This window comes from Solea senegalensis, linkage group LG16, assembly GCF_019176455.1.
Source record: "Solea senegalensis isolate Sse05_10M linkage group LG16, IFAPA_SoseM_1, whole genome shotgun sequence".
NCBI lineage: Eukaryota > Metazoa > Chordata > Actinopteri > Pleuronectiformes > Soleidae > Solea > Solea senegalensis.
The window spans coordinates 20957334-21065357 of record NC_058036.1 but is presented as its reverse complement, the minus strand read 5'-3'; the positions used below and the strand labels follow the sequence as shown (position 1 = coordinate 21065357).

At 44.4% G+C, this 108024-nt stretch overlaps 1 protein-coding gene across 5 annotated transcripts; it reads left to right on the top strand.

Moving 5' to 3' along the window:
- The first annotated feature begins 8552 nt into the window (after positions 1-8552).
- daam2 (dishevelled associated activator of morphogenesis 2) lies at positions 8553-94385 on the top strand. Of its 5 annotated transcripts, none has more exons than XM_044047927.1 (26): positions 8553-8607; positions 44075-44342; positions 51336-51425; positions 60438-60512; positions 64279-64373; positions 71643-71976; positions 73109-73219; positions 73296-73399; positions 74073-74139; positions 74286-74403; positions 74496-74634; positions 76656-76714; positions 76872-77056; positions 77153-77455; positions 77557-77664; positions 79083-79112; positions 80951-81057; positions 82339-82423; positions 82565-82671; positions 83061-83149; positions 84934-85102; positions 85575-85682; positions 86217-86277; positions 86514-86645; positions 90181-90351; positions 90719-94385. In XM_044047927.1, exons 2-26 carry the CDS (start codon positions 44175-44177, stop codon positions 90929-90931), a joined length of 3228 nt encoding a protein of 1075 aa, XP_043903862.1. In that variant the 5' UTR covers positions 8553-8607; positions 44075-44174; the 3' UTR covers positions 90932-94385. The 5 variants fall into 5 exon arrangements, with proteins under 5 accessions (XP_043903862.1, XP_043903861.1, XP_043903860.1 ...); XM_044047926.1 differs by lacking the exon at positions 8553-8607 and adding an exon at positions 13296-13502; XM_044047925.1 differs by lacking the exon at positions 8553-8607 and adding an exon at positions 33255-33564.
- Positions 94386-108024: the final 13639 nt, after the last annotated feature.

Sequence of the window (108024 nt, the reverse complement as noted above, 5' to 3'; positions counted from 1 at the left end):
TAGGGTAAGGGGCTAAGCAATGCATTAGGCCTATGGTGTGTCCTCACTAAGGTATAAAAACAAGTTTGTGTGTCGTTTTTTGTCTTTTCTGGTATAAACCCTGTATCAGTCCACATGGGAACAAAAGCCTGGTCCTAATCTGGTACCCTACTTTCTGAGTATCTCGTTAAGGTTGGAGCTAAGATGTGAACTTGGTTGTTTTAAGGTAAAGTTAGGCATTAAGTGGTTTAGGGGTAATGTTTTGGTCAGGCTGTCCAAATGTGTCTGTACGAACCCAGTGCATGTGTGTGTTTGTGTGTTTGTGCATGTGCACATGTGAATAACACCATTGTCAGGAGTAAAAATAAAACAGGGATTTACTGCAAGGTTTGATATTATTGTTATTATTATTATTATTATTATTATTCTGCTCGATGCAGTTGTTTTGTATATTGAAGACAAAAGGTCACATGAGGTTCAGTGACTCATGTATTGACAGAGGCTTATTTTCGACACTCCCAGCACATCAGGCCACTGACAATTACTCATAATGCAAATAGGTGCAACTAATTGTCCGATTTGGAAACAGACATGAATTATTAAAAACCTATACACAATAGATGTAATGTATGATGTTTGAATGTGAACTAAATATAATGACAGTGAGTAAAAGTCATTCTTTGGTCCACAACAACGAGCCAAAACTCTAACTCTCTTAAATGGAAGATGAGAGACACTAGTGTGTTGAGATGAGAAATGACAGAGAAGTGGTTTCGTGATGATATGATGATGTGGGGTTAAGAGGAGGGCACAGTTATACTCGAGGGAAGTGTCCTTAAAGTACCAGTTTGCATTTAGGTACAGACTTTCTCACAGAGACAATCCTGTTGCACCTTATGATCTGTATATATACTATTTGATGTCTTGCACAGTATGACGATGGAAGATTTTTACAAAGAAGTAAAGTTGTATCTCATCTCAACATGTCATTCAATTGCATAAGGGAAACAAAATCACTTATCAGCTGATGTACACAGAACCATATGGGTTGTGTTTTGCAGGACTAGGGTGAGGTGGAGGTTGTTGGCATTGACCCTGTCTCCAATTTCAGTATGTGGCTGTCACACTGTTTCTGGTATTTCACCTTATCCCTGGATGCCCCAAATATAGCCTATACCGGGAGGCCGACACCCCCGAGCAGCACAGCCAGCCAACCAGGAAAGCTGCCGGGTTTCACGGTGGCCTTCAGGAGAACGTATCATGTTTGTTCCATTGTGTTCCACGGTGCCACAGAAATGACTGGTTACGTCTGCAGAGTTGTGTGTGTTTTGTGTGTTTTGTGTGCATGCTGCCTTAAGAGGCAGGTCTGGTTTGAATTCAAGACTAAATGGCTTTATAGAAGAGTGTGGGTGACACTACAGTATTACTCTGTGACATGAATTTGAATTTGTTGAGACAAATGTATGTCATTAAAAACGAGTACTTCTGGTATTCCTCAATGCTTACTGGTCGAAAGGATGGTGTGAGGGTTTGGAAAGGATGTGTTTCTAATGAGGTCCAACGTGTAGCTGCATTCCTACAGGTTAGACGTATTTTGGATATTTTGTGTTATGCAATGGGCCAAAGTCCTCTATGAGAGAAAAACTCAGAACTTCATGACTGATGCCGACATGAATGCCATGCACCGCGCTACCAATCGCTCGGTTCAAGCAGCCGTCAGTCAGAAACTCCCAGTCATGCATGGCTGAACATAAGCTGTTTCCGTGGAAGCCTGCAGCAGTTAGACGACTTCAAAGACTCTTTTTACGTGCGTGTCAGGTGGCGTGATGTGCTCTCTGCGGCAGCCATATTGTTGGAATAGATTGGGCAACGCGGCATGAATCGACAACAACTGCAGAAGCTGTCTCGACACAATTAATTTCAATTTAGTGGCGTGACATGTTGAAAGAATTGCAGATTTTGCAAATATAATGCGGGCTAAATTAGAGAGTGGTAAGCGGTGTTTGTTCGTGTTTTCTTTGCTGACTGTTCAAGCTGCGACTGGCAGCACTTTGTAGCCAAGAGCAAAGGTGGTGCAGAAAACAACATCTCTCTGTGCCATTTCATTTTCTAGCTATTCAGTTTTACTGCTGCCACTGTAAATGTCACATTAATGACTTTGGGGCGTGTTTCGAAACAACTGATACTCCAGGCGATCTTCATAGTGTCTATGGATGGCACAGGAGGTCCATAAAGACTGAGTGCTGTCATCACATTTGCATTGTATCGCATGGTTGTCGACGTATTACAGCGGCATGTCTGTAAATATGTGACGAGCCCCGCGGTATGAAACACACACGCTCCAACTCAAGTATTTATTTCATGTGAAGACACTGGAGCCGACTACAGGAATTCATATGAAATATTTCTGATGTGATCGAGACAATAGGTCATGACATTATCTGACTGTAATCTGTCATTGTATGTACGAGTAGTTGAAATTGAAACCCTGTTTGTCTGCGTATATTTAAGTACATATCAGTATGAAATGATGCTCGCGCTAATGAGCGTCTTTGAGCAACTACATCCACTTTCAACAAAACAATTATGCAGTGTTGTTAAGTCTGTTCCCTTGACAGAAAAGTGTATTTAGTAAACAGCAACCAGGGGCTGGACTGGGCTTGTTGAGGAGCTGTGAACCTTTTTAAATGCAGACCTGCTGTTTTGGTCCGTGTGTTTTCATGCTTTAACTGGCATGACTGTGGTTTCACCCCCCCAGATGAAGTAAGCAAGTCCAACACATGGAAATCCACTTTATATATGGATACATATTCACCTTCAACAAGTAAGTGACAAGCACTTTTTCATTCAATTTTATCTTCTTCTTTGTTTTTTGCATGAATTCAAAGTCATTTCTCAGGCTCTGCTCAACAATTTCCCCCATAACTCTAAGATCAAATTGTGGAAGTGTCATTTGTCATGGTGGTTAATTACAGTCAGTGACATGTGCACTCACACTAATACATGCTTCATTAGCTCTGAGAACGAGCGACGTACAGCAAAGACGGATACAGATTTCAACAGGTTGCTTCACCCGAGTACATTTCAAAACTTGTAGAGTCAACAAGGCAAATGCAACCTGTGTCCCACTGCCAAAGGAGAAGAAGAAACCTGTTTTTTCAGTCATCTTTGCCAGCATTCGACACCTTTGTCTCCAAGCAATGGCCTGGCACTTAATCAAAAAGGTGTGCTCGGTGTCAGAGGATCTCAGGCGGGCAGGGCGTGTACGCAGCACGTTCCTCGCAGACCTTTTCTTGTTTTGTCTACAAAAATGGACTTCAGTGTCTTCTTATTAGAGCAGGATCAAACGTGACGCGCTGTGCCAAAGAGTGACACGCTGAAGACGATACAGTCATGGCCCTGAGAGAAAGAGGAGGACGTTGTTCCAGATAATCTTGGACTACATGTCATTTATGCTGTCAGCAGTCACTCGTGAAGAACTGAACATAAAGCCTCATCAGTCAGGATGAATGTTACTTGCTTACGGTTCCAAAGGTCGCCTTAAAGCAGTTTGTGGGAGTACCTATGTTTAACTGTGTGTTTATTTGTGTTTATTGTGCGTGGGCATGAACTAGAAAAATGAACACCCCGTTCCACAGAGCCGGTGTACGGTGGGTGCTCCACAGCTCCTGGCTAATCGTGCCTGTATGAGAGCATCTTGGCAATTCCCTTCAAAAAGAGTGGTTTTCGATTTGGCTTGGGCATTATTACAGACTCAAAGAAGATGATGCGTCAGTTAAGTAGCTGCCTCATAGAGGCAGAGGATTAGTGGGATCGAGGGTGAACACATTCTATAGGGTGCATGTGTTTGTATATGTACAGCCTGTGTGTGTCTTGTCTCACTCTGTCCGAGGGCGGCCGCAGAGGTTTAGCGGTAAGAGCCGAGATGCTTCTTTAACCACAGGGTCGATTAGAGACGAGCTGCTCCTGCGGGGTTTGCTTTGCCACCGGATGTCATCACACGTGCATGAAACAGACACACACATTGACTTAAACTGGCAAAATATCAATACTGAAAAGTCCAAGATGGCATCAATGCAATAGCGGCTTGTACTGAATGACTATTATAGTTGCTCGGCCCCTTCATAGAAGCATTCATGTAACTGTTTTCAAACATTTGCTTTATAGTGAGGGAGGGAAATACAGATTTAGGGCTCATTTACATAAAGTCTGACTGGATACTGTGTGATCAAATGTTTAGAAAAAGACATTCTCTCTTCAGCAGTCGGTCTGGAAGTGCACATGTTTATGGGGCTTGTCACTGACTGCTGCTGCAGCTGGAGACGAGATAAACGAGAGCGGTCGGGGTGAAGCGAAGCGGTAAAGTTTAAAAATATCGATTAGTGCAGCTTTACTGGACAAAAATATCTTTGAGGTTAAAGGGCACATGTTTGTCTATCCTGTGAAATGACTGTAATTCACGTAAGGGAAAATGTAATATCTCTTTCAGTGTAAATATAAAGAGTAAATACATTTGATCTTCGATTTATGGCCTGAGTCAGAATAAACCAGTGCTGGAGCCCATGCTATTTAAATCTGGGGTTTCAGCAGCTCTCCTGTCGTCCTCTACGGAGCGCAGTTTTCTGGTCAGTGGCTGTTTCCAAGGGCATTCTTTCGAGCTTTGGTTATATGTTATTCTCTGAGGCTTCTGCCCTTTGTTATGCTTGCTAGGCCCAAGCATAGATCAAACTTCAGTCTGCATTCCTGAAATACTGTATATGAATCTCAAGGCTCAAGCACCAGCAATATTTTAGGATGAATTTAGGGACGAGCAAGAAGCCGTGACATGGTGACATTTAGACTTCAGTTTCTTCAGTTTCAGTATGAGGAAGAGTCAAGGAAAGTGAAGTATGAGCTGTTTGTCTGCAGGCAGAATGTTCTCTTTCCAGTACGTAAAATAACATCCAGCGCTGGCAGAAAAGATTCCTGCCTATTTCATTTTTCAGAACATCTCATAGTCAAATCTGCCAAGAACATGATTTGCCCTCCTCGAAAAAAATAAAAATAACATCCAGTTCCATCCAATATCTTTATTTTGTAATGACTAACTCACACAAGGATTATCTTGCACTTATCCCCGTCTGAAAGATACGGCAATCTAATATCCTCCTGATTACAGCTTGATAAATAACCCCCACAAGTATTTCTAAAACTATTCTTGGCATTTATAACAAAATCCTTTGGGCTGGAAGTTTGGAAGTTGTGATGCAAACAAATTTTTATTTTTAGGTCATCCTTGCATGCCGCACATTATGTCAACAATTTTCATTAATTGCAGCTCAGGGAATCTTTCTTGTCTCTTACTTCAGACCGTCGGAATTCATCTTGACCCCAGGCATCTGTGTAAATAACCACTAAACACTCATTATTTTCTCCTTCCTCAACTCCACAGACATCTGTGTACATATTTCTAGAAATATCCTTTGGGAAGGATGGTTCTCAGCTAGCGCTCATGGGAAAGGCTTCAGGTTTTGCTGTTTGTCATCGAGCTCTTCATACACTTTGAAATGACATGCTTCTTGTGTGTGTGTGTGTGTGTGCCTCCGTCTCCCCTCCCTACTCCACTCCTCCCTCTTGCCCATTCATTCCATCTTCTCCATCACTGCAGCCCAGCTGCTGTGGTCAGGAGTTTGGACAGAGGGCAGGTCCTGCTGGCCTGGCGCTGCTCAGCCGTGCAGAAAGTAGGTGGATTAGGCCCCGCCCTCTGAGGCCTGGAGCTCTGGATGCAGGGCTAACCGCTCTCACTGCAGTATAAATAGAACAAACTTGGGTTTGAGAGAGCCCACATCGCTTCTTAACTGTCAGGCAGATAGCAGAGGCAAGAAACACGAGAGAGAGTGTGAGTGTGTGTGTGTGTGTGTGTGCACAGCAGAGACTTAAGTCATCTTACTGAGGAGTGGAATTTTGAAAGTAGGAGAGGAGGGAAAAAAACTGGATCTGAAACGAGAGACGAGGTTGAAAGAGCATAACTGTAAGGCACTGGAAATGCTGGCAGAAGTCGTACAGTAAATCCATTTTCTCCACTTTTTCCGAGCAATGGCCGACCGCAGCCAGGAACTCTCTGTCCAACTTTCACTTCCCAACACGAGCCAAGTGCAGGTGATGGTTTAGAACACATACAGTGTTATGTAAGAATAGCACAAATGCTCCCTGGCCAACTGTAATGAGCTGAGTGGGAATTGGACACGAGATTCCCTGCAGGTTCACAAGATTCCTGCTGCTGTGGAGGATCCTCGCATTCCAAATTCCTCTCCTCCTCAGCGTAGGTGGCGTTACAATAAAATACCTCGCGGTGCCGAGCTCCACTGCCTTTGAAGTTCCATTCAGCGTCGGGGCTTCTGCTGTCCCATGCAATTCATCACACAATACGCTGTGTTATGTCACCGTTTATACCCCCCGTGATGTGTCACACCAGACAGCCAATCTGAGCTCACGTCACATTAGCCAAAAGAAATTTATTGATGATTTAAAAAAAGAAAGAAGAAAAAGTCAGATCGAATCATGTGCAAAAACCATAAAGTGTTCCTGAATTATTCACCGCGCAGATTCAGAGGTATTTCTGCGCCGCTGTAGTGACGAGTCTGTTACGTGACGCTCTGAATGCAAACTGTGTGACCCCACGTTTACAGATTCACTCTGTCACTCAGCAGCTCTGGGTTTGTTTGTTTATTGATTACCTGAAATGTGTCACTGTTAATTAGGCCATACTGCGGAGATGAGGATGTGTGTGTGTGTGTTCTTGAATGGGTATCTTTGTGAGGACATTTTGGGAAAGCGAGGTCCTCAAAGGGGCTTTTTGAGGGTTAAGTCTTGGTGTTAGGACATACGTTGCGACGCCAGAGGTGGAAAGAGCACTGAAATATTCTACTCAAGTAAAAATACCACTATTTTGATAACATTGTACACAAGTACAAGTAAAAGAACTGGTCTAAAAAGGTACTTAAGTTAAAGTAAAGTAAAGGTAGCTTGTTTAAAATTGACTTTAAAATGTAAGATTCTTTCTTGTGTCACAAAGGGGACACAAATCTCACGGGAATTGTTTTTAATTAACAAATTAAAACTTTACAAATTAAAGTGCTGACAAAATAAGATATGTAAACACATGATGTATCAGTCAAAGGGTCAAAGGTCACAAATGCTTTAACTTTATCACTCACTCAGGGACCTTAATTAGTGCCAATTCACCTGTCCTTACCATTCACTCACCTGTCCTCATCTTCATTAACCATATATTTTTTTTTAAATGTAGTGAAGTAAAGTACTTAAGTAAAGGTAAAATAACACATTTTAAAAAGTACAAGTACACCAAAAACCCTACTCAATTACTTTCCACCTCTGTGCTATGCAAATGTGTGTGTGTGTGTGTGTGTGTCTCATATAGAGGAGATATTAGATATTAGGAGTTTTGCTGCTGTGCAACAGAGACAAATGCAATGAGACTTTGATGACAGCAACGCAGGAAATGAAAGGAATGAAAGAATGACTGCATCACACCAGGCAGGAATAGAACTGAGCTACTGAGTCGTTTAGCACTGGCAGCTTGTGTACTGTATCTCATCAGAGAGAATCCACAGAGAGAGCAGGGTGGAAGTGAGGCAGTTGTTTCGTTTGGGGTGAAGTAATGGAGTCGCACTTTCCGTCAGAAAGAGGTTCAAAAATGTGCCGTGTGTGTGTTTGTCAGCGGTGTACAGACAAAAAGAAGCCGAGCGTGCAGTTTAGAGGACAATAGACGGTGTTTGACAGCAAAGTCAGGTCAACTGTTGTGAACGTGTCAGGTGAACATAAAGCTTCTGTAAAATACCACCATCAGTGTTTTCTATAGTCAACCAAAACAAGCCATTATATAGAGCACTGTGTTGCATAATACAGTATGATTTCCACTTATATATCAATATCAGTCCATAGGTTTTATATAAATGATGTATCCCTTCAATCAAACACGACTTCATGCAGGATCAAAGTACACAATACTGTTTTGATTATAGGGTTCTTATATAGTATAGTTCTATAGTATAGTTATATATATAGTTCTTCTTGAAAACCCAATTTTTTTTTGCATGTAATCTAATGTAATCCAATCCAAGCATCATATCGATTCATAAAAGCTGAATCTTTATATACCTGCACTTGAGAGTTCTTAATTCTTCTTGAGACTCGAATTTATTTATTTATTTATTTATTTATTCTTTCAGAACAAAACCAGCTGATCCGGTCTGATAGGCAGTCACAAATGACTCATTCTGGATAAATAGAACGGCGGAATAAGGTCGTGACTACAGCGTCTGTTTTTGTTGGCCAACACGTCATTAAACATGTCACTATCTTCTACTCGTATTATTATCATTATCATTATCATTGTTTGAGCTAAACCCAGATCGGACAAACAAAGGTCAACAAACATGCAGGAGAATATTCTGCTCCACACACACATTTGTCATTTGGCATGCATGATGTCGCCCCTTACTGCAGCTCCCTCGTATTTTCCATCATCATCATCATCATCACTCACACTCACAGGAGTCATTTTTACCATTTGCATTGACTGTATGAGTCGTTTATTCAGCTGCCTTGTTACGCAGGCAATTTGAGGTAAGTGCACCTCCTCAGGTCAAGGCCACCGAGGCTTTTTTATTCCTGACGAGCAAACCTGCATCTTAAAACATCACCATACTGAACGTTGTTGGTGCTGATGCTGTTATTCTGCCTGTTTGGTCTTCAGGAACAGGAAGAACATTATTTACACGCTTTATCTGGAAACAGGCTCTGTCAAGCAATACTTTATGTGAATGAGGGAGCGATTGTGCGTTCACACCAGGGCTGAACAATTCTGAATAAATATCTAATTGAGAGGATTAATGATCATTTTTACATCATTAATCTCATGTACATTAAAAAAAAACTAACTACTGTGTGATATTTGTGTACATCTGTAGAATAAGATGTGTATAGGTCAAGACAACAATTATATTTTAACACATATTTCGGCAGAAGACCTGGGTTTGAGACCCGGCTGGAACAAGGGCCTTTCTGCATGGAGTCTGCACGTTCTCCCTGTGTGTGCATGGGCTTTCTCTGGGTTCTCTGTCTTCCTCCCACAGTCTAAAAACATGCAATATGGGGATTAGGTCAATTAGTCACTCTAAATTGAGAGTGAATGGTTGTTTGTGTCTATTATGTGACCCTGCGACGGACTGGCGACCTGTCCAGGGCGTAACCTGGCGCCCGCCTCGACCCTCATGTGGAGGATAAAGCGGTAGAAAATGGACGGATGGCAGTGCAATGGCAGGAGGTTTCTCTGATTGTGATTAAAATATGATTATGAACTCCCACTCGGCGTCCCAGTGCATTCTCAGCAGCAGAATCTGGAATGTTTTGTGAGCACTTGTTGGTATTTTCAACGATATGAAGCTACCTCACTGTACTCGCATTGTCTGCCTCTTGTGCCTCGCTCAGTCGTGACTCTGTGCTGTGCTGTGTGGGTACTGTATGTTGCCAAGCAACACAAAAAAACAAACACCACTACACTGAAAGCGAAAGAGTAACACAGAGATGTGTGGAGATGATAGGTTTGATCAGCACTGTGTGAGTGTGACAATGGTTTGAATTATGCTCTAAAAGCATCACTAAGTGAATATTTTAAACCAAACGTGGTTCCATGTTTCCACTCTGCAGCTACTGGGCATCACTCAGCTGTCACAGGTCAGATGAGAAGCAGCAGGGAGGGAGTGAGAAAAGTCCCTGGGCCGCGGTGTTCTCTGTGGATGTGCATACTGAACGGACATGTGCACATTCAGTTACCGGCGCTCCTCTCCTCCCAGTCGCCCCTGAGATCCCAAGGTGTTGAATGGACCTTTTCACATCTGCAGTCCTGTCAAAGCCAGACTGTGTAACAAACAAGCTGACCCCCCCAGTAACCAGATCTCTGTGTCAGGCCTGAGTGGGAGAGATGAAGGCTATATGGTTTCAAATGATTGAAATTGTTTGAGGTGCGTCGGCAGTCTCACTCTCTTTTAGAGAAATGTGCACGTGATTGTTTCCCTCTCTGATATCCTCACTTTAACGGCTTCTCTGGAAAAACACTTCATTTGTGGTCACACGGCTGAAGACACTGATTACTGAGGTTTACTGCGTTTGTTGTAATATTTGTCCCTGGCTTTTTTCCCCCCTCCAAACAGGATGATTAAGATAAGTCTCAAGCTCCTCCTGGTGCCATGTAGAGTTAAATGTGTGCCATTTATTTTGTGTGTGTGTGTGTGTGTGTGTGTGAGACTGAGCTTAGACTCAGGTTAAAGTTACTGCCTGAGTATCATCATTGGACAAAAATCTAACTCCACTATGATATACTATCTGCTCGGGATTACAGATTTGACCTCCCCTCGGTTTTGCCAAATTGAGAAGATTAATTGTGGCCTCCTCCTCCTCCTCCTCCTTCTTGGTTTTCTCCCAGGGTCTGAATCATTGGGTTCAACTGGATAATATCATCTTGGCTTTGACAGGCAGGACGCCACACTACTGAACAGCATCACTCTGTCTCCTCGTGAGAGATACACACAGTATTTTAGGCCGTAAAAGTCACATTATACACTTATTATATTTAAGTGTAAAATTATAATAATAAGGAAGAAACTGAGGTCAAGCAAACAATGAATTACTCCCAGGTGAAAAAAAATATGTGAAGAATGTTTGACTCCAGTGTCTGTCTATCCAAATTATAGCAGGAGATTATGTTTGCAGACCTGCTCCACAGGTTATCATGAGTATTTATTCTCTTCTTCGTTCTTGATTTATTTCATTTACGTCAACAACAAAAATGTTGTTGTTGGTAAACTACATTTGCTTTGTTTATGCACTGGTGAACTGTCTGTCACGACCAAGAAAGCTGGTGGTGTTTAGTTGTTGTCTTGTGGTTCCTGTTTTATTTTGAAATTTCTCTCTTCCCCTTGTGTTTTCCTGCCAGTCTGATTGTCTGCCCCGCCCTCATTGTTTCCACCTGTTCCCCATTACCGTGTGTATATTATGGTCTGCATCTGCTGCCGTCTGTTGCCAGTTGGTCTTGTCTTGTGAACCGGAGAACCAGCGTAAAGTCCTGTGTCTTTGTCAGTGTTTGCTCCATGCCACTGTCTCATCAGGTTTTTGTTTCTTAGCTTTAGCTGATTTTTGTTGGTAGTTTTTCCGTCTTAAGAGTGTTTTTTGTTTATTTTTGTTTATTTTTCCCTTTGTCTCCCGAGTCGTGTGATTGGGTCCAAGTCCTTGTCCCGGTGTGACAGTATCACGCCCTGAACATGTGTTTTTGTGACATACTAACCTGAGAAACTGACCAGCAGTGATGATTCTGCATCTCCTGGACACAAATAAGGGATTGTGATTTTAAGAGTTGATCTCAGGTCACTTGTGTAACTCTCAGTCCTGTTTACTGACCTTTGGCAAAGGAATTATCTTGCACACATCACAGCAGGGCTTGTTTCTGTCTCGAAACACGTGATCGGTATTGACGCTCGCGTTTGAGCCCAGGTCAAAGTGGATGCCCAGAATTTGCAATTAATGAAGGATTACTGGTTCTGTGAGGAGATCAGAACACGGCCGGTCGTACAGTTTCTTCATATTTCAGAGGATTAAATGATCGGCAGCTGGGTCAACGGGACCTTCTTTTTATGTTTGAGAAAACTTTATTATAATATTATATATAACTTTATTTTTTCAGTACCTTTCCCCTTGGGCAACCGAAGTACTGGTACGGTATGGGTGGAGCTACACTCACGACAGAAAAGCAACGGTGACTATTCTCATACAAGCAAACCAAGCAGGAAAAAACACAAACTGCTTAGTTGTTGTCCGTTGTGTTGTTGTCTGTTTTGTTTACGTTCGATTTCGTTGCTCGTTGTCAGCTCACCGTACAACGTCACGCTATTTATCTTGCTGACGTTGCCGCTGACGCAGCTTACAGCCCCGCCTACCAAGTCAGCTGAAACCCGAGCCTGACCGAGGGCTTTACCGCTCCAAACCCGTACCGAGCTTTACCATGATGGCAACACTGCTTAAGTACGCCATTATTTGTGTGAGAGACTTCCTGTTTGGCATTTCCTGTCAGGAGTTGCGTAGCTTCCAGCAGCAGGCATGACAGATATCATCGCTTGTAGGAAACCAGTGCAGTCATGAGTTGATATGACGGCAGTTGGTTTAAGCAAAAGGTTTTAATGGAACGGGAGCGATTCGATCATCGGCCGCTAATGAGACGCGCTGCGGCTAAAAACCTTAAATTTGACGAAGCCACCGAAGCTTCCCTGAGTCTGTACAGTGTCCTGTACCAGAGAAGTGTCTAGACTATGAAACCACAGCTAATTATGTTTAAGATTAAGTGTTGTTAGTGGTCTGAGTTGTTGATAAAGTTGTGTAATTAAAACAGCGTTATACTGCCAACAAAAATATCATCACACGTCGTATGAGGCTCTGGAATATTACACTGGTGTGGAATGTTGCCGTTTCCGTTTGTTATCAATCGTTACGAGTGTTCGGTCCGTTCACAGATTCGTGGAGAAAAAGAATTGTGGAAGTGCCGCACATGAACAGGAAGTGGGAAGACCCATAGTTGCTTCTGAATTTAAAAATAACAATAAACATCTCAGCCTCTCCCGCCTGCTTTCTTGTCGAAGCTAAGCTTTCAAAACACATGCAACAAGTGAGAGAGGCCACGTCAGGGAGAGAGTGCTGGGCAAACAGCTTTGTTGACTCTGACTCACGTCTGAATCACCTGTGAGAAAAACTAAGCATGATAAAAATGGCGCTTAGTGACAGGGAAGCCAACAAATTCTTTTATGTTTTTGTTTTGTTTTTGCTCTGAAAAACGTTAGTCATTCAGTGGAAAATTTCAAAGTAAAAGTCTTTGTTTTGAAATGGACCGATGCACACTTCACCATATAAACATGTCTATTTCATGTATATTAGTATTACATTGTGAGGAGGTCGCGGCGGGCCATGTCTTCATTACATAACATGATATTAAGTGACGGGGGCCACATATGGCCCGCGGGCCGCCAGTTTGACACCTGTCAATATACTATCAAAGCTATGTTATCCTCAAAGGAACTAAAGTCAACAGTGGCCTTTATATCAAAGTCAATGGTTTCCTTTAATAAAGATTAATATCAAAGGTCATCACAGGTGATGATTATTGTCTCTCACACACACGCGCAGTGACAGAGTGCGGTAGCTTTAAGAGTGGAGGAGGCGTGGTGCTGCTGTTTTGACTGACTTGTCAGCTCCTTCACTCCACTATCACTCAGCTGAATGAACAGCCTCGTTCAGCCAACACGGGCCATCGGCTCTCTCTCTCTGTCTCTCTGACACACACACACACACACACACACTCACTCTCCGTCTTTATCCACACACGCACCCACGCTGTGCGCTCCTGACTGAGACCCGGGATTATAATCGTTGTCATTCTTCACCGCGCACGGACTGTTTCTGCGTCACGAAGCCTGGAGGTAAGTCCACAGCCCGTGAAGTGATGGTGCTCACCCGGTTTTCCTCCCCAGCTTTGACCGTGGCTGCAGAGGGGAGTCATTGTAACACTGGACTGTAGTATGATGATGATGATGATGATGATAACGCGTGGACGTGTGCTGTCAAAGGCGCTTTCCATTTAAGAGGAGAACGTGCTGTGCGCGGTGGTGTGTGCGTGTCAGTTAATATCCTGCACGTGAGCTGAAGCCTGACAGTCTGAAAAACGCTCGTGAATGGAAGAGAAACACAAACATGTGTTAATTCTGCTCTTTAAGCATCAAATTGAACGCGTTATTCACCGCCATTATATGCGCAATGGGTAATTTATGCGCGGTTTTGCGCATCCATCGCGCGTCTGTGTGGGATTTGAAGACACGCGGATAATACACCTGCGTGTTTGATGATGATGATGGATTTTGTATAGTTTTCACGCATGATCTGACCTCTGCTGTGGAGCTGCGCTGTGTGTGTGTGTGTTTTCTGGGCGCAGGAGAGAGACGTCAGTGCGTGTGTTCGTCCAAAGAGGGCGCTGTTCCGTCATCATTACAGTGGCTGCTTTACCCACAGTGGGACAAAAAAGGAAAAACAAAGTCATTGCAGTTTTACAGTAAAGTTTTCTCCCCAGATGTAGTCACACACTTTCTGTTTTCTCTGATCAAATATTTTGATTTAGTTTGAAGAAAAATAAAATGGAGATTTAAGATGTTTATAATTGGGAATATACGGGACAAGTGGAGTTAGTTGTCTGCAAACAGTCAATTTATGAGTAGTTTATGTGATTGATTTTCCCTTTTTTTTGCTCCTCTGACAAGGAAACAATAGAAAAATGATTTCAGTTTGTTGGGATTGTGGAGAAAACATTGAAGATCATTGTCATTTTTCTTGACTGTTGATAATGGTCAGACTACTACTCGTCAGTAGAATCAGTACATGCCATGTGGCCAGATGTATTTCTGTTCTCGTGAGCTAAATTTGGCTGGAACGACGTTGCACGTTGTGCCTCTCACTGAGACACCAGCACGTCTGTAACACAAAACCAGTGTCTGCTCGTTGATATTGGAAAAAAGTATCTGCTCTGCAACGACTCGACATCCCACGTCAGTTCTTCGGTTGTTTTTCTTCCTCATAAAACACATCGTTCTGTATTTTTAATCTGGAGCACTGAGGTAAATGCTTGTACTCTTCAGGGCATCCGTGGCTCTTAAAACCCACGCTGCTGCTGCTGCTGCTGAGTCTGTTTATAAGACGGGAAGGCATCAATGACTATTTACTGAACATCTGGCAGGGATGCAGCGTTGGGTCCTCTTGGCCAGTTGTTGACTCTTTACGAGCACAGCACCACGCTAAGCACAGAATCATCCCCTCCTCCTCCTCCTCCTCACCAGTGTTGCACAAGGAGCACTTTGCATCCACTACATTTTCTCCTTCTGGATCAGGATTGTGCTGCTTGGAAGCATCAAGTAAAGCCACAGTGATCCTTAACTGTTTGGCTCCAGTTCAGAGAAATAGGAGCAAAAAAAAAACTAACACCAATGATTATGGGTGAAAGGATTGGAACAGAAACAACATTTTAATCATGCTAATCCTCCGGGAGTAAGTGGCTCGCAGGATTTGTCCATGTAAGGCTGCTGAGAGGAATTTATTATCAAAGTGTAAAGCACATACTTTACCCACTGAACCACCTGACGTGTGTTCATGGAAGACATCGCATGGATTAATTGAAAAGCCTTCCACTATAGCAGAGCTGCAGTCCAGTGAGCCGTTAATGTGCTTTAAGCCTTTTCACAGACCAAGCCATGTAAAATCATAAATATAAAACAGGAGATATTTGCCTGTTTACTCTCAAGTCTGACCAGAGCAGCTGCTCCGGCAATTTGGCCGGGGTATTTTAAGGTCCCCCTCTTTTGATTATGCTGCATAATCCTTGTCCAGCTACGTGTGTGTGTGTGTGTGTGTGTGTGTGTGTGTTCAGAGAGAAGAAAAATAACTCTGGTGTCCAAGAGTAACAAGGCCACTGGGCTGAGGTGTTCTGCTTTTGGCTGGGGCCCTGCTGACTGGGCGGAAGGTGCAGAGCGTTTGGTCGTCTGCCTGTGGGTGGAAGCGTGACTGGAAGCCTCGCTCGGCTCAGGGTGGCTGCGTGTGTGCGACCAGGTAGCAGAGCGGGCCACACATGGTTCTGGTGTGTCTGAGACTGTTTCAGAGCGCTGCCAGCGGGGCAAAGACGGGGGCCATTGTTCCTCACCAGCCACTAACATAGAGTTTTAATGACTTCCAACAAGGCCTGATGTTTATGTTGGCGTCCGCCTCTGGTGTGGTGGGCAGGACCTCAGGTGGGCCGGAGGTATGTGCCTGCTGCAGGGAGGGAGTGCATGTCGCGCGTGTTGATGCATAGAAGCAGCGTAACTATGGTGAGCTGGTACCATCTGCTGTATGGATCAGATATTGGTTAAATCAATACGATTTTAAAACCTTAATATCACATAAATGGTTCTCTAAGCACAGGCTGCAAAGAGAGACGACTGTACGTTGGATACTGTACATTACCAACATCTTGAGAACAGTGATCATGTGAGCTATGTGGACTTATTTTAAGATAAAAAAAAGAAAAGCCTGTTAAAAGACTGTATTACCCTGTTAATGGTATTCTATATACTCAAAGCTGTGATATTGGTATCGGTATGGAGCGAGGCCTAAACCAAACCACTGGTTCTGTCATTTAGACATACATAAATAAGTATGCGACTCGTTCATATAACAATAGACAAAAAAATCCTCAAATCCATCAAACTTTGGCTAACATTCCAATCCAATGGCTTTCTCATAATAAAACGTGCTTAGTTCTGCCAGCTCTTGACTCTTCTTCATTTGTCTTTCATCTCTTAACCCATCACTAACATGCAGAGTGGCCACACAGCGCACACACACACACACAAACACACACACACACACACACACACTCAGGCAGCACGCTGGCTTACTGTATCTGTGATGAGTTTCTGGCACAGGGTGAAGGCGCCTGGGAGTTATTAGCTGTGTGAGGGTATAATCCTGCCTCAGACACACTGTTGCATCTGTTAAAACCCTCCCCACCAACCCACCCTGTCGCTCATGCTCATCTCAGTCCGCAGTCAGTCAAAGTGGTCACCCCACACTTTACTGTCACTTCCATTTATTGATGTCAAAAAACAGTAAAAATGGAGTGGTGTACAGATTTGTTGTTGCAGGAGAGAGGGAGGGTTGGGGGCAACCTTCTTTTACCACCACGTGCAGCGCCAACTCTCTGAAATGAAGGGTTTAAAATTAGAACACACGCAGAGCATTGGATTTGTAATAATCTACAATCTTTCTTTTTGTGTGTATCCAATGCCTGCACATCACTGAGACAATGAATCAGATTCATACTTAATAACTTAAGTATTGCTTTTTGGAGAACTAGACAAAGAGTGGGAAGGTTTTGGATGTTGGATGCAAAGGTAGATAAATGCATTCAGATCTTAGTAACACACCTTGGATGACAGATTCTAGAGCAGTCGTGGCCTGAGATCAGCTTCTGCAGGACTGGGGCTTGTGTACAGGATGGCTGATTGCAAAGGGTTCTGGTCTGTTTGTTCCATACAGAAGTGAGGTTGTTCTCTGCCATGAATAAGTCCTGTTGGAGAGGAACTGCAGCGTGGCAGGAATGCCCGGGTGTGCTCGAAACCATTTGCATCACATCAGCCTGAACTTTACCCAGCTGTGAAGACGTCTATGATATAATCTGAACGCACATGTGTTGGCGTTTCGTCGCAGTCACCTGACGATCGTATCACTCTTGCATCACACCGTGTCTTCATAGAATTGTGCGGTTTGAGCGACATGTGTGCAGAGCTGTCACATCGGCTTTTGTGCTCGGGACGTGCACCGGACGCTTTCAGACACAGAAGTTCCAGGTCACCTGATGTGGAAGCGGTTCCTGGTGGATCGTGTGAATAAAATACAAGCGTTCTCGTGACAAGAGGCATGTTCCATCAGTCACAAGCATCAAACACATGATGATAATGTACAAGACACTTCTTCTACCGTCCCCTTTTTTCCTGTTGTCACTCACTCACGCAGTCACATCCTCGCTCCAGATGTCAAACAGCACATGTGGTTCATTAAACTCTCATACACACCCCAGACCCTTCATTGTGGAATAGCAAGGCAAAGTTTTGTTAGTGCCGTGCAATAATTGGGAACTCCTGCCATTGTTGTGTTGTGGGGGAAACAGTAGCTCAGTGCCTTGACAACCTGATTCGTCGTTTCCATCACTGGTTCTTATTAAAAGGCAATTTTTGACTCCGCCTCACCGTGCATTGTTGTGATTCTGTGGTGGAGGGGAGGGCTTCCAGCTGCGGTAAAGGTGGTATTTCTGAGTTAACTATGCATGAAGTCTGATATCTGAGTCTTCAATAATATCGGGGCTAAACATACGGGGAATAGATGTTTGCGTAACATTACCTCTCTAATATCTTGAGGAATTATTTTCCATGATTGTACCGCTGGTGTTTAAGTAAGTGGTTGAGTATGATAACATGTCTTCACATCCCAACAGCTTGCTCCCGATACCTCTCTTTTGTTTCCAAACGTGTCCCCCTCCTCCCTCCTCCATCACCCAGACGTCTAATACAATACAGTAATTGTTTTGGTTCCGTGTCTCCATGTAGTCACAGGCAATTAGCTCGCGTCAAAATAGGCTGCAAGATGGAGGGCTGAGGTTTGGGCACCCGAGTCCCTTACTCCTGCCCTGTTCTCTTGGCCAGTGTTACCATGAGCTACCGGCAAAAAAAGTTTGGTTTTGACAGTAGATGGAAGGGAAGAGGGGGGGAGTGGGGTGGACCTGTGCATGTGCTACCTCACTGAGCACAAAGCAGCTCTTTCACTTGGGACATGGAGCACATGTGGAAGCATTTATCAAATCTCCAGTGCGTCAGTCCCCTGTATTCTCTCAGCTGCAGGTTTCCTCTCACCTCCGCACTTCACATTCACTTTCCCTCCAGCTTGCTGTTGGAAAGCTGAGCCTGGAGGATGCTCCTCTTTTGGCCCTGGCTGCTCCTTGGTACTCCTCAGACCGTAAATAAACCTTGAGGTCCACTCGTATACGCATCCTTGAAAAAACTTGTAGATGTTCCGGTTTGACCATGTGGCCTGTTCCACTGGACATGACTGACCAATGTGACTATTACTTTGGGACCTCAAATTACCACCTACATGCATCAATGTAGGTAGAACATTTCCTAGTGATGCCTGTGTTCTCATTGGGCCAGCTCAGCTTTTTAAAATCACTCATTTTGATCTAGCTGCTTTTTAAAAGCATTTTTAGTGAAAGTTACATAACCTTAATTTGAGGGCTGCATTTACTTGCTTTTCTTTGAATGAATTTGTGTCTGCAAAAAAAACACTATTTTAACAGTAAAACAATGCCAGTGTGACATCATCTGCGAGGATTGGCCTCTGAACTGCACAGCTGGGTGTAGATAAAGGAGCAGCTTGGATGTTTATTTTTTTCCCCTTCTGCATTCCAGCTTCTTATTTATAATGGCAATGATATCCAGCTCAGGGGGTTACTTCTATAAAAGGAAGTTTGAAGACTTTTGCCGACCCACTCGAAAGGAGGCTCGCATGCCACATTTTCTCAAGATGTAACCTTTAGATTTCCAATAGAGCGACGTCAGTCACATTACAAAAGACCGTGAGTTTGGTTTAGGTCACAGACAGTAAGATATGTGATTGAGGACTTGGGGTCCTGCTTTTGGACCAACCAAGAGTATCCTCAAACGTTTGAGGGTGCTAGAGTATGAAGTTCTGGTTTTTAGAGTAAAAAAAAATGTTTAATGGAGTACAAGTAGATGTAGTTCTTAATCAGGCCAATATTTGTCTTGGAAATAGACTCCACGTATCATTAACTGTGGTGATCTTTGAACCCTGACCTTATTCAACGGCCCAGCTGTTCATCTGAGAAATAGATGTTGTTTACAAAGAGCTCGTCAGTGCTTTAGATTGAATTATCTTGACATTTTGGGGTAGGTGTTGAGTGGCATGCAGTGTCTGCAGTCTTGTGGCCAAGTCAAACGAATGACAAATCGTTTGGCTCCGATTGTCAGCTCTTGAGTTTTTATCTTGCATTTTTTTGGATTCAATCTTTTGTAAATGACACTAAACTCCTCGACGCTAACAATCCAGATGTCCTCAGTGGCCTGACACCCCGTTTAATGCATAGCAGATGGTATTTGTAGTGGTGGATTGTGCTGAAAACAGATTACCTTAATGAGGTCATTTACCAGTGAACTGTGTGGGTCTGGCCAAATGATTTGGTGGTGGTTTCTAAAAGTTTAGTGAAGGTTACTCCTGGGTTAAACATGGAAGAATGCACTTTACAGAGCACTGTTTGCCAATAGAGTGCATTCACATAAGATATGGCATAGCATTTACTTCTTTGGGTCTGTTATTGTAACATCAGATCTTCCTCTTTCCCTCCCTCCGTCTCCTTGGTGGAAAGGGGTCTTTTTCTGCTGCCCTCTGCAGCTCTGTTTGTGTGTTTGATTGTGGGAAAGTTTCTCAGCTGTCCGTGAGAGTCCCCCGCTCTCTGGACTGACTTTTCCCTTGGGGTCCTCCAGGCTCTCAGAGGCTGAGCCCCACCACTGTTCTGGGGCCCCTTTCCTGCCAGCAACCCCTAGTGGTAGCAAAATCCCTCTGCCCTGTGTTTGTGTCCCAACCTTCTTGTCACACAGTTGATCTTTTGTAAAAAAGGAATAGTATAGTACATTGAGCTGTGGCAAACACTCCAACATCAATACATCACTTCATACAGTTGATATGAAGACATGGATCTTGATTTTTCTTCAAAGCTGAATATACTGAAAGAGTGTCTTCATCTATATGAAACCCCCCCAATGACTTTAAACACTGCAATACACACTCCAGGCCTACGTGCGGCGCTGTAGTGCTGCTTGAGCATGCATATGTGCTACAATTTATTACATAAAGCTAAAGTATAAATTACTATGTATGCAATCACAGAAACGGAGACACAATGAAGAAAGCCAGCGGGGCAATGGAAAGATGGGATTATGACATCATTGTTTTCCTACTGTTTTCCTAATCTAATCTCCCAAAATGCTGTTTCAGTGTAAATAAAATGCAGATAATAAAAAAAAAACTTTATACAACTTTGTGTCGTGTGGACAGTCCCCAGGACAGCTTCAACAGTTGTCTGCAGAAATTGGAGAACATGTAATAAGAAGGACCATCTCAACAGCCTTCATCAATCAAGCCATTATGGTTGATCGACTAGATGGAAAATTGTCAAAGAACAAATTGGAGGGATATTTGGAAAGAGAAGAAGAGACGAATGAAAGAGAAGAAGGCAGTAATGCATTACAAATGCCAACTGCACTCGTACACCAAGACTAACAACACCTTGAGAGCAAGGCATATGACGACCTGCTCGGAGCCGATGACCAAAAAAACCAAAGCAGACCTGTGCTCTCTTTGGCAGAACTCTGGCAGAGCACTGGTGTTTAGAGAATGAAGCTGTGAGGGAGCTTCTGATTGTCAGAGACAGAGAGACGGAGCAAAGTGAACACAACCTGATCCAGAATGCATGTAACCTGAGGCTATACAACGATGACCCTGAGCCAAAACGACACTGGATAGCAGCTCACAGACTCTGCACTTGAGAGGATCTGCCTGGAAGAATGGGCTAAACTGCTTGAATGGAGGTGCACAGAGTTTGTACACTTGCCCAAGACGACTCTGAGCTTTAACCGCTGCCAAAGGAGCTTTCACAGAGAAGTGATGTAATGCTCTTTTGTTAATATTTGTAATAAAAACAACCTTTACTGGTCACAGTGGATTATTGGCTGTATATTGATGAGACGTTGCGATTTTGTCCGTGCATGGAGGGGTCAAAAATATTTAAGTGACCAGGTTTTCATCTATAATCCATCTATCTATCTTCGTCCTCTCATCACCTGTGTGCTTTCTGGAAGCCTTTTTGATCATAAATGACTTGACATTAAAGGTCGTGTATACATGCAATATCAGACTGGATTTCAGGAGTGATCTTGCTTTGTTTTAAAGGCTATTAAACTTTGTGGGCTCAACACCGTCATAACTCTTGCCAAGACTTTTTGGATAACAAAATATGGCCGCCTCTGTAGCTTCTCATGCATTTCTTTGCAATCGTGTCATGACTTCATGGTGCAGTTTAAAGCTCGTAAGTAGAATAGAAGGCTGTGACTGGCACTTTTACTGTCCTCTGCAGACCTTTAATGAATCATCTGACCGAACTGCAACATTCTGTTGGAACTGAGAGACTGATGAATGAGTGGAGTTACCGAATCAGGAGTGATGACAAATGGCAACGTAACAGATAAACACATCTGACCGTTGTACCTGAGCCATACATCCTTCTTCCCTGGTCAGTTCTTTTCAAAAACTCCTTTTCACCAAGTGACAGGTTGGCAACAACTGAAGCATTCAGTGGTCGTATGAATAGGGGCCTGTCTCTGGAGAGGCTTGGTGAAGTGGGGCCTTTTGCTTTTATCCCTCCAGAGAGGGAGATTGATCTTGCACAGGTCTGCACCGGCAGTGAACTTCAAATGCACTGTTGAAAGGCAAGGCGTTTATTTGTGCTGCGTTACAAACTGTGTCCCCTTTCCCAGATTTAGCGTCTGCGGTTGCTCTCCATCATCTGTAAGCATTATCAGAGCCACATTCTTCTCTCTCTCTACTTTTGTCCTTGCTACATTTGTCTTTAACAGTGACCCTTGACCTGCTCTTTGGTATTTTTAGATTGTTTATGGTTGTCAAAGAAGAAGAAGAAACTCTCTTCATGTGCTTCCCCTGATCAATACTGATGTAAAACACAGGTTCTCATGTAGATCTTAGCTTTTCTTTGGAGAGGAAGCCTGTTAAAACTGTCGTTGACCTCCTTTGACATACGCCCCATCACTCTCCTGTGGTATATATCACATGTGGACACCAGGTGACTCCCTTAGTGCCGTTTCCCTGGTAACTAAAATATTGACCCCCCTCCAGATCCTCCTCCTCCTCATTTTCCTTTGCACTGTACAGTAGCCTCTCGTAGCACAGTGCTGTTTTTCTTCTTCGTCTTCCACGTGTATAAACCAGGAGACTATCTGCCATCAGCATTCAGGAAGTGTGGGGGTAAACAAATCACAGGAGCCAGCAGGGGAAACTCGGATGACCCCATCATTCCCTAGCAACCATACAGAGCAGGTTCTGTTTGGGCAGTGTCTGTATATGTGTGCATTGTGTTTGCGGTGGTTGTTTGTGTTTATATGTCAAGGCAAAATGTGCAACTTTGATATTGTGGGTTGGAAAAATCAAGCGGGGGTTCAGCTTCCTTTTTTATTTTAAGCACTGTATAATCACTCACTTTTCCAGATGGCATGTGATTGAAGTCATTTCCAATCACTCATTAGACTTATTCACCAAGTCATTTAGAGTTGTACTCCATGCTTGAAGTTATTTGCTAGTATGGTTAAGTAGTTATGTGCCTTTGTGCTGTTTGCTGTGGTTTCTGTGACCGTTCCTGACGTACAGTTAAAGGTTATGGGTGCCTTCTTGTCACAGGGATACAGAGGCACACGTGTGGATACGTTAACCCTCTCAGCGAAGCAGAAATGGAGAGAGAGAGAAAACCCATGAACCACTGATTGGTGTGTAAATGTCAAATCCATCTGACTCCGTCTGGCAAATGCAGAATGCAGAAATTGGCAGTCTCCTTCTCTTCAACAGTTTGCTTGGACTGCTCATTTCCACGCAGTATCAGAGCCTGTAATATTTCTTCCGACAGCATTCCATCTTGAAAATGGCTTTTTAAAGTGGAGTCTCATTCCATCATCACAGTTCATTACCCCCCTGCTGGCACATTGTCCAGATGATTTAGCTGCGCCATGTTGCCTGAGGAGGCTGAAATACTGTGACCATTAGGGGAAAGGGGCAACACTGTGGCAGTTACACTCCCAGGGTAAAGCCATGCCTGTGGCCACATCTACTGGGATCAATGGTAGCAGTGGGAGGTGGATTAGAGGCTTTAGAAAGACTGGAGTCACATAACAGATGCAAACGTACCCATGCACTCATGACCACCCTCCACGCTGCTGCACTGACAAACAAAATCCATAAGTAATTGGTGCTATTACAATGGCACAGAGATCAACTAGAAGAAGTGGGTTTGGTTAATAGTGAAGAAAATTGAGCTGCAACTTAAACTTGAAAGCCTTGATGAAAATATTCTGGGAATAATGACTCGAATCCAATTAGTCGATGATAATTAAATGAGATTTTCCAAAGGAGTTGAGTAGGTGTATAAGCGCTCCTGTTAAGTCAATTAAACTTGAGCTTAACCACTGCTGAGGCACTGAGAGCAATCTGCAGTGCAGAGAAAGTGTGATGGAGCTCCAAAATTTCAAGATGAAAGCATGATTATTTCAAAGGATCTTGTATGATTCATTTTGCCTAATTTTTTTTTTCATTTTTTTCACAAATTGCTTCAGGCTTTCTTCTGTGCTTCACGTCCTCCTCTCTGTCTCTCTCTGTGTCTCCCTGTCTCTCTCTCTCTTGGATCTCCACCTCTCTTGTGCTGCACCATGATTTGCTGCCAGGTTGTCTTGGCGACAGTCCGCAGCACATAAACTGGGCAATGCTCGGGGAGCTCTGTGCCATGAAGGCAGGAAATCTAGCACATTCTTTATCTCGCACTCTTTGGATGTTGCGTCCGTGTCCCTCAGCAGTGGAGCAGGAACCACATGAACTTTCTCTCTGCTCCGTTTTCCACCTTTTTAGCCAGTGAGAAACTAAATTGTTGGCTTATGAGCAATCTGCACTTTTTTGCAATTAGTGGCTGAATGCAAACAAGAAAGACGCTGAAATAAGGAGCAGTGGTGCGATGGAAACATCAGAGTATGATGCATTGCAGAAATCAGTGAACATCCCCACTTACAGTATTAAACTAAGCCTTCTTTCTTTTTGGTGTCAGACCTTTGGACCTCACACACTTCAGTGTAGCACGCGTGAATGAAAATGGTCACACACACACACACCCTTACCCGTCTTAACCTTGCCTTCCTGACATTCCTTCCAAGAGCCTGAGGAAGAGGAAAGGGCTCTGCTGTCCTGGCTCATGAAACTGAGTGGAGGAAAGAATCCCTGCTGCGATTCATTTGAGTCCTGCATACATTTGAAAAAGCACATACAATGCAAACTCACTTAGAACACAGTTTGACAAAGTATTAAAACAGATGCTGGTCATAAATCTGTCTCCTGCTTTTGGCTACTGGTCAGTAGTGTGCAGTACATTTCCCGGACTTATCTTCCCCTTCTTTCTTTTCATTCGATTTCTCTTCCACTCAGAAGTAGTATATCAATTGTCAGGGCAGTTACTGTTGTTTATTTTTAGAGTTCCGATGAACACTTGGTGACACGTCTCTCAGCTTGGCTTACGTTAGTCACAGGTGTGTCCTGTGAAAGTGGAACGGTAGGCCAAAGCTGAGGAAGCCGCTTTGATTTCCCCAGAGACTATTGTCCCTCAAAGACGAGGCTGTTGACATCATGAAGTTGCTGTTTGGGCTCTTTTTCCTGTTCTTTCATTGATCTGCTCCCTTCTTCCTTCAATCGATGCTCATGTATATTGATGCGGTTGCTGTGGGTGGTGTTGAAGTGAATGGGATGAATGCTGTGAACCGAGGGTCAGTGAGTTCTCTCATATCTTGCCATGCATCTTGCAGGGCGGCAGTCTCTGTGCACCACAGTGACCGTCGTGGTCATAATAATGCCAGATCTCACTAAAGTCTCTCCTGTCTCGGGAGGTGAAAAAAAAGTCAGACTCATTGTTCTAGGAAGGAAACTAAGATGCAGGGAGAGGAAAAGCTGCAGGGGAAAAAAATGCTGACCCACATATTTGTTGCAGCAAGCAATGGGACAACAATTTCGAGGCCCGACCTGACCGTTTAACTTAAATAGCATGTAATCAGAACAATGTGTGTTGATTGTGTGCACCGCCGGAGCAGATGTGATTAAACCAGATTTGTACGACTGAGGTCAAAGTTTTTTGTTTTTTTTTACATTTTCTGAGCAGGTTTTTATCCTATTTAAGATTCACAAACACAGCAGCTGCTCACTGAGGGAAGACTGTTTGCCCATTACCTGCACACACGTTTATGTAGTGCTAAGCATTTTTTTAAGAATGGGTAAGGAAACATCTGCACCACATTAAATTAAATACTGTATATAGTAACTGAATAATGACTATCGTTTTGGATGCTACACATGACTGCAGTTAGACTGTCCTTGAGGATACAGGGCTCACTGAGTTCAGTAGAGGTTGAACTATCTTATTTGACATCCAATACAAACGTGGAGCAGATGAACGAAGACGCTTTGTTTCTCCTCGAAGGCCTTGAGGTCTGTGGTCTGAAGTTTGAAGAGTGTTGTCTAACACGTTTCCAAGAGCACATATTAATGTATTTGACAAGTTTCTAACGTGTTTACACACTGTGTTTATTTTCTACTGAAATTGAAACCATACAAACATGGCATGACACTTTTTTGAGTAATCAGCCGGCCTGCAGCCACTGCTGCTGTCGTTCATCTGCTTCAAGGTTTGATGTGTTGTGTGTTGAGAGATAGTGATCGTAATAAGTGATCGTTGTGATCGTAACAAGAGTTGTGTGAGTTATTGGTGCCTTTATGTCTCCTCTGACGTCAGGACAGAAAATATGGATCTATTTCAGACTCCTCTGTTATTCTAGAGATGTTATGTATGAACGTCTCAGTAGATCAGCAGTTTCTCAGATCGTCTTTACCATTTTTCCACGTCTAAATGCAGTGAATTTCTGCTTCTATGTGATTGGCTGATGAGATATTTGCTCAAACATCCATCGCTAAGAGCAGAGCCCGGTTTGTGAGCTGGATTTCAGAAGCTTTTCAGGTGTGCCTGTGTCCATGTCTGTCCAAGTGTGTGGGACCGTCTTGTCGGTGTGTGTGTGTGTGTGTGTGTGTGTCATAAAGAAGCCAGATGGATTTCAGTGGCACGTGTGGCTGCCGCTCCAGGAGCCTGTCCTGGGCTCAGCTGGCTTTAATCAACACCATCATTTACCTCTCGTGTGGGTAATCGGTGCACAATGGCTGCCTCAGCAACAGCTCCCCTGCGCCCCTGCTGCCCCAGCATCCCCTCCACACAGCGTGATGCTATAGCTGCCTCTCACACAGCGTGTGCGGGTACATGTATGCCTTTCACTCACGCTATGGCATATTAACACACCTAAACCTCACAGCATGCCAGAGCTTCAGTTTAAAAACACCTATGGCTTATTTTCAAAGGTCGGCCATCGGTTATATTAATGTGTTTTTGTTTGGTGGTCTATGTCTACTACGTCTAAGTTATTGTCTTTTCCATATAAGTATTCTTGTGTAATTGTTCATCAAACAGATGGTAGACATGGACAGTTTCCTCTGCCTCTGTGATTTAGTTTAGTTAGTTAGTTAGTTTTGTGCACTGTGACATTGACGGGAAAGAATGAAGTGACAATTAAGACTGGGTTCTTATCGGTCTCGCTTGGTCTGAGCTCGCGGCTTCCTGTAGACATGGGCAGAGCAGTGATGTAGTCCTGACTCAGCCCTGAAGCTCTGTTCCTCTGAAGCCACTCAGGAAACATGTTGACCCAGTGGATAAGAGCATAATCCATGTGACGGTTCACTGCAGAATAACTTTTAGGGAGCCCCGTCTCAGCTGGGGAGCAGGATGTGGTATGTAGCTATTAAAAGTAAAACGGTGTAATTGGACGATTGATTCTTCGTGTGCTTGAGTGATGCTCAATGTCTGGCTGTTACTTGGGTGTCAATATGATATTAGCTCTTCTCCCCTTTCTGATATTGGGAATGATGCGTGCTTCTTACCACATTAAGGCGTGATAACCTCTAGGTTTTAGTTTGGAATGAGCGGCGGCTCAGGACAGACTGTTCTGACCCACTATTGAAATAAACAGGAAGTGTTTGTTATTTTTCTGTCATCTCTGGAGAGCTCATGAAATGGTTCCAGTGCAGTACAGTTCAACACCCAAGCAGCTCATCATTCCAATCATTACATCTACCACGGAACAGAAAGAGAGGGGGAGTGAGATCAAAGTGGTAAAAAAGAAGGCAGTTTGGGATTTATTTTCAGCCGTGCCGCTCACAATAAATAGTGGCTTTGACTGTGTTCGTTGGACCCATTATGGTCGAGCCAGTCCAAATGGTTTAAGAACAAAATTGGAGGGCTATTTTAAGCTAACCCACTTCCTCTGGTTTGTGATAAAATCTTGCAAGTGAGGATTTTGTGCGTGTGTCACGGTGGCTTCAAAGATTTGGTCAGTTGTTGCCGTTGCTGTCACAGCGTTTCACTAATTCAAAATGACAACTGTGCTTTGTTTATGTAGCTCATACCTCTTTGGCCGTGGGCATTAGGAAATCAAAAGTTGAGAAGTGTGTGAGTTTGAAGCTCCAACCTGCAATTTCCTGCTGTGGTGAACAACAAACACACGCTGATCACTGCTAGCCTCAGTCTAGAGTAACATGACCTTGGCTCTTCAGACTCAGCACTGTCTCTGTCCACTGAGGCCACCGGGTTCAAAGAGTTCCCCACCCATGACGAAAGGTCATGGGTCAAGAAAGGGGCCAAAAGGCCAAGGATGCAGACACACACCTGTTCACAGGGGGCCTCCTTTAGCACAACAGATGACTCCCAGATGTTTCCATGGAGACACTAAGAAAGCCATGGCCATGTGTGTGTGAGTGTGCATGCATGGCCATGTGCAATGCTTTTGAGGGATGTAAAAACTTGATTTACATCTTTTGGAATAGATTTTTGAAGAAGACGCGTCATTACACCTGGAGAAGTTCAGCCGGTGAATTTTTGGTCTGTATTTAGCTCTGAAACATCAGGTCTGAGAGGATCACTGCTCTTGTGGAGATTCTTTGGAATGATGGGATGGAAGCGGTGATAAATTGTAATGTCAGTCGGACACAGCTGAAGTTACACTCCCCATGTCGTCAGTGTAACAACAACTGGAAGATGTACACCTTGCTTTTGAGTTGGACCATGTCTTCTGAAGGTGTCATGGCAGAGCAGAGCAGCACTGTATTTCAACATGAGAATAAACTATTCAAAGTCTAATAGTGATGGCCTTCATAGCCAAAGATCGGGCCCATTGCATCATTGGTTAAAATGATGAAGCTGTCATGAGTCAGTCAGCAGAAAGCTGCACTATTGTCCAAACATGACAGCATTTAGTTGGCACATTTTCAGGCAGACAGCAGAGGTACTGTGGGAGCAGTCAGATGGGTGACCTCTGACCCCGTCCAGTCTGCCGCTTGGACAAAAGAGCCTTTTAGATGTCTAATACTTTTACAACACACCCAAAAACACTCAGTGCTCAGCTCAAATGACGGGTAATCCTGTTAAAACTCTTGTTTACTCTTGAGTTAAGACTGAAAACAGAGAAGACAGAGGGATGGTGATGGAGACAAATCGAAGCAGAAAGTAAGAATGCATAAAGGAAATGGTAAATCACCGAGATAGGAAAGAATGTCACCATAACAGCACAGTGACAAAAACTAGATTCATGGTTTATGGCCTTACTGTCTTTCAGTTATGTGGGTTTTTTTCCTGCATGCTTTTGAAAAATGGATAGTATAGCATTCCCCCGCTATCATGATTTATAGCTAACATACAATTAGAGCATGTATTAAAGTGTGCACTCATGTTTATGCTGTCAAGAGTTCAGGCTTTGTGCAGTGGCAGTGTTTTTCTCACTGGCAATTTATCTCTGTGCGGGCGTGAAAGGAATGGTTGTGTGCAAAGTGCTGTCACAAGGAATTCCTTGCTTAAACAAAACAAACTTAAATGAGAGCTGCCTGCTCAAAAGAAACCCTAAATAATACAGTATGGAACAACATGTCGTAAAACATGACTGTTTGCCATGTTAGCTCTGGCAGCTGCTGGTTTGAAGGAGGACCACTTCATTTCAGTCACAACCCTGGAGAGACGGCTTCAGATGCCAATATCTGGACCTTTAAACTGTCTTTCCAGCTCCTCCACCTTCTTTGTCAGTTATCATGTCGACTGCCTCCGTATATGAGATGTCTGAAGGACAATGCATAGTTCATGGGCTCGATGGAGACCACCTTGGGTGACCCAGTTCTTTTTAGTCCAGTTTTTCATTCAACTTTTGTCCCACTCTCCCAACAAGTGCCAAGTTCCTTTTTCTCAGCTCCCCTTGACTAATTCTAGCGTGTGTAAACCACGCTGTGATTGTTCCTGCACTTGTTACTGTGGGGATAAATCTTTGTTTTTGAAGAAAAATGCCTCAATGGACTCTTTAATCCCCTTCTCGGTGGATAAGGGAGGGTTTGAAGAGCTGCTCAGCAAGCTTCGCCCAGCTGAGTGACAAGTGCCTGCAAGGCAGTCTGGAGCTACATGTCATTTCATGTGTGCCCAACTGTGTGAAAACGGAAGGGACCCCCTACCTCCACTGTCAGCCTCACTCTTCATACTCTGCAGCCAGTTTACCGCCATGACATCTGCCATCTGTATGATTTACTGTGAGGTAAAAAAGGACTTGCCCATGGGGCAGTTCACCAAAACCAAGTCTGGAGAGGCCATGATGTGCGGTCCTCTGCTTGGCATGAACACAGTGACAAAGTCGAGTTGCAAATGAGCGTCTAACCTCCGAATTGCTTTTTTCCCCCTAAACTGCATGTTGTCCAAGACGAGTAAAAACAAACCTCGCGGACGACAGATGAGCCAATTCTTTTTCCCATTCTTGATTTAAGGACGCATTATGTTTATAGCAAGCACTCAGTCTTGTGTCAGTCTGTGATTTATCAGGCAGTGATGGTAACTTTAGAGCATGAGTGTAGCCCATTCTCAAGGATTCCTCCTGTGTTTCGTGCATGGGCATATATCCCCAGAGAGGGAGCGAGAGCCAGTTTGAAGTGATGCAAACCTTTCAGTGATGCTGCACAGGAAAAGAAAGAGGGAGGCAGTGAGGAGATAAGGTGGTTCTCTCTAAAAGCCGCCCTAATGGATGCATCCCCAGGGTTCGCTCAGGAATGTGCCCAAGCATTACCGCCCGGACTCGGTGTCATCTGTCTTCTGTCCCCAGAGAACGATGTCAAATTGTATTGTGACTCCGCCTTTTCTCCACTGTTTGGCATATTAATGGATCCAGTTTGTGTGTGTGTGAGTATTTATACCAGTGTTACCAAGCATGGATGGTGGTTTTGGTTCCTCCTTTATAGGCTATGAGACACAGAGTTTTGTTTTTATATGAATGTGGTACTTTTAATGGAGCAGGACGTCCATAAAAATACCAGTGTATGCAAAACGAGTGCATACTCGAGTGCATGTTGTTCATTAAGCCTGTTTTGTACCTGCTGGCTCTGGCGCTGCATCAGCCATTGTGTTTGGAATAGCCTGGTGTGTCTCCAGTCTCCATAATTGCTGTCTCCTGCCTGGACTGATGATGGACGTGAAACAGTCAGGTACTCTCCTACAGATGAGGTGGTTTCTAGATGATTTTTGTGAAAGACTGAGCAGGTGAAGAATAACAAAGTTTTGCACCTAATGCATCAGCTTTGACTGCAGTTAGGAGGAGACGCTCCTCTGACTCGTCCACACTCGGCTCTTAACTTGTTACCAGGTCAACGGAGCTGGAGACTTTAAAGTTACACGATGACGGGAAGAAACTGAAAACCTGCAGGGACAGCTGCGTCACCCTGATGCAACCTGAATGTTTTGAATATAAATCCAGAAACACTATGAAACAACATGAAAAAACTGTTTATAAAATGTTCTTTTCCTTTTATTTTAGTTTGAAGACAAAAATAAGGAGATGAGGTGTGTGACTGTGTTTTGTTTGCTTACCAAGTATCCAATTACCTCTAACCTTTTAACAATAGTTTGTATTAAATTAAATAGATCATTTCACTGTTTCAGCAGCTATGTGAAAACATGCTTGTGACCAAACACAGGTATGTGTTATTTCAACCAACTGAGAATATCATCTAGATTTGGTAGTTGGAGAAAATGCATTGCAACATGATTTTAGACCATTATATTATTTAGAAAAACACAACATTTTATTCACATACTTTACTTTCAGACTAAAAAAAAGTGAAGGAAATACGCCTCAAGCAGTGCAAAAATGTTAACAATGGCTATAACAGCAGTCACAGTGAATGGGTTTGAACTGCATTTTTGTCACCCTCCCATAACCATGTAACAATGTAAGAGCGTTTGGCTGCATGCTTTTCACAATATTTGACTTCCTCTCCCAGCAGCCACCACAAGCAACTGTTTCTGAGTTGATTAACCTCTCATCACCAATTATTCTCTCAGACCGACCACGTGTTTCATACTTAAGTCTTTTTGAGCCCGTCATCTGTTAAAGACATAATCCTTTTTCTCTTTTATTCCGTCCATATCTGGAGATGCGAACGACTCGTTTTCACTCTTCATTAGTGCATTTCCTCTGTGGCAGCACCACACGTTAATGCAGCCTTCAGGAAGTCATGCAGGTCGAAAACGACTATTCAAGCACTTACACGGCTGATTAACTTTCAGAGTCTTTATAAACGGACTCGGTGACATTCTGTATCCTAGCAACATAACAAGGCTACAAACAAACCCCAGAACCTAACACAAGAATATTTGTTGAAAACACCTAACATTAAAAAACAACCCTCAAACATGGGGTCATGTGCTTATCAGAACTGTTAAGATGCTGCCTCACAACAGTAATACGCGTTACACAAGGACGTCAAAAATCAATAACCCAGCATTGATCAGACAACGAGTCTGAAGACGGATAAGATTTGACCCTTGTCTTAAAAGTGTTGGGTCACGCAGGGTCAAGTAAGGAATTTGATTTCTAAGGAATTTTGCTTTATCAGTTAACTTTGGGTTTGGAGGTTGCAGTAATCACGTCATCATAATCCCTTTTTAGTGATAATTTGATTTCCCAGTCCTACCTTATGTAAACACACGCCACACATGTATATTAAGTTAATTCAGCTGATTGCATGACGTTGACTTTACCAGCAGGACTTTGAACAATCAAGCACTGTCTCGCCGTCTTCTCAGTGAAAACTGATTGGACCTCTGGGAAATCCTTTTCCTGTGAATGTCACAGGAATATTTCCTAGTGGAGAATCCACTGGCATTTGTCTGTGTGTGTGTGTGTGCTCTTGAATGGGCGTATGTGCTTTTTAATGCGTGTTGGCGATGAGCAGACATGTCAGGAAAAGGGGTTTCCTTTGGGCGTTGTGTGATGTTCGCCCATCCACACGTCGTTTTTAATTTGTCTGCCCAGCGAGGGAATGCACTGGGTGGAGCTGGGATTGCAGGCTGAGCCGGGAGTCACAGGGCACTCCGGGTCACTTCCTTTCATCTCGACCCGTTCCTCTGTCTCAAACAGCAGGCGGACGCACATGCACAACTGTACATGCATGTGTACGTTCACAGATAATCCATCACCTTCTCGTTGGTATCTGTGTGGATGCTGTCAAACACTGGAGCTGGAATCCTGAAAGGGGAGCGGAGGCGAGTGATCCAAACACAGAACATGAGAGAGAGAGAGAGAGAGAGAGAGCAAGAGAGGGAGGGGTGAGAGAGACTGAGAGGGAGAGAGAGAGAGAGGGAAAGAGGGGACAGTGTCAACAGCTCAGATCCCAGCAGAGTCAGCTGAAACCAAGAGCCTCAGCTCAGAAGCTCAGAGAGGGAAGACAAAACGCTGCGGCCACAGCCGGGAAACATCGTCACACTTGTGTTTCATGGAGTCTGTCCATAAAACACAAATCTCAAATGGCCAAATGAGCATTTTGGAGCCAGAGGATGTAGGAATGCGTTCCACTTTTCTCCTGAACTTACTTTACTGAGTCTGAGACTCTTGTCTTTTCCATTTGCCTGTGACGTTACACAGGGACAGTCCATCTGTTGGGGCAGCCCGTTTGAAGTGGGTAAGTAGGAGATACTTGATCTTGATACTGATACACTCGAGTGCCGCTCACCTAGTTGGAGATCGCTTCACACAACAGGCTACAGATGTTGAAGCGTAAACCCGACTCGCTCATGCACCACACCGCATCCAAGCAGGGAAACACAGATGACTGTAGCCAATCCAATAAAGAGAAAGTCCTCAGGATCTGTAGAAAGCTGAGCAGCGAGGCTGGAGGAGGGGGATACTAATCCCACTAAGATGATAAACTTACCACATTTTTGTGTTGTTGTAATTGGAGTGAGGGTCAGTGTTTTACTCCCACTCCAGTGGCGTTATACTGTAGGTCATAAATAGCATCATTTTTATATTTGGGCAGCGTCTTCAGTGTTGACGGTGTTTTGCTTTACCCTGGAGTGTGCCAGTGCATTATATGAGCGGGGCATTTTTGCCTATCAGTGCTAGTTTTGAACTTGGTTTAGCCGAGGTTTTTTTTTTTGGCCTCTCATTTTCTTTGGAAAATGCATGAACTCAAGGATTGATCTGGGTTTGGCTTGAAATAGATGAGGTGATGATGTCCAACTTTGGTTTAAACCCTAAAACACCCCATGATGTCACAGAGTAGACGTTAAGGAAATGTTTGGCATTTCAGGAATTGACGGAGGGATGGTACAGAGTCACGTCATGGGTACAGGGATATCTGCTTTCCTGTATGGGCTGATCACACACGTTCATCAATCACACAGTCAGGCTGCTGGTGTAAGTTGTGGCCTGGCAGCCAGACATTCCATATATGCTGTACATTTCCTCTCGGCAACGACTCAACTTAATATGGCACTGCAGAGGCAGACTCGGTCCTAAATGCAGCCTCCATTTGCTCGGGATAGTTATTATCACCTTTTCTTACTTTTTGAAATAGCAGACCTTCCACATTTCTTTCAAAGGAAGCCGATACTCAGCAGCAGCTCGGACCAACATAAACAGCCCGCCCTTATCTGCTTGGCTTCCTCAATTGCAGAAATCATGAAGCCTCCTTTCCTGTGTGGAAGCCTTGCCTATGCTGGCTGAGAGTCTGTCATGTGAATTGTAAATCTGCTGCGTGTGTTGAAAGGGAATTGTTGAAGGTTCAAGCTCCACCCGTCCAGATTAGCACCTGTGAAATTGGTTACAGGTGCTTTACCAGGGCTTTGCCGGAGTCTGGCGGTTTATGGATGGAAAATATTCCACACAGATTCCCCAGTGTTTGTGAAAGTGTTGCAGTCATATAAGGCCATGTATTCCCTTTGATGTCTTCTTGCATTGTGAACAAGATAGTATCCATTTCCAGCACATTCAAGGCTTACCCTCCAGCATTCACGTGCACCTGGGGTCAAGCACAGTGACACTGATAAAAGATTCAGTGTGCTGGGAGGGCATTAACCAAAGTTGTGGACTCACACATTCAAACACACACCCTCTGCCACCAGCGCTCTCAGGGCTTTTCATATTTTATCGAGCGTTACGGATGCATGAACTGCTCTCTCAGGATTAGAGGGAGAGCGAGGGAGAGTTGGGGATCGCCTCACCAGCTCCGATGCTGATGGGCGGCTCAAACGCCTCCTCGTTAGAATGAGGACAGAGAGGGAAAAGGAGATGAGATCTTTAAAGCTGCTTAAATTCAACTATCTGATCATTTTAATGGGATTATTGTCATGTAGTATTTGCAGTGTATTAGTTACAGAGACTGAGGGACTGAACTCTATGAAGAGAGGCTGCTGTTCCTCTCACTGCTTCACTGGAAGTCCCCACACTGAGCTTATGTCAAAAAGCACTATTGTATCTGTGCCGGTGACACACTTCCCGGGCTTATGATGTGTAAGCGTATCTGTTACAGTGCTACAGTTCAGTGCTGCATTACTGCAGGCCATGGTCACGTCACAGGGCTGCCCCTATCTGAGTCGCTATAACTGTCCCGGAAGACCATTCCAGACATTACCCAGAAGCACTTTGTCCTCTACGGCTACAGCTGTTGACCCTCAGCCAGGCAAGATTAATAGCTTAACAATGCACAATCTGAAGCGTTGCAGGCCAGTTGCAGACATTGATGGGCATATTTAAATATGCCCATCAATGTCTATTAATGTCATAGATGCAAAGCATGAAAACCCAAACAGAAGCCAGCTGACAAATGCATCTGCTGAGAACTGCTGAGCAAAAGCAGCGCTGTTGTTATTAGCGCCGGTATCTATGGAAACTTGTTGGCGAGCCAGTGGTTTAGTTACATTTGAAAGTACAAAATCTGCCTCTTTCAACACCCAGAAGATCGGTGTTACTCATATTTGGTGCACTGTGCTAATGGAAACAAGTCCTGCAATCCAAGAAAACACGCTTCAAAGTGTGTGAAGAACGTTGAGTCTCCGGGGAAGTCCAGCATCACTTCCCTCTTTAGAGTCACTGTATCCAGCACGGAGCTTGTGCTCATGCCAAACGTTTTTTCCACCCGTATAATAACAAGTCTTTAGTTAGACTGGGGGCTTGTGACTCTGCTGCGACCCTCCGATATGCAATAAGAAAAAAGATTTGATAAGGAAGGGCAGCGCTTTGGGATTCGAGGGAAAGGGATGCCAAGTATTGGATTTCATCCCGACCCCTGTTTGCATGTGGGAAAGCGTGGGGCCTGTGGAATGTGGCATGGCTGACTTTCTTCTCGTTCCCTGTATTAATAGCGTCGTTATCCCAGTGATCTGGTCGAGTTGATGAGCAGAGATGTGACTCGGGGAGACGTGCCTGTTGGCCAGTGAGAAAGTGGGTCAGTCCGATGTTAGACTCCCCTTCCTGAGCCAATATTAACATCTTTATTATTGAGGTCCCATGCAGCAACTGTTGGACTCTCCTTAAGCAACATGTGGAGAAGCTATTTGAGTTCTCTACCACACATGCTGAAGCCTTGAGAGAGAAAAGAAGGTTTAACTGAAATGCATATACAAAAGAAATCATTAGGAGAGAGTTTTTTTTTTTTTTTTTTAGCCCATCAAGCATCCAAAGTGTAACTCGGGAACCTCGCGTCTGCCTCGACGTGGGTTCTCGTTTCGACCTTTGTTCGTACAGCTTGTGTCTGTGGTTCGTGGCTTGGACGGAGAGGTTTAACATGTTTATAAACTATAAAACTTCAAACTGTGGCTGTGCATGGATGGGTACGTTGGTGCTTGCACTTCTGTGCATCTGTTTGATCAAAGCCAAAAACTCAGAAAGCACGGTTGTAACAACCCCCCTATTAATTCATATGGCCTGTGCCATTATGAATGTTCCTCACATCAGGAAGTGGCTTTTAGTAATAAATCAGACTAAATGAAATGGCTATTAATGACATCCCCGGAGGATTGGAAACACCTCCCCCCTTCTCTTTTTCCAGTGGTTTAGTCGAGGCATTTCCCCTTTATGGGTGAGGTGGGTTTCTGTGCCTCATGGGCCCATTAAAACCAATAGTGCTTATATGTTTGTTTTGAATCAAGCTACGAGCATATTCGATTTCTGAGAATTCTCAAATGTTGGCTGTGAAAGAATTGACATTTAAAGGTTTTGATGTAATTCTGAGCGGCTGCCATGTTGGTAGACGTCTGTCTCCTTAAAGTTGTTCAAACAAAAGTTGATTAACAAGAATTCACACAGCGTGGACTCGACGTCTTGGACAGTTTGAACGGCACATCTTAAATTACCAGTTTATAGCAATTGGGTCTACAATGATGGAAAGAAACAATAGAAGACAGACATGTGCAAGAGCAGGAACCACAGTGCAAACCTAGAATTCCTGCACATGATAACACTCCTTGAGATGTTTGTAAACAAAACAAAAAAGTCTCTACGTCCAAATGTGATTGCATTTGCCTCGGAGACAGTCTGGGAATATTTAAGCAACAGTATTAAACAAAAGCTATTAAGGTAATTAAAAATAATTGTCGTTGTGAATGGAGGTACTTACTCATTTCTTCCTATGTATACTGTAGGACGGCTCCATGGAACCAAAGCTGCAGCTCATGAATGTACATTACACTCAAGTCATTGCCAAATGAGTTGACATATTTTAAATCTCATCTTGCCCAGAGACAAGAGTGGAGTTTGAGTTTCAATTATCTTCAACCAAATCTAGACAAACTTAGACAATAAAAAAAGAATCTGCAGAATTTCTTCCTTGTTGTGAGACGAGACCTTTGTGATCTTTTGGTTCAAGCAGGAAATGATCTGTGGTATCTCGTTCTTTTACACCAACATTTACTTTGATCAGGTCACAATTATTAATACATAGTCTTAACTCTGGTCATTGTTAAACAGGTTATGGATGTGTCATCTCTGTATCGTTGCCTATGTGGGAGACTATAAGCGAAGGAACGCGGGAGGGTTGGTTGATGGAATGGTAGAAGTGGAAGGGTGGGTTTCTGATTGTCTGATTCTGGGCTCTTTTCACTCGTTTCCTGGAAGATGCACTTAAGTTTAAGAGCACAGACGGAGCCCTTATCAGTAACTGCTTTAAACTCACTGGGTGTCCGCTGATGGAGCCAAGCACCCATACATTTGATAACTGCTTGTTTATTATTATCCATTCATAACTGACATTTACTTTGTGATACATTTCTGCAGAACATGATGCTTCATTTATTCGTATTTATTCGAAGTGTTGTCATTGCTAAAAATAACTGTCCCCTTGAAGAGCACATGGTCCTCATTGTTGGGGTCGTATATTCAACATTGTGCAGACTGGAAAAACAATCCCTCCCCGTATTATCCTGCACTCTTTCAGGCCCCAGTGGGACTGTCCAATCCAGAGCCTGTGGCCCGTGGTCCAGGTCTGCACAAGAAAGCCACTTGGCCATGTTGGAAGGTGGGCGGTCTCTCGTGAAATCTTGAGCAGAATATGTGCAGGAATGCAGCGCATGCAAATGTAGCATGAAATAACGGCGGCTCCTTCTCTGTCAGCTCTGGTCATTCGTCAGTAACTCCCTGCTGACCACGGAGAATAGATTGGTGATGTCTTACCTTAGGAATGCTCGTGTGCACCGGCTCTGAAATGCGTGTTTCTGTTGCACGTGAGCATTTATCATGTATACATGTCGTATCAGTGAATTTCATTATGGATGGGCCCGGTCTCTTAGTCATGCTTTTTTCAGACGACGCACGACTGTGTTATAAATCATGTAAACTAATCTCCCCTGGTGGTCATTGTAACTAAGTGGGAGCAAAGCAATAATGTGTATTTGCATGTCTGAGTGCCTGTGTTTTGCTCTAATGTACGTGATTAGAGCCACAGTGTGTTCTGGGTAAGATGTATGACGTGCACATGGCCTCCCCAGACCCGATGCATGACCGTGGGTGGCCCACAGATCCTGTGGCATTCATGAGAGAGTGGGTTCTCAGTGTCCCAGGTGATTTGGCTCAGAGCCAGTGGCCTTGCAGGGAGGAAAAAGGATTGAAGGGTTAGGCCCATTAGTCATTGCATTGGCAGGCAGACAGTAGAAAGGGAGGGTAGGTCATGTTGGAGAGGGCACGTCTGGGGCAACAATATCCAAAGGGTGGCGAGGCTCCACTGTGTCCAGTGACAGGGTTGAATAGCAACTTCATGTCGAATACATGAGCGTGAGTTGTTCACTTCCACGTCAAAGGAAACATCTGATCTGTACACACCGATACCCGACCATGACGACCTGGGGATTTGTGCCAAAACAACACAATTAAGACGTTTTGGTGCCGGCTCAGTCTTAAATTTGGCAACATTACATTGGATTTTCGGTTCAGCGCTCCAATAAGAAATTTTACAGTTGAAGCATGAGCTCTTTTTCAAATTAAATTTTGGATTTTATGCTTAAGTTGTGATTTTTTATCTACTGCTGGCATCTGTCTCCCCCATTTATACATCTGCTCCTGGTCTGTCTCTCAGCCCTGCCTTCTGCCTTCATGGTCTTATATTGTGACTGTTGTGTGCGAGTCTGGCTTTCCCAAAAAATGTGTATTAATAGACGAAGGAAATAATATTATGATATCTTCTTTATTATAGCAAGGTGAGTTGATAAATCTTCTGAACCTAGTTTGTTATACGATGTTATACAACATCGAGGATGCATGCATATTTAAATAGTTCCTTTTCTTTCCTCACTCTCATGTTATAATAGTGCACTATTTTTCTGGATTCAACCATTACCAAATCTTAAGAATCTTAAAATCATACTTTCTGACACCCTGTTGTTGACTCCGACAGTTGTGTGCCAAGAGTTTGTCAAAACAATGCCAGTCACTAAATCTGCACTCTGGCATCTGCCTGTTCCTGCCTGTGCCAGTGTAACGCTGCTCCCTGAGTGTCTGTGCCTTCCTCCACAACCCAGCACCAGTGCTTTGTGCAGTGCTTCTTACATCTATTCTATTTGTTATTATCGGATCTGTTTTTCCACTTTCTCTCATGGGTTCCTAGTGTATGGAGGGGGCACAGTGGTTTGAGGAGAAAGATATGTATATATATGTATATATAAGATATAAAAGTGACAGTGAAAGATGCAGAGTTTTGTGGATTTGTTGTATTTTAGTGTTTTATTAAGGAGTGATGGGGGGGCGGGAGATCCATTTCACTGTGTTTGGTACTAAAAGCAGATTGTGTGTGTGGCAGATGTCAAGGGGAGCATTGAAATTGCAGGCACAGATGTTTGAGAGACTGATCCGCACATTGCTATGTTATTCCTCTATTCTATTTTTCTCTTCCCTGTGTATGTATACACACACACACACACACACACACACACACACACACACACACACGCAGCAGTCTTCCCCTCCTCACTGCCTCCCCCTCCTCTACTGACCTACTTCCAGGCGCTGGGGATGAGGCGATGAGGTTGTGGGCTGAATACGAAGTGGCAGCACTATCTCCTTTTATCCCTGCCTCCCCTCCCTCCCTCCCTCCTCTTCTCATCTCTATCTCTCTCTCTCTCTCTCTCTCTCTCTCTCTCTCTGTGCTCGGCTGCTCTCCACACCCTTCAGAACACAGAGCAGCCAGCAGACTCCTCTGTCTGCTTGAGGGCTCTTGGTGTGTGAGTATGAAAAAATGCTGCATGTGGGTACATCTGAGAGTGGGTGTGTCTGATTTTGGAAGCGTGTGAACATGTGACTCTGTGGCTTTGCACTCACAATGCAGGCAAGCAGGGAATAATCAAAAGTGTGTGTAAGGAAGTCTGTGTGTGTGTGTGTGTGTGCGCGCGCTCATGTTTCCTAGTCAGAATAATCACAGGGACAAAAAAGTGTGATGCCAGCACATTTAAAGCTGCCTCATCAATGCAGAGGTCAGACGACTTGATCTTTTTGTGTGTAACAATGCTCCCTGAGGTATAAATGTGTGATTGACTCGACAGACACACGACCGACTTCATGGTGGCGTGGAATCGCATCCTGGAGCGAATGCAAATCTGTTCGTGTTGTCTGACCTGAACAATTTTTTAGCCATTTGATTCGTATAATTCTATATAAGCGCCAGTGTTACTGTATTTTACCGATTTTGAGCCCAGGTCTTGGATTTCTTCTTAACATTATAATATAATATTATTTGAGTTACATTTCATTTAGTGTCGTTTTTTTTTTTATCTCTTTCTCTCTCGTTATATAAAATGTGCTCATATTTCTTGGCTGTGGGACCTTGAGTGTAAAGACTGAAAGGAGAGAACGTGTAGAAAAATGTGAAATAATTATGACAGGAGTTCTATGAGAAGTGGCAGCGATGACAGATGTTACTGTCAGTGGGGGTTGACGGGAGGATCGTGTCTCCATCAGCCCTGAAAGAGCACTAATGGAGACATGAGTGAGTCGGAGTGTCAGGGATAAAATGATGAGAGATAAGAGACTTGTCAATGATAACGGTCGCACATGTGCACAGTCCATTATGTTACTGCTGTGATTATACATTGTGCTGTATTTCACTGTGTGCCCAGTGTGAGTAGTGTTTGGATTCTTTGGCCCACTTTCCATGGACATTGACTAGACGCAGGCCAGCAGAACTGGTGTTGAGTGAGAACTGGCTGCACGTGGGGCTCAGTGGGAGAGTGAAGATAGAAATGCACACACACACACACACACACACACACACACACACACACACACAGACACAGACAGACACGACATAGGAGGTTTACGTTGTGTTTTCTGTTGAATGGCTTTTAAAAAGATTCCTGCAGAGGGGCCTCTTTTCCATTATGCTTCACCAGCTGTCGACAGCAAGATAACAAACTCGCCACTGTACAGATTTGACACCAGCTCGCGCTTTATCGTATAGTAATAAAATCAGTGCATGAGCCCTTTTCAAGTGTAAATACATCGATGTCAGAATCTCCATAATTTACCTCTGTGAAGTAAGTGTGATGTGTTTTTCCAGAGGGAATTCTCATGTGTCTGTGAAGTACATTATTATACTACTCTTAAATGTAACAGTCTAGTGTATAAGGAAGTGTATAGTCTCTTTATAATATCCTTAGAATAAGCCGCGTTAGTTTACTGATGTCTCACCTTTAAATGTCACTCAAATGAATGTTCTTGTATGTATATCCTGGCTTTCCTAACTCAGTTATTCTAATCCAAGAGGGCTGGACCACATGTACAGTCCTAATTCTGAATTGAATGCATTTAAAACTAAGTTTAGGTCAGAACTGGAGCCACACTGTGACCTATATGTACAGGAAATAAGTTCTGTTTTGCTCCGGAGCCTCAAAGAAGGTTCATCCATGGCTGTTGGAGATCCGTGAAGGATTGTCAGCTTGGCCATTTAGACACATGCTGATGAAGTATCACATCACTGCCACACACACACAGGCTCGCACTAGCTATAATTGAGTTGACATTCAGCACACTGATGCAATGTCCATGAAACGGTCGGCACATTTGAAAGTGAATAAACAGAATAATTCAAGATACGACGCTTGTCAGAAAATAACGTTTGGCGTTGGCGCGAGCGTTTCCTCGTTCAAACGCACCAGGAGAAGTCGTGCTTTTCGTTTAACACAGCCTCCTCTGCTGCTCCCTCCCTGAGAACCATGGCAGATTCAAGGAAGCGGAAAAAAAAAACCCCAAACGTGCAAGAGATGAAAAGGGCAAAATGGAAATGTGGTGTTTTCTCTTTTTAAGCTTCTGCTGAGGGCCCAGCACATTCATAAAGAATTCAACATCAGGCTATTTTTAGACGGCGTAGTGAGCGGAGAGCTGTGCTCAGTCATGGAGCGGTGGATTGTGGCGTCATGTGGAAAGTGAAATCATAAACATTCACAGTTTTTAAAGCCATGTTTGTTTGATTATGACCACATTTCAACAAAGGCATAATCATTTGCTAGATTTGCTTTTTCATTGTTCTTGAAACATTTGAATTGTTATTCACGTAAATGTATTTATTGCGTAGAGAGTTCTGCTGGAAATGCACGTCCGTGGTTCTGACATGAAAGACGTGAAGTGTGTTCATAATGACGACCTTTACCAACTGTAGAGCCATTGTGTGTGTGTGTGTGTGTGCGTTTACTATCTGTACACAAAAGAGCGTGTTATTCATACAGCGTAGACCACCCGTATCCTTTCCGTCACACTGAGGAAATCCTCCGTAGCGTTTGACCCATTCAGTCCTCTGCTCCTGTCGTGGTGTCCGTGCACACACACACACACACACACACACACACACACACACACACACACACACACATATACATATACACTGCAGTGGCAGCCCTCAGACCCACACACACACACACACACTGCAGAGGCACCATTGTACCTCACAGACAAGAGGTTTCTTTGTCAGAGCACAAGAGCATCTGATGTCAAGATGAGGATATGATGGCGGCCCCTGCTGAACATCTGCACCCTGGAACATGTTTACATAAACCCAGCGAAGGAAATGCAGAATATGAAATCAAGTGTAATGTAATAACATCCACTGGCCACTTACTGTATGTAGCTGTTATATGTACCTAATAAAGTGCACGTTGTGGTCTTCTGATGTTCACGACTTCACTCAACTTCACGGCTCAATAAGTAGTGAAATCAAAGATAGTCTTCTGCATAATAATTTGTTATTGGAGCCACTGTTGCCCTTTAAAAAAGGCATTTGTCACCTGATAAACCTGTGAGACGGTTGTGGAGCAGTTTCTGAAATACTGAGACCAGCCCTGCCAACACCATTGACTGCACCACATCTGAAGTCTCTAAAAATCACCTTTCTTCCTCACTCGGATGCTCAGTGTGAACTTTAGCAGGTCCTGACGACCGCTACATGCCTGAATGCATAGAGTTGCTTTTCTCTGGTTGGCTGATATTTGCATTAAAGAGCAGTTGCACAGGTGTGGTTGAAGATGTGGCCAATGATCCAGGACTGCTGGATGTGGATAGTTAGTGTCTCAGTTAGTGCTGTGCATGGAATTCTCATTCGCTGTGACTCTAAACTAATTGTCTACATTATCTCCAGCAGTCATTTATAGTCTTTCTTAATAAGAATGCCATCTTGCGTTCCCAGAGTTTAACCATTCTCTTTCTCCTCTCCGTTCCAGATCATGCCCCCTAGATAGCGGCCTCGTTCTCCTCCTCCACCCCCCTCCCTGGCCTTCCTGGTCCAGCATCACCACTGTCACCTGTGTCACCACAGCCACCATGCCTCCCAGGAAGAGGACGCGGCCGGGCCTGGGCCTCCTGTGCTGCTTTGGCAGCAGCGAACCCCCAGAGATCAACTTGAAGGACAGCGAACCACTGCAGCTGCTCGAGTTCAGCGCCCCCATGCCACACGCTGAGGAGCTGCATGCGCGGTTCTCTGAACTAGTGGTGAGTACATTTCAAGACGCAGTCGTGGAAGCTCGCTCTGGACGGTCTTAAGTTGTAACTATTAGGTGTCTTGTTATTGAGATTTGGTCTCATGAGCCCTTCAGTTGTTGTGTTTCCTCCAGGAAAAATCAATCTTTGCTGTTTTTTGACATGCAGATGTGCAGCAAAGCTCTCTGAATGGGTCAAATTAAATTTAGAGATGCATGAAAATTACATGACGTTGGCTCATAACAATAGCTCTTAGTTTTTCTGTCTCACTATTGCTGAGCAGCTCAATTCTTTCCCTTTGCATGGTTCTAATTTGCCCTACCACACCGGACTGAGGACAGGAATAGGAAGTGAATGGCTTGTGTAGGTGTTTTGATGAGTGCGTGAGGCCAATCATCAAAACCACCACTCCAACACTCCATTCAACAAATCCAGAGGCTCGTCTTTCCCTCGCCATGCAGCCCAGCCGTGTCCCGCAGTTCCATCTCCTGCACAGATCACACATGTGAGCAAAGGTTGTCGGTCTGTACCCGTGCCAAACTGGCATGGCTGCGTTGGCGCGCATCCACGGTATGAAGAGGGATCAGAGCACAGCTGTCAGGAGGAGAAGTCTTCTGTGGGTTTCAGCTGCCATGCAAGCTGGCCCGGGCTCTGCTGGAAGAGAACAGTGCTTTGCTGTTTCTGTCTTGTTTACTCGGGGGCCTGTTTCTTGGTCTTTCTCGCTCTCAGGGTCTAAGCGCGTTTCTCTTCTTACCTGTAGACTTTCTCCTTGTCTTTGTCCCTCGCTCACTAATGTGCTCAGCTGTGCGTCAACATCTGTCGCCGCTGAGTCTGCTAGAAGTCACCGTCAGCAGGACATCACTCTTCCAACTGTCCAAATCAAATTGGGAGATTAAGCGAAAAGTCATGTATGACTGAAATTGATTTACTGTTATCAAGGCAGATGTTTTCCAAATGAACCCTTTCCCCCTTTTTCCAGCCAATTGACCCTTAAATGACTAATCACAGCCCTTAGATCAGTGCAGGATATCTATTAGCGTGATTATAGACAATTAAAAGGTAGGTTTGCAGCAATCAAACGTTGATTACCTCAAGCAGTGGAATTATAGAACGCTCTTTCAGCTGTTTAATAACTACAATTTAGTTATTTTTGATACACTTAATGCACTTTGTGGCCTGAGATAAGCTCACATGGACGAGGACTGGACGTGGAGAAAGCCTTCAGAGAGAAAACCAAGTCTTGTATTGCTGGTATAAAACAGAAACAGTCTTTTCATGTGGGAGTGCTTAGTCAAATTACAGCAGTCCTCACGGTTGAGAGGAATGAATGACCCACAGCTTATTTTGGGGTAAATATCTGAGCATGCGATGAAACTTGCTCAGAAGCAGAGCAGGAGGACACATCCCTGATATTTGGCCTTGGAGGGAAAGAGGATTTGGCATTTACTCCTTGGATCTGGGCCCTTCCACATGTTGTGAATAGATTTCTGTGGAGGGTTGTTGGAGTGCTCTAACTAACAGTGGTGTTCATAAGCTTCCATATTTTGTTTTAAGGAGTAATGTTTGTGTTTGGCTGTTGTTCAGATTGTCTTCGATGGAACGCTTCAAAGTTTGGCGCCATTGATTTATGATAATGTGCATTATAATATAAACATATTCACAATGTGGCTACTATGGACAGGTGAAAGTAAAGTCAACCATCTCCACAACAACAAACTACATGTATATTATTCTTTATATACCAAGAGTATCAGCTTATGTGGTTCGATCTTTCTAGGAAAGTTCATAGCATCAATCAACATCGGTCTCAAAAGTCCAGTACATGGAGAGTTGGACGAGGGGAAAAAACCAGGTTCCAGTGAGACGATCACTCAGCCTGTGACAGTTTGATTCATATCTGCTGTGATTGGACGATCAGCGCACACGGTGCTTCTATCTGACGATGGGTCATCTGGCCAAACCATCCGTCCTCCACATCTGTTTTGGTGATCGTGTTGCTGACACGCTGACACATTTGACCAGTCGTCCAAATAGCTGTACAGTCGGACCTTGAGCAGTCACTTAGTCTGAACACGTTGCCTGTGATGCCAGCAGAGAGCGAATGTGGGGAGGCAAGGACTTCAACCACTGGGGAGGAAATTCAGAAAAATAGAAAATAACACAACATAGTGTGTTTCCATTGGAAAGGGGAGATGGGGGATAATTGTTATGAAAGAGCTTTCCAGAGCAGGAGTAGGAGACTCAATGGAGCGACACATCTGGGCCAGACGGAGGAGTAAACCACCTCCACGCGTCTTCACATCCATAATGGGGTCTTCCACAAGCGTCTCGAGAGTACGGAGTAAACACTGGGCTTACGCTGTTTGTTCTTAGGGCTGCGTTGTCCCAGAAATTCCCTCTGAAAAAGTGCTGGACTGAAAATCCTGAGCAGTAACTCGTCTCTCTGCTGCCTGCTGTTACTTGGAATATCAGATGGAATATGTGATATGATGCATCTGCGTCTTACACGTATTTGGCAGATGATGGAGCACAGAAAATGATAAAATGCTAAAATTGTTACTCCTTTAGGCTTTTGAAGAATGACTGCAACTTCTGGTGTCTTTCCTTCACCTGCCGTGAACTCACTGATGTCGTTCTCGGGTGTTTACACTTTAAAAGTCCAGTGTGTAAACTCTGTCACCAAAACACTGCGAGCGTCACTCTTAACCAAAGACCAGACACAGAACGACCAGAGTATTCAATCTGTTTTGCAGCAGTTCATCACCTACAGCTCAAAATCAGGCTGCTGAAAGTGAAGATGGACATTAACTGAGCTTCTGCCATACCAATACCTAACAGTAACCTACGATTCAAAGTCCCTGTCCTATTAGAACTGGGTTTTGGTCCCCATGAAGTCTACTGGTCCTGACAAAGTCAGTGTTTAGAACAGAAAAGGTGCTAAAGAGCTAACAGATACAAAAACACACACACTGAGGCTGTCTGTAGGTCAGGTCAGGACTATGAGGATTATGAGAAAGCTTCTCCTGGGTTCTTCTGGGAGTTTGGCAGCAACATCAGAATGTCCTCACTCTTCAGGTGCTCAGTCAGTGTCGCCACAGACATGAACACCAAACGCAGCTATGCTGAGAAGCAGTGCTTTAAATGTAACAGATATTTCTTTATCGCACAGCTTCTACAGTTTTCTGTACTTGCATCAGAATACAGGAGTGCATAAGAAACGACTCAGTGCCCGAGCTGTGTCGAGCACTGAACTAACATTACAGGAAAAGCAATATGTGCAATCTATTATCGGTTGCCCAGTGTAAACACTGCCAAACGCACAACAACGTCTCCTGGAGAAAGTCTGAAGAATAAACACGGCTCCAAGTCTGCCAGGAACCATATGAAAGCCTCCCGTGCCTGTAACGAACCAGACGAAGCCATGGAAATGAACCTGGAAGCAATCCTGGCTGATTTAGACACAGTGAACAAACACCACATCAGAGGGGCCAATGGATCGCATCAATTAAACTGCACATTTGCATAAGGCCGCAGAATTTCCTGATGGCAAATGTCGCTGCAGCTCTGTGTTCTGTTGTTTGGACCCGGGTGCAACAGTTTGTTTCCGCCAGTGTTTTGCACGCACAGTTGAAATGTGTACGCTCTATACTGTGTGAAGTTTGGCAGCTGTATTATGTTTTGTCACGGCAATTACCCGCTAATAACGTCTCATCATTAAATCTCATATGTGAGTCGTTGAAACTGAGTTCAGCTCAGTCACTTGTGTTCATGGGCGTGTCTGTCCCCGGTGGCAGCTCGCTGCATAAGTTCAAGCTTCAAAAGAGAAGGAACCATAACATCTGCCTCACAAGTCTCAGCTGAGCGACATATGGACGCACACATTTAACACAACTGAGCCGTGCTACTGAAGCACCGCAGAAAACACAAGGTAAATAAGGATGCTGTTAAACACACAGCTGTCCTGAAGACCAGGCCTGACTCAGCGTGTTCGCGGCATCATCGGACGAAAAGATGCACGACGACTTGTATCTGCAGCGGACTGAGAGGAGAAAGAATATTATGAACATATATCGCTTCATTTGCACAATTGAATCATGTCTCGTAGGTCAGATACAGTGCTGTCAGACATCAGATTCTCTCTGGCCTGTTTTCCACCTGCTTCATCTGTGTGTGTGTGTGTGTGGGAGCCTCTTTCTTTGTCTGTCTCTGTCTCATAATTTTGGGCAGTTTTAATCCATTCACTCTGGGCAGCGGTCCTGCTGACCAGTGTCCAGACGCTGCATCTGTGTAACCGCCACGACGTTTTCACAGTATCGACTTCAAGCGCGTAGCTCCCTCCCCGTCACTGTTACTTATTGCATGTAAACGATGTTCTCAGAGCCGCAGAGTTAAATTTATCCCTTTTTCATTTCAAACCTCAACTTGTGTTTCCAGGAAAACTCTCGGTCTCTCTAAAGCATAAATCTTGTCCTAATGTTCCCTCCTGTGTGACTCTCGAGCCGGACGCGGATCAAAAATGTGTTGCATAACAAGAGGGAATGGAAATGTTCTCCACCCTCTGCACCGTTGCTAGTGAGTTTCCTACAGTGTACACTCTGGGATGCACCCGCTCTCTTTTTCCCCTCGCTCCTGCCTCTGCCTTCGCCTGGCATTTCTAATAATTACATAAAACCCTGCTTTGACTTTTTTTAGCCTAAAAAAAGCATCATCGCTAATCTTAACTATAACCAGTTAATGCCTGATCCTAACAATAACTTAATGACAATTCAATTAATGAAAAACGTAACCAGTTACTTAGAAATGAGCTTCTGCCCCAAGAGGTAACAAATACAAGCACACACACACACACACACACGCACACGCACGTGCAAAGTCACTAAATCTGGCTGGGGTCAATAATGGCTGCTACAGTTTCCTGTTGGTTCCCTGGAGGCTGCGTATGACTTCCTGCCATCTTGCCTGTCTTTCCTCTGCCTTCCTGTCTTGTCTTGTGTGTGTGTGTGTTTGTGTCATTGTTAACTCTCTCTGTTAACACCGACACTTGACATGAGATACAGGCGTTCATTCCCTGTGTTTGCCGTTTGAAACCGGGTCGATCACACCTACTCGCTTCATGAGCTCATGTCTCGCGTCTTTCCTGTCGCCTCAGCACATCTGTCGTGAGGAAGAGGAGAGTTGAGTGGCGGAGTGTGTCAGTCAGTTTTTAAATGTGTACGGTTATTCAATAAGCAGGGCTTCGGGTGGGGGAATATTAAAAAAGGCCGTTCTGAGGCTTTAGGCATGTGTTTTTCCTCCAGTTGAGCAGCAGGTGTAACAATATTAGCTTTGGTTTATGTGAGCATGCTGGCGGAGGAGGATGAGGGCACATCAAGAGCAGGTTTCACACAGCAAAGTGGTTTTGTTTAGTTTAGTTTTGGGTGTTACTACGGTCATGAGGAGAGGCCACGTGATGCGGACGTGGTATCGGAGCTTATTTTGAAGTTGAAGGGTGGAGTGAAGGTGGAATAAAAACGTCGGGATGTTGCATAACATGGAAAGTGAAACTTCCTCTGGCCGACGTGACGGGAACATTCCTCCACCCACCCTCACGTCCTCATCCTAAACTCCATCTCCTCTTTGTCCTTTACCCTGTTTCTAATGCAAAGTGGTCCATGTCGTCCACGCTGCTTCTCCTCTGCACTGTTCCCTGTCTACCTCTTTCTACCTCTTTTTACCTCTTCATCCAACTTCAAGCCTTGTATAACTCTAATTTGAATTCTTTACTAAGAAAAACAGCCTCCAAAAAAAGCAGTAAATCCTAAATCCTAATTTCATTGCTGACGTATATTGCCTTCTCACATAACTCCCCCATCATAAAATACCTTAAATTGAGAGTGAGAGCGAGAGCATGAAGCGTAGAGATCAGCTACTGGGCTCAGTGGCCATCTGGTTCAAATCCAAGAGTCTCAATCTCCGAGTATCAGCTCCTCCAAACAGCAGCAGCAGCTTAGGAGGAAGGGCTTTGACCTGGAGACCAGGCGCCCGGCCAGAAACCAGATTCTGGGTCTCTGTTTTTGGACTGAAGTGCTGATAGTTGGTGTGTTGATGTTTGTGAAGACAGCACAGAAGTGATGTCACCCGCGATGGTCAGCTCTGACTGCGAGTCATAAATACTGATTAAAAAAAAACAGTGTTGAGATGAAACGCCGTTCAGTCAAAGACTCGAAAGCTTTAATGGCTTTTTTGTCAGCGTTAACACCCTTGAAGTTCACACCCTCGGGATTTCTGTCTCTTTCTTCCAGACCTCTGTAAAGCTGCTGCTGAATGGCTTGTGTGAGAGATGATGTCATTCTTCATAGTGTCGGGTACTTGGAATGTGGGCCACATTTGTCCGCCCTGTCCGGCTCAATGGTTGAAAACAAATCCTGGGAATCTAGTGGATGGCTTTCAGGGGCCCCCGGCTCTGGCATCGGTAGCCATCACACTCTGGGGGGGCCCCGGGGGCCCAGCACTTCTGCCTGACGTCATGGTAGCAAAACCATTATGTTAAGATTAGTGTGAGCTTGTACTCAAAGCCCTGGCGCTGTAGCATCTCAACCTCTCTGCTCCATCTTTTTTGTGCAGATCCACTTCCAGAAGCACATAGCTTCTTTTCTCTGCTTGATTCGACGCCTCCCCTATTTCTCTTTCTTCCACTGTGAATTATCCAGCTCTTCTCTTTTCCAAGACTTTTCTTTTACTCCCCGGCAGACAGAGACTCATTTCCTGGGTTCATATGCATTTCAAAGGGTGCAGGAGGCTCCGTGTACAAAGCTGAGCAATTGAGAAGAGCAGCGGGGCGAATATGAAAACACTGTTCTGCAGTCTGCGCAGGCCGAATGGCACCGTGTAAACGTCACGACCACCACAGTCATCCCGGGTCATTTCATTCTCAAAAACATAGTCCTTGTTGCTAATATGTTTCTTTATTGTGTTGTTTATTTAATAAATTGGTTTGAAAATGAACAACCTCTCTTATCATTGTAGGATGAACTAGACCTGACGGATAAGAACAGGGAGGCCATGTTCGCTCTGCCTGATGAGAAGAAATGGCAAATCTATTGCAGCAAGAAGAAGGTGAGTGGACGTCTGCTGTAATGTATTATTATTATTATTATTATTATTACTATTATTTTTATTACTACTATTATTATTGTTATTATTATTATTATTATTATTATTACTATTGTTATTATTATTATTATTGTTATTGTTATAGTTATACTGTATGTCAGCCATAGTCTCTGCCTGTACCCAAACGTCAGAGCTTAAGTACACACACACACACACACACACACCACATACATGCAAACTTCAGAGTACACAAATGTACTCTTAGCTCCTGTTTTTGGTTTCCAAGGCCCTCAATTTCCAAACCTCCCTCCCCACGTTGGAGAAAGCAATTTCCTCACGCTGCTAAAGAATTGTCATCATACCACAGGAGGACTAGAACATTCTGGTTAGGCCTCTCTTTCACCCCACTCCGTTTGCCAAAACATCGCTCTCGCTCGTACCCTTTGGCGTGGCGCTCCACAGGAACTGTGGTCTTTGTGGTCAAATATCCAGCAGGAAATGACATTGTGCTCCGAGAAAATGGGAATCCACCCCCTCCATCTCCCCCTCCCTCTCCCCCCGCCCCCCTTTCCCTCATCCAATATCAAATTGAGTAAATAGTCATAAACTCTCCCTTGTGTCTCTTTGCTAATTTGTTTATTGGCTAAAGGTATTGTTTTGAAAGCAGGATGAGCAGATACTGTAACCCTCAGGCACGCAGCCTATGATGTGATGTGCTCTGACAAGCTTTTTTCAAAAAGGAGTAAACTTCATGCACGTGTGCGTGTGTGCGTGTGCGCGCACCTGCATGTGTAAGAGTTTTGCTCTTGTATTCAGGCCAGTGTTGAGTTACCAGGAAAAAAGGAGCTGTGGTGTGTTTAGAGGGATGTCAAGGCGAGGATGGAAGCTGGAGCTCCACCACAGCTCATAATGAAATGAAATATGAGTAAAAATAATAGAAGGGGGGAAATATGTAGTCGTTCTTTTAATACACTATGATAACCATAGGACTTGGATTACGCTCAGCCCCTTGAATCTCTCTCAGAGTTTGGAAGAAGATTAAATTGTTGCACGTTTGCAAATATGAAGCCACATTAAAGGCCCGAGCTCAGTCATTCTCCAATATCACTTATTAAATATCTCTGAAAAGCAACGGCAGACGTTTATGAGAAGGCTTTGTGCTGCAGTCAAAGGCAGAAAGCCTAAACTGGGTTCAATGGGAGGATATAGTTTTTTGGTTTTTTTTGTTCCTTCCCCGTTTCATAGTCAGAAATCATTTCCTCTAAGACTGAGGTAAAGCCATGTGCCTCGGCCAGGAAGTGGAAAGCAAAACTGGAGTATTAGTGCAGGGTGGAAAGCCTGAGGAAAAACCAAAGAAACCCCCTCATTCAAGGATAAATGTAATAGAGAGTAAGGAATAAACAACAATTGTGTGGGATTATAATCTGTATGCAGAAATCCGCACAGACACAAACAACCATGCACGAGCAGGTTATTGGCGCGCGCTGTACTCTGCACCGCGTTGTCGAGCGTTTCCGACAAACACTGGCTCCCTTGTGTCCTGCAGTTGTTATGGTTAGATATCACTTGGAGGGCGTCGCTGACGCCACGACGAGGAAACAAACTCACTTTGTGTTCACCTGCTAAACAAAAGTGCCAACGCATTTACCGCAAACCACAGAACCACTGCCAGTTTCCCTCTGCCACAGTCTAGTGAAACCCATATGTATAAGTATGACGGCTCATAAAACACCTTTTAAACGCCCTCATTCTCAGTTTGACCCGTCGTTTTTACTTGTTGAGTTGTTCTAATCTAAGATCTCATAGACAATATACTGGTGTTGGCTCCATGCAAAGGCTTATTGTATTGTTTTTATAAGTAATGCTACTTTCACACACGCTGTGGACTCTTTGATATTCACTGACTAGCTTTTGAGTTTAATCTCCATCTTTTTGTCTTTGTTTCCCCATTAGGAGACATTGATTTTACAATGATTTAACAGCTTTATCCCAACACACTCATTCTTAAGGTGTGTGTGCACTCTTTAGGAGAATTTCCCAGTGCAGTTTATCACTCGTCTCAAACTACTTCTAACGTTTCCGGTCTTTTGGGTGAATCCTCTGACTCCAGCAGCGACAGCAGCCTCGGGGTCTTTTATACAGGTCACTGCGTCGTATCATCCTCTTTTATAACACTGGGATGTAACATCACCTCAGTGTCACAGTCCTGGTGACGACACTTACTTTAAAAATACAGTTTGTTTAGCATCTCACGCGATATCGTGTAACCTTTACTCTTTTATCTTTGTTTCCATAACGGCTCAGAGCTGCTCCAGTTACAGCTCATCGACAGATGCGCTGTTAAAATTACAACTCTGTTTTTCTTACATTAGAGCTTGAAGTTCCAGAGTAAGAACTGAAGTATTGACTCAAAAACAAAGCCTCACACAGTCGTTTAGGTATAGTAGACATTATTCCTCATAAACAAGTGATATACATGTTTAAGTCAGGCTTGGATGCTCAGAAGTAGAGCTGCAATGATGAATAGAATAATCAGTTACTAAATCATTCGTCAACTGTTTTGATAATTGATTAGTGTGCTCCTCAACGTCTTAATTGTCAATAGTTTATGGTTCCTTTGGTCCATACAACAAAGAAATCATTAAAAAGGAATTATTATATCGATTTGTGGCCAAAACAGGACGTTTTAGAAAGTCATCATTTTGCAGTTTGGGAAACAAAGATGAAAATGTTCCAGACATTTTATGGATCAAATAACTAAGTGATTAAATGAGAAAACATTTCACAGATGAATCAATTATGAAAATAATCGTTAGTTGCAGGCCTGCTCTGAAGTAAAGGGAGACTTTGTTCCCATATAATGAAATTCTACGTCACTTTTTGTTTACCTGTAGCTACTTTAGTTTGTTTGTTAGAAACGCGGTCAGTCAGAATCAGTTTGTTATGAATATATTTTACTTTATTAAAACCAACATGGCATAAGTAAATCTTTATGTGTGTGGGTAAATACATGTATGTGTGTGTGTTCTTGCATGATTCGCATCATGCAGCCCTCAGGTAGAGAACACAGTGGAACATCTAATAACGCCTGCTAATCGTTCAGTGCCAGGAGGCAAACAGGGTCTCCTGACTCACATTTGTACTGCTTCACTGATCTAACACACACACACACACACACACACACAGAGGTTCACACTGCTGTCCTTTTAAGGACTCTCATTGACTTCCATTCATTTGGAAAACCTAACCAAAGCCTTATCCCTAACCTTAAGCACAGGCAGTTAACCCCAACTTTGACCTGACCACAATTCACATCTTAGCCCTTAACATAAGCAATCATCAGAAATTAGGACCAGGTTTTGGTCTCCATGAGGTCTACTGCTCGTGAGGAGGTCAGTGTTTATGTAACAAATACAAGTTTACACACACACACATCAGCCAATGATCGCACATCACTGCCCTTCATCAGCCATCGTACAAACCTGAACACAGATCTGTTATCTACAGGCCTGACGTTCTCTTAAAGAGAACCTGCTCTGTATTTGTTTTGCTGCCCAAAATCAACCAAGCACATGTGACATAATCCACAACATGAACTGGCCCCACATGTGTTTTATCCCCACCACTTAAACTAATGTGACCCCGGGCAAAGGTTCCTGCCCGAGCGTGTGTCAACACTCGCGTAACATAAACATAAACTACCTGTAAGAGATAGCGCGGCATTACATAATCTCCCAGAATTCAATATCCTGTCCATTTCCTGCCTCTGTAGGTGAGACTTTATATCCCGGCTTCCAAAGATAAATATTCCCTGCAGAGAGACTGGCTTGTTGGAATGTTAGACGATCCCCCCTCGTTGCGTAGTCTGGCACAGTGCGGTGACAGCTGGAGCGGAGAATATTATGAGGAAAATGCTGATTTGAAGGACGACTGACACGTTGGACCTGTAGCTGGACATGTGCTTTCTCTACAATATGACATATTTGATATGTGCATTTGGTTTATTCAACAGTAGATTGTTTGCCACTTATTAATCTGTTTTGTCTAAAACATCTAAAATCACAACTTCTCAAAAGTTACATTTTGTCCAAGCAACTGTAATCAGACAAAAAAAAAGTCTATATTCCACTTGACAGAAGAAAAGTGATATTATCAGTCATGTGACCTCATTCAGTGGAGGAAAAACCTGCATTTCAACATTAACTTACATTCATATTGTTAATAAATGATTTAGATTTGACAATAAGGCCATTATTAATCACAATGTGAATAAAAACAATGAAATGAGTGAGTGAATGAATGATCCTAGACTAACCTAAAGTCTAAGAATGGCAGACCCATCTGTCTGAAAAGAGAGAACTGAATCTACATCCTTACTAACTAATTAATCATCTAATTAGTTGTTAAGTAAATTCAATACAAGAAAAACAAAAAAGCCCGGAGGTAATCATTGTTTCTATCTATAAATGAACCTCTGTGTTGTATTTGAGCAGTGAATTCACTCCGCTCTTCTTTTTCTGCAGACTTTTTCATTTCTTGCCAAATACAAATTCCTGTAACTGGGCTCTTTCCTCTGTAAATGTAGGCTTCTGCTGTTCGCGTCCTTTTGTTCTTAAAGTGCTCTTTGAGTATAGGTTATTTAACTCTCTGTATTGTGCTTGCCTGCCTTTACTGTCGTGATTTTGGAACGACCGGTCAATGTCCCCACGCGGCAGCCAGGGTCTCCCCGGGGGCCTCTCTGAGAACGGTGAGGAACAGTGAGAGCGAGTGTTTGCACGTCCAAGGACGAGTCGACTCAGATCGCCAGAAACCAGAGACTGCGTGGAAACATTTTCACTGATAGCCAACGTATAGATGCTGGGCCTGTTTTACACCAAGAGAGTTGAACTGCACTTGAAAGAGGGATTGGTCTGAGTCGGCTGCCAAAGCCCGCAGACTGGAAAATGTGCTGAGCTGCACAACATGTTAATGTGGATGTAAATGTGGGGGTTGAAGCTTGCAGTGGATTGTGACATAACCCTATTGTATGAGAAAATAAGTTTGAAACAAGTAGAAAACCCACTATAAGACTATCACATGCTTACCTTTGTGGCAAACGGAGAATTTCAGCTTTAAAGTGGAAACAAATATTAATATATGATATTTTTACAGCAGGTTTTGGAAGGTGGCATTTTCTGCATATAAGAGAGTTTTAATAAAAAACAGTGGATTTGTGAAAACAAAATGGCCTTTAAAGGGTTAATATTTCAAAAATATTATTAATATTTGATATGTATATTTCAGGCTGAAGTAGCTTTAAAATATTGACTAATTTAAAGTAGACAGAAATATTAACATATAATATTTTTACAGCAGTTTATGGCAAGGTGGCGTTTTCTGCCACTAGGAACAAATTAGTAAGTTTTTTAAAGGGACTCTTAAGGGTTAAAAGCACACATGACATCTTGAGTTCTCCATCTGTAGCCGGTGAAACCTTAAAGAAAGTTTAACATCTCTGAGACGGCTCGCTACATGACAGCAGGGCTGCTCACATATGTAATTTCATCTGCTCTTTTAACAGGTGCCCCCACAGACATGGCAGCCTCCCAGATACACAGGGATTCTTGAATATTCTTGAACTCCGGCTATAGTCGGGTATTCGGGTCTTCTCAGAAACAACATATCCTTGGACAGATGCTTGTAACGCGGAGCACGTCAAAGAAATAGATCTGATGCACCGTTGGGGATTCCTGTCCTCCTGTAAATCATCTTTAACGTCAGCAGACGGGGGGAATGTACAGTGCAGTGTAGGCGTGTAATTGCTGTAATAGAAAGATGTGCTCGACTTTACAATGATGCAGTGGAACACGGGAGAGGAATGTTTTCATCCAGGAGTCTTGACTTTTCATTTGATCCAGGCTCCAGTCTACGGAATCTGGCCTCTTATCAGGAGACTTAAACACCGCTCATCATGTGCGATTAACTCAACAGAACGGTTTGATCGAGGAAGCAGCACTCGAGAATTAACTCATCAACACTTCAGCTCCTGGAAATTCTGCTCTTAAGGGCGACTTTTCAGAAGGTTTGCAGGCCGACGTGATATAGGACCCCCAAAACAAACCTCGTGTTGTCAGACTTTTGTTTCATTTGTCCAAAAAACGAGATGATAATTACAGTACTTTGCTGTTGGCTCGTGAAACTGCCAGAGCGAACGCTGCATTGGACTCGACATGTTTTCGAGGGGTGTGTCGGCGGCTGTAATTTGGCTGAAGGGCCAGAGAGAGAGAGAGAGGCAGTTAAGTTGTTAATCTCAGCGTCAGGATCTGTCTGGCATCGCGTCCTGAGCGTGTCAGCAGCACAGTGGAAAACACAAGCTGCTGTTGTTGTTTTAGAATTGCTGTTAAAGCGGGCATGGGCTGCTGCAGATCAGAAACAGCGGTCATTGAGACGACTGAAACTCACGCTCACAGAGTCAAAGATTGTGAGACGTTCGTTGGGAAACTTGACGTAACAAGAGGATTTTGAAGTTGGTCTTGTTTGATCTTGTTGTGCATAAACTTAGACCAATCTCATCTAAATTGGAGGAACATTATAATAATGACTTTGATAAAGCATTATCATGCAGGGCGTTATAGTATGATATGATTATTATGCTTCACAGTCATAGTTATAGGCATTAATGATAATAAATAGTTTTATAATGTCCTTTTATATGTAATATACACTATGAGGCCACATAATCACTGTTATGATGCTCTTATACAGTAAGTAGTCATTAGGTCTTCTAAATGAAGTAATGAAATTCCTGTGGTCACTGTGTGTTTTTAAGTTATTAGATAGAATACACACCGCCCGCCCCTGCCCCCTCCCATAAATGGACAACACGTAGTCTCAAAATATAGATTTATTCTCCTTTACCTTTCTCTGTGTGTTTGTTATAAGCAGATGTTGTTACTTTTAGAAACGTTAGTTGATGGATCCGCTGAACGGTCTGTTCCTGCAGCTTTATGTAGGTTTTAGTAGAAAGTAAGACATCTGGAATGTCTCTGTTGTCTGTGATACGACTCTCTCACACTCCATAAATGACACACGCAGAAGAAAACAACGTCAGCGGAAGCCTGAAATCAGTGAGGGCCCTGTGGTCTCACCAAATCTATACAGACAAGTGCTTTCAAAAGTAAATGTAGTTTTTGAATTTGAAGTGGCATTTTTTAAGATGTAAGTGTCACTGAAAGTCTTTTCAAAGAATTACCTTACAAAGCCAATTATGCATGAATGGAGCACACTGGGACTTTCAGACTCTCGCTGACGTGCTTCCAATAACGAGAGCAACAACAATGTCCACCAGTGCTCGGAGCTAAACAAGACCAGATGTGAGCGAGCGACGTGGTCTGTGTATTCCCGGGTGTCTTTCTTGCTCGTGGCATCTCTCCTTGTAGGATTTCGCAGGTCAGACTGATCTCAGACGCAGCTATTTGACATTGAATGTGGAGGACACTTGATTCCTCAAGGCTGTTGTTTCTTTTTTCTCTATCTCACAGTGTAATAAAATCTCAGACATGTGAACAAACACTCTCAGACGCCATAACCAACTCTTATGCACAGGCAGATCTGTGGATATTAAAGTATGGAGCTAAGGTCAGAACCCCAAGGATGAATCTATTAAAGGGAAATAGTTTGTCAAATAAACCGGTCCACATGCATAATAGATGTGAGACGCTTTAACAAAGGAATAATATCAAAATGAAAAGCGGCCTGAGCTCCAGAAAATTGCACGTGTCTGGAGTCCGTCCATGATTTGGCCTTGTGTTATCAGAAGCATAAATATTCATATCAAAATTCATCTGAATTCTCCTGAGTATGTCTGCCATATCCTTTTCGTGGGTTAAATTTACAATTTAGACTCTTGATGAAAGGTCAGAGCCTTATCATTCATCACTGTAAGGACAGCCCCCATGTCAAAGTGTTCACATTGTTTGAATACTGTGGCTCTGGTGTGGTGATTGTTGAATGAACGCTGCTACTCCCTGTTATAAAAACAGTTTTCCAACAGATATGTCGGGTGCGAGACAACAACTTTACACTAAAATATCCCAATATTTCATGGTGAGCTACCGCACTGGTAGCTCACCATGCACTGTATTGATATGTACGGAGCAGGATTCTGTAGTTCCCTGTTGTTTGAACAGATCTGAGTTTAAAAAAACAAAACAACATATCATTTTACAGATCATCTCACTGAAGAAAGAGGTGATGCTAATTGTTCAAATGTTCAGCCGTTGTCGTGTGTTTTGATTCAACGAAGCGTTTGGACCCGGAAATCGTATTTTGAAAGGGTGCTACGTCCGATTTGATAGCCGGATATGCACGGTGCCTGTTTCCGCTAACACAGGATGTTTACAGTATGCCGGTAGCATATTAGGTTAACCGTCGGATCAATAAACACCCCGAAAATGACAATTTGGCACAAGTAAATAAAATCAACACTAACCATCAACAGTTATTACCCTAAGGACCTTAACAATTGTATTGTCACAAGTTGTGATATAATGTTTAGGAAAATAAATGCGTAGATCCCTTCGGAGTTTCGCTAGCTTAAATGAGGGTTGTTTACACTACCTCATGCGACATGGTAAATCGCGCGTGCGAGTCATTAAGTGCGCGCGTGTGATAAAAAAAATATGTGACGAGTTATCTCGCGTGCACAAATGTATTTATTTTTTTACCATATAAGTCACCTTGAGGGCTCCGTAGATATGGAAATATTGTTGACAGTTGTGTTGTGTTGTTATTAAGCCTCAAACCAACACAGTTGGCAGCAGACTTTCAGCCGATTGACCCTCCTTCTCCCTCAACTCTACATAATAAGTATTTGTAGTCCAATAAACTCTTGCCAATTCATAGCCCTAGTGGATACATTAAGAAAATGTACCAATATGTGTTAATATGTCCAATGTACAATCTGTGTGCAATTGAACTCTGTGAATTAATGTGGCTGCTGTGTTTGATTCGATCCGTCTTTGTTTCCATGCACAGGAGCAAGAGGACCCCAACAAATTGGCGACCAGTTGGCCGGACTATTACATCGACCGCATCAACTCCATGGCTGCTGTAAGTCCACTCCGCTGAGTGAATGTCTGCACTTCAGGCTTGTGACTCTGGAGAGGTCACCGTTCACTCAGTCTTTCTCAGATTTCTCTCTTGGCTCGCTTTTATCGTCTCCCTGCTGACTGCTTGTTAGATGTGCATGAGCACATTCCTTCACTGTGACCCCAGCATTCACACACAGTGATGACAAACAGCCTATTTAGACTCTCAGCAGTTGAGTCAGTGGGAATGGGACGGTTAAAAGTCCAGGAGCAAAGCCAGGATAACAATATTCATTATTTCTAGCATGTGCGGCTGCCAACGTAAACACCAAAAACTGTCCTCCACAGTATCACTGATATAGTTATTGCTCCTATGTAATTTATGATATTTATGATATTTGGTCGTAGATTTAGCCACTGGCTGTTTGGTGCCATTGGCCTCTGACCCCAAAGTTCTTATGTGACGACAAGTTGGCTCCCAAATGTTTGTAGATCGTAAAACATGACATTTTCTAGAGTGGTTCCTAAAGGACGACATGTTATCGTGAAATATAGAGACTTAGGAAGATAATGGTGGAGACAGTCATGCACTTCTGGCAGGAGACTCATGTATCAGCTACAGACTCTTGAGCATTCCAGTGGCTGTTGTTGTTTTTCTTTTTTTACCCACTTATAATATAGCCTTTCCAGAATCAGATAAAGCCTTCAACCATAACTTACACCGGGCACCTTAAACACAGAGCCAAAATGTAATGACATTTAATATCTGTTTATTGCCGTTTTCTGTGGTTTTCTGGCCAATAATGTCTGTGTCAACATTTCACACTGAGTGCGCTGCTATTTTTGCAGCTGTTTTTGTTTACGGGCTCCACTGAGAAGACGTGAGGTAGTTACCCTTACACTTAACACTGGTACCTGAGCTCTGGAGCAACACTTTTTCTGTCATTTTCTTACAACGGCACATGCATGCACACACGGTATGTTCAGTGAAGTGAAGTGAAGAGAAAGCGCTGATTTGTGAGTTGCCAAGAATTTTAAATCCACTCGGGCTGCAGCGGTGCCTCTGTGCTAATAGATGTTAGACACTCTGTCAAAGTTATGCTTCTGCCTTTGGTTTTCTTTTAGACTTCACTACTGTAAAACAGGTCTCTGCAAATCACGGGTTTATAGTCTACTGTGTAGTTGGCTATATGGACCTTTACATTTTTCTTAAAACTAGTGCCAGTAAAAGAAACAACTGTATAAATAATTGAACTCATATTATGTAGTGGGTTTGGTGTAATACGTCGGGGCGGGGGGAGCAAAACAAATTAATTCACATTTGAAACGACCAAAATTATATCTTTGAAAGAAATGGAAGACATTTTATGACCCCGTAATAGATTAAATAACTCTTTGAAGATGTCTTTTCACAGCCTTCATTGAGCGTGGACTCTCGTGTGACTTCCACTTAATCACAATCGCTCTTTTTCCGTCATAACTCCAACCAATTTCCTTTTATTCTCCCCATCTCTGTGCTCCAGACAGACTTTGGACATGAGAGCGTTTTAAAATGTGATGCTGGTCCATGACTTTATAGCTTGGCTCACAGAGGAGCTCACCGGGGACAGATCCCATCCACAGGAGCTGATTTACTGGATGATCTCATTTTCATTTTGCCACCCAGAGAGATTACCGTGCAACCACTGTCTTGATGTTCATTCATAAAACAATGTCAGTTCTCTGGGGTTGCTCGTTGATCACAGAGTGATAACTCAAACATCCTCTCGACTCTGACAAGAGTTTCTATAGCCCTGCTGTGTCCGAGCTGCAGAGCTCCCACCTGGATTAAAACTGTCACCGGATCAAACACAGAGGCAACGGGAAGATTTGTTTTTCTACCAGTGATGTGAAGCAATGCATCGAAAAATCTTTTTTGCAGCTTCTCGTGCTTCAAAATCAAACTCAAACCAGAGTCAGTTAGAGGGATCTGCTTCAGACCAGGTCCCCGGCAGAAGCTTATTTTCAGGGACTGGTGACAGGACTCAAAGTATCAAATAAAAAGATCCTGCAGCCTGTCTTTACATGGACAAATTGTTTATTTAGGAGTCAGTATTCAAAGGCATCAAGTGTGGCCCTACATTTGTTGTTTCCTCTTAAAATAACCCTTAGATTCATCAGATCTTCATTTATACTTCATTTAAACAAAGTGACAAAAAGTTGTTAAAGTTTTCTAAAGTTAGTTTTCGCTCTCTTTGACCTGTGACGGGACCTGAAAGCTCACACCCAGTGTTCCTGTGCCGGACTCGATCAAGCAATCACACTTAAAAATGCTCTTTAGCAGAAAAGACTGCGGCACTTTTGCACTTTCTAATGAAATGTGTTGCAGCTGCACAGTTAAATACATGTTTCCAGTCATAAAGTAAATCCACAGAATTACAGTTGTTAGTTTTAATCCACATGGGAACAACAGGATATTAGCTGTAGTTTTCAGTTCCTATTTTGTTTGCTTAATCAAATATTTGTGCTCTGTCCAACTTTTTTTTCTAAAAAAAATAATATTATTTGTCTTTATTTATTTTAAATTAGTGTGTGTGTTTTTGTTTTTTTTTGAAATCTTGATGCATCATTGATACACATGTTCCAAATTAAGGTTTTTCATGAGCTGCACTCATCGCCCACTCAGCAAAACGACGCAGTGACAATTAGCTCGGAGGCGCAGGTCTGGCTCTGGGGGGCACTTCCCATAATAAGAATTTAGGGAAGTACCTTGTGCTGGTTTACCAACGGGCTTTAATAGCATCCGTATGTGTATGTTGGCCACAGGTTAGAATCATTTTACAAATAACAGATGTAGGAAGGAGCCATTTGGCCAGACTAACTGACATGGTAAACTGGCTCACAGCATGACCGAATCATTCATTCACCCCAACACTTGTTGTGTCCAACTTCCCATTGACTACAGTATGAGCTTAATCGCGGAGACAAAGTGCAGCCAGAGCTTTTTTCCCTTCTTGGCACGCGGTCCGTGAACCATCTGGACTTGAGGCTAAGTCGAGTGGATGGATGTTTTGACTGCGCTGTTTCTAGATTAAACAGTCTCGCTCGCTGGACGGACCGGAGCTGTTGAAGGTAGTCAAACATGGGGTGGATTCAGTTTGCCATGCGGCTGCTGTTTGTCCAACACTGGCTGCTCCCACTGTAAATATTTCCACCCGACTATGACATGCATGTCATTTATGATGGGTTTGATCGAGGTAGGAGAAAAGGGGGTTTACTTTTAAGCAATATCATACTTTCATGTACATTAAAAGGCACCCACTTTTGAGCCACTTTCTCTTTTGCTGAACCACTCTCTTTGTTTGGACCTCAGCGCTTCTTGGCAGTGGTGCTGCTGTGGAAAAAGCCTGGAGAGGCTGAACAGACGCCCTGTGGCCCGGACTAATTGGAGCACAGTGGCTCTTTGATGTCGCTGAGGGAAGCAGTGATGATGCGTTAACATCACCACTGTCAAAGTGTTTTCTTTATTATTAACCCAATTTGTTAAAGGCTTGATTGAAGCTAATTGTCTGCCTGACTTGTTTTGACATGTTGTAGAACTGTTCACACAGTTCAGTTTCTGTGGTGTTATTGCCAAATTATATTTAAGTTTCACCTAGTTGACCAAGTGGAAACAATGGAACTTTAAGTAAAAGTGAAAAATCCAGTCGTTATGCCAATAAGCAGCGTGTCCAGTGGACATTTTGACAGGTATTACTGATAACCATGTGATGGAGAGCAATCAGTCATGTATTCCACAATCTGTGCAGATGCAGACCCTGTTTGCCTTTGACGAGGAGGAAATGGAAATGAGGAACAAGGTGGTGGAAGATCTGAAGACAGCACTTCGGACTCAGCCAATGAGGTGAGTTGTTTTTTTTCCCCCTCAGACCGTACAGAGACCTGCATTGTGCGACGCTCATCAGTCATGCATTCCCACTCTTGGACTGGTTGAATCAATGTCACACCTAGTAAATCCAGCAGATATAACATGCAACAGTACGGCTTCGCAGGCTCTTGTCCCAACAAAGGGGGTCCACTTACTTCAAACTGAAATGCCAGCAATTAAATGATATTTTTAGATCCGCACTCCAAATTTCTCTTCCCCTGTTATGGCCATCGACAGCTGTTTTGCCTCAGTCATTACCACAAAGAAAATGTTCAAGGACACATGAACGAATACAACACTGCCCCGCTTCCCTCATCATCAGCTCCTTTGCAGCTGTCAGTCAAGCCTGTGCCAGTTGTGTGATGCAGTGGTCTGCGCCAAACTGGGGGTGTTGAGTTTTCTCAAGGGCAGTTATTAAGTGACTAATGTGCAGAGTGACAAATACTCAGGACACTTTGTGTCTGGGTCATGTCTGGGTTACGTGTGTTTCAGAATAGTCCACATTTATGTTTGTATCTGCTCACGTGTGGGGCTGGAAACAAGGAAACAACTCTCGGAGTCTAAGAACATGGACGTCTGGAAAGGCACAAGCTACATGTAGTCCTTCAAAATAGTGAAAAGTTTGTAAAAAGTACTTTATAAAGAGCTTATCTTTTAACTTAATATTCATTGTCTTCTACTTATGAAGGAGAGGGTTGAAAATGACGACCTCCCTCACAGAAACAGCCCGTACATATCCGACTCTATACACTTTAAATGGTATAATTAACATCAGTGGATAAAACGTCTTCATAATGCTGTCGGGTCAGTGAGGGGATTGGATATGAATGAAAGAGCTCCAGCCTTCACTCCGGTGAAACTGACCTAAGACTGTGGGATGAGCCAAGATTAACTTTGAAGCCAAAGTGCTCCAAAATGTTCGGAGGAAATTAATGATTTAAGTTTCATTTCAAAATATTACTCATCCCTGTAACGGTCATAAAATATAAAAGTGATTCGTTCCAGGGACTCGTTGAAGGGGGGAGCCTGTGGATGCTCTGATTAAACATTAAATCTGATTTGAAACCTGCTCACATTCGTCCGTATCAACTGCTCTTTTGGCCTCTTTGCTACTGAATTGGGAAAATGAAGTATTTTACGGTCCAAAAACAAACTTTCTACTGTGGATGGATTCACATGAACTGCTTTTACATGAAAGAATAACACGCAGGAAACAAACAGCAGTTCAGTGTCAGGGTAGGAATAAGAGAGAAGTTTGCAGTTGAAGGGAATCAGCTGTGGTAAATACCCCAGGACAGTTTTAGACACTTCACTCTTGATGCATCTTTCTTGTGCTTCCACTCATTCACTCTTTTATTTATGGACCTCATTTTACCTTAACAAAGGTGGCTATAATTCCCTCTTCAACGCTGTTCAGTGCTGCGTTTGCAGCCACACTGCTCTCTGTGAGTCTTTGCTCATTAGCACACAAATGTTTTTTTGGCACAATAGCACTGATGTGTGGAGCAGGTGTGTCCCACAGTCTCTGTGTGTGCCCAGGGAAAGTCTGGGCAGCGTGTTAATGTCCCGCCACGTCCCAGCTTTGTGACAAATACACCTCACCTGTCACACACAACAAAAGGGACACGCAGTGTTTGAAAGTGGACTCTCCTGCGTCCCTTTGTGTGTATCCATCTTGTCCCCGTGTGAGACATGATGGTGTTGGTGTCTGTCCGTATTGAGCTTTGATTCATGTCTGTGTTTGGACGCCTGCCTGAAACGGCCTCCCACCCTCCTTCCCTCTGGCGTTGCACAGAGGCAGCTGGGTGTGGATGTGAAGAGGTGCCCTTGTGCCCTCAGTCAGCTCTGCAGGGCCACAGTGTGCCGGGTGCCAGGCAGAGTGCACAAGACGCCACATTGTCACCAAGACACCCACCGATATCACGGTCACTCCCAGGCCCAGTATAAGTCACTGAAAACCAACTTCAACACATCGTTCTGTTTAATATAAACTAATTTTAAACTGCAGTCGTACCTCAATCTTGATGTGAGTGTAACCAAAGCAACTTGTTTGGATTAAAGATCTGAAGAGACCAGAAGAAATGACAAGAAACAAAATAAATAATCTGGTCAGTAAGAGACAAAGTGCATCGTACAGACTTTTCACAGATTTATTCCCAATAAGATAATCTGCTCTCTCATCATCCTCCTCTTCCTCACACATACTTCATCGCCAAATTAGGAGATGAGGCGGCTCTAATTATTATCATTTAACTTATTTATTGTTATTTGATTCTCCGATCACATACCCTGGTATTTACAGTGGAACCGTATTTCTGATTTTCCTCCAAGTACCACCAGTGGAAGCTTGCGTTCCACTGGTGGTGCCGCCTGTTCCACAGTTTGAGAACCGTGGGAATAGAGAAAAGAACAATGAGTTTTCTTCAGTAAAACTCATGCTCCTGTTTGCGAGCAAACATCACTCCGGTGGCATTTCTAACATCTGAAGCACTGCAGCTACTGTAGGAACAGTGATCTAATGCTGGCAGAATGAAGACTTGGCACACACACACACACACACACACACACACACTGAAACTACAACACTATTTCAGAGCGACTGGACTGTATCAAACACTGACTCTGTCTCTGAGCAGCAACAGCAGGACATCTTTATCCCTGCTGTATAAGAACTTTCCCACTGACCAGAAATAGTTTTGAATCGTTAACATTTGTATTAGTTAGATTAGTGTATATTGTACTTATTTAAAACATCAATGTGATGACTTATAAACACCCATAAAATTGGCGTCATTTTGAAATTTAATTGAATTATTTTCCTGCATGAACTCGCAGCTCATGTCATTTTCTCTGCCGTTTGTTTATCAGCTGTCGGATGGAGTTTAAATGTTTACGGATGCATGCTTACTCACATACAGCCCAGTCTTAGTTCTAGTAAACATGTGAGGGCCGCTGTGCCAGAGACAGCTGTGCAGTCACATCATATCTATACAGTTTTGGGGTTTAGACTTCACTGTTTAATGCATTTACATGAAGGTCGTTGATCTGCTGAGTCATTCTCACTCATGTTTACGTCCCCGTGCTTTTAGTCAAGACATCCTGTGTTTCCATCACTGTCATTTTCGTGGTGTAATGACTCCAGGAGGACAGGAAATGAAGTTTTTTTCCGGGGGTCAGCGAGGCTGTGTTGACCCAGAATGCACTGCAGTCCCAGGCTCACGTCAGCAGAGCATTGCGTTGCTTCCCAGAGCGGCTCGCATGACCATTGTTTCTGTAAATTTCTTCCAGCAAGAATATTGACTCGAGCGGACTGCAGCCGTCCTCCTCCTGTGTCAATAACCCTTTGGACGATTTGCCACCACCACGTGCAAATATTATCCCTCAAAACATTTAGCTGTTGGATCTCTCAAAGCTTCGAGTTTGAAAAAAAGAAAAGAAAAAAGGGAGAACTTTATATTTGTTTTCACATATTAGTAGAAACATTAATGGCGGAGTGGAGTATCACACCTTGAAAGAGTCTTGGATGGAGCCGTGTTTTTGCTTCTCTCAGAGCGCACATTTCTCACCCTCTGCTCCTTAAAGACTCAGTTAAAGTGAAAGTGGAGAGGACAGAGGGCCAGGTGTGTAGATGCAGGCAGAGTTAAAGAGGGGTTTGTGTTTTAATGGCAACAAACAAATGGAGAGCAGGGAAAAGGTGGAGTGAAGCAGAGTGTCCACAACACTGGCGATTGCTCTAATGGCACATTTCCACGATATAGTCCCGGCACGGCTCTACTCGTCATGGTTTTGTTCATTTACCATTACTATAGTACCTCCTCAACGTGGGCGGAGTCATCATACTCGACACACATGAACTAGTAACTTATAGAGCGGTTCTTTTCAGTGTACTGAATCATTATTCATCATCATTCCTTTGCTTAATGTTGTCAAATATGCACTTTGCTGTATTCACATTTCAGTACGAAACACGATTAGAATGCAGATGTCTCACTAGTTCGTTCAGAATCAGCTGTTTATCCCAGACGATGGACCGTCTTGTTTCATTGTTTGACTTGTTAACCGTGAATCAGGGCCGCAAACTGTTTCTATTTAATTTCATGTTAATATCACATTAAATCAATCATCAACATGGCTTTAATAAATAAACTCAGTCATTCCCTCAATGCTCTGCTATGTTGTGCTGCACTGCACAGATGTGCACAGTGTCCATGGGTTTCATTGTTGTCTGGTCATATGTAAAAATGTGTCAGTTTTATGTTTGTTACCCTTTGTTCGGCTCATATTTTACCCCAGTCAAACACTGGGCTTCACATCAAGCACCTTTTATTTGAATGTGAGCGCTGGGGTGATAGATGGTGTGTGACTCATGCAGCACCTCAGTGTGTGTGTGCGTGTGTGTGTACGTGGTGATTGTACGAACGAGAGAAGAAAGTCGGGCAGCAGCAGCAGCAGCAGCGCACGATCACTTGATTTTATGTGTGCACTTAGAAGTGTGTGGTCAGGCTTTGAGGCCAAGCTGAACTCTTGACCGCCTGTCTGCCACACAGGGTCATCCTCGGTTCAAAAAGCCAGGATGTTTTGTCTGTCAAGCTGAAAACCTCAACAGCCCATTTGGTTGGAATGGATTTCTGAACTTCAATTTGAGCATCTGGATTAGTTTTCTGCGCTCGCCCCGCGCTCGCTCGGAATATCGTCTGCTTCTGCTTGAGGGGGTTTTGCTCTTTTTAGATCGCCGAAGATTAATGTTTTAAAGATGGATCACGTGCAGCACTGGTAGTTTTTTAATAACGTGAAAAAATAAATATCCCTGGGTCTCGATTTTTAAATTGCAATCTGCAGCTAACCTAGCATCACCTTCTATCATCCTTGGCCCCGACTCAACACACATCACGGTCATTCTTTGCTCACTTTTGTTTAGTCTTCCAAGTTACAGTCCTCACGTCTTTCTTTTGTCTGTCTAAAGAACTTAATGTGTGTGTGTGTGTGTGGTTGGCTCAGCCTCTGTATTGTTCAGCTCTGCTCAGGCTCATGTCGTACGCAGCAGTCGTCGAGCACCATCGCCGTCTTGAACGCAAACCCAGCGGGTTTTCAAGAATGCAGCGGTGGTTCCAAAAAAAAGAAGAGCGAGGAGAAAAGAGGAGGGCGGCACGCCACTCGGCCGAGCGTGAATGTCAGAGAAGACGAGAGGAGACTCCAAAGTCAGAGGAGATGGGATCCATTGAGTCAAGTGCTCACTGGAGAGAAAATGAAAGATGTGGAAGGAGGAGGAGGGAGAGGAGTTTTGGATGTCGGCTTCTAAGGTTTTGTTAACCGTGCACATGATTAGTCACTGCTGAATATCGTTTTAAAGAGCCAGACGTGTGTTTGCGTGAACTCCTTTGCATGCATCTGTCCTCCCACTTCAACTACACACACACACACGCACATGCATTGGGTTATGATGCATGGGGTGAGTTCTTGCCCACTCGTGTGTGTGTGTGTGTGTGTGTGTTTTTCTGGCAGGCTCTTGACAGGCCAGCAGAGCGAAAAATCCAACAAGTGGAGCTTTGAATCTTGACGACGCCTTTGATTCTAGACTCCAAGAACAACATCTCTCACCCTCTGCTTTCCATATATTAATCACAGAGGATGTGTAGCATAATTTCACATCTACTCTTAATCCCGTCTTTCTCCGAGGTGGCCTCGTAAATCTCAGACAGGCGTACGACTATCACTGGACATCCCGACGGCCAAACTCTTGTCACTGAAAGTCTTTTAACGGTTGGATCTGTTTCCAGTGCCTGTTTTACATCTGAATAAAATCAAATGTTATGTGTTGGATTAGTTGGGTTTTTTTTTTTTGCAACCACGCTGTCAAGTGGAGTTTGAAACTTCATTGTTTTTGTTCCCTGAGAAGTAAATACTTGGTCAGGGACAGTTGTCTTGAGACATGCATGTGTGCAGTGTGATCTTCTTGATCTCATTCAGGCGCCACTGGGAGTGAGAGGGAGTGGATTACTGAGAGATTTACTGGTCATACCAGGTAAAGACTCTCTGTGTGTGTGTGAGTGCTTACATGCATGTAAGTCTGAGATGGATCATGTGTGAACTAAGAGGATATAAGATAATCACTTGATGGTTTACATTTTTGTACCATGTTCTTTTCCGCGTCTGTCTCAGCGAATGAACTTCTCACATCAGAGTAAATACATCAGGCAAAAGAGGAACGAGTCTAAATCTCAACTGCTGCAGCGTCTCTGTCTGTCCTCACTGTCCTTTTCGCTTTCTGCGTGCATCCTTCTTTTCCTCCTCTCGCTCTGGCTCTTTTCCTGACACAAGCCCTCATTTGTTTGAAATAATTTATGAGGCCTTTCAGGAATCTTGGTGGGAGCGGGAAGGTCATTTATAAAACGGCCCACAGTGTGTTGACAAGACGTGACATCCCTCAGTGTTTACATGTCCTGTCTGTCATTCAGGCACAGAGGTTCTTGACTCGCTCGTTTATAATTAGTTCAGCTAATGAGGCTCGAACCCAGATAACCTTTTTGGTGTGAAATCTTACAGTTCAGTGAAGTGTCTGCAGAGTTGCTGCCGTCTCGTAGTGCGGGTCAGGGGTTTAAACTCGGCAAGGGTTTAACTGTGAGATGTTAGAGGATGCATTATGTGAACAATAGGACATGGACACCTATCACCTGTGGTTTACAGGCTGTAGCATGAGCAGAGCAAATGTCAGTGAATGCAATGCGTAGGTTCAGTATTGTTTTGTTTCAGTTGTTTGACAGGGTTTGTTATTATCTTGTGCAAAAATAAACAACTTATCACTGTAATGACATTCTTGGTTTGTAGAATATTCTATATGGAAAGTGAATAACAATAATTATGATATTGAAAAAGCAGATGGATATAAGTGTAATGCACGTCCATATACATGTGTTGACTTCCACTGCTCCGTGACTTGCACATAAAACTGTACTCGGTGACTTCAGCTGCCTCAGTGTTGTTTACTTTCATACAATAGCATGCTGTACTCAGCATAGTACTTGTGTGCATAGTGGTCTTGTTCTTTTGTTCATATGAGGGTCACTTCAAGACCGTGACCAGTTCATAACGGAGTCTGTTGCATAAACGCAAACTTCTCTTATAACAGAATGAAACTGCTGCAGACTCTTCACTAACTACAACAATTCTCTAGTTAAATGCAGTTTTCACACTTTCATACTTTCCAGCTGTTATACTTCATCTGCACCCATTTTTGCCCCGAATCAGGTTCGTCACGCGCTTCATTGAGCTGGACGGCCTCACCTGCCTCCTCAACTTCCTGCGCAGCATGGACTACGAGACGTCGGAGAGCCGCGTCCACACCTCCGTCATCGGCTGCATCAAGGCCCTGATGAACAACTCGCAGGGCCGCGCTCACGTGCTCGCCCACCCGCAGAGCATCAACACCATCTCCCAGAGCCTGCGGACGGAGAACGTCAAGACCAAGGTGGCCGTGCTGGAGATCCTCGGTGCCGTGTGCCTGGTGCCTGACGGACACAAGAAGGTGCTGCAGGCCATGGCACACTACCAGAGATATGCTGCTGAGAGGACTCGCTTCCAGGTGAGAGAAGCTACAGTGCGGCTCATGTTCCATACTCCACCCGTGGGTTTTGAACCCTAGTGAACCAGCAAAAAAAAGGAGGCAATTAACACCATTCCTGTTGCCAGTGGTTGGTCTGGTCTGTGGTGTTTCTCCACCCATGTGTAACATGTGATGTCATAAATGCACTAAAAACACAACGAGTCAGAGGACAAAGGAAACGACAGCAACACCACAGTCTTTACTGTGTTTGTATCTTTGGTTTCTCGTGCAGACTCAATGGGAAGTGAATAATTTTAAGGAGGTAATGAAATGAAATAAAAAAGAGTGCTGGCCTAAGCTGTAAAAAGTTAGGTTTGCCAAGAACATACATAGCTAGCGGCTATGCTAATGAAGAGGCATTTTAGCTCTTTGCACCAGAAATGATGTAGGAATTAGCAATTGTTCCAGAAAAGATCCAGAAGAAGAAGAAATTAGCACGTTCACCTGGGTCTTGTATTCCCACTTGTACGAGTTGCAGCCAAAGCCGATTAAAAACCTGCGTGCATCGCTGAGTCATTTGACTCGGGAGTGAATGCTGATTAAATACATTTCCACTGGTCTCAGCTCGGAATTTAAATGTGTTTTGACCAGAGTGAGTCAGGTATTAGGGAGACTCTGCCGGACGAGACAGCGGGCAGACGAGGAGGCATGAGAGCTATTTGAGACAAACTGAAATAAATCAAGCTGAGGTCATGTTGATAAGTTGGAGACTCGTGCTGCTGCAGACTGTTGGCCTCAGGCTAAGTCAACACACGGGTCATATTAAAGGCAGGTGAGGACGTCCAGAGTTATGGAGGTCAAGGAATGTGAACATTTTTAGTGACTTGCAGGACTGAGTCAACAAACCACATCTCACACGTCCCCCAGAGTGCGTGGTAAATCGTGCCATCGTGGGCTAAGTTAACACAACAGGAGCCGAGTGATTCAGTGTCTCAGAGTGTTTTTAATTTTGTTTTGGATTGTGATTAAGCTGCTGAAGTATGTCAGGGGGTGTGAGGGTGAGAGACGTACGGATTGTGACCTTGTGTCACCTGATTCTACGAGACTTTACTAACCAGGTCTTCACTGACATGTTGCGTGCCGTTTCTCCCGTCCTTCGTTGATCGTGTAGACACTGCTGAACGAGCTGGACCGGAGCACAGGTCGCTACAGGGACGAGGTCAACTTGAAAACAGCCATCATGTCCTTCATCAATGCTGTGCTGAATGCTGGAGCTGGGGAGGTCAGTGTCTTTTCCTCAGAGGGAAATCTCTGTCAATGATCTTTTGTCTTTGGCTAAATTGTTCACTCTTTTTCAGGACAACCTGGAGTTTCGCCTCCATCTAAGGTACGAGTTCCTGATGTTGGGCATCCAGCCAGTCATCGACAAACTGCGAGGACATGAAAACGCCACTCTGGACAGGTGAGAAGGAGACATCCATCCACCTCTGTGATTATTCTGCAGCTCAGTTACGGTATATTATACCCTTTTGTTTAGGTTAGCAAATCATCCTGCACATCAACCAACTCACAATTTGGCTGGTGTGCAATTTGTGATGATGAATCCGGTTTAATACTCGATTCGATGATTGAAGTTAATATCATTTTGGAAGAATATTTGAAATGAACTTACTCTGAAAGGACAACGGGAACACAAGGAACATCCACTGAAACAATCAAGAGAACAAAAGGGAGAATATTATGCTTTGGTCAAACAGGTGTGAGGAGACATTAGAGGAGAGTGTGCAGTCTGCTTCACACATTTAAAAGTGTGAGAATAAAACTTGATAATCCTGTGACCAACCACATAACCACACAAAAAGTTATGTTCTTGATAACCCTAATAAATCAATGTAGCCCCCATCACTCGTGTATTATTAGTCAGTCAGTACTTAATGTGTCCGTCTTATCTTCGCAGTCAGATCTCTTATGAACAAAGAGTTACAGTTAACCTGTTCAGATGTTTGGATGGTTTATCCATGAGTAACAATCTTTCAGCTTCAGCTGTGGATATGAAAACACAAAGGCGGCTTTGAGACTCATGTTAAATGCACATGTAGTGTGTTCTTTAATCAGAGTCTTCTTTGTCTCTTCAGGCACTTGGACTTCTTTGAGATGGTGCGGAATGAGGATGACTCAGAGCTCGCAAAACGATTTGATATGGTGAGTAATCTCACCATCATCTTCACACAACAGGCCAGTGTGTTGCCAGAAGATGGAACCAGAGATTGCACCAATTTGTTTGTGTGGTTTAATTTGTTTTTAATTTGTTTCTTCATTCAAGAGTGCTTATTTTTTCCCCTCAACAGACCCATGTAGATACCAAGAGTGCAGGTTCTATGTTTGAAGTGATCAAGAAGAAGCTGAGCCACACAGATTCCTACCCCCACCTCATCTCCATCCTCCAACACTGCCTGCAGCTGCCCTGTGAGTAACTCCTTCAGAGGTCTGAATAAAAAACAAACTGTTCACCATTATTCTTGAGACCTCGATGTTTCTGCTCGTAACTGTGCATCCAGATAAGCGTGGAGGTGGAACCCTGCAGCACTGGCAGCTCTTAGACAGGATCCTGCAGCAGATCGTTCTACAGGACGACAAGGGAGAGGACCCCGACATCTCTCCTCTGGATAACTTCAATGTGAAGAACATCATCCGACTGTGAGTGGGATCTTATAATCCCGTAACCCGAGGCATGCACTTTATACAAAACCACACAGAAAGTAAACACAAGTAGCCGACAAGGCGCTGACTTCTCCAATCAAATGAATCTCAAGACTTCAGAATGGACGTTCAGCTTGTTACGGGTGATGTTACGACCAGTTTGTTACCATGAAAGCATTTACAGTTCATATAAATGTAAGGACTAATAACACTTGTGTGCTATGAGTGGATATTCAGGCCAAACCTTACCCTATAATTCATGTCGGTGTCAGAGGAAGTCTCTCTTAAGTGCACTGTGCTTCCAGTGCTTCCCTCCAAGTCACTCTCACTTCTGGGAAAGTGTTGTAGATAATGTGCTTCAATCAGCGTCGCGTCCAACCGAGAGATGAATGACTAAGGAGGTGTGGCTGCCTTATTTCTGAATATTTGCAGCAATCATGAATCATAAGCAGTGAAGGTGAGGTGAAGGCGGATGCACGGAGAATGGGAGGAAGCCATGCTTTCAGGGTGACGTGGTTATAGAAGTGGAAGCTGGACATTTAAAGGACATTTCAGGTCATGTGATGTCATGTAGCAGAGAAAGAGGAGTGACTCAAGTTCTAGTAAAGGATTGTATTTGTGGGCAAAGTTTGAGATTTGTTTCCAAACGGTCATTGATACTCAGGGGCGGCAGGTTTGTGTAGCCTGGTGTTTAGACCTTACAGTACATGTGGTTTGTGTTTCTCCTTCCTTGTGCTGTCATTCTTCTCTTTCACGTTCGTCCTTCCCGTCCACTGTGCTCATTTTAGTTCTTTCTGCACTGAGCTCTTGGATCCACAGTGAATGTGTTTAGTCTCAGTGGTGAAATCACCCAAAAATATGTAGCGTTGTGGTAAAAACTTGGCTTCGACTTTGTTCACTAATTCAGCCTCCATCGTCTGAGCAATCAGCACACATGAGTGTAGTTCTTTCCGCTGCGCACAAACGGTGAAACTGGATGCCTCGTCTGAGTCCGGATGTCCATTACTGTCCGTTGGAGATTCATCACAGAGGTCAAAAACGCTGAGGTTCGACTTCTTGCTTTACATTACTCCCAAAGCATAGCTGCGTGTTTCCATAAACACTCTGGGAGTAAATTATGTCTGGAAAAACGGCATCAACTGAGATTCCCTCACTGCTGTGGCTCTGTGCCGGAGGCACCGATGGTTAGAGGGTGAAAACGTACAGTCTCGTGCCGCGGTGGCTCAGAGGGTGAGGAGGAGGTGGAGGGGGAGGGGCCTTAAAACAACTGTTAAAACAACTGGGAGACAAAGTCATTCATCATCTGTGTCTACCATGACAACGGTTCAGAGTGTTCACAGGTGTGTCTGATCAAAAATGAACGCTTTTGTACGGATCACAGTTTTTCCACAACGTTGTAAAGACAGTTTTTTTTTAACTAAATAAAGTCATTGTGTCTTTTTGTTATCGTGAGCCAGATCCATCGATCATTACCTGAGCTGTAATTAAAGCAGCACTTGGATGACCTAATGATTCGCCTTTAAATGGCAGCAGAACATCAGCACTCACTGAAACATGTCTATATTCTCTCCTCTAGCTACGGCTTCCCTCGATGCTCAAGGTTTTCACTTTCCAGTCTTTATTTATCTGAACTAATCTCTGAAATAATCCAGTTCAGTTCTTTAATATACTTGGAATATAATGTTTTTTTTTTCCACTGCTTCATTTGCAAAATCACTAATTTCTCATCACTAAATTTCAGTTTTAGGTAATCCTGTTCATAACTCTGCATAAAATTGGTTTCAGACATGCAGCTTTAAAAACAACACTCTGCGTCAACCTGGTCAATAATAGTTCTAAATCTGACAAGAGTCATTGTTAGCTGTTAAAAGATTTGCAATCCAATGATAATACATTTCCTCAGAAGTTGAGGATTGACGTGGTTGAGCAGTAGTCGGCCCCTTTCTTCTTCTTTTTTGCAAGGCTGTGTTTGACTTCTGCGTCTGCCTCTGTCTGACTTGTGTCTGCTTGCTCCACAGGTTGGTCAACGAGAATGAGGTGAAACAGTGGCGCGACCAGGCAGAGAAGTTCAGGAAAGGTGATTTGTGTTATCTCTTAAATGAGTTTTACAGAGTAACAAGGGCTCATCTTCTGCTCCTCTCGACGTGCATTTCCTCACGCTCCGGTTTGCGCTTCATTATAATGTGAAGCGGCATCATTTGAACACACTGTCTGTGCCGCTGCTTCCTGTTCAGATCATGTAGAGCTGCTCGGTAAACTGGAGAGGAAGGAGCGAGAGTGTGAAACCAAGACGCAGGAGAAGGAGGACATGATGAAGACTTTGAACAAGATGAAGGACAAGCTGCAGCGCGAGGGTGTGGAGCTGCGCTCAGCCAGGGAGCAAGTCCTGGACCTGTCGTCACGCATCAATGACATCGCTGTGAGCAATCACTGCACAAACTAGTATTAATGACATCATTTACCACCATTCTTTTTTTAAAACTTTATTTTTTATCGTCCATTTCTTGTCCCACAGTGCGGCAGCTCGTCTTTCCCTCCTCCTCCTCCCCCTCCTGGTGGGCCTGTGCCTCCCCCTCCGCCCCCCATGACCGGTGGCTTCCCACCACCGCCTCCGCCGCTGCCGTTCAGCTGCCCGCCTCCTCCGCCACCTCCGCCGCCGCCCGGTGGGCCGCCTCCTCCACCGGGGGCCCCTCCCATGTTTGGAATCCCACCTCCTCCTATTCCTTCCTCCTTCAACTCGGCGAACACGCTGCGTTCCAAGTCCATCCCTCAGCCGTCTCACCCGCTCAAGTCCTTCAACTGGTCTAAACTAGGAGAGGTGAGAAGGCAAAATGTTCTTTTGCAACTACATGTATAAAAGTTATCCAGTTTTTTTGTCGGTTGAATGTTAACCCCTCGTGTTTCCCTTCCGTTTTCCAGAATCTGATCAATGGAACCATCTGGAATGACATCGATGACCTGAGAGCGTTCAAGATTCTTGACCTCAAGGACATAGAGAAGATGTTTTCAGCCTATCAGAGACAGCAGGTTTGGATTTTGTCTCAAATACTCTCTTATGACTGTGTGTGATCATTTTGGCGAATATTAACATATAGAAATCCTCCAGAATAACAGTTGTTATTGTGAGTAACTGTGTGAACACACGTGTGTGTGTGTGTAATGAACTGAGGGGAAGAGAGATATTATGAAGGCCTGTTTCCACCAAGCGGTACAGTTTGGGTTAGGTTTGGTGTGTTTTGTAGTTATTTGTGTTTAACACTTTACATTACAGCTTGGTAATAACAATGGAAAATGCTGAGCTGCCACTCTTTAATGGACCGGCTCTAGGCGAACACGAGGAACTGTTCACTGCTGAATGCTCTTACTATAGCGATGCCACAGAGCTCCAGCTTCGCCCTTTATATCTGCAGAGCGTTATTTGTGTGAGAACTGCTGCGCTGTCTGGGTCTTCATGGGCTCATGAGTCAGGACTCAAATAAAGAGGCGATTCACTGGAATCATATTGGACCCGGGTCTAATTAATAGGATAATAGCAGTATGCGTGCCTGTAAGCCAATTACCTCTTTCTGTGCTGCACAATAATTGCATACCACTTGTCATATGATAATATTGGGGTGCAGTTGCATAAATTGATATATTTTACGACCGCAGTTGAAGTGCCCTCATTAATTTCTAGTAATGACAGTCTGAAGCGAGGAGGAGCTTCACATAATCTCTGTGAAAGAATGCCTGCATTAGGCATTTACTGCCATGTTTAAAAAGCCCCTCGACAACAACAAGCACAACTCTTCTTTGCGGGCTTTTATTTAAGAGTAATGGGTCATTTGAGGCCGTTTCTGACAGTGATTTACTGAGAGTATTTATTTATTTATACAGAGCAGGTTTTTATTGGCACAGGCCAATGGGTAACTTTGGATCTTTATGAATGTAGCCACATAAAAAAAAACAGAGATCTCCCTGGCTTTGACGTCCTGATTCCATTTGGCAGGAGCAGGATTCAATTCAACCAGACAATATTGCAGTGTTGATACATGGCACGGTTTAAGCCTGTCATTGGTCTCTCTTTCAAAAATAGGCTCTTGTTTATGTTTGCCCTCTGTAGGGCCGCGCTCATTTTTCATATTCTTGTTTTTGCATGTCAGGGCAGATGTAGATGCAATCAGCAGAGAAAATAATAATAATATAACCGTGCCTTTCTAACCTCTGCATCACAGAAATATTTGAGCTTTTCAGTGAAGATTTCATGAGCTCTTGATGACTCGGGCAGTAGGTGGTGATTGTTGTTCTCACTGGGTTCTCTGAGGGCTTCTCAGCTTCAGCTTGTAGTGTGCATAGTTACTGTTCTCTGCTCTATAGCCACCACTCTTTCAGCTTCAAGTGCTAATCTTTGCATGTGTTTTCAATTTTTTTGTGTGTTTCTCTGCGCTCTCCGACTGCCCGGGCAGGATCTGCTTAATAACCAATCCTTCAAACAGGTGAGTTAAAGGCCTTTTTTTTAATTTGTTTTCACGGTTAGCTTCAGAACATTATACCTCTGTTGCTCTGGCATCTTCTCCTCTGTGCAGCCAGAGGTCCACCCGCTCTGCAGAGCTCCTCAACATCGCTCTGCTCAGTATTTGGTTGTTTTAGGTCAACCTCACTGCTTTTGTTAGCACGGTTTCCAGCTGCAAGCAGCTCAGATCAACCTTCTCTATACTCGACCTGCTCAGCATTAGTCAGCAGACGAGTTGGGGAACATAGTGGATCAGAAAACATAGCTTCAAGGAGACTGATTGTTGAGCTGATTAAAACTATAGACCCAAGTCTTGATGAAAACAATCTGCTATTTGTGTGAATATGCAACTGTTTGCTAATGCATTTATTATAAAAATCAGTTATCTTGTCACGTGTAAAAGGATTGAAGCAAGAAGTCACAGGGAGAGAAGCTGGAATCACTTCTATAACTAACATAAATCTATAATGCAGGGTTATCCAAAGCATGCTGGGAAAATGTGCCCACAAAACCACCAACACTCCAAAGAAAATGAATGAATGAATGAAGGTTCATAAGTGTCTGGCCTGTAGTTTTGGGCAGTCAAATCTTCGTCATTAATCTTCATCACCATCATTGCCTTATTCTTCATTATCATCTACATTTCCATCTTGATTACCGTCATCACCATGGTCATCACTCATTGCCTTAATTGTCATAATTAATCATCATGAACTGAGCAGGAAAAAGCTGACTTTAGATGCAGCCACTCGTGTGTGTGTGTGCGTGTGTGCGTGCGTGCGTGTGTTGGTTGCTTTGCACGAAAGAAAGAAAGAAAAAAAAAGAAAACCCAGTTCAAATACTTGACCACATTTCAGTTACGTCACTTGATGACTGTTCTAAAAGATGAAAGGACTAGTCTCCGCTTAAATTCAGTTTACATGCTATACCCAAGCTGGCATTATTGGGCTGAGTGTGTGGGAAGAGTGGGCTTTGGCAGCGCCAGTGAATGGGAGTTGCCCCCACAACCCAGTGCCAGGCATTGAAGGTCAACACGGGCATGGAAAAACGACACTTTCTTTACAAGCCGCATCTGTTTTACACACGTCACACCCGGCAACCTCAAATTCGGCATTTTCTGGCGAGCAGGGATCCAGCTTGGACCATAAATAGAACGCGTTTAACATGCAACTCTGACCATTTCTCACAGACGTGTGTTCTTTCCCCTTGTGGATTTATAATTTACTGCATTTGTGTGCAGCTTACAAAAATATCTGGGCTGGCCTGAGTCCAGTTCTGAGCAGTGTTTCCTGTTCCTCTGAGAGGTTTATGGGCCTGCCTGCATTGTGTTCGCTGCAGTGACTCACCAAAAAAAAACCTCCTCTCCTCTTTAGATCTGCTGCTCACTGGGGCATGATTTTTACTTTTTTGTATAAATGTCCAAGACTTTTTTAAAAATGTGTTTTCATACAACCTCAGTCATTTTTAATGAGACGTGCATTACGGCCTCTGAGCATTGATGCATTACACGTGACATTCGGTGCAAAAACAGGTCAGAGAACTTGACCTGAAGCCAAATGAACTATTTGGCTGAGTTGCAGCGTTTTAACTGTGAGAAGACGGCGATCAAACTCCAACTACTGACTTTTTGGTTTTTACAAGTTTTTAACTTAATCTGCACCAAATGAACACAGCGCTGCGAGATGCTCAGACAGAGGTCATGAGATGTCGGACAGATGTGAGAAGAAAAGGGTTTCATTGAGCATGCTTTGCGTTTTATATGAGCACATAAATAGAGCTGCGGTGCCAGCTTGATGTGCTGTTTTTTGTATCTTTCCGCAGAAAGAGACCGGCTCCATGGACGACATATACGTCAGCACGCGGAAGGTCAAAGAGCTGTCGGTCATCGACGGCAGACGCGCACAGAACTGTGTCATTCTGCTTTCAAAGTAAGGATATAATAATAACTACATTATGCCCACAATAGACAAAGAGTTAAAAATGTGTTTTTATACAAGCGGCGGAGGCCAAATAGTGGCCCACGGCCCCTTCATGGGTCGTGAAGATACTCGAGGTGGACTGTGAGAGAATCTGAAGAGATTTTGGAATATTTTACTGAGCTCTTCCATCTCATCAAAACCAAAAACTCTAGTCTAGAGCAGCGTGTGATCATGGGAATCCATGGGATCCATGAATAGAAATACAGATTTCTATGTATTTCAAAAGTACACACATATTTGATACTAGTAGCATCATTTTTTGATATTTTGATGAAGAAATGTCACATATTGTATGTTGAAATTAAAAGTAGTCATCTTTAAAATAGTAATAAAAGTAATAAATAAAAGCACATTGTGTGTTCTTTTACCTGACATGTGGACCCCTCACATGATCACAGTGGAACAGAACACATCTCTTGTGATCATGTGACTAAAGATTGACTTCATTGTAAATGTGAGAACGGCTGCATGAGAGTATACGACTGACTGAAATGTCCTGAGAACAGGCCGCTGTAAAATCTTGGGTCACCAGATGCATCTGGATATGGAGCTGCTGGAGGCAGGTGCTCCTTATGTCTGTGAGAGGAAATGTGTTTTTGATCGCCACAAAAGAAACATCTGTCAGCGTAATTGAATTACCATCTATGTCTCCTCAATGGAAGTCACTGTCTTGTGAAAGACAGAATGCATCGTCCAGAAGGGGGATGTGTCTCAGACGGCAGTTTCCAAATTCAATGAGCTTTTTGAAATAAAGGTACATAAACCCCTCGAGGGAATTAGAGTCCCATTATATCTGTGCTGGAATCAATTGTCATCATTTAAGATCCACTCAACAACGCAGCGTTTGTGTGTCTCCCAGCAGCTGTTGATCTTTTTTCTTTGCAGATCAATAAACAGGCTCCCTGAGATCTTTGTGTCTGACAAAACTGTGGCACGCTCCCTCAACTCACTTTTGCATCAATAGAAAATAACCCAGGGGTACAAACCGGATCCTAATGGGGTCAGTAGTTAGTCAATAAGGCCCTGATGCACAGACTGACAAGGCTGTTATTGATCACAACCTGGCACACTTACCGCCGATCACATGCATTGAAAAACATCTGTGCTCACAATGGTTCCTCCCCGGCCCACTCGCAGTTATTTAATTGTATAAATTTGCTGCGATGTGGCACTTAATCACAAAATCTAACTAAAACAACTTTCACTTAACAATTTACTTTTCATTTGCAGGTTAAAAATGAGCAATGAAGAGATTAGGAGGGCGATAATGGAGATGGATGAGAGAGAAGAGCTGGCCAAAGATATGCTGGAGCAGGTAAATTCCAGCGTTTAGGAAAGTTTCGAGGACTTGGATTCTGTGGTGATTTCTAACACCCTAATTTCTAATGTAGAGTTTAGTGCGACGCATTTCAGCGGCATAAACATCCAGATTAAATTTGGCCTCCTGTCTTTGCAGCTGCTGAAGTTTATCCCAGAGAAAAGTGACATTGACTTGTTGGAGGAGCACAAACACGAGTTGGAGCGCATGGCCCGGGCGGATCGCTTCCTCTTTGAAATGAGCAGGTACGCAGAGCACTTGTATGTCCAGTAATACCATGTATACCACTGTGAGTGGAGGCCTCTGACTTCAGGGTGATTCATCATTTATCAGACAGCAGCGACATTTGAAATCACTGTTTAAACTTATCTTAGAATCTTCTCTGTTTGTGTAAGATAATGAATCTTTTTCATTTTCTTTTCTAAAGTAATACCCTGTCCTCTCTCTTTCCCTTTCCCTTATCATATCACGTTTGGACTGATTATTATTAAGTTATTTCTATTTTTAATATCCTTGATTCTTCTTTGACATGGGAATGTCTTACAAACCTTTTTTTTTTTCTTAAATTAGATGATAATAGGCTGAGAGATGATGAGAGATGTTGCAAATGTTTTTTCTCTGTTCTCCTCGACAGAATTGACCACTACCAGCAGAGACTGCAGGCTCTGTTCTTTAAGAAGAAGTTTGCAGAGCGTCTGGGTGAAACCAAGCCCAAAGTTGAAGGTATGGACACACACAGAAAACTCCAAACTGACAATGAATTCACGACCATGAATAAATGTCAAGGGTCATTTTGTGTCTTTCTACCGTCCATTCAAATTGGAAGTGCATACATTTGATCTCCAGTCCACAAACACACTGCGCTGGATTTGACTTCCTCTGGGAACGACTCTATATGAAACAACGTCACGTAAATGTACTGACTGACCTGATGCTGGAAATATTCACGTGCATGAATAATCGATGATACACCTCAGCAAATGTGCTTTTTTCCACATTTTCACAAGATGACGGCGCTCATTTGTGACCAATTCTTTTAAATTGAATTTGGAAAGGTTATACTGTACTGTACTGTACTGTACTGTACTGTACTCGGGTCGAGAAAACAGAAATGATTGAGACACACACTTGTTTCAAATACTACTACTGTTACTACTTTTCAAAGTTTGTCAATCATGTGTACTTGCAGTCATTCCCCTGAGAATTTGAACTTCAGTGCGTGTCTGAAAGCAGCTTTAGATTCTCTGATCAATTCTCTCCTGTGTTATGACAAAGTTCTTTAGTCTGGGGTCATACCACCTCACTGTATTATACACACAGTTACAGAACGACACACCAACAACTAAAAGTGTCGTCACCTTTCGAACACTTTGACCAGTGCATTTCCCGAAGCCCTGTGAAGTCCCGTCTGTATGCTCAGTGTGCATGTGTGGAGTGTGGATGCTTGAAAGCAGCTCGCCAACTGTATATTTGGCCCTCTTCATTTTTTCCCCTGCAAACCAGCGTCCAGGTTACCAGGGAGGCTGTTTTGGAAAGCTGGCCCATGTTGCGAGGGGGGAGCCTCGCTCATAAACACTGTAGCCGACTTCAAAGCACCAGGGAAAAGGCTTCCAGTGACACATGTGTACATGTCCTGTACTGACGAAGTGGCTGTTTCAGCCACAGCTACTTGAAAGTCACGTCTCCAGTGGGATTAATGTCTCTCCGGGCTTTACTAAACACATCATCATTCTTGTGCCAACGTAATCCAGTGAGCGCGAGTTTAGATTGAAGTCTCCGGTATATTTGTTGTGAGGTTTAAGCGTTCCCAGACCGACTGCGCTGTTCGTCAATGCCGTAATGTTGTCGAGTTCTCGTCTCCTTTTATAATTCATCTTACGTTGTCATAATGTCTGGAAGAAAGTGTGTTTCCCTGGACCACCCAACATGTTGAAAAGACGGTGCGGTGTGCAGCCAAGCCTGACTGCGTCCAACAGAACAGGGTCAGCGGAGCCAGGAGAATAGTTCCCATGCTTTATTACAGCACAACGCACTGTAACAATAACAATACACATTCTGTTAATGATTTTCACATTCACACTGAGCTTTCCTCTGCTCTGTAGAGAGCGGGAAGCACCTGCACTCTGCCAGACCAGTGTGTTCCCGGGGGGGGGGGAGGGAAGGACAGTTTGGGATTATGTTTGGAATATTTCCCTCCCGCTGCTGTTTTATGGATGGATGGAAGAACTTGATAGGTTTCCCCACTGAGCTGCGCTATTTTTGTGGGGAATATTGATCAATCATCGAAGGAGTGCTAAAATATGAAAGACAGGATCAGAACCTTTGGGCCCCAGACAGATGGTTCTTTAGTTGCATGTGTCTCCATTAGGGCTGAGACCGTGGCAGTCGGTGGAAAAAGACCAGATTGTTCTTCCTATAAGTTAAAGGTTTCAATATCCATCACCAACCTATATGATTTTTCCAACTGCTTCCCTCTCTCTCTCTTGTTTTCTTCAATTCTTCCTCAGCTCTCCTGAGCGCATCCAGGGAGGTGGTGCGGAGCAAGCGGCTCACTCAGATCCTGGAGGTGGTGCTGGCCTTTGGCAACTTCATGAACAAGGGCCAGAGAGGAAATGCCTTCGGCTTCAAGATCTCCAGCCTCAACAAGATCGCCGACACCAAGTCCAGCATAGACAGGTGGGCCACATACCAAGAATTTCCCCTTGGGGATCAATAAAATATTCTGATTCTGATTCTAAATTAATTTGCAACTCATTCATATGTTCTGAAAACATAAACCACAGAGCTCCCCAAAATGCAAAGTAATAACACAGAACTCACAACATTGTTGTCCCTAATGACACTGAATAATCATAATACTGATAATTGTGATTTTGGCCATACGTGTTTTTTAAACATTTAAAAGCATAAATGTTTCCACAGAACAAAGAATATACTGTAATTTAAATGGGAGAATTTGAAGAGTCCATTTTAAGGCCCACTTGCAATACCTTCATTAGCCACCAGTGTGCTGTGGTTAACATGTTGTTAAAAGGAAAACACAGCTTAGATATGTAGAGACATGAATAATAATTACAAATCTTGTTAAACTGTGGTAAAGTCTCCTTGAGTCTGTGTTGATTGACGCGTTTAACCTTTGACCCGACAGGAACATCACCATGTTGCACTACCTGATCATGATCTTTGAGAAGAACTACCCGGACACGCTGCACATCCTGGAGGATCTCTACAGCGTCCCAGAGGCTGCCAAAGTCAAGTGAGTGCACAGTCTGTCACTGGAGGGCGGAAGAGTGTGGATCTACTCTCTGTTTCTCAATTGTTGTAGTTTTTTTTTTTTCCTTTTTGGCTTCCCCCCCACTAGGGGTCGCCACAGCGAATGATCCACACAGAGGTTTTAGGAGAGGTTTTTACACCAAATGCCCTTTTTGACGCAACCCTTGGTACCGACACTAGGATTACTCAGGATGTGGGGCCAACTCAGGAGGTCCAATTAACAATGAGCAATGGGGATTGGGTACCTTGCTGAGCCCTTGACTTAGCAGGGATTTGAACCGACAGGCCCCCCAGTTACAAGCACAATTCCCTTGGGAAAACAAAAGATGTATAATAATATCATTGTGCTGTATATTAGCCAAAAACCTTAACACCGTACACAGAGTCTGTGTAAACTTACTAAGGTTCTTCTCTAACACAGATTTACATTTTTTATTTAAAATGAAAACGTGGACACAGAAATATCCCAAAATGTTAGAAAGTAAAATAACAAACATTTCCTCTGTCTTTCTCTTAGTTTGGCTGAGTTGGAGAAAGAGGTGAACAATATCAGGAGTGGACTGAAGGCTCTGGAGGCGGTGAGTTGTTGTGTGTTTGTGTCATGTTTCCGCCCTTTGGTTCTTCTCTGGTCTGTAATCATGTGTTGGAGTCGGGCAGAGCGGGACGGCGGGGTGAGGTGTCTTAAATGCTGCTCTTAGGTTACATCGTCATCGGTGCCACACACAAGCAGAACATACGCACGTCGCACTTCACAGAAACACGAGCGGCACATGTTGATGCTGTGCTTTTCTTTCTCCTTTGCCTTCATCGCCAGGAGCTGCACTACCAGCAGAGCAGGACGAGGGAACGCGGGGACAAGTTTGTGGCCGTGATCAGCGACTTCATCACTGTGGCTGGCTTCAGCTTCTCTGAACTGGAGGACCAGCTGAGTGAAGCCAAGGACAAGGTAGTCACCAGCTTCACCTCTGTGTTACTCATTCACACGTCGGCGTAGTGTCCCTGTTCTCGGGGTAGGATGGAGGTTATTAACCGTCTCCAAGGAAACTAGCGTTACTGTCCTAAAGCAAACATTGGTCATCATGTTGTGTAGCTATGCCAACCCCAACAGAGAGTCTCTTGTACATACCATAAAGTGGTCCAACAGTAATGTTGGACCACTTGTTTTCCAACATCGCTGCTCTTTAATGCTTAATAATACTCGTAGTCCATTATAGCAGTAGAGCAACTGCTGACAGGGAGTTTTTACATGTGGAATATCTGGCAAAAACATGTCGTGTCTGCTTAGGTGATGATGTGCTGCATTTTTGAAGGGGTGTCCCATTTCGGTGGGGTGGAATTTTAGTCACTACCGCCTGTTAGTTCCAAGTGGGAAGGGCCAAGGAGTAGGAGAAGTGGTCGGGGTAAGAGTAAGAAATGGGATCGGGTTCCCAAACCTGCAGACACGTCAGACACTGACGAAGAACCGAAGGGAGAAGCTGTGAAACTCTGTGCGATCCCTCTTCGTCTGCTGTGATGAGTTCAGCAGTGCTGGGGAAACGCGGCATTGAAAGATGACTCTTGGATTTCCCCCCCCCACCCTCACATTACTGTATTCTCTTTGTGTTTCCTCTTCTTTAAAGTTATTCTCTTAAATCAGCGCTCTCCCTCTGAGAGCAGCCGGGACAAACGGCCTCTTGAACCCCCGCTGGCTCGTGTTCTGATGTATGTTTGGGAGAATATACGCTTAAGACATCAGCAGCGGGAATGTGGGAATCCCAGAGTGTTGAAAAGATGCATGTGAACGTGTTATTCAGTTTACAGGGCCAGTGGTGCAGCTATAGAAGCATCGTCACAGTTACCCTCTTAACCAAAATAAGACTGTGGGAGAGAACGACAGGAGGAAGGGCCACTGGGTTCTATGTAGCGTCTCCTCTTTACTTAATTGTTTGTTTAAGGAGGAGGTCGGTCAAGAAATTGGAGGGAAAACAGGTCAGTCAGGACGTCACGGGAGGAGCAGGCCACTGGTTACTGCTGTAAAACAAAAGAACTTGTGTTCGCCGGCCCAGACTCTGAACACACACACGTGTGTGTGTGTCTCTGTGTCTGTGAGTGTGTGTGTGTTAAGTGGGGAGTCTGACGCATAAACTCTGAGCTTGTCGAGGCTCTTTGACGCTCTGTTAGGTTTCCAGTGGAATACAAATATGGAAGTGTGGGCGTGCACTCACATCTTCAGGAGGGAGAGAAGGATGACTGCACAGAGCAGGCGGTCCACTGAGGCTCGTCAAGCTCCATGGCAACCAATCCGTGTGTGTGTTTGTAAAAGACACATGCACCCCCTCCACACACTACTACATACACTACAGAGGATTACAGTTGTCCACGGTCATGTGGGTCATTGGGACAGAGGTTTCCTCGAGGTGAGAGGGGGATTTTTTTTTTTTTTTTTTGATCCATGGAGAGATTTGTTGGATTTATACTTCACAACACGTCCACACAAACATCTCATCGTCACAGTCGCACAGAGAATACCAGATTATTTTTTCTTTGTCCAAGAGCAACACAGCTGCAGCAGAAAACAGAGCAGGGAGTGCTTCACCGTCCCACATGTGCTGTTCAGAGCGAGTGGTGGAGATAAAAGAGGGAATCATGAGTGCCAGTGCTAGATTAAGCATGAAAGAATCAAACACATCACTCATGTCTAATATAAATCTGTCACTCGCGACTGTTTCTCAGAGCAGGCTGAGGTGTTTCCACACCTTTTCTCTACAGGAATCAACCACCACAGCGTCTTCATATGTATATATCATCCTCTAAGTTATGTTATTACTGCAGATTGATACAGTTATTAATCACAGATTTGCTTATAAAGGCAGTCCCAACATTAAGAAATGTAAAGAAAATTATAACAATATAGGATTTAGATGTTAAATCTTTAACACGTGAAACTTTAAGACCTGGTTTTTAAACCGGAAAATCACCTACAACAAAAGCTGCTGTTGACTGATCGTCAATCACTCGTGTGATTTATAAAATACATGACGTTCTAATGAAGAAGACCTGAGACCGTTAACTCCTCAGGAGGATGTTTATTCACTATCACCCCCTGGTGGTTGTTCAATAAAGTGTAACTTCCTGTAATTTGACTTTCTGTAGTTAAACATTCGCACACAAACACGTCCAGTTAGTGAGGTCCAGTGTCGCGCTCACATCCGCTCCTCGTGTCCGTCAAAATAAACATGGCTGCAGTTTGCTTTGGAAAATACGAGTGCAACTGGACAATTGATCAACTATCTGATTTTTTAATTGACATGTGGAGTTGTTTTGTGTTGTGTGCAATGAAAGCACCAGCTTTTATACAGCGTCTCTTTGTCGTTTAACTTCCAGCCTCACAGGTGAAGGTTTCAGACAAACGACAGACAAACTTATTAGCTTATTTAATTTGGACCTCACCGTGTTAGTGTTTGATGATGAGGGATCATGAGAAAACCACACGGTTTCCCGTCCTTTGTGCTGATTTAAAACAAATGCTGTTTCTACACAGATGTTAATTACATAATGAGTTAATTAGATATCGTTTAACTCCCTTAACACTGAAATGTCACAGTGTGACCTCTTGCTCCTCTTTTTTTCAGTTTGTGTGCGTGCGTGCGTGCATGTTTGTGTGCATGTGTGTGTTTTCACTCATTTAGCACAGACCCGAGGGGACGAGAGGAAACCGATTTGACCAGACACATAATTACAGGCGAGAGAGGGAGGATGGCGGGGGTTGCTATGGGGACCAGCCCATAATGACAGGATGGTTTTCGAGTCCTCAGAAAAAGATCGAGCCCCAACTCCTTTATATCACAACACTAGGACCACGTACAGTATCGTCTCCTCATGTGAACTGGAACATTTGAAATGTTTTGTGTGGCTGAGAATAGAGCAGAGTGAAGCACAGCAGACGTATAGTCGCACGGTGACACCTGCTTAGTGTGAATATTTAGATTTCACACCAAATATTTACACCTGCTCCTCTGCAGGTGATACTTCTCCTGCCAAACATTGAACAGGAAGACGAGTCAACTTTATTTCTAGAGCACATTTAAAAACAAACGCGGTCGACCGAAGGCATAAAACATAAAGGTAAAATAGTAACTAATAGTAACGAGTAATGCCGTGTGTCCTGCAGGAGAACGAGTCTCCACGCTTTTCTGATGTCGTTCTGTCGTTCTTTCACTTTAAACACACTGAGTGTGTGTTGCTTTGCTGTGTAGGAGGTTTGACTGCAGGCATCGTCCTGGCACAGCGCGCTGAACAGCTTGGAGAGAACAGGGTGAACATACGGCGGTCAAGTGATGCTGCCGTTCTCCCTCCATATGTGTGTGTGTGAGAGAGAGAGAGTGCAAGTTTGTGTTTCCACATCAAGCGTATGAATTAAAGGGACTGCACGCACATGTATATGCGTCATATTTTAGGAAAATCCTATTAAAATACAATAATGAAACCTTTTTTTTTAACAGTTTGGCAAATCTCTGAAGCACTTTGGGGAGGATGAAGGGAGGATGCAGCCCGACGAGTTCTTTGGGATCTTTGACACCTTTTTACAGTCATTCTGTGAAGCGCGGCAAGACCTGGAGAACATGCAGCGGCGCAAGGATGAGGAGGAGCGGCGGGCGCGGATGGAGGCCATGGTAAAATATGCATGTGTTTATGCTGAGCGGGAGAAACTCCCGGGACACGGGACACAGTGTGTGGCTGTCTGAAACTCACAGGTCCATTCAGCATAGAAAGCCTTGTAGTTACTGCAGTGTCCAGCAGAGGGAGCTGTGGATCCACCTTTGTTATCCATGTTATGTTTTTCTCAGAACCAGGGTTCATTTCTTAACCTAAAGTTTGTGCTGTGAACACAAAAGAAAAAAGAAAATCAGCATCTGGAAGTATACAGTATATATATATATACATATGTATATATATATATATATATATATATATATATCTTTGTATCTTGGCAAATGTCCAGTGACACTAACAAAACAAAACTGTGTTGACGTTTTCCAGCTCAAAGAACAGAGGGAGCGGGAAAGACGGGCCAAGAAGACCGGGGCAGCGGAGGAAGTCGGCGGCGAGTTTGACGACCTGGTCTCGGCGCTGCGTTCCGGCGAGGTCTTCGACAAGGACCTGAACAAGTTCAAACGTAACCGCAAGCGCTCGGTGAACCAGCTGGTGGAGGGCGGTGGCCGCGAGCGAGCGGTCACCAAGGTCAACTACTAGGCTGAGGAACAGAAGGAGACATGAACACGTAACATCTAAATTCTGCCGTGGCGTAGATTGATTTCTTAGCACCTTTTAGTCCAGGTCCTTGAACAGTGACGCTTTTCTGACGCTGATGTAAAAGTGGCTGGAACAGATGTGAACGGACAAGGATGCAACGCTCTCCTCTTTTTCCAGCCTGTTAGTCGTGGACGTTTGTGCGATCGAAGGAACGAGAGAGATCGATGGAACGGAGCAACGAACCACTGTGACACATTATCCCGTGTCTCGTCACCATGTGCCCTTTGACCCTCACCGCTCTGTTATTCTTCACAAACCCTTTCGTGTTCCTCAGAACGCAACAGTCCTGGTTTTTGAGCGTCACAGGACGGGACGGGATGGGCCAGTCACACTGTACATAGACACCAGACCAAGAGAAAGAATCGGGAAAGGTACGACGCAGCTGCTCGAGGCGGCGATGGAGGCTGATATAAGTGAGACGGACAGAGGAGGTGGAAAAGGGAGGGGAAGTAAGCCATAACTTCCACAATCAGGTGTCCCTCACAGAAGACGCCTGCAGCCACAGAACGGATAATCATGGACTTTCAGAGAAGGAGGTTTGTCAAATCCCAGAGAGCGCTGGAGGACGGACACATGGTGGCGGCGGCGGCGGCAGTGGCAGCAGTATTCTCCTCAGCACACAGCATTCCCAGGCTGCATGTACGTCCTGTACGTCCTGAGCTGCAACTCCAGAGGACGGACAGACGGAGACTGTGCCACACCTCAGTGATTTCTGCTCTGGCATCAAACCGTGCCAAAGCGACGAGAAAACAAATGTAAATGTATTAATACAAACAACATACTGCAATTAGACCTGGATATATATTTATATTTAGATGCAGACGAGCTAATTGCAAAGATGTAGAGGTTTTTTTTTTAATGTTTTTCAAGGCGTTTTGGGGTTTTTGTACACACGGTGCATATGTGTCGGTGTTGAGAGTTCACATTTGCTGTTGAAGTGAATTTCTATACATTTTGCGCTTTATGTAAAAAAAAAAAAAGAAAGAAAAAAAAGAGATAATTGCTGGTCCTTTTCACACCTGTATGTGTTTGCACTGTAGCTTTTGTCCCACACGTCCACACGTGTCCTCTTTGGATTTAAACTCCTAATCTATAACAAAGACAATGAAGGAATGTCATCAATTAATTTAATCTGACGGGAACCAACTCTCTCTCTCTCCCTGCACAGATGATTTTCACGTGAATGTGTGTGTGTGTGTGTGTGTGTGTGTGTGCTCTTCTTAAATCAGGATTCTCTCTGACTGTCTTTTTAATGACTAGATTTACCTGGTGCTAAAAACATGTGCTCTCTTGACTGAACCGTCAGGCACAAGTGAACCAGTGTTTGATTGCTCACTCACCAAAATTCATCCTTACATCATCTGTGTTTGTACTTCAGTCGCCATAGTTACACGTAGTGAGTCTGTTACTGCAACGAAAGCACTTAGAAGAAGCAACCTTTAGTGTTAGACGATGACCGGAAACAACAGCTTATGAAAAGTATCCTCACGTCCATCTTCACGTGCAGCTTCTCTCATGTTTTGACTTAATACTCTCCTGATTCATTAAGAGGATGATAATCTGATGGGTTCTGAAAGCTGAAAGTGAAAACATGCTCCACAGATGAACCCAGAGTGCAGTCCGAGGGCAAACCACACACTGAGCTCGTATGAAAACGCTCTGATTATCTTGGTTTTTTTTGGTTCTTCTGTAACCGTCTCAGTCCGCTCCGTCCTCGTGTTTATTGCGGTTCGGGTCCAGAGTGCAAGAGACGTGGACTTAATCTGTCAGACGCAATCACGCTCGTAATCTAATCACAACGAACCGTGTCGTGTTCAAAACCTTTTGTGTTTTTGCATTCAAATGTTATTAGGAGCGGCCCGGGTCAGCACATCAGTGCCTGCTTTAGTTTATTTAAAGTAAAATAACTGTTTATTCTTAACTTTGGACACAGAGGATTCATGTGGTGGTTTGTTTTCCTCGCCAAAATCTCTCCCGCTGCACTTAATCTAATCTAGTCCTTATGTATTTGTATTTATCTCTGAACGGCTCTCGCTATTGTGGACACACGTGGACATGTTGTCGTTTTCACTAGAAAGTGCCTGAGACTGTTTTTGTGTTTCCAAAACATGAACATGGACTCAGGCTCACACTTGGATTTAGACTCTGTGGCGCCATCTTGTGGCTGTATGTTGTATCACTCTGTTGACCGCACGTTATCATGAGAAGCTGACGTGATAGTAAAGACGACGCAGGATCTTTGTCCCCACACTTCAGAGGTGAACCAAAAAAAGACTGAAACTTTGCGACACTTTAAGAGAATTTAAAAAAAAGAGGTCCTTATCATCCGGTTTCTTCTTCTCCTTCTTCTTCTTCTCCTCCTCCTCCTCCCGCCCCTCATGTATATTTGAGCTCTTGAGTTTTCTAACCTCTGCTTCTGTCTCGTCCCAGTTAATCACATCTACTATAGCAGACTAAACTCTGACCTGTATTGTAGTGCAGACCATTTACGCAGGGGTCCTCGCGACATTGTCAGTATTATTTCATCTTTGTGTTACATGTTTATTTTTGGCCATTGACTGGCTGATTTTTTTTTTTTTTTCTCGATTGTAAAGATGGAAACCAGAGGAATGAAAATGAGTAACTCGTTCAATGCACTTTTATTATAGGACATTTCCATTCACGGCGCCGCGTCGAGGGCTTTAGATGCCTCGGAAAACAGCGGGGGTGCAACAGAAGAGCGGGAAAGACCACGAGTAATCTGCAGGAGAAGGAATTATGTACAAAGAGGTGACACAAGCATGTGTGTTTAAAGAGGGATGGGGGAGGGGGGGTGTGTTTGTCTCCGTCACCACATGTTCTGTCAGCTGACACTTGGCATTGATCCTGCATGCCTGAGAACGTGTGATTGTAAATGTGTTTAAGGCTTTTTTGCTTGCAGTATCAATCACACCTGATCTGTCCCTGAGATGACGTTGCACCCAGTGTTAGAGGTCGTGCAGCGGTGAGGAGTCAGTATTTTTATGTTTGGAAAAAGAGTAAAAAAAAATATCCTCCTCAGAAAGATGTACAGTTGGAAAAAAAAAGGATTTTTGTACATCATTCTTGATGTTTGAGATATGATTTAAAAAAAAAAAAAGAATATTAAAACGTTGAGGAATGTTCCATTTTCCTGTATATTGTACCTCTATTTATTTGCCTTATTTAGTTTGCTATATTTTGTATGTACACAAAGCATTACAACAAAATGTTATATTAAATATATGAATAATTCAACTGTGGTCCTCGTATGATGGATAATTTTGAGACTTGTATAAGGATGAGAATCTTGTTTGTTTTTTTTCCATTTGTTTTTTTTGTATTTTTATTCTCACCCTGTGTCTTTTGTAGGGTTACAATAAAGTGTTGTCCCTGACGAGTGATCGTTGATTCTGTTCTTCGTGACCACGCCCACGACACAGTCAAACAGTTACTGTGCTGCTACAGGAGGAGAGAGTGATTTACACTGTACAAGGACATGTACTCTAAACACTATATGAATATGAATAATATATTAATATTTCATTTATTAACTTAACTGACAATTTTAATTAAGTTAATTCATTCATTCTATGATGAGTTAAAGTTGTGGACGACATGCTAAACTATGACGTTTTTGACTGATTTTGGACAACATGCTATACTATGACGTTTTTGACCGATTTTGGACGACATGCTATACTATGACATTTTTGACCGATTTTGGTCTCTCTCTCTCTCTCTCTCTCTCTCTCTTTTATAGAGCGGGCTCTGGGGGACCGGGCGGACCCTGCCGGGGATGTCCCGGATGGTGTGCGCACTGACTCCTCTGCCCCTTGTGGACAGTGGGGTCCAAATGTTTATATTCTAGCCCTATCCGACACTTCGTTCAAAAGTTATTCGCGGAATGACCGCAAAATGGTGGTTTTCATCCCTATACCTTGGCCAGCAGGGGGTACTCTAGGACCTTCCTTAGAAATTGTTACAAGAGGTTCCTTCAAATTAAACCCCAAATAGTGTCCTCTATGGTGCCCTTTATCACCACTTATTCGGACTCCACGGTGAAGCTGGTCAGAGAAGTTAAGAAAAACTTTGAAGATTCCTTTAAAGAAAGGGGAGTTTTATATAATCATAGGATCATTGCTGCATTTAGAAAAAACAAAAATCTGAAGGATTACCTGGTAAAAGCAAAAATTACTAAATTTACTGATCCCAAACCAAGGCCACTGGATAAATTCTTTAAACAGCAAGTATGGGTGTCTAATAATAGGACCAAATTTACATACCAAATTGATAATAAGGGAAATATTAATTCCAGAAACTGTGTTTATATAATAATTTGCAAACAATGTGGACTTAAATATGTCGGTGAGACTGGAAACACGATTCGCACCAGATTCTCACGACATAGACATAACATTTTAAGAAAGAAAGACATCCATACTCACTTGGTTAAACACTTTCTTCAGCACGGCTGGGATTCAGTTCAGGCCTCCGTTCTTGAATCAAACCCGAATTGGAACGTGGCCCAGAGACGGAGAGCCGAGAGGGCCTGGATAATGAAATTAGGCACTTTAATTCCACATGGTCTTTAACAAAAATTCAAGTCAATCCCAAAAGTCAGATTTTGACGTTTTGGGAAATCAACCTCAAAACTACATCGTTTGGTCATGGGGTGTTTGAGGGCTGGCCAAGTGCCTCACATCCATCCTTGGACACCTAGCTCGGCTTTCTAGCACCTTCCTAACTCGAGATAAGTTCAGAATGACCGAAGAATTATCGGTCATTTTTCCATATCTCGGCTTCCTTTTGTCCCACAATCACGGGGGTTTCACCAGGGGCTCCGGAGGGTGCCTAAATGGGGGGGCGGACGTTGGTTTGGAGTCGATCCGACACTTCGTTCAAAAGTTATTCGCGGAATGACCGCAAAATGGTGGTTTTCATCCCTATACCTTACCCTAACCCTAACCCCTAACCCTTACCCTTACCCCTAACCCTTACCCTAACCCTTACCCTTACCCTAACCCTTACCCTAACCCTAACCCCTAACCCCCACCCTAACCCTAACCCCAACCCTAACCCCTGAATAACCACCTCCATAACCACACATACCCTAGACCCACACACAGTTAACTTTTTAGACACAACAATATTCTTCCGGACTATAAACACCACTTACAAAACAATAGAAACAAAAGTATACTTCAAACCCACAGACACACACGCACTATTACACAAATCCAGCTATCACCCCAAACACACATTTAAAGGCATTGTCAAATCCCAAATCATCCGTTTTCACCGCATCTGCTCCATGTCACCAGACTTCCACCAGGCCACCAGTACCCTCTTCCACAGTCTCCGCAAAAGAGGGTACTCCAAACGCTTCCTAAGAACCATCAAATCCACAACCTTGGCCTCTCTCGCTCCAGCTCGCTCCACCCACCCACCCCAGGTCACTGGCTCCGGACTGCCTCCACCTCCTCCGCCTAAACCTAACCCCCTTCCCCCTCCTTATCCCACCCCCATCCCTCACCCTAATCCTAACCTTAACCCAGGGACGGGGATGGGGGAGGGGGGTCTTTATCCCAACCCCCTCCCCCACCCTAACCCTAACCCTGACCCTTGGGCTGAAGCGGGGGAGGGGGGTTTGTATCCCGACCCCCTCCCCCACCCAGCCCCTAACCCTAACCTCTCTACCCCTCCTCCCGTCACTGACCCCCAACCGAATTCTGTTCGATTCGGGGCCAGTGCGGGCTCCCCCTACCCCAGCCCTAATCCTAACCCAGGGGCTCCCAAGCCCCTCCCTAACCCTAACCCTAACCCGGTTGGAATTGGAGGCGGCCCGGACCCCAGACAGAACCCCCCTGACCACACACCACAACCCGACCACACCCTGACTGACCCGACACGACTTGTACCTTTTATTTCCACCTTCTCCCACAGAATCACAGGACTCCACCGGACCATCAAGAGCAACTTTTCAATTATACAGCAGCAACCAGCTTTTCATAATCACAGACCCATCTCAGCTTACAGGAGAAACCGGAACTTACAAAACATACTAACACAATCCAAATTCTCTGATCACATACCCCAACTTCATTCAGAACACTCCACCCACTACAAACACAGAAAATTCATTTACAATCCACACAGCAGTACAGCACATCCAACACTGGGCAATTTCTCTCTCAACACCACAAACGTCATCTACATCATCACCTGCAAAACCTGCAATAAACACTACATAGGCGAAACACAACATTCCATACTCACCCGTTTAAAGCAGCACCTGTACAATATTGGGGAAGGCAGACTTCAGACTCCACTGGTCAGCCATTTTCAACACCACTCCCCCACTCATCTCATCATCTCCGGCCTGGAGAATAACGACCACTGGACCATCGGGCAGAGAAAGAGGGCGGAAAGGATTTGGATCCACAGGCTGGGGACCACCACGCCAGGGGGTCTTAATGCAGATTAGACCACATCTCACTGCCTCCCCCTGACGTGGTCGTCCCCTCTTGACCCACTTTTTACAGCCGTTTGGGGCTCTGGAATCCCCATAGTTTTAAACACATACTTGTTTTAACAGAACTTTGACTCCCTCAGGCAGGACGGCATCGAACCCAAAACAATAGCCCCCCCCCTTTTGGTAAGTCCAAATTATTTTATATGTATTTTAGGTTAAAAGAATTATTTTACAGCGTATTTAAAATTCTTACTCATTTTATCCACTCATTTATTTTATATTAAACATTCTTAATCATTTTTTATTTTAACTTAGATTGATTTTAAGCTTTTTATTTTACTCATACCTTTTATCATTCAATGTTTACTCACCCCTGTACTTGAGATGCCGTCCTCCCCGGGGCCCCATGCGGCCGAGACTGGAGTTGAACCCGGGTCGCCCACATGAAGGCCGGCGTTATTGCCACGTCACCACCACTCCACAGATCCTTTTCCCCTCTTTTAATTTTAAATATAAATTTTATACTGTTTATACTTACCTTCCCCACAGCACTTACCTTCCACCCACCTGACGGCGACCTAGATTCGACTCCAGTACTCCTCAAATTAATGATTAGGTTTATTCCAAAAAATTATAAAATAAAATGAATACAGTGGGCGCCCGCTTCCTGCCCGGGGCTCTGCCTGGGGATCGAACCCTGGTCTCCCGGCTGGCAGACCTGGACTGGATCACCATCGCCACATACCGGATCAGTAGGCCTGTGCACAGAAAATGGACCCTCCATAACCTCTAACCCCAACCCGAACCCCAACCCTTACCCAGCCCGTGCCACTGATCTGGTCACCCACCCTATCTGCAACCTGGACCAAAAGAACGAAAAAGAGTATCATCATAAACACCTACCTGAACTGTGCACCATCTTCTTCCACAAAATCAAAGCATCTGGGATGGCTCTCAGCCTGGGGTCCATGGGACTTGAACCCGGGCCTCCTGGGTGCAAGTCTGTGGCCCAACCAGTGGACCACAAGCAAACAGGTACAGCATCACACCTTTCCCATCTCAGTATAAATACTCACCACCACACCCTTTGAATACATCCAATCACCGACTTTCCCTCCAGAATGCCCCTATAACAACCCATCCTAGGCACACACTAGTCCTTTCCCTCCGAATATTTAATTAACACCACACCCCGACCAATCCCATTACACCACATCATTCAAACTGACACTTGGGGGAGGGACTTTGTCTCCCCCCCTCAACTGTCAAATACCAAATGTTTGTCACTCTCTGGTATCCCTCTGAGGAAGCAGTACTTCTGCGAAACGTCAGGGAACCTGGACTACTCCTATACTCTAGGCCCGTCCTCTTTTTTATTGAGCGAGTGATTTTACTCTTTTTAACCTTTTTATTTGGCTTTTATAGAGTATTTTACTCTTTTTAACTAAATTTTTAAACCTAATAAAGTTTGGTTTTTAAACTGGAGGTGGAGGGCTCTGCCAGCCTGACCCGGATAAGACTAACAACAACAAAGTCTGAGTTTTTAACAGCACCTCCTGGACCATCTGCGGCTGAGACTCTACTCTGGGACGACCAAATCTACATCTACGGCAACTAAGGTAAGAGCCTTCCACCACCATGCCACACTTCCACAGAGACGGGCCTACACATAGGAGTACACCTGAGAGTGACAGACATTCCACACCACAACCACAACCACTGATGTCCTTAAGAATACATACACTTACAGGACAACACATAGACACACACACACACACACACAACACTCCACTCACTCACCCACCCGATGCAGAAACAAGACATATTGCCAAACAACTGTTTAAACTCATTCAGGCCACACACCACAAACACATTATGGACACTGCAGTTTCAACCGGCACCTTCCCACCAGGGATGAACAGACAAGTACAACGCCTTACAGACTTTATCAAACCATCCACACCCACTACAGCCACTTACAACAAAATACACAACAACACAACCCGCTGGATGCAGAACACAATGCTTATCTTACAGGACCATTATCATACAACAATAACCTCTCTTCTCTCCACACCCCTTAATCCCCTGGCCCTTCAAATTGCCACTGGTTGGGCCAGGAAACGCTATGGCCCCAGGCTGATGCAGCAAACACTGCATTCAGTCCACCAACAACTACAGTCTCTACCACAACAAACCAGAACCACCCTCCATACTGCCCCCCCACCCCAGCACCGAAGCAGAAATAACCTGGACCTCACCCTCTTTACAATCCCTGAAGAAGACAGTCACTTCCCCAATCTTCCACCATCCCAGGCTCCCCAGAGACTCACAATCTATCAAGGCACCAACTCAACCACTGGAAATTCACCCTCCACTCCCACCTACGCCAGCCGACAGCCATCCAGGACTCCCCCCATGACAGACTTTTTCCCACCAAGCCATAAACCAGTCCAGAAGCCAGCCAGACGCACAGGCCCCATCATACCTCCACACCGGCAGAACCACCTAACCACCCGGCAACCCACCCCCGAACCTACCACCCACATCATTAACCCGGCAATAGAACCCAACCCAGCACCTGCCACCTCTACCCCGCTGCCCCAGAGGACGAAGAAGGTCACCTGGGGCCCCGTATCCACCAGGACCGACATCACGACCACAGCCCCTGCCTCACCCATATCCCCCATATTCCCCCTAACCCCACCAACAACCTCCCAGCCCAAGTCGCCGATCACACAACCCCCCTTCACCCCTGCCAACATAAAAAACACCCAGTTAGAAGTCAAGGTCCAGATCCACACCCCCAAGCCACCTGCCCGGAAACCCACACAGGCCCCAGAACTGTTATCCATTTCACTCAATAGCACCACTAATGTTTCTACTATCATTTCAGATAACATCTCTCCATTTTCCTCCCAGATAGATGATGCTGGCGTCCCGGACCAGTCGGCGGTGCAGTTGTCCCCACCTCCCCTAAAAAACACACATGTGGAACAGGCAACGATGACAACCGGGTCCGTTGAAGTCTATTCAGACCAAAACGCCCCTACTGAGCCCTCCACTCATCTACCCAGGGGGACGACACTGCCCGCCGAGGAAGTCCGGGACGCTGGCTCATCAGCACCCCCGGTCCCCCACGACAGTGTTCCCCCATCATCGCCTCCCCCCTCCCCCCACCCCAACCCAGTAATAACACCGCCCCCAGCTCCCTGTCCACCCATGGCCTCTAGCCCCCTTTTAGATCACCCCACCTTCCCCCTCACCCCTCCAGCTGCTGCATCATCCCTCCATCGTCCCAACTACCACATCGCCCGCCCCAACAGAAAAATCCAGGATTGGTCCTTCAAACCCAGGAGGCCAATCCTGATCCTCGGAGACTCCAACATCAACCGCATCCCCGCCCACACCAACCCGCTCATTCAATTGGACAGTTACCCCGGGGCCAATACTTACCACTTCCTCAAAATCTGTGAAAAAACGATACCAAACCCGGACACCAAGATCGTCATCATTGCAATTGGTATCAATAATAAAGACCAGGACCCCAGGCAGACCTCCATCAAACAGTTCAAGGCACTGTTTAGGCTGCTGAAGTCTGTCTTCCCCACGGCAGACATCTATTTCCCAGTCATCAACTTCTCCCCCAACCTCACCCCCACCCAACAGAATAACATCACTACAATCAATAACAACATGGTCACTCACTTCCCATTCCTAACCGAAATACCTCACGACACTTTTTTTACAGAAAAGGACAATATTCACTGGACCCCCAAAACGGCCAAACTCATCTTTAACAACTGGTGTGCACAATTAAATTTATAGTCTCACCCAAAACCAAACTGGCCCCCGACTCACGACCAGACTTCACCATCCCCCGACTACTACAGACACCTGCCAGTAGCCCAGACCTGGGGTGGAACTCATCCAACAATATCTGCAACCTCTCCACATTATTCACCCCCTCACAGATACAGCTACAGCTCTTGGAGAGGGGTTTATCATTCATCCCACGCCCAACAACCTACGACTGGGAGGAACTTCAAAGGGACCTACACAAATATCACAGACGCATCAAATTACTCGACTACTTCCACCCACATTCTGACTTCACACCCTCACAGTTCTCCCACCCCTCACACTGGGAACCAGACTGGACCACCCTCGACAATAAAACACACACACTCATACATACAGATAGGAAATCATTACAGCGCTTTCGGCCCCCGACAGATGTCCCAGACAATCTGTCGGAGGCCGAACGCAAAGCACTCACAATACTTAAAAATAACCCAAACATTATAATAAAACCAGCGGACAAGGGCTCCAAAATCGTAATCATGGACAGACAACAATACCGGACAGAAGCTTACAGACAACTACACAATACACTATACTATAAACCTCTTGACAGTAGCATTCAGCCCCAGACTCAGACCAAACTCCGGACCATTATTCAGACCCTCTACAACAAAAAATTCATCTCATCTAAACAAAGATTTTACCTCTTCGGACCAGAACACCCTCGACCCCGCTATTTCTACCTACTGCCAAAAATACATAAGGAACCCCAGACCTGGACTATTCCCTTTGAAGTTCCTCCCGGCAGACCCATAGTCTCAGATTGCAACAGCACCACTTACAAAATCACAGAATACATTGACCACTTTCTTGGACCCCTCTCCACCACACACCCCAGTTACATCAAGGACACTTACCACTTCCTGGACATAGTCAGATCCATGGCTGTCCCCCATCAGGCACACCTCTTCACAATAGATATCAGCAACCTCTACACCAATATCAACACCACCCTGGGCCTACAAGTCATCTCCTCCATCTTCAAAAAACACCCTGACAAAGACCGACCGGACTCTGAATTATTACAACTACTGGAACTCTGCCTCAATAACAACGACTTTCTCTTCAATAACCAATTTTACCTTCAGGTCCACGGGACAGCCATGGGTCAACGATTTGCACCGTCATATGCCAACATTTACATGAGCGAGTGGGAGCGAGAAGCATTGGCCAAGTGTCCCCTGCAACCCACCATATACCTCCGCTTCCTGGACGACATTTTCGGCATCTGGCCTCACGACATCACCCACTTCCCGGAATTCATAAACATCCTGAATAACCACCACTCCTCCATAAAAATCACACATACCCTAGACCCACACACAGTTAACTTTTTAGACACAACAATATTCTTCCGGACTATAAACACCACTTACAAAACAATAGAAACAAAAGTATACTTCAAACCCACAGACACACACGCACTATTACACAAATCCAGCTATCACCCCAAACACACATTTAAAGGCATTGTCAAATCCCAAATCATCCGTTTTCACCGCATCTGCTCCATGTCACCAGACTTCCACCAGGCCACCAGTACCCTCTTCCACAGTCTCCGCAAAAGAGGGTACTCCAAACGCTTCCTAAGAACCATCAAATCCACAACCTTGGCCTCTCTCGCTCCAGCTCGCTCCACCCACCCACCCCAGGTCACTGGCTCCGGACTGCCTCCACCTCCTCCGCCTAAACCTAACCCCCTTCCCCCTCCTTATCCCACCCCCATCCCTCACCCTAATCCTAACCTTAACCCAGGGACGGGGATGGGGGAGGGGGGTCTTTATCCCAACCCCCTCCCCCACCCTAACCCTAACCCTGACCCTTGGGCTGAAGCGGGGGAGGGGGGTTTGTATCCCGACCCCCTCCCCCACCCAGCCCCTAACCCTAACCTCTCTACCCCTCCTCCCGTCACTGACCCCCAACCGAATTCTGTTCGATTCGGGGCCAGTGCGGGCTCCCCCTACCCCAGCCCTAATCCTAACCCAGGGGCTCCCAAGCCCCTCCCTAACCCTAACCCTAACCCGGTTGGAATTGGAGGCGGCCCGGACCCCAGACAGAACCCCCCTGACCACACACCACAACCCGACCACACCCTGACTGACCCGACACGACTTGTACCTTTTATTTCCACCTTCTCCCACAGAATCACAGGACTCCACCGGACCATCAAGAGCAACTTTTCAATTATACAGCAGCAACCAGCTTTTCATAATCACAGACCCATCTCAGCTTACAGGAGAAACCGGAACTTACAAAACATACTAACACAATCCAAATTCTCTGATCACATACCCCAACTTCATTCAGAACACTCCACCCACTACAAACACAGAAAATTCATTTACAATCCACACAGCAGTACAGCACATCCAACACTGGGCAATTTCTCTCTCAACACCACAAACGTCATCTACATCATCACCTGCAAAACCTGCAATAAACACTACATAGGCGAAACACAACATTCCATACTCACCCGTTTAAAGCAGCACCTGTACAATATTGGGGAAGGCAGACTTCAGACTCCACTGGTCAGCCATTTTCAACACCACTCCCCCACTCATCTCATCATCTCCGGCCTGGAGAATAACGACCACTGGACCACCGGGCAGAGAAAGAGGGCGGAAAGGATTTGGATCCACAGGCTGGGGACCACCACGCCAGGGGGTCTTAATGCAGATTAGACCACATCTCACTGCCTCCCCCTGACGTGGTCGTCCCCTCTTGACCCACTTTTTACAGCCGTTTGGGGCTCTGGAATCCCCATAGTTTTAAACACATACTTGTTTTAACAGAACTTTGACTCCCTCAGGCAGGACGGCATCGAACCCAAAACAATAGCCCCCCCCCTTTTGGTAAGTCCAAATTATTTTATATGTATTTTAGGTTAAAAGAATTATTTTACAGCGTATTTAAAATTCTTACTCATTTTATCCACTCATTTATTTTATATTAAACATTCTTAATCATTTTTTATTTTAACTTAGATTGATTTTAAGCTTTTTATTTTACTCATACCTTTTATCATTCAATGTTTACTCACCCCTGTACTTGAGATGCCGTCCTCCCCGGGGCCCCATGCGGCCGAGACTGGAGTTGAACCCGGGTCGCCCACATGAAGGCCGGCGTTATTGCCACGTCACCACCACTCCACAGATCCTTTTCCCCTCTTTTAATTTTAAATATAAATTTTATACTGTTTATACTTACCTTCCCCACAGCACTTACCTTCCACCCACCTGACGGCGACCTAGATTCGACTCCAGTACTCCTCAAATTAATGATTAGGTTTATTCCAAAAAATTATAAAATAAAATGAAAACAGTGGGCGCCCTCTTCCTGCCCGGGGCTCTGCCTGGGGATCGAACCCTGGTCTCCCGGCTGGCAGACCTGGACTGGATCACCATCGCCACATACCGGATCAGTAGGCCTGTGCACAGAAAATGGACCCTCCATAACCTCTAACCCCAACCCGAACCCCAACCCTTACCCAGCCCGTGCCACTGATCTGGTCACCCACCCTATCTGCAACCTGGACCAAAAGAACGAAAAAGAGTATCATCATAAACACCTACCTGAACTGTGCACCATCTTCTTCCACAAAATCAAAGCATCTGGGATGGCTCTCAGCCTGGGGTCCATGGGACTTGAACCCGGGCCTCCTGGGTGCAAGTCTGTGGCCCAACCAGTGGACCACAAGCAAACAGGTACAGCATCACACCTTTCCCATCTCAGTATAAATACTCACCACCACACCCTTTGAATACATCCAATCACCGACTTTCCCTCCAGAATGCCCCTATAACAACCCATCCTAGGCACACACTAGTCCTTTCCCTCCGAATATTTAATTAACACCACACCCCGACCAATCCCATTACACCACATCATTCAAACTGACACTTGGGGGAGGGACTTTGTCTCCCCCCCTCAACTGTCAAATACCAAATGTTTGTCACTCTCTGGTATCCCTCTGAGGAAGCAGTACTTCTGCGAAACGTCAGGGAACCTGGACTACTCCTATACTCTAGGCCCGTCCTCTTTTTTATTGAGCGAGTGATTTTACTCTTTTTAACCTTTTTATTTGGCTTTTATAGAGTATTTTACTCTTTTTAACTAAATTTTTAAACCTAATAAAGTTTGGTTTTTAAACTGGAGGTGGAGGGCTCTGCCAGCCTGACCCGGATAAGACTAACAACAACAAAGTCTGAGTTTTTAACAGCACCTCCTGGACCATCTGCGGCTGAGACTCTACTCTGGGACGACCAAATCTACATCTACGGCAACTAAGGTAAGAGCCTTCCACCACCATGCCACACTTCCACAGAGACGGGCCTACACATAGGAGTACACCTGAGAGTGACAGACATTCCACACCACAACCACAACCACTGATGTCCTTAAGAATACATACACTTACAGGACAACACATAGACACACACACACACACACACAACACTCCACTCACTCACCCACCCGATGCAGAAACAAGACACATTGCCAAACAACTGTTTAAACTCATTCAGGCCACACACCACAAACACATTATGGACACTGCAGTTTCAACCGGCACCTTCCCACCAGGGATGAACAGACAAGTACAACGCCTTACAGACTTTATCAAACCATCCACACCCACTACAGCCACTTACAACAAAATACACAACAACACAACCCGCTGGATGCAGAACACAATGCTTATCTTACAGGACCATTATCATACAACAATAACCTCTCTTCTCTCCACACCCCTTAATCCCCTGGCCCTTCAAATTGCCACTGGTTGGGCCAGGAAACGCTATGGCCCCAGGCTGATGCAGCAAACACTGCATTCAGTCCACCAACAACTACAGTCTCTACCACAACAAACCAGAACCACCCTCCATACTGCCCCTCCACCCCAGCACCGAAGCAGAAACAACCTGGACCTCACCCTCTTTACAATCCCTGAAGAAGACAGTCACTTCCCCAATCTTCCACCATCCCAGGCTCCCCAGAGACTCACAATCTATCAAGGCACCAACTCAACCACTGGAAATTCACCCTCCACTCCCACCTACGCCAGCCGACAGCCATCCAGGACTCCCCCCATGACAGACTTTTTCCCACCAAGCCATAAACCAGTCCAGAAGCCAGCCAGACGCACAGGCCCCATCATACCTCCACACCGGCAGAACCACCTAATCACCCGGCAACCCACCCCCGAACCTACCACCCACATCATTAACCCGGCAATAGAACCCAACCCAGCACCTGCCACCTCTACCCCGCTGCCCCAGAGGACGAAGAAGGTCACCTGGGGCCCCGTATCCACCAGGACCGACATCACGACCACAGCCCCTGCCTCACCCATATCCCCCATATTCCCCCTAACCCCACCAACAACCTCCCAGCCCAAGTCGCCGATCACACAACCCCCCTTCACCCCTGCCAACATAAAAAACACCCAGTTAGAAGTCAAGGTCCAGATCCACACCCCCAAGCCACCTGCCCGGAAACCCACACAGGCCCCAGAACTGTTATCCATTTCACTCAATAGCACCACTAATGTTTCTACTATCATTTCAGATAACATCTCTCCATTTTCCTCCCAGATAGATGATGCTGACGTCCCGGACCAGTCGGCGGTGCAGTTGTCCCCACCTCCCCTAAAAAACACACATGTGGAACAGGCAACGATGACAACCGGGTCCGTTGAAGTCTATTCAGACCAAAACGCCCCTACTGAGCCCTCCACTCATCTACCCAGGGGGACGACACTGCCCGCCGAGGAAGTCCGGGACGCTGGCTCATCAGCACCCCCGGTCCCCCACGACAGTGTTCCCCCATCATCGCCTCCCCCCTCCCCCCACCCCAACCCAGTAATAACACCGCCCCCAGCTCCCTGTCCACCCATGGCCTCTAGCCCCCTTTTAGATCACCCCACCTTCCCCCTCACCCCTCCAGCTGCTGCATCATCCCTCCATCGTCCCAACTACCACATCGCCCGCCCCAACAGAAAAATCCAGGATTGGTCCTTCAAACCCAGGAGGCCAATCCTGATCCTCGGAGACTCCAACATCAACCGCATCCCCGCCCACACCAACCCGCTCATTCAATTGGACAGTTACCCCGGGGCCAATACTTACCACTTCCTCAAAATCTGTGAAAAAACGATACCAAACCCGGACACCAAGATCGTCATCATTGCAATTGGTATCAATAATAAAGACCAGGACCCCAGGCAGACCTCCATCAAACAGTTCAAGGCACTGTTTAGGCTGCTGAAGTCTGTCTTCCCCACGGCAGACATCTATTTCCCAGTCATCAACTTCTCCCCCAACCTCACCCCCACCCAACAGAATAACATCACTACAATCAATAACAACATGGTCACTCACTTCCCATTCCTAACCGAAATACCTCACGACACTTTTTTTACAGAAAAGGACAATATTCACTGGACCCCCAAAACGGCCAAACTCATCTTTAACAACTGGTGTGCACAATTAAATTTATAGTCTCACCCAAAACCAAACTGGCCCCCGACTCACGACCAGACTTCACCATCCCCCGACTACTACAGACACCTGCCAGTAGCCCAGACCTGGGGTGGAACTCATCCAACAATATCTGCAACCTCTCCACATTATTCACCCCCTCACAGATACAGCTACAGCTCTTGGAGAGGGGTTTATCATTCATCCCACGCCCAACA

Excerpts from the sequence above, each read along its gene's own strand:
- daam2 (XM_044047927.1), top strand. The coding sequence starts at position 44,175 with ATGCCTCCCAGGAAGAGGACGCGGCCGGGCCTGGGCCTCCTGTGCTGC. Across the intron at positions 76,715-76,871 it reads GGCAGAGAAGTTCAGGAAAG|ATCATGTAGAGCTGCTCGGT; the intron begins GTGATTTGTGTT and ends CTTCCTGTTCAG. Across the intron at positions 81,058-82,338 it reads TGTGTCATTCTGCTTTCAAA|GTTAAAAATGAGCAATGAAG; the intron begins GTAAGGATATAA and ends TTTCATTTGCAG.